Here is a 134,801-nt window from a genome sequence, read left to right as displayed (position 1 = left end):
ATAACAGATGTTGGTGAGGATGCAGAGAAAGGGGAGCCTTCTTGGACTGTTGGTGGGAATGGCAGCCACTCTGGAAAACAGTACGGAGATGCCTCAAAAAGTTAAAAACAGACCTACCGTATGACCCAGCAATTGCACTACTAGGTATTTAGCTCAAAGATACAAATGTAGTGATCCTAAGAAGCACCTGATCCCAGTGTTTATAGCAGCAATGGAAATTGTCACAGGGAGGTGCCTGTGTTATAAATCTAGATTATTCAACACAAGCTGGCTACAGTAAGCACAAACTCCCACTTGCAGGACTGAATAAGAATGTTTTCACAAACATGCAAATTGTCATTTATGATTTCCTACCATGGGTAGCATAATTATGTGAGAATGAATATATCCCTCCAAGACTCTGCCCACTATATCCCTAGCTTAGGCACCTGTTGCAGTGGTCTCCTAAGCAGTACCCTGCCCCTCACTCAATCCATCCTCTACTGCCTAAGACCTCAGAAATTAAACATGAACATCTGATCTCATTGCTGTACTACTTAAATCTCCCCAGTGACTTTTAAGGGTATGGATGTCCTGGCATACAAAGCCTCCCAGTCTCATCTCTTGTCATGGCCCTGGCCCTCCCCTTTTGGCTCCAGAATTATGAATGCCTTGCAGTTCTCAAACACCAAGCTGGTTCACATCTCAGCATGTCCACTCCTACTGTTTCTCCTTGGGATGTTCTCTCATCACCTATTTACCATCTTCTTCCATTCCAAGTCCCTGTCATTCACCTGGTGAATTTTACCCAAGTTCAAGTCCCAGCCAAAGTGCCACATTTTCCATGAAGCCTCTGTAACCACTGCATGTGTAATTCTTTCACTACTCCAATACATACTTGCTGCAATCACAGTACCTGCAAAGGTTTGTTGCATGAGGTTGTCTTACACCTGCCTTCTTTTGCCAGACTCTAAGACTCTTTAATAAAAGATCTGAGTCTTATCTCAGAATTCTGAGCCTAAGGTGGTATCTCACACCTAGTAGTCACTTAAATATTTGATAACGGAAGGAAGGGAAGGAGAATGGAGATACTGAGGGAGCAGGAAGCCCTAGTACTTGTCCTCAAACTCTTAAGCTGATTCTAAGCGACCCGAAAAACAGTTGAGCTTGGATTTCAGCTTCTCTTCCTGGTTGGTAGTCTATCCTCTCCACTGTGTCTCCATACTCCCTCTCCTAATGGCTTCAATTCCCACCAGGGGACCAGTGCTGTCTCATTCCCCAGCACTTCTTTTTTGGAAGGAATGCCTCCTACTCAGTAAATGCACACAAGTGAATTCCCTGGCCAATACCCTCTTTCTTCAAAGAGAAAGCCTAGAAAAGAAAGTGTTTTGGTGCAAATAAATGAATCTCTACTCACAGAAGGCTTCTTGGCACTGGGAAAATAGAGGAAAGAGATAGTTCATCTTAGGAAAAAAGGTCTTCACAAACCCTATCAGACAGGAGTCCATTCTCATCATCAATTACCGAGACATGTAACCATTATGTCAGAATGGAGGACAAAATTGCACACAAGGGTGAAATCTCCAATCCTATGTGTTGCATCAGTGCCCTCTCACTGGTGGCACCGTGCCTTCCCCTCTTTACTTTGCATCAAGCCCCCACCCCAAACATGCAAAGTTTATCCATGAATCACAGGGGAGTATATTTCATACCTCCAGCTAAGGGCTAAAGGATAATAAGGTCGCTTTGTAGGGCCAGTCAGAACAGAACTTCAAGATGCACTGTCTCATTACCTTGGACAGAGCCCTGGATGTCCTCATCTGCAACGTTCAGGGGAGAAAGCAACTGGGATCTCAGCAGGCATCAAAGCCACCCTGGTCTTCTGTCCCTGGGCCACCCAGATGTTTCAGAAAGGCATACCTCCATCAAACCACCCGCCTTGATCGTACCTCACAGGCTATTTTTTCTATTTTCTTAGCTGACTTCTCCTTGCTCTTCCTCCTCCCTGTTAATTTAAAAAAAAAAAAATCTCCAAGTGCATGATCAAGGTTGGGTGGGCAGACAAAGCTCAAGTTCTGTGATATCAAATCACAGCTTCTTCCTTCTAGGCTCCATAATCCCTTCCCAGAAGCCAGAACAACCGAGAGTTCAAAACAAATGCATTAATGCAGAGAGAGGGTGTGACGAGAAGAGAGAAAATAAATCCTTGGGGACTCTGTACAGAACACAACAAGTTTGACAATTAGGCCCATCAGAGCACTGCAGAGAGCTGGGAGAAAGGGGCAGTTGCTAGGCTCCTCATATCCTCAACTAAGGCACTAAGCTACTATCGCTCTCCAGAGTTTAGGCAAATTGCAGCGTCTCTCCACATCCACTTCTAGCTAAGACTCTGCCATGAAACCACCTTTGCTGTGTGTGAGGAAGCCCAGGATGCCTGGACAGAAAAGAGTAGACTCCTGCTTAAACCCACAGCCAAGCCTGGCCTCAGGAGACCCATTAAGCAGAGTGAATATGGCCAGCCCTCGGGAGAACTGAGGCTTCTATCTCACTGACGTAGTGTCCTCTCCGGAGTTCTGCCCACCAGTCTACGTCCCTGGTGAAGGTGGAGGAAGGAGAGCCTGGCTGCCCTGGGGGTTTGAAGGGCAGGCAAGAGCATATGCCTGAAAGCCCAGATGCTTGGAGACATTTTCTAATGTACTTAGTGCGTGGCCTTGGGGGAGACATTTCCCCTTCTGGACTTCTGTTAAGTGCAGCTTGGACAATTATGGTGCTAGAAGCCACCTTAAGGAATCTGTAATCAAATGCCCTCATTGTACGATGGAGAAAGGGAAGTTAAGAAGGTTATCCATGTGACTTGTCCAAAATAACATAGCAGTAGCAAACATGAGTCTAGAATCCATGCCTCTAAGTGCCTTTTTATTTTTATTTTTTATTTTTTAAGTGCCTTTTTATTATAACATGCTGCCATCAGATGATGTCTGACCTCCTTTGTATTCTCTTGTGAAACTAGAAGGGAAGAGATTATAAAGCATTTCCCCTCCAAAGGTCTCTAAGTAAAAAATAAGATCATGCTTTTATTTTGATGGTTCCTGGATGGAAACATTTAGAAAGCAAGAATTTATTCTATAAGCTAGACACTAAATTCTTTATAATAGAAAGTAGATGTATGCACGACGTAAGAGGGTTAGAGTAGCTCTTTCCTAAAGTTTTATTCCAATTTGTTTATCAGATTCAATCTATGCTTTTGCATAAGTTATTCCTTCTGCTTGAAATGCCTTCCTACCAGCCCACCATAAAGCCTCCTTGCATAACCCCAGGGGGCGTCATTCACTTTGAAAAAAAATGTGAATACTGAGCCCTATAATTCATGGCTTTTGATGGGACTGTAGCTGACTGGCACACTAGTGAAGCATGATACACTTGGGCAATAGCAACAGCTTAAGAAAACTTTCTCTAAGTTCCCACAGAACTCTGTTTTTACCTTAGTGAGTACACTAACCATGCTTATTGTCACTTGTCTATTTACATGCTTATGTCCCCCACTAGACTGCATGCTAGACAAGAAGGAGATACATATTATTTATTTTTGTGTCCTAGCACTGAGGACAATGCTTGGTCCAAAGTTAGCTCTCAATAAACACTTGGGAGTGATTTATGAAAGAGTTCACCCATCAAGGGTCTTTAAAGCTTCACAGAGTACAAAAAAGTAAACGACTCTAAAGTCGAATTTTGACTAGAATTCTTACTCTGCTATTTGCTAGTAGTATGACCGGTAAGCCATTTATCCTCTCTCAGGCTCAGTTTCCTTTTCTATAAAATAAGACTAGCAACCTTATAGTAAAAACAAAAACACAAAGCACACATGAGCACATACACATACACACATACAGATAAGATACTATGAGTAAGAACTAACAGAAACTATAGTCACCAGAATCAGATACCTCCTCCCTCAAAAAATCCAAAAACTGGAATTATCAGGCAAAAACTGAAAAATAATCAGGTGTGATACGCTTAAAGAAATAAAAGACTAAAAATATAAAGTATACGATACCATACAAATAACCACATTTCAAAATAAACAAATTGGAACTTGGAAAAATAAATCAATGAACCAGAAGAGACAAGTTTGAGAAAAAATCTAGCAACCAGCACAAGGAGATAGAGATGAAAAATATGTTCAACGATTATGAACATGGAGGAAAAGGTGAGGTCTACCACATGTCCAATTAGAGTCAGAACAAGGCAATGAATGTGGCAGACATAAAGACAGAATGGCTCAGAGAATTTTTCAGAACCAATAAAAGACAAAAATCATACAACTTTTCCTTTTTTTAGGTTTTATTTATTTATTTGAGAGAGATTGATGGAGCGAGAGAGAGAGCACAAGTGGGAGAAGGAGCAGAGGGAGAGGGAGAAGCAGACTTCCTGTTGAGCAGGCAGCCCGATGTGGGTCTCAATCCCAGGACTCTGGAATTATCTGAGCTGAAGGTAGATGCTTAACCAACTGTGCCACCCAGGCGCCCGTCATACAACTTTTAGAAGACAAATCTGTCTTTTATGATTTCAGAGTAGGAAATTTCTTAAGCAAGATAAAAAGTTCATGCTATGAATTTACCTCCTTCTAATTAAGTTCTCCTTCTCCTCTAAAGACAATATAGAGTGTAGACAAGCCAAGATTTAGAGCAAAGTTGCAAGGTATAAGATTAGTAAACAAGGGCAGCCCTGGTGGCCCAGTGGTTTAGCAGTGGTTTAGCCCAGGGTGTGATCCTGGAGACCCGGGATCAAGTCCCACATCAGGCTCCCTGCATGGAGCTTCTCCCTCTGCCTATCTCTCTGCCTCTCTCTCTATCTCTCTGTGTCTCTCATGAATAAATAAATAAAACATTTTTTAAAACAAAAGATTAGTAAACAAGGTCAGTTGATTTTTTATATACTAGCAATGAACAATTGAAATTTGAGGCACCTGATGGGATGAACATTGGGTGTTATTCTAGACTTTTTAAAAAATTTTTATTTATGATAGTCACATAGAGAGAGAGAGAGGCAGAGACACAGGCAGAGGGAGAAGCAGGCTCCATGCACCGGGAGCCCGACGTGGGACTCGATCCTGGGTCTCCAGGATCGTGCCCTGTGCCAAAGGCAGGCGCTAAACCGCTGCGCCACCCAGGGATCCCTGGGTGTTATTCTATATGTTGGCAAATTGAACACCAATAAAAAATAAATTTATTTAAAAAATTGAAATTTGAAATTAAAAAGACCATTTACATTTGCAACCTCAAGAAATTGAAATACTTTTGTATAAGGCAAACAGAATATGTACAGGATCCATATGAAGAAAACTATGAAATGCTGATGAAAAAAGTCAAAGATCTAAAAAAAATGGAGAGATTTTCCATGTTCATGGACAGGAAGACTCAATATCATTAAAATGTTAGGTCTCACTAAAAACTATAAGCATTGATGAAAGAAACTGAAGATAACACAAATAAATAGAAAGATATTCTGTGCTCATGGAGTGGGAGAACTGATATTGTTCTGTAAACTGTAAAATGTCCATACCTAAAGCAATCTATAGATTCAGTGCAAATCCAATCAAAATTCCAATGGCACTTTTCACAGAAATAGAACAATTCTCAAATTTGTATGGAACCACAACAGGAACAAAGCTGGTGGCATCACACTTCCTGATTTCAAACTACATTTCAAAGCCACAGCAATCAAAACAGTATGGTATTTGCATAAAAACAGACACACTAATCAATAAAACAGAATAGAGCACCTAGAAATAAACCCATTAAACATGGTCAGTTAACTTAGAGCCAAGAATATACAATGGATAAAGGACAGTCTCTTCAATAAATGGTTTTGGGAAAACTGGAAAGCCACTTGCAAAAGAATGAGTTTGAGCCTCTATCTTATACCATACACAAAAATCAGCTCCACATGGGTTAAAGATTTGAATATAACCAAAAACTAAAAACTTAGAACTATGAAATTCCTAGAAGAAAACTTAGGAATTAAGCTGCTTGACACTGGTCTTGGTAATGACCTTTTTGATTTAATACCAAAACAAAAACCAAAAGCATTATAGCAATAATAAATAATAAAAGGATTATATCAAACTGAAAAGCTTCTGCAATGCAAGGGACACCAACAAAATGAAAAGGCAATCTACTGAACAGGACAATATATTTGTAATCACATATCTGATAAAGGGTTATAGCTAACATATAAAAAGAACACATAAAAGTCAATAACAAAGAAACAAATACAATTAAATACAATTAAATAATGAGCATTAAATACAATGCTATTTAAATACATTAAATACATAAATTGTATTTAAATACAATTAAATAATGAGCATAAAAACCATTTTTCCAAAGCAGATATACAGATGGCCAACAGGCACATGAAAGATACTGAGTAATATTCCATTGTACATATATATGTACGCCACATCTTCTTCATTCACTCATCAGTCAATAGAATATTACTCTTATAAAAAAGAATGAAATCTTGCCATTTGCAACAACATGGATGAAGCTAGAGTGTATTATGTTAAGCAAAATAAGTCAGTCAGAGAAAGACAAATACCATATGATTTCAGTCATATGTGGAATTTAATAAACAAAACAGATGAACATAGGGAAAATTAAAAAGAGGCAAACCAAAAATAAATAAATAAATAAATAAAAATAAAAAAATAAAAAGAGGCAAACCAGAAAACAGACTCTTAACTACAGAGATGATTACCAGAGAGGTAGGCAGAGAAATGGGTTAGAGGGGTGATGGCCATTAGGGAGGTCACGTGGGATGAGCATTGGTATTGTATGTAAGTAATGAATCACTAAATTCTACACTTGAAACTAATATTACACTGTATGTCAACTAACTAGAATTTAAATAAAAACTTAAAAAAAATAAAAACCAAAACAAATTAACAAACCAAACTCATAGATGTAAAGAACAGATTGGTGGCTGCCAGAGAGAAGGAGAGTAGGCAGGCAAAATAGAAGGGGTACAAACTTTTATTCATAAAATAAGTCATAAAAAAATAAAAATAAAAAAATAAAATAAGTCATATAGAGCATGGTGACTGTAGTCAATAATATTGTATGTTACATATATATGGTGACAGGGAAATAAGACTTATTGTAATAATGATTTTACAGGGTATACAAATGTCAAATCATATTTTACAAGTGACATAATGTTATATTCAATTATACCTCAAAAAATAAGTAACTAAAAATTTTTTAAAGCCAAAACATAGCAGAAAAACATCTTGCATATGGATATTTATAGCATTACTCATATTTGCCAAAACTTGCAAACAACCAAGATGCCCATTTTTAAAACAATTTTATTTATTTACTTACTTATTTGAGAGAGAGCGTACAAGCTGGGGGAGGGGCAGCGGGAGAGGGAGGAGCAGACTCCTCGATGTAAGGCTCAATCTCAGGACCGTGAGCCCCAGACGCCCTTCCAAGATGCCCTCCTGAAGGTAAATGGATAAATAAACTGTGGTACATCCAGGCGATAGAATATTATACAGCACGGGAAAGTAGTAAGCTGCTTTCTATCAAGCCAGGAAAAGACAAGGAAGAACCTTAAAAGTATATTATTAAGTGAAAGAAGCCAGTGTGAAAAGGCTACAGTCTGTAGGATCCCAACGATCATATCCCAATGATATGAGATTCTGGAAAAGGCAAAATTACAGACAGTAAAAATGATTGACAGGGGTTTAAGGAGATGGGGAACAGGGATAAATAGATGGAGCACAGGGCACTTTTAGGTCAGCAAAACTATTTTGTATAATACTGTGATGATGGATACATCATCAAAAATTTGTCAAAACCAAACAACTACACAACATAAAGAGTAAACACTAAGATAAACTATGGCTCTTCACTAATAATAATGTACCAATATTGAATCCACCAGTCATAATAACTGTACAATAATAATAAATTTAATAATAAATGTTATCCTGGCTTCTGCAAACCACTCTACTGGTTCAATAAGGCAAGATGTTAGTAAGAGGATAAACTGTGGAGGGGATCCCTGGGTGGCTCAGCGGTTTAGTGCCTGCCTTTGGCCCAGGGCATGATCCTGGAGTCCCGGGATCGAGTCCCACATCGGGCTCCCTGCATGGAGCCTGCTTCTCCCTCTGCCTGTATCTCTGCTTCTCTCTCCCTCTCTGTGTCTCTCATGAATGAATAAATAAAAAATATTTTTAAAAAAAGGATAAACTGTGGAGAGTGAGGAGGGGTATATGGGAACTCTACTTTCTGTTCAATTTTTCGATAAACCTAAAGCAGCTCTAAAAAATATATAAAAAACAGGCAAGCCAAGAGCAAGGAGATAGTATCTGTAGTACATACATCTGGCAAAGTATTAGTAAGTCCTTTAAATAGTTTGTATCTATTTATGAATAAATATATGTACATATTATTTATATTCATACATCATTTATATATTTTTACATATTTTTGTAGAATTTTATATTATATTTATAGAATATATAAGATATTCTACAATTCAATAAGAAAAAGACAACACAATAAAAAAATACTTAAGCAAAAAAGGCAGAACCAGGCACTTCACAGAAAAGGAAACACAAATGACCAAAAAGCTCATGAAAAAAGATTCAATCTCATTACTAATCATCAAAACACAAATTAAAATACAATAAGATATTGTTACTCATCTATCAAACTGGCATATAAAAAGCCACACAACATCAAGGGATAAAAAGGATGGAGAACAGCTTGAACTCACACATACTGCTCTGGTGGCAAAGTACTTTGATACCAATGTTTTAGAAAACAGTTTGGCATTATCTGGTAACGTTAAGCATTGACATACCCTGATGCCCAGCACTTTCCCTCTGAAGTGTCTACTCTAGAAACTCCCACATCTATGCACCAGCAGATGTGCACAACATTCATGGAAGCACCATTTTTTATAGCAAAGCCAAGGAAAAAAACCACATGCCATGACCTGTAAAACTGATAAGAAGTGTGATATGCCCATATAATTGAATGCAGCAGTGAAACTGATTTATAAACCGGTTCCTATGAACAAAAGTGATTGACATGCACAGCATCTAAAGGACATAGGCACTAAGCGATTGTCCAAATGGAGGCCTGATCAATCCAAGTGAAAGCGAGATGCTGAACCAGTGCATGCTAGATTGGTAGTGAGCATAAAAGATGCCGGGACACCTGCACCCCGATGTTTCTAGCAGCAATGGCCACAATAGCCAAACTGTGGAAGGAGCCTCGGTGTCCATCGAAAGATGAATGGATAAAGAAGATGTGGTTTATGTATACAATGGAATATTACTCAGCCATCAGAAAGAACGAATACCCACCATTTGCTTCGACGTGGATGGAACTGGAGGGTATTATGCTGAGTGAAGTAAGTCAGTCAGAGAAGGACAAACATTCTATGGTCTCATTCATTTGGGGAATATAAAAAATAGTGAAAGGGAATAAAGGGGAAAGGAAAAAAAATAAGTGGAAAATATCAGAAAGGGAGACAGAACGTGAGAGACTCCTAACTCTGGGAAACGAACAAGGGGTGGTGGAAAGGGAGGTGGGAGAGGGGTGGGGGTGACTGGGTGACGGGCACTGAGGAGGGCACTTGGCGGGATTAGCACTGGGTGTTATGCTATATTTTGGCAAATTGAACTCCAATAAAAAATTTTTTAAAAGATGCTTGCAAAAGATTCCATATATATAAAAACCAAAAATATGCAAAATTAAACAATACATAGTTTAGAAGGGTTAAAAACATGTTAAGAAAGCAATGGAATAACATGTAAAAGTCAAGAGAGTGGTAATCTCAGAGGGGTCAGTGAGTGGGATGAGATAAGATAGGGAGAGACACACAGGGGACTTCTTTCTTAAACTATGTGTTGCATACACACAAGAGGGTTTGCTGAATTATTATTCTTTTTTTTTAAAGATATTATTTATTTATTTATTTATTTATTTATTTATTTATTTATTTATTTGAATCTCAGTTTTCCCATATGTAAAACGAGGGTAATAATTGTACTACCCTCTAAAGTTTATATGAGAGTCATCCAAGCACTCAATAGATATGAGCTCAAGCAAGTAAAAAATATATATATAAGTTGCAAAACACATGATGACTTTTCTAAGTCATCACCAAGACCATCCTGTTTGCATATTTTAAATTTGAACAGAATGTTGTCTTTATTATTCTGTTTTGCTATAGATTTACTCTCTCAAATATTTTATGTTGTTTTGCTTTGTCAAAAGAAATGTCTTAGGGATTAAAAAATTGTTGTGCCTTTGAATCACAAAATAATGGTTTTTGTTGTATATGGTGTTGGCAGGGGGAAGGCTGGGGGGCAGTGGACTTTGCTTTAGGATTCATTTTTATTTAGTTATAACTGTGAGGAGGAGAATACTAAGGTTAAATCAGGAACACTGCTTGGAGGAGTTGATGTAAAAGTCATAATTTTAAGGAGGTGATATGTGATCTACAGGGAAAAGACTTTTTAATCTGGCTTTGGAAAAGCCACTGAACTCTGGCTTTTCCAATCAGTGACACAAGCAGGATTGAAAGTCAAACTTGAATACCCTGGACTCAAGTTTGCCACAGAATTTTCAGAGCAAAGATCCAAAAAATACCATCTTTTGAGTCATGTATGAAATTCAAACTGAGGACATTAGATGAAAATGACTCCTGATTTCGAAGTAATCTTGTAGATGGTGATCACAAAGTCACCACATCACAAAATTACCTTTAAACTGTAGTATTTCAATAGTTTTTGAGGTTGGGTAAAAAGAAAGACACCATGTCTGTGCTGGGAAACACACACACACACACCTTTTCTGGAAATGTTTGGAACCATTCTGGAACACCTCCAGTGTGGTTCCAGAAATACAGAGCACAGTACAAGATGCTGTAGAAGAGAAACTAGTACAGGGCCTCCTCAAACACAAGCCACCTGTTCAATGAAGGCCTTGTAGTTCTGGAGTTCATGAAACCACACTCTGGCCCTGCAGCCAATTTCCCTCCAAGCCTGCCCAGACCTGGCTCTGCCAACCAACTTGGTCCATCCACACCTCCGGAACTTCCCCTTATTCTATCATCAAAGGTGCTTGGAGAACAGTGATTGGCGCTGGGCCCCAGGTCCCCAAGTCTTCATGATGATACCTCTCTACCCCAAATGAAAGTCAAGGATCTTTACCTTTCCAGGGCTGAGATTCTGTTTCTTTTTTGCTTTCAAACTTGGGAAGGATGTCAAACTGCATTTCCTTGGCTTTTTAGCATCCATTTTAGTCCTGCAGGAGGAAGAGTAAAAAGTACATTGGCAGGAGGAGCAAAATATAAGGAATGGTCCCCACACCCAGGCTTGGAAAGAATGTAGGGAAGGCTTGGAAATAAAAAGTGGCAAGCCTAAAAACACTGGCCGAGTGTCTGCTATTCCTATTTCTCCACCTCCAACCCCCTTCAGGTGGCTGATGATGTCAGGAGAGAGGGCCTCTTAGCATCAGTCTCTGGGTACTCAGGACAGAGGGAGACAGCAGCCAAGGAAGATGAGCTAATGAGGTGGCCAGCAGTTTAGGACACCAAGCAAAAAGACTTATTTCCTCTAGCTCCCTGTTAAGTAAACCATTCTCTTACCACAACCACCTTCTACTCTCAGTAGCTTAATGTCTATAGAGAAAAAAAAAAAAGGAAGGAGGGCATTGTGATGTGATGTGATGTGATGTGATAAGTACCGGGTGTTATATGCAACCAATGAATTATTGAACACTACATCTGAAGCTAATGATGTACAATATATTGGCTAATTGAATTTAAATGAAAAAAAAAAGAAAAAGAAAAAAGGGACAATGGGTAGAAATGCTTTGCCTGGATCTCATTTAGCTATTTTTATACCTTCTTTATTCAGAACAGAGCTGTATGAATAATGAACTTGCTGTAAGATGAAAAACTAATTCACATTAAGTTTATGGAATCTAGTTAAAGCAGTGATTTATGTAGGTGCAAGAGTCTTAGGGGCACTCATGCCACTATTATACACCTGTTCCATTAACAGACAGCTGCTGGAACTCTGCTTTGTGTCCCTTGGAAATTCCTTTTCAGCCTCTGACTCTAGCAAGAGCCAAGGGAATCAAGAATATATGAATAAGGACAGAACAGGGATCAGTGCAAATGCTATCCTGGCTTCTGCAAACCACTGCATTGGTAGATTCTTGCAGACACTGTAATAAATGGTGACAGCATCACAATTTTGAAATTATTCAGAGGACTCAAGACCAGTCCTGCCCACTGTTATTGCAGCATAATGTTGAAAAATCAGAAATTACTTGTCTATATATGAGAAGTTAAAAATATGGCACATATGTATTATAGAATATGATGCATCACTTTAAAAAAAAACGAAGTAAATCTCTATGTATGCCTGTAATGTATTGAATAAAAACAGAACAGTATGCATGATTCTATCTTTATTTAAGAAAAAAACAAGATGTTTGCATGTCTTAATCAGGTATATTGAAGAATATAGAAAAAATAAACTAAAAATAATTACCTTTGAGGGGTGGAACTGGGGGAGGTGATAGGAACATGAATTTTAACACACGCAGGAGCTAACAAAAATAGTTGCTTCTCTTCAAATAATCATAAAGTCACTTTTTTACTTCCCTTTCTTCCTTTCTACAAACATTTGCTGAGATAATGCCGCTGATTAACTAGACATAGCCTCCACCCTCAAGGAGAGTTCATTATCTGAGGGCAGACATGTGGAAATAGGTCATAACAATGCACGTGGTAAGGGCAGTAACAGAGGTCCATTAGCGAAGAGCTAATGGAGCGCACTTCAAGGGGTGACTAAACTCTGTTGGAAAAGCTGAGGAAGACTTCACACCTGAGCAGAGTAGCACCGTCCTTGAAGAATAAACAGGACAGGCATGGAGTCAAGAGCAGATGGATGAGGCTCTGCAATCACAATAGTATGAAAGAGCACCGTCTTCTTCAGAAAGTGTGAGTACCCAGACATTGCCAGTGGCATAGAGGTGGTCAGACCATAAAGGAAGGGTTGCATGGCCTGTTCTATGCCTGACAAAATCAGATCGGTACATTACGGACATCTCTCTGGCAATATCATAGAACAAGGTTTGGAGGAGCTCAAGTAGGAAGCTGTCTTGAGCATCTAGGCATTGATCATGGGGGCCCCAACCAAGGCCATGATGGTGAGGACACGGTGGACGTGGGAACTTGGGAATAATTTGGGATACAGAACCAGTAGAATTTTGGTCATCAGTTTGCTGTGGGGGCTGCAAAATCCAAACACAGGGGAAGAATGAGTACAATTGTTCCTGCCAAGGCTCTGTATCAAATGCTGCCTCCATCTACACCCCAGGGATGGGGGAGACGATACAAGCCCACATGCATCTTTCCCGGCAAGTGGAGCTCTTTCCTCTATTCGGCTTCCGGTGCTCTGTAGGTGAAGAGGACATAGAGACCTGAAGAATATGCTGAGGCATCTTGGCATCTAGTCTCAGTGCTGCCCCCCAGAGAGATCCTGAGCAAGTGATATGTCTTATCCTTATACTCCGTTTCTCCACTTGTAAGATGACAGGACTGGACTAGATGACCACTGATGTCCTTTCCAGTTCTAAGCTCTTTGATTCCAGCTTTATTAAGTACCACCAGATTGTAAAAGTTTTATATCTTGTTTATAACTGCCACATGAAGGGTTATATATAAGAAACTCATCTCAGAGCTAGAGTGAATACTGCTTTGAGAACTGAGATTAAAATATAAAAGTGCCTCCCATTATTTTACACAAAGGTCAGTTTCCCTACCTCTCCAGCCTATACCCATTTCCTCCCTCCAGATTTCAGTACTTTTGTGGGTGGAGATCATTCTGTCACTAGGTCAACAACCTGAGTGTTAATTATTTTAGGGCCACACATTTCATCTCATCTTGATTGTGAATCTCTTGGAGGCAGGAATGATGAGCTTGGATTTTATGTTATTTTATTTCTTATATTCCTCTAGGGACAAGGACAATGACTTGTTTACTGAAAGCTCTTAGTTCAAATGTGCTAAAGAAAGACAAATCTAAGATAGTTTAGATTAATTCATCAAAAAACTCGAGACCACGATCTCAAGCAACAAATAGTGACAGATAGTGTCCTAAGCATGAGGGACTGGGCAATAAATAGAATAGAATCTTTGCTTTCAAGGAGTTCCAGGTTTGGTGGGCATGACAGACTCATAAACAGTGGTGCCAGCGTCACTACATCCAGAGAATTTTACACATACTGCATTATCTAGGTACACCAATCTTCAATGCCCAGAAAGGAATACATATTGTCTGAGATTTACCTGTTATGATTTCAGGATTTCTTTGACAGTTGTCAATTAGCTTGATCTTTATGCCTTGGAGAGCTACGTTTGGGGCAGAAATTGTGGCAGTATAGGACTTGCAGGGACTCTCTTGGCATTTCTGTGAACAGGACATAATGTACTTAATGTATTTAAGTTACTCTCACTGCTGCAAAGAGAATTCCTCGGCCCCTCTGCAATTATCATTGAAACTCCTCCATGGTCTGTGGACTCTCATAGCTGAAAGAAGTTTTAGGGGTTATTCGTCCATCTTCCCACCCCGGCAGAAATCCTCAGAGTATCCCTGGCAATCACTCAGTGTCTGCTTGAGTATTTCTGTGACGGAGCTCACTGTTTTTCCAGGCAACCCGTTTCACATCAGGCTGCTCCGGCTGCTACCGGAGCGGCTGCCTATCAGTCAGGCTTTTTATACATATGGGTGGTGCTCAGCAAATGCTGGTGGGAAGAAGTGACATTGAGCAACACATCCTCCACCAGCACTTGTTATCCTCTGCAGAACAACAAAGAACACATCAATGCTTGCTTCTACTCAAGAGTTCCTGAATATTCAATCCAGTGCCTTTTTGCCTTCCTGGCTTCTACTCATCTCCCGGCATTGTGTAGTTTTATTTCAAGTATGTCTTCATACAATAGAGCATCCAAGTATGACAGAGAGAACCTGTATGGTCATTGTCTCTCTCTACTTTCTAGTTTTTATTACCTTATTTTGAGTGGCTACACTTTATTCTAGAGCCTAGATTATGTACTAATCAATGCTAAATCAGGCAGCAAGATCTTTACATCACTCACCTGGTCGCTGTATTTCTATTAATGATGCCTAGACCAGTATTTGCCCTTTTTAGCTGTTACCACACACTCACATTGGATTTGGGATCAGCTAAGACCACGGACTCCCAGCACTGGGTCCTCCACAAGTTTGGGAAGGATGTATTCCTAGCCAAGTTCCTGACAACAGTACAGAGCTGGAGAAGGCAAAGTCAAAGAGTGGCTGGCACACCATTAGAGACTCTCTTTCAAGGTTATCATTACCCTCCTGATAAGGAGTAAAACAGAGAAGAAAAAAATAACAAATAGAAGTCCCAGAGCCAATCAGGCACAGTCCAGGTTTGGAGAATTCCTTAGAACTCCTAGATTTCAGGATGCCTGGGTGACAGTGGCTGAGCGGCTGCCTTCAGCTCAGGTCAGTAGTGATCCCGGGGTCCTGGGATCCAGTTCCCCTATAAATGGCCTTGCACTTTTGCTACATCTCCATTTAAGCCTGAACAATGAAGCTTGAATTAGGATCATTGACTATCAGTCATTTAAAACAGACCAGAGGGGTCACAGGTTTCTTAAGCCCTGAATTGGCTGATGCATATTTCAAACATAGAAAGTACCACAAATCAACTACAGATTTTTTTTTAAAGCCAAATTTTGCATTGTTCATCCCCTTTTTAAGGTAAATACTTGCCTATATGAGCATTACCCTAGAGTGACAAGTACCACCCAGAGGAAAGTGATGCTCTGGGTGGTCCACAGAGCTTAAAGCTGTCCTGCGTTGGGCTCCGGTGGGGCATGGAGGTCGCAGGTCCATGGGCCGGGCCGGGTAGGCCGGGATCAGCCCCATCCCAGGACGTCCACGCGAGGCTCGGGGCTGCGGGCTCACTTAGACCTCCAGGGGGGCCAGCCACGCCCTGGAGATAAAGGGGAGGAAAGCTTGGTGCCCCGCGTTATGGGGCCAAGGCTGCTACCGGAGCAGCTTCAGGGGCGGTCTCAGAGTTCCGTAAAATCCGCCTCTCCCGCCCGGCGCTCAGCCCGGCAGATGCCCATCCCGCCGGGGGGCACCCCCAGGGCGGCGCTCTCCCTCCCGCGCGCTCACGCGGCGCCCCTCCCCGCCCACGCCCTCCTGCTACTGGGCGTTCTCTGCGCCTCCCCTCGCCCCGCTTCTCCCACCTTCTTCCCGCGCGGCCCGGGACGCGTCCGCCCCGCCCGCGCTCGCGCGGCCCTCCTGGGTTCGGGCGCCGGCAGGTGGAGGCGCTGCACCCGGCGGGCGCTCGGGGCGCTCGGGCCCTCGCCCGCCGACGACCACGCCCCCTCCCGTCGCCATGGAAACCCGGGCCGTCCTTTTTGTGACTCGGACCAGGAAAAGACCCAAACCACCTTTCACGTGTCGGCCGGTAGAACACCTCTCTTCCCCCCGCCCCCATTCCCGTTGTCTCGCCCCAGAAGAGAGTTGAAGGACGTGCCAAGGACGAGGAAATTTGAGTTCACCGAATTGACCAGGCTCCCGAAATTATCCCTACTTTCTCCCTCTTGAGAAGTCTGTGGATCCCCGGAAGCGCATAGCAAAAGCTCCGGATATAATGTGTTAATCAGATGAGCACTTTTTGAGCACTGACTGCATCAGGTTTTAAATGCATGAAAACTAAGAAAAGTTCTAGTTGAATGACAGTAGCCTGACCTGGAGAAATATAGTCTGGTCTAGGAAACAGACGTTCAAAAAAGGATTTTAGAAAGATCGGGGTTGAGTTGGAGTCTGCAAAGCCAAATATAAATTAGCAATGTAAAGGCCCAGAGCCAGGGGACCACATGGTATCACGGGTGTGGGCACTGTTTGGTGTGGCAAGGGTCAAAAGTGTATATAGGCAGCATGAGGCCAGCAGCATGAAGAAGCAGAGTGGGGACAGCCAGAATTTGAAATATCTTGTGAACTATACAAATTAGGGTCTGTGTATGTGGATTTTATGCAGAGGAGTGTTCATGCTCAGATTTTAGAAAAACTTTCTGGCAATATGGTATAAAGGGTAGGCTAGAGTAGGTTAAGAATCAAGGCAAGGATGCCTGTTAGTAATAAGTGATGTTTCAGAGTAAGGGACAGCAAGTGGAACCGCTCTGAGCAATTTATAAAATAGAACAGTTCAGTGACCAGATGTGGAGGATAGAAGTGCCCAGACCCCCCCCAGTAGATGGTGGTGCCATGTACTAAGAAAATATGGGATGGGAAACACAGAGGGTAGGGAAGATGCTACTGATTTACTGATGACTTATTGCCATCAGATTATCAATAGACCAGGCTCTTGTGTAGAGCAAGATCTGAGCTAAAAGTTCTGACTGGGCAGTCTTTGTCATATAGGTGACCAATGGAGCTTGAAGTCACCTAAGCTTAAAAAGGGGGGGGGGGCGGACAAGGGAAAAGAATAGAATCACACAGAATGGGGCACTATGGTGGAAAGAGTAGATGTAGGTGACACAAAAGATTATAAAGCTGCAAAATAATGAAGAGCACGCAGAGATGTGGGGTGAAAATTACAAAAGAATAGTGTCATGTGAACCCAGGAAATAAAATGTATTAAGCAGGGTATGATGAATAGGGTCTATAGGATTAGGTGAGAAAAATGTACACTGGATTTAACAACAGAAAGGTCATAGTGCTTTCTGCAAGGCTAGCTTTAACATAATTTAAGGTAATTTTTAGTATAAGCTATTACCTTTAAGATTTTATGTATGTATGTATGTATTTGAGAGAGAGAGAGAGAGGAGAGACAGCAAAAATGAGCAGGGGGAGGGGCAAAGGGAGAGGGAGAGAATCCCAAGCAGAAGCTCCACTGGGCACAAGCCTGATGCAAGATCATGACCTGAGCTGAAATCAAGTTGGATGCTCAACCAACTGAGCCACCTAGGCACCCCCAAACTATTACTTTGAATAACACGGAGAAAACAGGTTCATCAGGCTGACGCCAGATGATTAATCAGTGATATCGGTACCTAATACAGGGTAGGCTCTTTATAAATGTTTACTGTTGAACTGCACCATAGAGGTTGCCTTAATATCTTGTAACTGAATACATGTTCTAAGAAAGGGATGCGGTGGGGTAGGGAAGGTGGTATTGGACAGTATAAAAATATACACAAGGAAAAAAAACGTACAACAGCAATAACCAAATGCTCACTTTAATCATAATTCTAAATTTTTAATTTTCACATTAATATAGATGTTTCTGTAAAACAAGAAAAACTGAATATTATACACATTTTAATGGTTAACATGATTTTTCTTAAAGATTTTATTTATCCATTTGAGAAAAAGAGAGTGACCTTGATGAGCAGGGGAAGAACAGAGAGGGGAGGGAGAAGGAGGGGAAAGAATCTGGAGCCAACTCTGCTCAGCACAGAGCTCAATCCCACAACCCGGAGATCATGACCTGAGCCAAAACCAAGACACAGAGCTACCCAGGCACACCTAATGGTTAACATGATTTGAAGAGTTTTTATTAAAAAGTGATCATGAGCTAGTTGAAATTCTCATCATAAAATATAAAATATCTATAACTACTTTTATTCATAATAAATTCACATCTAAACTTCCTGAGAAGCTATGTTATCTAATATCATAATAGGGATGACTAAGTGCTTGAAAGCCACTCTCTAAAGCACTGGCTTAATATAAAGTGATTATTTTAAGAAACAGCTCGCCCCTTTATATTTACAACAAAAAGACTAACTTTTTTTTGGCAAAATATTCATTTAATCATGAAATACAATCAGAGATAGATGGATGCAACAGTATCAAGGAAAAGAGTATACCAAGACTCTTCCATTTTATTGAAGGTTTTTGACAATGACAGCTTCATAAAATGTCATGAAATTCTATTTGCTATACAATAAATATCTACTCCAGAGTAGAAGACATATGCCATATTTTAGCAACCATTTTAACACGTAAAACAATTCTGAATTCTTACTATAAAAAGATTTGGCTAAAATACGAAATATCTTTGCAATAAAACTGACAATGTAACCTAAGTAAGATTTCAGAAATATCTCCTGGAAAAAATGGGAATGTTTCCTTCTGCCAGATAAACTCTGAACAGTGAAAGTTAAGGTGCCATAAATTAGACAAAGCTAGAAAGCAATATCGTGTTACTAGAAAACAAAACAAAGCTTGAAAACAACAGCATGCAATCTGGACTTCCTCCATGCCAAAGTGACAACCACTTAACGACAGTGACTTATTGAACACAGGAAAAATAGAGTATGTTCTTCAGAAGGAAATGCCATTACAAGATAATTCTTATAAATAATCTTGAAGTCTTGAATAGCTTCAGAGAACATCACCACAAAATAGGTAGTGGCAATTCACAAGACATTCAAGGATTCCTTTATATTATGATACCCTCCTTAAATAGAAACACAAGTCAGATATCAACACACCTGTAAAACTGTGATTCTCTTAATCAAACATTTGTTTACTATCACACTCAGCTACTAGCAGCATTTGGATGCAACGGTTTAACTCGTGCTAATCTGGACAAGCCAAGGCGGAGACTCTGATTTGGAGACTTAATAGACACCCCGGGCAGTGGGCTCTTGCTGCTGCTGCTGCTGCTGCTGGGGCTTCCAGATATCACTGAAAGAAAACATATCACCTAGTGCTGATGATGTTCAAAATCTCTTGACAGACATCAACTTATCAAACAGAAGATGCAAAAATACCACATTACTAAGGCATACCAATTCTACCAAGCTATAAACAAGATTAAAAGAATGAACAGTTTTAAAGAGCAGAAAGAGTACATACAGTACTGCCTATTTTCATACATGCTCGGAGGCAAGGTAATGACACAAAAACTTGAAGCACAAAAGCTGAAAGAGATAAGTTGGGAGCAAGTAACATAGGTTGTAAAGGCATAAAGAACTACATGCCATTATAATTCCTAAAGCAGCAGAAAAATCTAATGCATTTTTTTAAAATCCTGCAATTTTTACATATATTCCTTGAATCTATCTTTTCAAATGTTAAACTGTAACATCACAAATACTCTTTTTATTTATTTATACTAATTCGTTTAAGTGACATCATACAGTATTTATCCTTCTCTGGGGGTGGGAGTGGATGGGTGACATAGATATGGGGGATATAGGGGTTAAGAATACAAACTTCTAGTGCATAGGGAATAGCGTCAATAATATTGTAACAACATTGAATGGGGACAGATGGTGACTATGCTTATCATGGTGACCACTGAGTAGTGTATGGAATTTTTGAGGTAACAGATGTGCCTGATATTTCACAAGATGAAACAAAGTAATTAAGAGACATTAAGTAATCATGCAGTCTCAGACTGCAATCTTTTTTTAATGCTTTTTATTTAATGTTTCAAGTTTTTATTTAAATTCTAGTAAGGTGGTAACATAAAATGTAATATTAGTTTCAGGAGTAGAATCTAGTGATTCATCACTTACATACAACACCCAGTGCTACTCACCAAGTGCCCTCCTTAATGCCCATCACTCAGTTACCCCATCCTCCACCCACCTCTGTCCAGCAACCCTCGGTTTGTTCTCTACTGTTAAGAATCTCTTATGGTTTGCCTTCCTCTCTTTTTTTCTTCCCCTATGTTCATCTGTTTTGTTTCTTAAATTTCACATATGGCTGAAATCATATGGTATTTGTCTTTCTCTGACTGACTTGTTTCACTCAGTATAACACTCTCTAGTTCCAACCAAATGGCAAGATTTCATTCTCTTGGATGCTTGACCAATGCCTGGTCTATACTATATCTTCTTTATCCATTCATCAGCTGATGGACAGCTGGGCTCTCTCAGTAATTTAGCTATTGTTGATAGTGCTGCTACAAACATCAGGATACAATACAAAAATCCTGACTCCAACTGAAATCTGTCTTATTAATACATAGTTATCAGGGGGTCACCACTGTGGACCAATCAAGAAATGTCAGTGAAAAGAAGTGAACCAAACCTGAGTAGATCTGGAATGACTTAGAGAAGGAGAGGGGACAAATGAGGAAAGACTAGAGGAAACTGAAGACAGAGTCTCTGACAGAAGAAGACATACATTGTGTCTAAGGAAGAAAAACTGTATCAATTTCCCTGGACTAGAGGGTCCATGAGGTTGGGTGAAAGGAAGTGGATACAGAACTAGTATGAAGCCACAGGCTGTTTGGGCATGAAATGAACAGGGCTAGGACTAGGATTTTGGTAATGTTAAAAAAGAGTGAAGGTCAGAGAATTCTTGTAGGATCAGTGAGACTTGGCTGTGGAGCAAAAAACCAGAGAAAAGTCAAGCCTGCTAGGGCAATTGTTAAATGCTGGAAATCCCATGTACAGCTCCTGAGGCATCAGTCAGACTGTGCCCAGCAGGTCTCAAGAAAACAGATTTGTTGCCAAAAATAAATATGAGGAATGTTAAATGTTAACACTCTTTGACACCGTAATTCCACTACTAGGAATTTGTCCTAAGAAAGTAATCAAGGATGTGCCCACAGATTTCTAAAATAAGGACCTTTGTGCTTATTGCAACCTTATTTATGACATTAAGAAAATAAACAATCTAGATGCTCAGTACAAGGGAATGACAAATGATGAATAAATGCAGCAACTAAAAACCTTGGTTTTGAAGACTATGCAATAATATGGTAAAAAAATCTGCTAGTGATAATTGTCCAAGTCCCTGCCTTTGATCAATAAACATACCATACCTGGTGGGACCCACTTAGGTTTTCTGCTTTCAGCTGAAGGGCTGCGTATTTGTGGTGGTTTCCTAGTGGCCTCTGAAGAAAGAGAAACTTTTTTTGGTGAAGGCTGCAACTCTGACTTCATGGCAGCTGGAAGAGAGTCTCCTGAAGTCACTTCTTTAAAAAAAAAAAAAAAAAAGAGAGAGAGAGAGAGAGAGAGGAAGAGTAATGAGCACTAGGTGTTATATACAACTGATGAATCACTGAACTCTACCTCTGAAACTAAATTGAGTTTAAATAAAATAAAAATTTAAAAATATATACATAGAAAAAGTTTTTTATAGCAGAAGATTAAGTCTAGCATGTAGGTGTAAAAAGCATAAAATTACATAATCTTATAAAAATTAAAAAGGCAATATCATAAATTTGGAAAACTCTTATTATACACAAACATTTATTGAGAGCCCAAGAATAGCCCTCTTTTATGAGCATTTATAGGCTAGGCAGTGTGGTAAGCATACCACATACACTACCATTAACCCTTAGAGCAATTTGGATACAGATATTCCTATCCCCACTATTAGATAATGAACCAGAGAGGCTAAGCAATCTGCCTGTAGTCTGACAGATGATAAATACCTGAGCCGGGATTAGGAACCAGGTCTAACTCTAAAGTCTATACCTATAGCCATGACATAACAGAGTCTCATCAGTATGTGTCAGTGAGACAATATATTAGGCTCTAGTGTTGCAAAGAGTATAACTCATGGATCTCATTGCCAAGGAACTAGACTAGTAGAGTTCAGTCACCAGACTCTAGTAAAAAGGAGGAAAAGAGCAAAAAGATGTGTATAATGCAGTGTGATAAGAGATAAGACAGACTCTGTAGGTGTGCACAGTAGGAGGAAATCTGTGTATATATCTGCATAGCTCTACAAAGTCATAGGGAAGTTGTCTGAGGATAGTTTGAGCCAAATCAAGGCTGAAGAGTAAAGATGAGTTAGAGGGAAGTTTTCCAGGCAGGAGAACAACATATAAAGCTGGGGAATGCAGCAGGTTCCAGCACCAGAGCTACTGGCTCAGTATGGCTGGGGCAGAATGGGAAGCACAAGAAAGGTGAGACACAGGGTGCACATCACTGAGGTAGAGTTTTGCATACCAGTGAAGGAGTCAGGCGAGCCACATACTCATTTTTCTCGCTTGTGTATTGAATACATCTTTCTGATGGTACCATAAGGCAAGCAGATCATTAGGAGGCACTTAAGGTAATCTAGGGGAGAGGTGATAAGGGCCTGAACCAAGAGTGAGTGGAGGAAAGAACAGATTGGAGATCTTTTAGGAATTAGACTGGGGGGAGGCAAGGAGATAGAGACGAAGAAATAATCATGACTTCCAAATTCCTGTCACAAGCATGCTGTTTGATGGTGTCATTTACCCAGAGAATGAACACAAGAATGGAACTAGGTTTTGGTGTTCTGGAAGGATGTACTGGAAATGAAGGGTAGAGGAGAGGTGGAAGATAAATTCACTTTTAGGCAATGATTATTGTGACATACTTTAAAAATATCTAAATGCATACGAATATGAAAATTTTCACTATATATTCTTCTTAATGTTAACATCTATACTCTCTAGATCAGCACTGTCCAACAAAAGCTTTTCTGCTATGATAGAAATTTTGTGCTGTCCATGTGATAGCCACTAGCCACATGTTATTAAGCACTTGAAATGTGGTCAGCAAAACCACAGAATTGACTCTCAAAGTTTCTTTAACTTTAATTAAATCTAATATAGCTTCATGTGGCCAGCTATATTGGACATACTGGACAGTACAACTTTCAAAATTCTCAAAAAACTGTAATATGTGCCTGATGAAAAACTCTCCAAAGGTTTCCCAATACTTTATTAGTGGGTCTAGAGTTTTTCTAACTCGTAATGCCATTATTTAGCAGTTAAATTTTACTTCTAATGCTAATACTAAATTTCCTTAGGAAGTAACTTGCTCCAAGGTATATAGAAGACTTAAAATGATAAATTCCAACATGGAAACTGACATTTTTTTCTCTGAGTTTTTAGTGTGTCTTGGTGAGGAAGCAAACAAACATACATCCAAAAAATAAAATAAAATAAAATAAAACATATTCATACTGTTAATGACTTTTTCATATCAGTTTGTGGTAGGCAGAAGAATGGTTACAAAGACATTTAAATTCTACTTCCTAGGATATGTGCATGTCACCTTACATAGCAGAGGGACTTAGCAGATGTCACTGAGCTAAAATAAAGATCTGGACAATATGTTGAATTATCTGGATGGTCCAATGTATTCACAATGATCGTTGTAAGTCAAAGCGAGAAGCAGGAGAAAAAGAGAGAAACAGAGAGAGAGAATCAGTGACATGATGTGAGATAGTCCATGCCTTTGCTGATTTGAAGGTGGAAGTGGATCACTAGTCAAAGAGCACAGGTGGCCTCTAGATGCTACATCAGGCAGGAAAAGGAGGATTTCCCCAGAGCCTCCACAAAGGAATACAGTCCTACTAGTAGGTTGATTTTAGTGCAGTGAGAACCACTTTAAACTTTTAGCCTACAGAATAATAAGATAATAAATTTGTGGTTTTAAACTACTACATTTGTGGTAATTTGTTACAGCAGCAATCAGAAACTAATACACAGTTTATCTCTAAAACCCTTTGCACCTAAAATCTAATTTCTGAAAATTGGATGAATTTGTCAATTTAAAAAGACACTAATTAAAAACCTCATTAATTTAGAATACAGTGGAGGGAGGAATATGACTCAGCATTTAGTTGTCACATCTCAGTAAGTACTCAGCACCATGTTATTTAAGGTAACAGTAGCTCCTACCACAAATAAATGGAGTCTGAATAATGGAAATTTTAGTTTCAAACAACTAAGACATAAAAATATATATCAATAAGGAAAGAAAAATCAGGATAATGTAAGTCACATTTTATAATCATCTATTATATATTAGGAAATCAAGAATATTCTGCCTTCTTTTACATAACAAAGAGGTATTCCATGCTCAAGTTGTCACAAATTCCAAAAAAGCCCTAAATATGTGGCAGAAGGGTTCTCAAACCAAAGACTAAGTCAAACATCCAAAGACTAAGTCAAACATGAAAGCAAGAAATGAGAATAATGCAAACTTCCCTGTTCATTGCCTGGAAAATATGTGGTCCAGTGGCTGGAGTTTGGGCTCTAAATGTACAAACCCGGGTACAAATTCCAGGTCCTCACATAATTAGTGGTAAGGATTCTAAAAAATTATTTAACCTGAGCCTCAGTTTTCCCACTGTAAGATGCAGGTGATCATAGCTGTCTCAGAGTGTGGCTGTCAGTGCTACAGGAGGGTGATTCTAGTAAGAGCTACGTAGGCAGTGAGACTCAGAAATCTTGTCTGCTTTTCTCACTTCCCCATCACTCCCTTCCTTCTTTGTATCTTAACTAGAAATGAACATGAACACTGGCAAAACATTAACAAATACAAAGGCAGAGATGAAGAAAAACATTAAATAAACCAAATACATTTCCTTTATAAAATCAAGTGTTTTGGACTAAGCTTACCCCAAGTGTCACATTTGGATTTAGGTTTCTTCTCCTTCTTTTCAACTGGGGATTTTACCTTTACTTCTTTCTTTTTCATTTCTTTCACTTTATTTCTTCCCATAGTGAAGTCTTCGTCATCGTCTTCACTCTCACTAAAGTTGGAGTCATCCTCAGACTCTTCACCTAAAACAGAGGACTGCATACTTGATCTTTGCTCTAAACAGTGAGATTCCCATGTATACCTGAAATGAATATAACATTGTCTGCCAATTTACTTCAATTTTAAAACAAAGTGAGGTTTCTACTGCCTCGACTTTACAGCCTTTGCCCTAGATTCTCGTACAGCTTGTGCTGAGCCATGCCACCGCGGGACTGAGAGTGTGGTTGCCTGGTTGTGAATTGTGGCCCCTCTGTTTCTACTTTGTGTGACCACAGATGGGCCACTCATGTCACTGGGCTTAACTTTCCTACGTATAAAATGAGGATCATCACAAAACCTGACTCAGAGGGTTTTTGTGTAGATTAAATCAGTTAATATAGATAAAACGTTTAGAATAATATCTGGCAACAGCAAGCAAAACAGAATGTTTGCTCTTACTATTATCATCATAATTTCCCATCTTTACTTCCAATTTTTCCATTATAATTCAGTAACTTTTAAGAAGGATGGGAGGATATAATATTAGCAACTCCTTCAAAACAAGGACCTTGATGGTAATAATAACAGTATACCTTCTCTTCATCATATAAATTTCAACAGTCTAGAATAGAAACCCACTGGGAATTGAGAAGAGACTAGCCATACCACATCTTAACTGATAATCCTATACATGATTTAATGTGGGACACACCTCTCATTTCCCACAGGCTCTTCTCTGTACTGCATGGGATGATACAAGCCAGTCAGGTGATATGTTTAAGTAGCTACAGCTGCTCTGGAAATCAACATTTTTCACAGAGCTGAGACAAATAATCCTACAATTTATAAAGAACTAGAAAAAAATCACAAACAGCCAAAGGAATGTTGAAAAAGAAAACCAAAGCTGGTGGCATCACAATCTCAGACTTCAAGCTCTATTACAAAGCTGTAATCAAGACAGCATGGAACTGGCACAAAAACACACAGATCAATAATGGAACAGAACAGACAGCCCAGAAATAGACCCTCAACTCTATGGTCAACTAATCTTCGACAAAGCAGGAAAGAATATCCAATGGAAAAAAAGACAGTCTCTTCAATAAATGGTGCTGGGAAAATTGGACAGCTATATGCAGAAGAATGAAACTGGACCATTTTCTAACACCATACACAAAAATAAATTCAAAATGGATGAAAAACCTAAATGTGAGACAGGAATCCATCAAAATTCTATAAGAGAACACAGGCAGCTACCTCTTTGACTTTGGCCATAGCAACTTCTTGCTAGGCATATCTTCAAAGGCAAGGGAAACAAAAGCAAAAATGAACTACTGGGACTTCATCGACATAAAAAGCTTTTGCACAGCAAAAGAAACAGTCAACAAAACCAAAAGACAACCAATGTAATGGGAGAAGATATTTGCAAATGTCTTATCACACAAAGGGCCAGTATCCAAGATCTACAAAGAACTTATTAAACTCAACACCCAAAACCCAAATAATCCAGTCAAGAAATGGGCAGAAGACATAAACATACATTTCTCCAAAGAAGGCCTATACATGGCCAACAGACACATGAGAAAATCTTCCACATCACTCAGCATCAGGGAAATACAAATCAAAACCGCAATGAGATATTACCTCACACCAGTCAGAATGACTAAAATTAACAAGTCAGGAAACAACAAATGCAGTTTGTGGTGAAGTTAGTGAAGATGTGGAGAAAGGGGAACCCTCTTACACTGTTGGTGGGAATGCAAGCTAGTACAGCCACTCTGGAAACAGTATGAGGGTTCCTCAAAAAGTTGAAAATAGAGCCACCTTATGACCCAGCAATTGTACTACTAGGTATTAATCCAAAGGATACAAACATATCAATCTGGAAGGGTACCTGTGTCCCAGTGTTTATAGGAGCAGTGTCCACACTAGCCAAAATGTGGAAAGAGTCCAGATGTCCACTGACAGATGAATGGATAAAGAAGGTGTGGTTTATATATGTACAGTGGAATATTACTCAGCCATCAAAAATGAAATCTTACCATTTGCAACGATGTGAATGGAACTAGAGGGTATTATGCTAGAGAAATAAGTCAATCAGAGAAAGACAATTATGATATGATTTCACTTATATGTTGATTTCAAGAAAGAAAACAGAGGATCATAGGGGAAGGGAGGGAAAAATATGCCCACCATATAATATCTACCTATCTGTAGGAAATAATAAATTTTATATAAAAATATACATAAACATTTTCAAGCATATGCAACAATAGACAATAATAATAGACAATAAACCACCACTCAGACTCAATATTCAGCAATACTTCTCTACATTTGTTTTATCTCTCAGAGCAATATCCCCTCCCTTTTCCCATCAATGCCTTTACCTTGTTGAAGTAACCAAGTCAGTTGTCCTACAGAACTTCCAGCATTCTGGATTTATCTGTTTTATTTCTCATTGGTGTCATTTAGCTTATTCCGTGAGCTGAAATCTTCTCAAGACTTAAATTAGAATCAGGCTCACCTTATTATTTTTTGTAAGAATATACTTCATAAGTGATGCTCTGTACTTCATATTGTATCAGATCAGAAAGCACATAACATATGGTTGTCCTACTCTTAGCTGGCTCACTTGACACTAGTCCAAACTCTTAATGTGAAGGTCCTCATCAGCCTTCCATTGATGGTCTTTGCCTAAAGCAACAACATTATGATCGTCAAATTGTGATTTCCTTGTTCAATCTGTCTTTCCACACAAAAAACTTAAAAACAGATGAGAGCAATCAACCCACGTATTCACATTATGATTATTGGGTTATACAGAATTAGCCACATGATACCAGCAGACCACATGAATCCTAATATAAATAGTACTTTGTAAAATCAAATAACTATTTCTGGAGTTCCAAAAGGATCTGGTTCAGGGAGAGCAAGTAGTGGAGTTTCTCCAAAGTTTAAAAATGGAGACTCCAGGAGGACAAAACTTCCTAATGTATCCAACAGTTTTGATAGTGTAAATGTTTTGTTCTTGGCTTGAGAAGATAGTGGTTGGAGCTGGCAAAACTCTATTTATCAAATTTTTCTAAAGATGGGGCCCAAATGATCATTATCAGTCTACAAAGAAAGTAGTTTAAGTAATTTGGAGATAGGAAGCTGGAGCTCCCAGAATCCCAAGTCATTAGCATACCATATTGGCAAATATGGAAAGCCCCAACAATGGGGTTATAGTTTCTGTGAATGTTCGGATGTCCTTAAGAAAAGTCTTATGTCCTCTCCAATCTTCATTTTTCTTTCCCTACTGAAGGTCACAAATGATCCTTTTTCTTCTCATCTACGGTGAGTCACTATAGGGGAAAAATCCTGACATGTCACCTAAAGCAGAGCATCTTGCTCCAAAATAATTTCAGGTTGTCTCAAATGATACCAGTTACACATTCAAGTGCAATAAAAAACCACCTCTGAGGGGGCAGGAGAGTTGTCAGTTACTGCTCACGTAGGATGAAAGAAAAATAAACCAAGTACTGCTCCTTAAAGTATACTACACATGGAGAGGAACAGTTTTATCTTTCAATTTAAAGGTAAAGCAGGCTTGGCTGCAATAGCTTAAGGAAGCTTACATAGCCAGAACATAGTATAAGGCATTTGGATTCTTGGGTAAGGGACAGAAAAAGTTAGACAAGGAGAAAATGTTGTTTAAAATTTAGTTTGCATATCCACAGCATAGGATAGGGAGGACAGTCATCACCACAGCAAAGCTCCCTCTAACAGAAGGACTGCTTTTCAAGGTGGACCACATGACATTTCATAGGGAGAACAGCCATACTTGCAGTTTGGTGGAAACCATAATAATGTAACAAGGTTTGAAAAAAAACCAGCTCTCAAAGAGCTGGAGAAGTAGCAGTCATTTTAGTCCATAAAGATGCTAGAGAGGGGATACTTCTTAGAACCTAAGAATTTATACTACTACATAAACAATTAGCATTATTTTCTCCCAATGTCCTAACCAGTCTCATATCCAAGGATTCAGACATTCCATTTATTGACAAATCATTTTTACCACATACTGTCCTAGTTAAAATCATAACAACCAGGCAGCCCAGGTGGTTCCATGGTTTAGCGCTGCCTTGGGCCCAGGGCCTGATCCTGGAGACCCGGTCTCGAGTCCCATGTCGGGCTCCCTGCGTGGAGCCTGCTTCTCCCTCTGCCTGCATCTCTGCCTCTCTCTCTCTCTCTCTCTGTCTCTCATGAATAAATAAATTTTTTAAAAAATGATAACTCTATTATTAGAATTCACGATAAAATCACCATTTGACAGCAACATTTCTCCCCAAACAACTAACTTGTCTTGAAAGAAGTGAGAGTAACTTTCAGTTGGAACTATTTTTTGCCGTCCTCATACCCAGCATAACTTCAGAAGCACTCAGATTTCAATGAATGTTTTCTTTCCTATTTTTGGTGTTTTCTATATCCTAAATCACCATTCAACTATACAGAACTTGAAATTCAATCTATTCTTCTCTCAGAACTGGAGCCAAGCTAATTCCTTTTTCAAAATGATTTTAAAAATTTTAATTGCGGTAAAAAAAAAAACCACTAACATAAAATTTACTATCTTAATTCTTTTTAAGTGTAGAGTTCAGAGTGTTGAATATATTCACATTGTTGTACAACAGGTCTCCGGAACTTTTCTGTCTTGGAAAACCAAAACTGTACCCAATAAACAACTCCCATTCTTGCCTCTCCCCAGTTTCTGCTCACCACCGTCCTACTTTGTTTTTGAATTGGACTATTTTAAAAACATCTTCTAAGTGGAATCACACAGTATTCATCTTTTGTGACTGGCTAATTTCACTTAGCATAAAGTCCTTAAGGTCCATCCAACTTGTAGCACATGACAGGATTTCCTTGCTTTTTAAGGCTGAATATTTCACTGTATGTGTAGATCACATGGTGTTTATCCATTAATCCACTGATGGGCATTTGGGTTGCTTCCACCTCTTGGCTATTGTGAAGAATGCTGCTATAAATATGGATGTGCAAATATCTGAGATCCTGCTTTCGATTCTTTTGGATATGTACCCAGAAGTGGGATGGCTAGATCATATACTTCTATTTTTTAATTTTTTGAGGAAATGCTGTCCTATTTTCCACAGCAGAAATTCCACAACCAGAGCACAAGGGTTCTAATTTCTCTACGTCCTCAACAACACTTGTTATTTTCTGGGTTTTGACATCCTAATGGGTGTAAGATGACAGCTCATTGTGATTTTGATTTGTAGTTCCCTAATGAAACTGATATGTTTTTTGGTCATTTGTGTATTACCTTTAGAGATTTTAACAATTTACTTTTAAAGGCACAAAGGCAACTTTAAAATCACTATCCAGGCACGATGGCAGAAAAGTAGGGTCCCCAAGTCACCTGCCCCCACCAACTTACCTAGATAACTTTCAAATTATCCTGAAAACCTACGAATTTGGCCTGAGATTTAAAGAGAGAACAGCTGGAATGTTACAGTGAGAAGATTTCGGGATTCTATCAAGGTAGGAAGATTGAAAAAAATAAATAAATAAATAAGCATCCTGTTGGGGAGAGGCCCCTGCGAGGAGCCAGGCTAAGGCCTGCCAGCGAGAGCCTCTGGGAGAGGAAAGCCCAGTCCCAGAGAAGCAGGAACTTTAACAAACTTCCCAGATGAAAGGCATTCCCAGGGAACTTGGGCAGGACCCAGGAGAGGCAGTGGAGCCCCCAGGTTCCCTGAGTCACTAACAGAGGAACTGCGCCCTGGGGAGAGCACGCCACACACCGCGGGCCAAGCTCCCTAAAAGGTTAGAGCGCATGCCTGGTGGGACCCCGGGAGCATCTCAGGCTGTGGCTCCACACGGAGGGGACTGCGCGGCCCCAGGAGTGCGATTCTAGCAGCACAGGCTCCGGAGCCCAAGGCGCCAGAGGACACAGCCCAGGACCTGGTGCTCCCCTTGGGACAGGCAGAGGCCGGGGAACACACGACAGCGAGGATGCTCCTGCTACCAGGCGCCCAGGAGCTGTGCAGGTCAGCAACCCCCCACCCCGCCCCAGCATCCAGGCCAGTGCGGACTGGGAGACTGCGGTAGTTACTGCTGGAGCTGACTCCAGGGCTGGAGAGCTGGCTGCTGCCACTGTTGTTGTTCCACCTGGTGTCACCCTGTGCCTGGGTCTGAGCAGGGCCACAAGGGAGCAGGGGCCTCACAGGATAAACAGCTCCCACTGAGCCGTGCACATGGCAGGGGCGGGGCAGCTCCCACAGGTGCACACACACGTGAGAATCAGCACAGCAGGCTCCTCCCCCAGAACCAGCTGGGAGGGCAGCCGAAGAACAAGTTCTTAACCAAGCAGCGCTGGAAAGCTCCAGGGGAAGTTGAGGGACTTACAGTATATAGAATCAGAAGATACACCTCCTTGGTTTTTTTGTTTGTCCCCCCCCCCCCTTTTTCCCCCTTATTTCCTTCTTTTCAGTACAACTTGTTTTTAGCCACTCTGCACTGAGCAAAATGACTACGAGGAAGAACTCACCACAAAAGAAAGAATCAGAAACAGTACTCTCTACCAGAGTTACAGAATATGGATTACAATTCGATGTCAGAAAGCCAATTCAGAAGCACAGTTATAAAGCTACTGGTGGCTCTGGAAAAAAGGCATAAAGGAATCAAAAGACTTCATGACTGCAGAATTTAGATCTAATCAGACCAAAATTAAAAATCAATTAAATGGGATGCAATCCAAACTGGAGGTCCTAACGACGAGGGTTAATGAGGTAGAAGAAAGAGTAAGTGACATAGAAGACAAGTTGATGGCAAGGAAGGAAGCTGAGGAAAAAAGAGAAAAACAAGTAAAAGATCATGACGAAAGGTTAAGGGAAATAAATGACAGCCTCAGAAGGAAAAATCTATGTTTAATTGGGGTTCCAGAGGGCGCCAAAAAGGACAGGGAACCAGAAAGTGTATTTGAAAAAATCATAGCTGAGAACTTCCCTAACCTGGGGAAGGAAACGGGCATTCAGATCCAGGAGATAGAGAGATCCCCCCCTAATATTAATAAACACCATTCAATACCCCAACATTTAATAGTGAAACTTACATATTCCAAAGATAAAGAGAAGATCCTTAAAGCAGCAAGAGACAAGAAATCCCTAACCTGTATGGGGAGAAATATTAGATTAACAGCAGACCTCTCCACAGAGACCTGGCAGGCCAGAAAGGACTGGCATGGTAAATTCAGGGTCCTAAATGAGAAGAACATGCAGCCAAGAATACTCTATCCAGCAAGGCTCTCATTCAGAATGGAAGGAGAGATAAAGAGCTTCCAAGATAGGCAGAGACTGAAAGAATATGTGACCACCAAAGCAGCTCTGCAAGAAATATTAAGAGAGACTCTGTAAAAGAATGAGGAAATCCAAAGAAACAATCCACAAAAACAGGGACTGAATAGGTATCATGATGACACTAAATTCATATCTTTCAATAGTAACTCTGAATGAGAATGGGCTTAATGATCCCATCAAAAGATGCAGGGTTTCAGACTGGATAAAAAAGCAAGACTCATCTATTTGCTGTCTACAAGAGACTCATTTTAGACCTAAGGACACCTCCAGCCTGAAAATGAAAAGTTGGAGAACCATTTACTATTCAAATGGTCCTCAAAAGAAAACTGGGGTAGCAATCGTCATATCAGATAAATTCAAGTTTATCCCAAAGACTGTAGTAAGAGATGAAGATGGACACTATATCATACTGAAAGGATCTATCCAACAAGCAGACCTAACAATCATGAATATTTATGCCCCGAATGTGGGAGCTGCCAAGTATATCAATCAATTAATAACCAAAGTAAAGACATACTTAGATAATAATAAACTAATACTGGGAGACTTGAACACAGCACTTTCTGTAATTGACAGATATTCGAAGCACAACCTCTCCGAAGAAACAAGAAATGATACTCTGGACAAAACGGATTTGACAGATATTTACAGAACTTTACATCCAAACGCAACTGAATACACAATCTTCTCAGGTGCACATGGAACTTTCTCCAGAATAGACCACAAATCAGGTCTTAACTGATACCAAAAGATTGGGATTGTGCCCTGCATATTTTCAGACCATAATACTTTGAAGCTAGAACTAAATCACAAGAAGAAGTGCAAAAGAAATTCAAACACATGGAGGTTAAAGACCATCCTGCTAAAAGATGAAAAAGGGTCAATCAAGAAATTCAAGAAGAATTAAAAAGATTCATGGAAACTAATGAGAATGAAGATACAACAATTCAAAATCTTTCAGATACAGCAAAAGCAGTCCTAAGAGGGAAATACATCGCAATACAAGCATTCCTCAAAAAACTGGAAAGAACTCAAATACAAAAGCTAACCTTGCACCTAAAGGAGCTGGAGAAAAAACAGCAAATAGATCCTACACCCAGCAGAAGAACAGAGTTAATATTCAAGCAATAAATAAATAAATAAATAAATAAATAAATAAATAAATAAATAAATATTCGAGCAGAACTCAATGAAATAGAGACCAGAAGAACGGTGAAACAGATCAACAAAACCAGGAGTTGGTTCTTTGAAAGAATTAATAAGAAAGACAAATAATTAGCAGGCCCTATAAAAACATAAGAGAAAAGACCCAAATTAATAAAATCACGAATGAAAAAAGAAAGATCACCACCAAAACCAAGGCAATACAAACAATTTTAAAAACTTATTATGAGCAGCTATACGCCAATAAATTAGGCAATCTAGAAGAAATGGATGCATTGCTGGAAAACCACATGTTACCAAAACTGGAACAGGAAGAAATAGAAAACCTGAACAGACCAATCAATAACCAGAGGGGAAATTGAAGCAGTCATCAAAAACTTCCCAAGAGGGGATCCCTGGGTGGCTCAGCGGTTTAGTGCCTGCCTTTGGCCCAGGGTGCGATCCTGGAGTCCCAGAACCGAGTACCGCATCGGGCTCCCAGCACGGAGCCTGCTTCTCCCTCTGCCTGTGTCTCTGCCTCTCTTTCTCTCTGTGTGTCTATCATGAATAAATAAATAAAATCTTAAAAAAAAAAAAAAAAAAACTTCCTAAGACACAAAAGTCCAGGGCCAGATGGCTTCCCAGGGGATTTCTATCAAGCGTTTAAAGAAGAAACAATACCTATTCTACTAAAGCTGTTTCAAAAGAATAGAAAGAGATGGAATACTTCCAAACTCGTTCTATGAGACCAGCATCACCTTAATTCCAAAACCAGACAAAGATCCCACAAAAAAGGAGAATTATAGACCAATATCCCTGAGGAACACAGATGCAAAAATTCTCAACAAGATACTAGCCAATAGGATCCAACAACACATTAAGAAGACTATTCACCATGACCAAGTGGGATTTATCCCCGAGATGCAAGGTTGGTTCAACACTTGTAAAGCAATCAATGCGATAGATCATAGCAACAAGAGAAAAAACAAGAACCATATGATCCTCTCAATAGATGCAGAGAAAGCATTTGGCAAAAAACAGCATCCATTCCTGATCAAAACTCTTCAGAGTTAAGGGTAGAGGGAACATTCCTCAGCATCTTACAAGCCATCTACGAAAAGCCCACAGCAAATATCATTCTCAATGGGGAAACACTGGGAGCCTTTCCCCTAAGATCGGGAGCATGACAGGGATGTCCACTCTCACCACTGCTATTCAGCATAGTACTGTAAGTCCTAGCCTCAGCAATCAGACAAAAAAAAAAAAAAAAAAAAAGGCATTCAAATTGGCAAAGAGAAGTCAAACTCTCCCTCTTCCCAGATGACATGATACTGTCCATAGAAAACCCAATAGACTCCACCCCAAGATTGCTAGAACTCATACAGCAGTTCGGCAGTGTGGTAGGATACAAAATCAATGCCCAGAAATCAGTGGCATTTCTATACACTAACAATGAGACTGAAGAAAGAGAAATTAAGGAGTCAATCCCATTTACAATTGCACCCAAAAGCATAAGATACCTAGGAATAAACCCAACCAAAGAGATAAAGAATCAATACCCTAAAAACTACAGAAAACTTCTGGAAGAAATTGAGTAAGACACAAAGAGTTAGAAAAATATTCCATGCTCATGGACTCGAAGAATTAATATAGTGAAAATGTTTATGCTACCCAGGGCAATTTACACGTTTAATGCAATCTCTATCAAAATACCATGGACTTTCTTCAGAGAGCTGGAACAAATCATCTTAAGATTTGTGTGGAATCAGAAAAGACCCCGAATAGCCAGGGGAATATTGAAAAAGAAAACCAGAGTTGGGGGCATCACAATGCCAGATTTCAGGTTGTATTACAAAGCTGTGGTCATCAAGACAGAGTGGTACTGGCACAAAAACAGACACATAGATCAATGGAACAGAATAGAGAATCCAGAAGTGGACTCTCAACTCTTAGAGAATCCAGAAGTGGTCTCTCAACTCTATGGTCAACTAATATTCGACAAACCAGGAAAAACAATCCACTGGAAAAAAGACAGTCTTCAATAAACGGTGCTGGGAAAATTGGACATCCACATGCAGAATTATGAAACCTGGCCATTCTCTTACAACATACACAAAGATAAACTCAAAATGGATGAAAGATCTAAATGTGAGACAAGAATCCATCAGAATCCTAGAGAAGAACACAGGCAACACCCTTTTTGAACTCAGCCACAGTAACTTCTTGCAAGATACATCCATGAAGGCAAGGGAAACTAAAGCAAAAATGAATTATTGGGACTTAATCAAGATAAAAAGCTTCTGCACAGCAAAAGAAACAGTCAACAAAACTAACAGACAACCTACAGAATGGGAGAAGATATTTGCAAGTGACCTAGCAGATAAAGGGCTAGTATCCAAGATCTATAAAGAACTTATTAAACTCAACACCAAAGAAACAAACAATCCAATCATGAAATGGGTAAAAGACATGAAGAGAAATCTCACAGAGGAAGACATAGACATGGCCAACATGCACATGAGAAAATGCTCTGCATCACTTGCCATCAAGGAAATACAAATCAAAACCACAATGAGATACCACCTCACACCAGTGAGAATGGGAAAAGTGAACACAACAGGAAACAAGTGTTGGAAAGGATGTGGATAAAGGGGAACCCTCTTGTACTGTTGGTGGGAACGTGAACTGATGCAACCACTCCGGAAAACTGTGGAGGTTCCTCAAGGAGTTAAAAATAGAGCTACTCCAGGACCCAGCAATTGCACTGCTGGGGATTTACCCCAAAGATACACATGTAGTGAAACGCCAGTACACCTGCACCAATGTCATAGCAGCAATGTCACAATAGCCAATCTGTGGAAGGAGCCTCGGTGTCCATTGACAGATGAATGGATAAAGAAGATGTAGTCTGTAAATACAATGGAATATTACTCAGCCATCAGAAAGGATGAACATCCACCATTTCGTTCGACATGGATGGAACTGGAGGGTATTATGCTGATTGAAATAAGTCAATCGGAGAAGGGCAATCATAATATGGTCTCACTCATATAGGGAATATAAGAAATAGTGAAAGGGATTATAGGGGAAAGGAGAGAAAATGAGTGGGAAAAATCAGAGAGGGTGACAAAACATGAGTTTCCTAACTCTGCGAAATGAGCAAGGGATAGTGGAAGGGGAGGTGGGGGAGGGGGATGGGGTGACTGGGTGATGGGCACTGAGGGGGCACTTGATGAGATGAGCACTGGGTGTTATGCTATATGTTGGCAAATCGAACTTCAATAAAAAATAAAAATTAAAAAATAAAAGAGATAAAAAATTTAAAAGTAAACCCAACAAACAAAGCAAGTGATTTCATTTCCACATAGAAAACAAACATGTTAGCCATGTTTGTTAAAGACAAATTAATTTCATTGGCATGATAAGTAGGCTTGCAATTTATAACTTTAAAATTACAGATTTTTCTGACAAGCATGCATCAGATAGTGATAAGGAAATCATAGCAGAAATGCTCTGATCATCATCCATGAAAAAACAAACTGACAAGGGGTTATTTTTATTATTTTGGGCTTTTTTGGATTAAGGACCCTTAAGCTGGGAAGCAACTCGGTCCATGCTCTACTATACTACTTCAGGGCTTTTTCTTTCACTGGCTTCTACCTTCTAGTGCTCCACTTATGTCAGAGTTTCTCCAGATAGGAAGATCTCTACCTGCTTTGGCACGATGTGGGTCATATAAAAGGGCAGGTATTGGTTCAAAAGACAGATTTCTGGGCTCTACCCTGCATTTCCCTTTTTCATAGCTCTTCTATGATGACACTGGACACATCCTACATTTCATTATTGTCTATCCCTTCACTTGAATTTAAGCTCCTTAAGGGAGCCCTGGTTTCTGTGTCATTGTTGTTCACTGCTGTATTTCTAGCATCTAGAATATAATGCATACAACAGATACTCAAATATTTACAGAATGGTGGCGAACAAATCCATCTGTCAACAGCATGTTAAAATCTATCAAGCTATATGTCTGATTTGGCACAAACTTATGAATTTATTCATTTTAAGTTTTAACTAATATATTATGATGCTCTGTCAAGGTCACTATGCTTCCCATGTCCCCTAATTTCTGAATAAGTCTGAAAACATGTCACAATAAAATACAGGTTTCCTATCACTTCAACCCCAAAATATGTCATGAATTTCTACTACCTACAAAAAAAAGTGTACACTGCTCAGAATGGGTCTGAGACCCTCCTTGATCTTGTGCCAACCTGCCTCTTTCACCTCTTCTATAACATTCTCTCCTGTGGGCTCAGTGACCTCTTATACATGTGCTTGTCTATTCCACTGTTTACACCTTTCTGTCAGTCAGGAATGCAATTTTACCCTGCTATTTTGCCTAAATGCTATTCATTTTTCAAGGCACGGCCGAAAGGTTACTTCTACATAAAGCTTTTTTCCCAAAGGCAGAGCTGAATTTAACTGTCCTCCGTGTTCCTCAAGTTTGCATACACCAAACAGTTAGCACAGTGCTTCACATACATTAATGGTCTCTAAGAACTTTTTACTGAATTTCCATAGGTTTAGTTTTGAAGTAGGACAGAACTCACCAGTTGCCAAGTCTGGTTTGGAGTCATTAGCACTATGGCCATCACTGCCTTCCAGAAGAATCTTCCTCTGTTGTACCACAGCTTTTGATGCTGCTTTTCTTTTCCCTTCAACACCATGAAAATCATCTTCCTCAGTGATCTTGTCCAAATCTTCAGGGGAGGCATAAAAACCAATGGAAAACTTTTTGTGACAGGTAATACTTAAAGAACTGCAGAGCAGGCTTCTATCACATCTGTTGTTTTTATTTGCCCTGCCTCGTCCCTCCGTGGCTTCTGAGAGACCACACAGTCCAATGTGGGTCAATCATAATACCCCAGTCTCCTGACAAGACAGCCCAACTGAGGAGTCTTGCCCCAAGAAATTGTAAAACTGGAGCTGGGAAGATGAAGCCCCTCTTTTTCAGTGGTCAACAGCTATTGACTAGAAGCCATGGGTAGTCATGACCTTCCCCCTGGAAAGAAGAGGAAAACAGGTCTGCAGTAAAAGGGAAGAAAGCTAAAACACAAAGAAACAAAGGAGAAGAGGTGAAGGGAACCTTAACAAATTTAAATATCTTGGTTCTAGCTAGCGTCAGGTTTTTTTTTTTTTAATTTTAATTCAATTAGCCAACATACAATATATCATTAGTTTCAGAGGTAGAATTCAGTGATTTATCAGTTGTATATAACACCCAGTGCTCATCATATTCTGTGCCCTCCATAATGCCCATCACCTAGTTACCCCATCCCCCAACCACCTCCCCTTCAGCAACCCTCAGTTTGTTTCCTAGAGTTCAGAGTCTCTCATGGTTTGTCTTCCTCTCTGATTTCTTCCCATTCAATTTTCTCCCCCTTTCCCAATGAGTCTCTTCAGGGTCAGGTATTTAAATAAAAGTTAGGAAAACAGCACTGTCAATAGAAAAAGTAAATTTCTTTTAAAGATTTGATTTATTTATTCATGAGAGATACAGAGAGAGAAAGAGAGGCACAGGCATAGGCAGAGGGAGAAGCAGGCTCCCTGCAGGGAGCCTGATGTGGGGACTTGATCCCAGGACCCTGGGATCACACCCTGAGCCAAAGGCAGATGCTCAACCACTGAGCTACCCAGGCATCCCAGAAAAAGTAAGTATTATTACTAATATCAAAACTTACCTAAATAATCACTGGCTACACTGCAATTAGAGATATGGGGAGCCTTATTCATTGTCCCAGTTTCACTGCTGCCACATTTCTCAGTGCCTAAAGAAAGGAAGAGGACAAAAAGTACAGATGCATCTTAATCAGCCAATGAGCAGAAATAGGAAAATTGGTGCTCAAATGTAAAGGCATACAGACACAGATAAATGATGCAAACTTATAACACAATGATTTACCTTGGAAAGGATATGGTTAAGAGTTTGGGCTCTGAAATCAGACTGAGACTTCAGCTGAAACATTGGCTATATGACCATTGGAAAGTTACTTATCCCCTCTAAGACTTAATGTCCTCATCAATAATACAGAAATAATAAATAGTGTGTGGATTAATTGGGTTTATTGTGGGGGATTAAATGTCAACCACATGTAGGAATTGCTTATTGCCCAGCACACAGGAAACAGTCAATAAATATTAACTGTCATTTCTGTGTAGGCAGATACACACTCTTACTAACAAAGCCTCTTCAATCATTATAATAACCTTAAAATGATCTAAAGTATTTCAAGAGGACTTTTAGTCACAATAATTGGTACTATTAAATCTCATTACTATAAAGTACATTCATCTATGAAAAGTGATATTTCCAAGGAAATTCTGCTATGTATTTTACCATCCCTTAAAAGAGAAAGATGGATTTCATTTCTCCTCAATTTTTGGATATAAAACAATTGTTTTTATGTTTCCTTGATTTCCCAATTACTAAATGGCTCCCTAATCAAGTCTCATTCATTTCCAAAAAGAAGGCAATACTGACTTAAACATCTATACCCCTAAATAAGCTAATGAGCTAAAAATTATCCTCCATCATAAGTTAAGTCCTTTTGAAACTGTTTTGTTTCATCAAAAAGGTATTTTAACAGTTTCAGTATCTTTTCCAGGAATAATGATTTCTGCCTCTGCCATCTGCTGCACAGGTGGCAGACAAATCAAAGGAGAAAAACCCAGAGAAGTCCAGAAGTCACACATCTCTTACTTCCACTGAGATGGCTAACCAAACTAGAATCTTTAACTCCTATAAATAATAAAAATTACCATCAACAGGTCATGTTTAACTGATTCGAATTTTGAGAGAAAATAGTTGGATTGTTATGATTGTATAGATAAATTCATTTGATCAAGAGATTAAATCCCCACTATACACAAAAATCCAAGCTCATAGTCCATGACCACAAGTTTAAAGTGTTAAGCAGAGATGTGTGTGTGTGTGTGTGTGTGTGTGTGTATGAGATTTATGCAGCAGAATAAGCAACTGAATCTAATTGTGCCCTCTGCAAAGTATTCCATTTGTTATCCAAAGTTTTAAAATTTTATTCTTTTCCTCTGTAAAGACTCACCCAGAGAAATGATTATGAAAACAATAAGGACATAAAGATAAATACATGGAAAATAAAATTACTTTTATCTTGAGCCTCTTCCACATCAATGGTGACTGTTGGAAGTTCCTTCACTGATAAAGCTAGTGCGACTTCTAAGTCTCGCTGGTAGAGCTTGTCATCTAAAGCCATCCTGAGGTAAACACACAAATAAAAATGAGTTTTTAAAAATGCCAATCTCGACCAAATAGCAAATAGTGATTTTCCTGAATTACTATTTAAGAGCTGCTAACCTCACAAAAATGCTTTTAAATTGTAATCATGATCATAATTGACTTTAATGACAACACTGCTAAATATGTAGTAATGTCATGTTGCATTTAGCATAAGAGATTTAAAAGAGAAGCAGCAAGTGCCATTGTAAAAACTGTTCCCTTTCTGTGTAATGCCAATCCTCACTACCAATTCCAAGCACCTGCTCAACCTATTATAAAGGCTTGGCTCAAAAATCCACTTAGGAATCTTCCCCGAACTCACTTATACCTCCTTAGACAAGTATTATAGCTCTTCTACTAAAATGGCTTTTAACAAATCTGTTCCTCCTCATCTTGACTTTAACAAATTTGTCACCAGGTACTTACTGTGTATGTGACACAACATTGGATAGAATACTAAAAGTACCCTCAAGGTGTCTGCAATTAATGAATGTAGGGAAATAAGACACGCGAATAATTATCCTACACATGTAGATTATTATGTTTCATATTGCAGTGGTCAAAAGCACTATGGTACTTGAGAAAAGAAATCAAAGATTAAAAAGAAAAAGGTTACATAAAGGATAAAATATTGAGATGCATCTTTCAAGATTTATTATTTTTTAAAAAACAGAAGTTCTATTGAGATATAATTCATATAGCATAAAACTCACCCTTTTAAAGCTACAATTCAGCAGTCTTTAGTATATTTAGAGTTGAGAAATCATCACTGCTATCTAACTTCAGAGTATTTTCATCACCCCAAAAAGAAACCCTATATCCATTAGCAGTCACGCCCTGCTTCCCCCTTCCAACACCTGGAAACCACTAATCTACTTTCTATGGACTCACCTATTCTAGACATTTCATATTAGTGGAATCATACACATGGCCTTTTATGTTTGGCTGCTTTTGCTCAGCATGTTTTCAAGGTTCATCCATCTTGTAGCATATATCATCAGTACTTCTTTTCATTGCTGAAAATATTCCAGCATATAGACAGACATTTTATTTATTCCTATTCACCAGTGGATGGATATTTAGGATGCTTCCATTTTTTGGCTATTATGAATAATGCTGTGAACCTTCATGTCCAAGTTTTTCTGTGGGTATATGTTTTCATTTCTCCTGGATATATAATAGGCTGGGTCATGAATAATTCAGTGTTTAACATTTTGAGAACTGCTAACTCTGCTTTCCAATGTGGCTGCACCATTTTACATTCCCAGCAACAATGTATGAGAGTTCCAATTTCTCCATTTCCTCTTTACACTAGTTATTGTCTGTCTTTTAGATTATGGCCATCCCAATGGGTGTGAAGTACCATCTTACCATGATTTTGATTTGTACTTCCCTGATGGCTAAGGATGACAAGCATTTTTTATGTGCTTATTAGCCATTTGTAGATCTTCTCTGGAGAAATGTCTACTCAAATCCTTTGCCCATTTTGTAAATTGGGTTATTAGTCTTTTTATTGTTGAGCTGTAAGAGTTCTTTATATATTCTGAATACAAATCCCTCATTAATTATATGATTGGCAAATATTCTCTCCCATCTGTAGGTTATTTTTTTCACTGTGTTTGAAATGTCGAATAAGAAGCTCAAAAACAAAAATGAAAATAAGAGAAAAAGGTAAAGAGCAGAACACAGGGTAAATCGCTCTAGGTTAATGAACTTTTCTAATACCCGCAGCATATCATATCATGCTGAACCATATCATGCCCCATGTTCCATTTGTTAATACTCCCCATCTGCCCATCTCCTCTCCATAATACAGGTTTGGGGCCACTTGGGACTTCCTTCCCTTCCTTCCCTCATTCTCTCTTCTCTCTTGGTACTAACTAATGGAAATCCAGGATATGTCTACAAACTATAGGACCCACTCAGTGCTGGACAAGTCTCAACAATATAAAGAGGAAGTATCTTTTATCTGCATAAAAATTCATGGGTTTTAATTTTTATAAAACTATCCTTAGAAATGTGATTTTTAAAAAGTGGTCTTATAAGATTTGAGGACTTCAAGACAGGTACAGATTCCTATAAAATTAAGCTGTAACTCCTAAACTTTGTAATTATGATTATCTTACGATTGTCTTAATACTGAAATGATTATTTCCTTACATGTTTGTGAATTTTTTTAAGGCAGGAAGTCAGAAGGGGATTAATAATGGTACATTCCTATTCTTCTACATGCACTAAATAAATAATACCTATGACTCTGCTCAAGTAATAATTTAAGCCAAGAGTTTGAATCTGTCTCTCTTAAATTAACATATCTACTGTATATTTACTGTATGTCTTACCTCTCACCTTTTTTTAGGAGTTTTCTCTTGTGCTGGGATATCTTCCTTCTGGAGATTCTTCAGTTTAGGTTTCCTTGTTTCTAGTTTTAGCTCCTTTGGTGTTGTTCGGGGTTTCTTATTTAAAGGTGCAGTTGCAGAAACAAAGTCATCTATTTATATGTGAATCAAAAATAAAAGGATATATGAAATTGCTTTTCCTAAGTAAGAAATAAATAAAAACATTTTCTGAGCAGTTGAAATTCATTACAGTATGTGTTCAAGTTTTAAACATTAAGAAAATTGTTTAACACCACAATGTAAAAAATGTTGGCATATTGTTTGTATTATTTCCGCTCATGCTTTTCAACTTTGTTTTAGTGGCTTTTATTTATTAAACTATCAAGTCTAGTAAAGACAATTCACTAAAAAACTAATACAGTTCCATTGACATCTAACACAAAACTGCTGCTGTAGCTTTGACACTCATGCATGACACATGTGTACATAATTTCCAGGCACATGTAATCTTAATTGCAGCATCAGTATTCATTAATACATGTTGTCTTTTTCAAGCTTTCTCATATAGGAATATGATAACCTGTGCCTTGCCCCACACCTCCACTTCATAATGTCTAGAACACAATTGGCAATTTATAAAAATCTGCTGACCTACTGATGACAGTAATAAAAAGCTACAAGTTTGAGTCAATATTTGTCCCAAATCTTAGACGCACTTATGGTTGAGTCCAGTGCAAGAATTAGGTTCCTTGTACCTCAGATAACTAAACATTTAACTCACAGAAAGCTCTGGTGGTCTGAGAAATACAAAACCTACATTAAAACATAATGGAGGGGCACCGGGGTGGATCAGTGGTTGTGTGTCTGCCTTTGGCTAAGGTCATGATCCCACGGTCCTGGGATCAAGTCCTACATCAGGCCCCCCACTTCTCCCTCTGCCTATGCCTGTGCCTCTCTGTATCTCTCATGAGTAAATAAAATCTTTAAATATATATTTTTTTAACTAAATGTTTCTCACACTTTCTGACCAAAGTTCCCTAATAGCAGAGACAAAAAAAAAAAAAAATACATAACCCAATAGAGTATACCTTTCTTCAAGGTCTTGCTTTTTTTTCTTCCAAGTTTTTGTTTAAATTCCTATTAGATGAGGGAGGGGCAAGATGGTGGAAGCGTAGGGGTCCTCAACTCACTTGGCCTCACAAACTTACCCAGATAACTTTCAAAACATCCTAAACACCTATGAATTCAACCTGAACAGCTGAAATGCTACAGAGAGAAAAGTCTTTGCTTCTAACAAGGTACGAAGGCAAAAGTAAAAATAAAAAAGAATTAACTGGGGGAGGGGAACTGCAAGTAGCCAGGCTAAAGCAGAGAGGCAAAAGCCTTCAGGGCAGGAAAGCCCAGCCCTGGAGAAGTAGAAACTTTAAAAATCCCCGCCGCCAGAGTTTTTTCCCTGATGGAAAAGTGCTTAGGAGGGAAATCGTGCTGAACTGCAGGAGACGCAGTGAAGCCTCAAGACTCCCAGAGTCACTATAAGAGGAGGGGCACCCGGGGGAAAGCTCACTGCAAAGCGCAGTCCAATATCTGTAAAGGGCTGGAGTGCCGCCAGCTTCTGGGGTACTTGGGAGAAGCCAGTTGGTTAGGTGGGCTGGCTCCGGAAAGGGGGTGGCTGTGCCCCGTTCCCTTTGGAAGAGGCGGTCCCCGGGAGCACGGGTCCACTGGCAGAGGGTCTCGGATCCCAGGATGCCCAAGTGGACAAAGCCAGCGATCCTGTATTCCCACTGAGACAGACAGAAGCAGGCAGGGCACAGGAAAGCAAGAACTCTCCTGACACTAGGCGCCTCGCAAGCTGTGAAGACCAGTGCACCTGTGCCTGCCCCAAGGAGCATGTAGGCCAGTGCAGACTGGGAGACTGTGGTTACTCGGGGGGGGGGAGCTCGACTCCAGAGCTTGAAATCTGGCCACAGCGTTGTCGTTTTTCCTCTTTGTTTCACCCTGTGCCTAGGAGGGGCGAGGCCACCACGGAACAAAGCCTCACAGGATAAACAGCTCACACTAAGTCCAGCACCTGGCGGCGACAGGGCATCTCCACCCAGGAACACACACCTGAGAATCAACACAGCAGACCCCTCCCCAAGAAGAACTGCTGGAAGGGAATTGCAAGTTTATTGACAAAGCAGCACTGGAAAGCTCCAGAACCAAGGGAAAATAGTAGGGTCCCTTTTTTCTTTTTTTTTTTTTTCCCTTTTTCCATTATGACTCGTTTTTATATCAGACTGAAAATCTCCAATATTTTTTCTCTTTTCCCACCTTAAATATTTTGCCAGTTCTTCATTTTTAACTTTATTCCTTTTTGATTTTCATATTTATACAATTAAATGTCTTAGATATATTTTCCACTTCTGGATTCCCTTCAATGTATTCAATTTAATTTTGGTTGATAGACAAGACATGGGTTTTTGTGTTTTTGTTTTTTCTGCCACATTTTGTTTTTCAATGGTAGAAGTTAATACCTTCTAAAACACAATGAACATATACCCAGAACCAAGTGGAATAGCATGTTGGTTCATTCTGTGAGATTATATTCTCTCTTCTGTCTCATTCTGCCCCCTCTTTTATCTTGTTTATGTTTTGGTGGTCAACGTTGGGGCTTTCTATAAGTATTGCTGGCTTATATAACTCTGGGATTGAGCATCTTCTAACATACACAATAAAATACACTCAGAACCAAGAGGATCACTCTCTAGGACCCCTCGGGCAGACTGCACTCTCTCTCCTCTACTACTACTTCACACTACCATTCCCCCTTTTTTTCTGTTTCCTCTTTTTCTTTGTTTTCTTTCTTTTTTCTCTTCTTTGTTTTTGATTTTTGGCTTTTGATTTTTACTATGTTTTAAAATTTGTTTTTCAACTTTAGTGTTCCTTTTGTTTAATTTTGTTCTGTTCTTTATTTTCTGGTCTCTGACTCTTCAGAATCACCTAGGGTATATTTTACTTAGGTCGTGGTTGATATTTTTGACTCAGCCCACTCATACAGCCACTCTGCACTGGACAAAATGACTAGAAGGAAGAATTCACCAAAAAATTAAGAACTGGAAACAGTACTCTCTGCCACAGAGTTACAGAAATTGGATTTCAATATGATGTCACAAATTCAATTCAGAAGTACAATTATAAAGCTATTGGTGGCTCTGGAAAAAAAAGCATAAAGGATGCTAGAGACTTCGTTACTGCATAATTGAGATCTATTCAGGCCAAAATGAAAAACAGATATGAAGCTGAGGAAAAAAGAGAAAAACAATTAAGAGCCCATGAGGAAAGGCTTAGGGAAATAAATGATAGCTTGAGAAGGAAGAATATACATATAACTGGGATTCCAGAAGAGGTTGAGAGAGACTGGCCCACAAAGTATATTTGAACAAATCATAGCTGAGAACTTCCCTAATTGGGGAAGGAAACAGGCATTTAGATGCAAGAGATAGAGAAGACCCCCCCAAAATCAATAAAAACCGTTTAACACCTCAACATTTAATAGTGAAACTTGCAAATTTCAAAGATAAAGAGAAAATTCTTAAAACAGTGGGAGACAAGAGATCCCTAACTTATATGGGGAGAAATATCAGATTAACAGCAGACCTTTCCACAGAGACCTGGAAGGCCAGAAAGGGCTGGCAGGATATATTCAGGGTACTAAATGAGAAGAACATGCAGCCAAGAATACTTTATCCAGCAAGGCTGTCATTCAGAATAGAAGGAGAGATAAAGAGCTTCCAGGATAGGCAGAAACTGAAAGAATATGCGACCACCAAACCAGCTCTGCAAGAAATATCAAGGGGGACCCTGTAAAAGAAAGAGGGAGCCCAAAGAAACAATCCACAAAAACAGGGACTGAATAGGTAATACAGCGATACTAAATTCATATATTTCAATAGTTACTCTGAACGTGAATGGGCTAAATAATCCCATCCAAAGACACAGACATCAGACTGGATAAAAAAGCTAGACCCATCTATATGCTGTCTACGAGAGACTCATTTTAGACCTAAGGACATCTCCAGCCTGAAATTGAGGGGGTGGAGAAACATTTACCATTCAATTGGTCCTCAAAAGAAAACTGGGGTAGCAATCCTCATATCAGATAAATTAAAGTTTATACCAAAGACTGTAGTAAGACATGAAGAGGGACACTATATTATACTTAAAGGTTCTATCCAACAAGAAGACCTAACAATCACGAATATTTATGCCCCTAATGAGGGAGCTGCCAGGTATATCAATCAATTAATAACCAAAGTTAAGACATACTTAGATAATAATACACTGATAGTAGGAAACTTCAACATGGCACTTTCTGCAAATGACAGATCTTCTAAGCACAACATCTCCAAAGAAACTAAGAGCCTTAAATGATACACTGGACCAAATAGATTTCACAGATATACACAGAACTCTCCATCCGAACGCAACTGAATACACACTCTTCAAAGTGAACATGGAACTTTCTCTAGAATACACCACATACTGGGTCACAAATCAGGTCTCAACCAATACCAAAAGATTGGGATAGTCCCCTGCATATTTTCAGACCACAATGCCTTAAAACTAGAATTCAATCACAAGAAGAAATTGGAAGAAACTCAAACATGTGGAGGCTTAAGAGCATCCTACTAAAAGACGAATGGGTCAACCAGGAAATTAGAGAATTAAAAAGATTCATGGAAACTAATGAAAATGAAGATACAACCATTCAAAATCTTTGGGATACAGCAAAAGCTGTCCTAAGAGGGAAATAAATCGCAAAACAAACCTCTCTCAAAAAAATTAGAAAAAACTCAAATACACAAGCTAACCTCGTACCTAAAGGATTGGAGAAAGAACAGCAAATAAAACTTACACTAAGCAGAAGAAGAGAGATCCGAGCAGAACCCAATGAAATAGAGACTAGAAGAACTGTAGAATACATCAACCAAATCAGGAGCTGGATCTTTGAAAGAATTAATAAGATAGATAAAATATTAGCTAGCCTTATTAAAAAGAAAAAAGACTCAAATTAATAAAATCACGCATGAGAAAGGAGAGATCACCATCAATACCAAGGAAATACAAACGATTTAAAAAACATATTATAAGGGCAGCCCCGGTGGTGCAGCGGTTTAGCGCCGCCTGCAGCCCGGGTGTGATCCTGGAGACCCGGGATTGAGTCCCACGTTGGGCTCCCTGCATGGAGCCTGCTTCTCCCTCTGTCTGTGTCTCTGCCTCTCTTTCGCTCTCTCTGAATAAATAAATAAATCTTAAAAAAATATATATTATGAGCAGATATACGCCAATAAATTAGGCAATCTAGAAGAAATGGACGCATTTCTGGAAAACCGGAAACTACCAAAACTGGAACAGGAAGAAACACAAAACCTGAACAGGCCAATAACCAGGGAGGAAATTGAAGCAGTCATCCACAAAAACCTCCCAAGACACAAAAGTCCAAGACCAGATGGCTTCCCTGGGGAATTCTATCAAATGTTTAAAGAAGAAACCATACCTATTCTACTAAAGCTGTTTGGAAAGATAGAAAGAGATGGAGTACTACCAAACTCGTTCTATGAGGTCAGCATCACCTTAATTCCAAAACCAGACAAAGATCCCACAAAAAAGGAGAATTATAGACCAATATCCCTGAGGAACACAGATGCAAAAATTCTCAACAAGATACTAGCCAATAGGATCCAAGAGTACATTAAGATTATTCACCATGACCAAGTAGGATTTATCCCCAGGACGCAAGGCTGGTTCAATACTCGTAAAACAATCAATGTGATTCATCATATCAGCAACAACAACATCATATCAGAAAAACAAGAACCATATGATCCTCTCAATAGATGCAGAGAAAGCATTTGACAAAATACAGCATCCGTTCCTGATCAAAACTCTTCAGAGTGTAGGAATAAAGGGAACATTCCTCAGCATCTTACCAGTCATCTATGAAAAGCCCACAGCAAATATCATTCTCAATGGGGAAACACTGGGAGCCTTTCCCCTAAGATCAGGAACACAACAGGAATATCCACTCTCACCACTGTTAGTCAACATAGTACTGGAAGTCCTAGCCTCAGCAATCAGACAACAAAAAGAAATAAAAGGCATTCAAATTGGCAAAGAAGTCAAACTCTTCCTCTTCAGATGACATGATACTGTACATAGAAAACCCAAAAGACTCCACCCCAAGATTGCTAGAACTCATACAGCAATTCAGCAAGGTGGCAGGATACAAAAATCAATGCCCAGAAATCAGTGGCATTCCAAATTCAATATACTAACGATGAGGCAGAAAAAAGAGAAATTAAGGAAATCGATCCCATTTACAATTGCACCCAAAACCATAAGATACCTAGGAATAAACCCAACCAAAGAGATAAAGAATCTATACCCTAAAAGCTACAGAAAACTTCTGAAAGAAATTGAGGAAGATACAAAGAGATGGAAAAATATTCCATGCTCATGGATTGGAAGAATAAATATTGTGAAAATGTTTATGCTACCCAGGGCAATTTACACTTTTAATGCAATCCCTACCAAAATACCGTGAATTTTCTTTGGAGAGTTGGAACAAATCATCTTAAGATTTGTGTGGAATCAGAAAAGACCCCAAATAGCCAGAGGAATATTGAAAAAGAAAACCAGAGCCGGGGCATCACAATGCCAGATTTCAGGTTGTACTACAAAGCTGTAGTCATCAAGATATTGTGGTACCGGCACAAAAATAGACACATAGATCAATGGAACAGAATAGAGAATCCAGAAGTGGACCCTCAACTTTATGATCAGCTAATATTCAACAAAGCAGGGAAGACTATCCACTGGAAAAAGGACAGTCTCTTCAATAAACGGTGCTGGGAAAATTGGACATCCATATGCAGAAGAATGAAACTAGACCATTCTCTTATACCACACACAAAGATAAACTCAAAATGGATGAAAGATCTAAATGTGAGACAAGAATCCATCAGAATCCTAGAGGAGAACACAGGCAACACCCTTTTTGAACTCGGCCAAAGTAACTTCTTGCAAGATACATCCATAAAGGCAAGGGAAACAAGAGCAAAAATGAACTAGTGGGTCTTAATCAGGATAAAAAGCTTCTACACAACAAAAGAAACAGTTAACAAAACTAAAAGACAACCTACAGAATGGGAAAAGACATTTGCAAATGACATATAGATAAAGGGCTAGTATTCAAGATCTATAAAGAACTTATTAAACTCAACTCCCAAGAAAGAAACAAATCCAATCACGAAATGGGCAGAAGACATGAACAGAAATTTCACCAAAGACATACACATGGCCAACTAGCACACGAGAAAATGCTCCGCATCACTTGCCATCAGGGAAATACAAATCAAAACCACAATGAGATACCACCTCACCCCAGCGAGAATGGGGAAAAGTAACAAGGCAGGAAACAACAAATGTTGCAGAGGATGTGGAGAAAGGGGACCCTCTTGCTCTGTTGCTGGGAATGTGAAGTGGTACAGCCACTCTAGAAAACTGTGTGGAGGTTCCTCAAGGAGTTAAAAATAGAACTTCCCTACGACCCAGCAATTGCACTGCTAGGGATTTACCCCAAAGATACAGATGCAGTGAATCGGCAGGACACCTGCACCCCAATGTTTATAGCAGCAATGTCCATAATAGCCAAACTGTGGGAGGAGCCTTGATGTCCTTCGACAGACGAATGGATAAAGAAGATGTGGTCTATGTATACAATGGAATATTACTCAGCCATTAGAAACGATAAACACCCACCATTTGCTTTGATGTGGATAGAACTGGGGGGTATTATGCTGAGTGAAGTAAGTCAATCAGAGAAGGACAATCATCATATGGTTTCACTCATACATATAGGGAATATAATAGTGAGCGGAATTAAAGGGGAAAGGAGAGGAACTGAATGGGAAAAATCAGAGAGGGTGACAGAACATGAGAGACTCCTAACTCTGGGAAACGAACAAGGGGTAGTGGAAGGGGAGGTGGGTTGGGGGTTGGAGTGACTGGGTGAAGGGCACTTGATGGGATGAGCACTGGGTGTTATACTATATGTTGGCAAATCGAACTTCAATAAAAACAAAAAAAAAATAAATAAATAAATTCCTGTTAGTTAATATACAGTATATTACTTTATTAGAATTTAGTGACTCAACACTTATATACAACATTCAGTCTGCATCACAAGTGCTACCCTCCTTATTCCCCATCACCTATTTCACCCATCTCCTCTCCTACCCTTGCTCTGGTAATCATCAGTTTGCTCTCTATAGTTAAGTCTATTTCTTGGTTTGCCTCTCGCCCCCACTCCCTCTGCCACATTCAGCTGTTTTGTTTCTTAAATTCCACATATAAGTGAGATCATATGGTATTTGTCTTTCTCTGACTTATTTCACATAGCGTAATACTCTCTAGCTCTATCCATGTCGTTGCAGATGGTAAAATTTCATTCTTCTTTATGGCTGAGTAATATACAATCCAGCAATTGCATTAGCAGGTATTTACCCAAGGATACAAAAATACTAATTCGAAAGGATACATGCACCCCAATGTTTATAGCAGCATTATTTACAATAGTCAAATTATGGAAGAGCCCGAATGTCCACTGAGTGATAACTAGATAAAGAAAATGTGGTAGGTAAGGTCTTCTTTTATTGTACAATTATTGGGGATTTCACATTATAATCTGTAACACATTTGTGTTTCAAAAGACAATGTTTTCCTTCTTAGGTAAAGGGAGAGGAGGAGACAAAGCCTACCATGAGAAACATAAACCTAGAATAGCTTAGATCTAAAGAGCCATTTCACCTGGCCCTGTTCGTTTATCACTTACATACATAATTCTTGTCAGTTTAATTATCACCATAATCATCCCAAATGCTTACAGGATTTTTTTTAGCCCTAACTCATATACAATTGGGCAATATGTTCAAGGTAAGAGTTCTACATGGAACTCTGAGAAACTAAATTTCTGAGACTCTGAGAGAATAAATTTCCAAAATTTTAAAGCAAAAATACAAATCTCTACTTACCGTCGCTGTCAGAGTTCTCAAACTGTGAGTAACTGACTGGTTTCTTATGCCTATGACCAAGAGAGAAATTTTTTAATTACACAAATGCCAATTTCTCACCTCCAGTCTTTAAGACTATTCACAGTCTTGAGTAAAGGAAAATGTGCTTCAGTCCTCTTAAGAATACTTAAATTTGAAACAAAAGTTGGATTTTATAGTAGGAAGTTAGCATTAGCTGAAATAATCACAACTTTACTTGATACACCTGATAAAAAAAATGAATTCAGATAACCATCAAAGTAAAAGTAATCAACATCATTAACACAGTTGACATACGGTTCAATTGCTGTGGGGCATTTATAAATTCCTGTTTATGTATTCTCTTGTTTTGTATGTGCATTCTGTCGTCCTATTAAAGATTATAAACTTGAACAAACTGAAAGCTATTTTCCTCTCTTTTTTTACTCTCCCCACAATACCAAAGTTCTTTATGGAATAGACACTGAAACAATGATGAATGACTTTGTACCTACCACCTGAAACAAATCTATTACTTTAGAGAGCCATTAGAAGAAAGTGATATTTGGCATGCCTGGGTGGCTCAGGCCATTAAGTGTCCAGCTCAGGTCATGATTCCAGGGTCTTGGGATTGAGCCCCAGGGCAGGGAGCCTGCTTCTCCCTCTCTCTCTCTCTCTCTCTCTCTCTGCCTCTCCCCCTGCTCGTGCTCTCTCTCTCTCAAATAAATAAATAAAATCTTAAAAAAAAAGAAAAAAGAAAGTGATATTTAAACTGGAGAAAATAAACTCACTTTCTTCTCCCTTCCTCTAGGCGTTAAATGTGGTTTTCTTTTCTACCCTCTGCCAAGTATCCAAGTGTGAATAACCTAGTAGGCCAGTTGTTCTTTCAAGCAGAATGGTGTTCTATGAAAAAAGAGGTCAGTTCCCAACTCAATCTCACAAGTGCTTTTTCTGAAGACAACCACTGTAGAAGTAGTTTATGTTTTACATTTAATTTCCTTATATGGAATATTCAAATGAAGAGTACTCTTGTTACTCTCCTACTCTTTAAAGAATTTGAAAGCTGAATAAAATATGAAAACCCCTTTAAAAACTGAAACTGAATAATAGTAAAATATAATAAAAACTTTAAAAAGAAGTATGTTCAACAGTTGAGCTATAATGAATATGAGATTTCTTACTGCTTCATCAACATCACATTCTTAAGGGAAACTGGCTCTCTCTTTTTTTTTTTTTCTTGGTTAGAGGGTTTCAGGAACCCTAAGGGTCTGCAGTATTTTGACAACGGCTATTGCAGACAAGGGGATTATGTCTTTGCTACTTGGGTGTTTAAAATAAATTTCAGACTTCATGTGCTCAAAATGGGACTTCTGATCCCCCACATCTCCTGAATCTATTTCCTTTCCTAGTCTTCCCCACCTCGGTTAGTACAAAGATCATCCATTCAAGTAGCTCAGGCTAAAAATACTGTGAAGTCATCCTTGATTCTTTTTCTCCCTTACCTCCACATTCACTTCATCAGCAAGGTCTGTCAGCAGTATCTCCAAAATACATCCCAAATTCATCTGCCCCATTCCATGTCCACTGGTAAGACTCTATTCCAACCCACTACCCAAATGATAAGGCGGTTTCCCTGTTCCCATTCTTGTTACCCCATCTTCCATTCTTTCTCCACCAGGAGCCAGTGAATTTTATAAAACCAAAATTAGAGCTGTCTGCTCTACTTAAAACTCTCCGTTGACTTCCCATTGTACGTAGGATAAAATCCAAACTCGGCAGGAGCTCTGTCCAGCTTCCCTCCTCCTAAAGCCTACAAGGTCCTCCCTACTCTGGCATCTGCCTATTTGCCCTAATCCGCTACAATTCCTCCCACTGCTTGCTAATGCTACAGCTTTGGTGGCCTTCTTCCAGTTTCTCGAACAGTCAAGCTCAGAGCCAGATTTTCTCTGGCAAGCTCCTTCTCAGGATTCATGTCTCAGATCACGTATTACCTTTGCAGAGAGGCACACCCTAACGACACTTTTTAAAGTAAGGCTCTCCTTCTGCTCACTCTCTATCACTTTGCAGTATTTCCTTGCGGCCCCTCACGGCACCCTTGACCAGGATGTAACTAGTCACCACTAGCACCGTACAGAGGTGCTTTCCCCATGAATGGCTGACTCTAGGCCTCCGTAGCACTCCACCGTGGTTAAGCACAAGAATGGTTTCAAATGGTATAATGGAAAGCAGAGGGATCCGGGGCCGATGATTGAGGTGCGTTATCCTGCCACTCAGTAGCTGTGCGACTCGGCTAACTTGGCCTTTATGCCTAGTACTCTAAACAGATTAAAAATAGGGACACCGGGGATCCCTGGGTGGCGCAGCGGTTTGGCGCCTGCCTTTGGCCCAGGGCGCGATCCTGGAGACCCGGGATCGAATCCCACGTCGGGCTCCCGGTGCATGGAGCCTGCTTCTCCCTCTGCCTGTGTCTCTGCCTCTCTCTCTCTCTCTCACTGTGTGCCTATCATAAATAAATAAAAATCAAAAAAAATAGGAATACCTAAACTGCTAAAAAAGAAAAAAAAATTGAAATGACACCTAAGTAGGAGCTCGGTGAAATGTAAAGCGCCATTCGAATGCTAACACGACCAGGGCTTATTTCAATGGAGCGGGTCAAAGACTCCGCAATAGCTGTGACGGGAGGCAAAGAGAAGGAAGGGCTGGTGCGCCGGATGCTTCTGCGGATTCGCGACTCTCGGTGGAGACCCGAGGGCTTCCCAGAAACCGTCCACCCCGTCCCAGCCGCGCTACCCTCGGCTCTACCCGGCCCTTTCCGCCCAGTCGTGCGCAGACGAAGCTCCCTACACCTTCTTCCTGCCTTTTCTCCCCGTCCTCGCTGCTGTCATGAACTACTCACCTCACAGGACGCACCATGGTCGCCTCCGCGACGGAAAATTCGCAGCTTCCAAGTCCTTGTTGGCAGGAGCGGCGGTTTCAATTCCCGCGCAAAACCAGACCCAGAAGCGGCCCGCCCCCAGCCCCCTGCCCCAGCCTTCCAATGATCACCAGCCATCCCTGCGGCTGCGCATGCGCTCTGAGAAGATGCCGTGCCCAAGGCACTGCCCTTCCGCATCCGTTCTCCCAAAGCCGAGTCTGTGCTTTGCCGCTGCAACTTTCGCCACGACAGTGAATTTTTTTTTTTTTACGCCTTCTCTGAGATTCATAATAACAGTATAAATACACCTTTTTTTACATTTTTAAATGATTAAATTGGGGCATTATGGAAAAAGGGGGCACTGAGACCGAGGAATTTTCTACCGAGGAAAAGGTAAGGGCGAATCTGCTGAAGCAGGTTTTACAGCCCACAGATGGGTGAGTAAGTCAGCTGATGTTCCCTGCGCCGCAGCTCCTTGACAGCTCCGAGTGTGCAGCCGGCTCGGGGCTTCGGAACCGGGGAAGGTGAGCCCAGAACCGAAAGCGAGGAAGCCCGTTCAGACCGAACCCGCCTAATGGAGCGGGTGTTCTCCCTCGGCTGGAGTTTCTCGCGCTGGCAGCCTGCCCTCCCCCTCCTGCGCGCAGAACCCGCACCCTGTTGGCGGCGGCAGTTCTGTCCCGCTCTCTCCTCTTCCCGTCCCAAGTTTGCCTGGGAAACCTTTCTTAACTTCACCCCTGCGGGATCCCTGGGTGGCGCAGCGGTTTGGCGCCTGCCTTTGGCCCAGGGCGCGATCCTGGAGACCCGGGATCGAATCCCACGTCGGGCTCCCGGTGCATGGAGCCTGCTTCTCCCTCTGCCTGTGTCTCTGCCTCTCTCTCTCTCTGTATGACTATCATAAATTTAAAAAAATAATAATAATTTCACCCCTGCTAAAAAAAAAAAAAGTGGGGAGAGGGAACTAAAGCTTCAGACAATAAATTTAAATCTTGAACCGTTTGAAACCGGAGCTAATGGCTTTTGTTGATCGGAAATATTGAATCTAAACAAGATTAGATCATAAACCTATTTATCCATACGTTTCAGTCCCCTTTTACGGTGTTCCTTTACTGCTTTTGTCTTCATCATGTGTACTCAATCAGCAATCTGCGATTTTTTTATTAAGTTCTTAGAGAACTTCTTTTATTATTACTAGTTTTCATCTATTGATCATCTTTTTTGTCAGACGTTTCATATCTGTCATTCTATTAATCCTTATGACAATCCCACAAATTAAAAGACTCCCCGGTGCCCATCTATGCGGAGACCTGAAGAACCTGAGTGGTTGTTATCCAAGGAAAGAAAAGCAGTGAGAGTGCTGCTCTAGGCAAAGAAAAAGCATTCAAAAAGGTTGGAAGTGGAAAGAAAGGTTTTTGCCTGGAAAATGGTTTGTGTGTTGGGGTGTTGAGGAGTGTAGGTGTTGGGAGGGAGGCCTCGAAATACAGACAGAAGCATTGTACACTGGGTCAAGGGGTTTGAATTTTGTCCCGAGAGCAATGGAATATGATCAAAAGGCTTTAAGCAGATGCAATATAATCAGACAAGCTCTTTGGAAAGATTACTGTAACTTCAGCATAGAGAATACTGTGAAAACTGATTTGATGATGAAAAGCATGGAGATGGAGTCCAGTGAGGAAGCTGGTAAATAAATCCTTAATTGATATCAATTCTTACTTTTTGTAGCCAGATTTTCTTCTTTTTTGAAAAGTGTCCAATTTACCTTTGGGGATATCCTGTCTTTTTTGTATGTCTTTTTCCCACATGGAAATCTTTCCAACACCATCTTTCTTCCATCCATGTCCAATAAGATCTCATGTTCACAACATCTAGGATCTTCAAGATCACTTCTTGGTCCCGGATCTATTTCTTTAACTTTGTATTCACCAGTTATTTCATAGCCTTTATATCTTTCCACCCATTCATCTCCTCCTAAGAATCTTCTCTGCTCTTCTCATGTTCTCTTTCTGTTCTTGAGAACTCTGCCTAGGAATGCAAAGTACTTTATGGGTATGATGTTGTTGTTTTTTTTCCTAAGTGAAGTTTAAAAGAAAATTTTTTTCATAAAAAAAAGAAGCAGCACTTCATTTTCTTCATGAAGGTGAAAATACAGGGCTAAGGATAGGAAAGCCTAGAATAATTAGCTCCCAGTCATGCAAACAAAATTACCAAGTGATGGAACATTTTCTTAGAAGTGGTACAACAATGATGAGACACTATGATTTTTATGGACTTATAACCAGCTGGGGTTTTGTTTGTTTGTTCTATAGAAATCCTGCCAAAGAAGATGAAGAAAAGCATAGAAAGATTCTGCAACAGAGAGAGGGAATTTGTGTATAAATTCAAAGTAGGAAGTCAGTGCTTAGAACTGAAGGTGCCTCTCAAATTTCCTGTTCAAGAAAATGCCAGTCATTTACACGGGCGTCTGATGCTGCTGCACAGTTTACCATGCTTTATAGAAAAAGGTGAGAAGTGATTTTTAAAAAAGATTTATGTATTTATTTTAGAGAGAGGGAGAGTGGTGGGGAGGAGTAGAGGGGGAGAATCTTCATGCTGACTCCCTGCTGAGCACAAAGCCCAACACAGGCCTTGATCTCATGACCCATGAGATCATGACCTTAGCCAAAATCAAGAGGCAGACATTTAACTAACTGAGCCACTGAGGTGCCCTGAGGACTGATTTCTGATAGTCTCTTTCCTTAGACATCTCATATTAGAAAACTTTAACTGCTTCCAAGAAGAAAAAGATTCCCCAGGCCTTTGTTTTATTGAGTGTTGTTTTTTCTGTAACCCTTATAGTTGTTTATTAGGCAATTTTTTATAAAATTTGATTTATAGGGGCACGGGGGTGACTCATTTGGTTAAGTGTCTGACTCCTGATCTCAGCTCAGGTCTTGATCTCAGGGTTATGAGTTCAAGCCCCATGTTGGGCTCCATGCTGGCTGTGGAACCTACTTTAAAAAAAATTAAAAATAAGTAAATATATGAAAATTAATTTATATGATGAAAAATTAGTTACAAAGTTTGGGTTAGAACACCTAATCTCTTAATTTAGTTGGGTAGATCCATTTCAACTATCACTAATTATGATATTATAGAATTGTATTGCTAAGTACATTGCCCTTTTAATGATCTGGTCCTCAATTCCTGAGATGTCATAGAAGAGAAGAAGTACTAATCTTTGAATAATTTTTGCTTACCTAAAGGAATTCCATAAGGTCATCTGTATTAAATCATTTTTAAAAGGTCTATATGTTCTATCTCACAGATGAGAAAAACATTTTAAGCTAAGAATATGTTGGATCGGGACACCTGGGTGGCTCAGCAGTTGAGCATCTGCCTTCAGCTCAGGGCATGATCCTGAAGTCCCGGGATCCAGTCTCACATCGGGGTCCCTGCAGGGAGCCTGCTTCTCCCTCTGCCTATGTCTCTGCGTCTCTCTGTGTCTCTCATGAATAAATTAATAAAATATTTTTTAAAAAAGAATATGTTGGATCATAGAAACAGTTATAAGGGAATCTAGGAACTTTTTAATACAATCTCATTATATAAATAAGAAAACTGATACACTGAAAAGTTAAATTGTTTGCCTAAGGCAGTGGTTCCCAAAGGTTATTCCTTGATCAGATGCTACAGCATCACCTGGAACCTTGTTAGAAATGCACATTCTTGGGCCTCACCCCATTCTTTCAGAATCAGACACTCTGAGGGTGGCAATCTATTTCAGTAAGCTCTCCAGGGAATTCTGATGCATGCTAAAAATTGAGAACCACTGATCTAAAGTTACAAACATAGTGACAGAGCCAAAACCAAAACACAAGTATCCTGATTTCTATCCCTGTACTATTTCCATTATATCATCTCTAAGTAGTGTCTCTAAAGCTGGAATTATAGATCATCCCAATTCCACTTTAATATGCTAATCATCCAATTTCTCTTTCAAACTCAAAGAATGTAACTCTATATATAGAAAACTTTTTCATTTAAATACAGTAACCTTCAGACCCTCAAAATCTGTAGATTTTTCTTTATGTGCTTTTACCTGCTTAGTTTCAAACTGAAGAATCAGATTCAAGAAAGTAATGTTTTTAGTGTCAAGGTTATACATAAGAGTTAAGAATTTTGACCATTCTCAATGCAATAGCCTGTAGTAATAAATAAAAATAATTGTGAAACTAGTCAAATGATCCCCACACTAATTTTATTGTCTTTAGACATTTGTTCAGCATACAGGTTTGATAAAATTTCACATTGGAATGCTTATGCAGGTAAAACATTCCTTGTTTATATTGGGATTTTGCTGATGTTGGCATATATTGTCCCTGTTACAGACTTAAAAGAAGCTCTGAGCCAGTTTATAGAAGAAGAATCTCTAAGAGATTATGACAGAGACGCCGAGGCATCCCTGGAAGCTGTGAAATCGGGTGAAGTAGATTTACATCAGCTGGCCAGTTCATGGGCCAAAGCTTATGCTGAGGTAAGAAAATAGATCAGATTGTAAATTTCAGAGATATTCTGGGCTTTGATAAAGCTTTTAAATTGGTAAAAGTAATACTGAAACAGTTGTGGAATCTTTTTTTCTCCACATACAAGACGTTATTCCATGATATATGATCTATATTGATGTTCGTGTGCCTCATTCTTATGTTAGGATGAACACCAAACACTTTATGTAATGTCTTTGTAAAAGAGGAGGTACTTCTATTTCTAACAGGCAAAGGTCGGCAGATTTAATAATTTAAAATACAGGGCATCCAAATCTCAAAGAATGAATAATTTTTTTAGTGTAAGTATATCCCACATATTATATGTTACCTACAGTAACGTTTATTTTTTTCTTATCTGAAATTCTAATTTAACCAGGTGACCTGTATTTTATCTGGCAATCTTAAACTAACAGTAGTTCATTTTAAGCTTTTACTTTTTTGTTGTTGTTAAAGATTTTATTTATTTATCTGAGAGGCAGAGTGCACACGTGCACAAGCTGGGAAGGGAGGGTAGCAAAGGGAGAAGCAGACTCCCCTTTAAGCAGGGACCCCAATCGGGGCTCAATCCCAGGAGAAATTACAAGCTGAGCTGAATACAGATGCTTCACTGGCTGAGCCACTCAGGTGCCCATTTTAAGCTTTTACTTTTGTCCTCTTACTTTTTTTTTAAATTTTTTTTTATTGGAGTTCAATTTGCCAACATATAGTATAACACCCAGTGCTCATCCCACCAAGTGCCTCCCTCAGTGCCCATCACCCAGTCACCCCAACCCCCCGCCCACCTCCCTTTCCACTACCCCTTGTTCGTTTCCCAGAGTTAGGTGTCTCTCATGTTTTGTCACCCTCACTGATATTTTCACTCATTTTCTCTCTTTTCCCTTTATTCCCTTTCACTAATTCTTATATTCCCCAAATGAATGAGACCATATATAATTTGTCCTTCTCCAATTGACTTATTTCACTCAGCATCATACCCTCCAGTTTTGTCCTCTTATCCTCACTATTGTTATTGCCTTTTTTTTGAGAGAGAGAGAGAGAGGATGAGTAGAGGACAAGAGGGCAGAGGAAGAGAGAGAATCTTAAGCAGGCTGCAAATTCAGTGCAGAGCCCAAAATGGGGCTCAATCTCACGACCCTGAGATCATGATTTGAGCTGAAATTAAGAGTCCCTCAACCCATCCAGGCGCCCCCTTACTATTATTTTTATAGTTACATAATGTTATCATTTTCCCATTTAAATTATTACATCTTATTTTATAAAATCTAAGATGCCTTTGGTCATAGCACACATCATTATTTACTACAGAGATAGAACACTACTACCAATTAAGCAGTAATAGAATACCAAGCTGCCATCAGTATAAGATGCATTCTTTTTGTTTGTTTGTTTCTTTTTTTATCAATTTGTTTTTTATTGGTGTTCAATTTGTCAACATATAGAATAACACCCAGTGCTCATCCCGTCAAGTGCCCACCTCAGTGCCTGTCACCCAGTCACCCCCACCCCCCATTCACCTCCCCTTCCACCACCCCCAGTTTGTTTCCCATGATCTGTCTCCCTTTATGATATTTCCCACTCATTTTTTCTCCTTTCCCCTTTATTTCCTTTCACTATTTTTTATATTCCCCAAATGAATGAGACCATATAATGTTTGTCATTCTCTGATTGACTTATTTCACTCAGCATAATAAATACCCTCAGAGCTCCATCCATGTTGAAGCAAATGGCGGGTATTTGTCGTTTCTAAATGGCTGAGTAATATTGATGAGAATGAAGATACAACCAGTGAAAATCTTTGGGATATAGCAAAAGCAATCCTGAGGGGGAAATACTTCGCAATACAATCATCCATCCAAAAACTGGAAAGAACTCAAATACAAAAGCTAACCTTACACCTAAAGGAGCTAGAGAAAAAACAGCAAATAGATCCTACACCCAAGAGAAGAAGAGAGTTAATAAAGATTCGAGCAGAACTCAATGAAATTGAGACCAGAACAACTGTGGAACAGATCAACAAAACCAGGAGTTGGTTCACAAGATGCATTCTGATTTCTCTGAGTTGTAAAAAAAAAAAAAATATGCATCTCAGAATTGATAAGATTAAATTGATGTTGAAAAATCTACTACATGCCAGGTATTGGACATAAAACAGTGAGCAAGACAGACAGACACAAGATGAAATTTACATTTTAGTTAGAGAGCCAGAAACAAAACTACATAAACAGACAAATTCAATAATTGCAGACTATCATGAGTGAATTACATCCCACTTTAAGCAACTTGGCCTATAAGAATTTGAAGATCAATTTTGTGGGGTCATATTTTGTTGTTCAAAGCAGTTTGCTTCATGCCCATTAAGGTTTCCTAGTATGTTTAAAAGATGACGCTATTTACATGTATTATCTTAAATGCTAAGAATACAGTTGTTGCATTTTTTTTTCAGTTTTTTTTCAGTTGCATTAAAAAAAGATATGCCTGTAATAATTACTATTTAAAGAAACCTAATATTTCTGCTGATAAAAGGGAATAAAGCTATACGATATAGTAAAAGAATAATTCCACTGAATTTATTCAAGCAATACATTCTGTATATCTAAAATGGGTTGGGTACACAGCTAACGATAATAAGTCTGCCTTCAAGGAGCTTATAATCTAGTAGAAAGAGACAAATCTGTAGCCAATAACACTGTGCAATCAGTGTTGGGATCAGGGTAAATGGGAGCATGTAGAGAAGTTGAGGGAAGAAGAGTGGTCAAGAGTTCTTGTAAAAAGCAGTCAATCCCTCTTATAGGATTGCTGTTGTTTTGATACAAAATCTGGAAGCAGAACCTCTTCTTGCCCCTAATTTTGTATAACCAAAGAGAAAACTTCCCAGATGCTAGGTCAATAAATGCACAAGTGTTTATATTATCATAAAAAATTATTACCATATTAATTTATGGTTTTCCTTATTCTTTTGTACATTATACATTCTAAAAATAGGAATTTGACTATCTACCAGATTAATGATTACAACAATAGTAATAGGAGTAATATTAATAAAACTAAGAACACTTTATGCTTAGTTATTTAATCATAAGAGTACAGATTTATAGTGAATTAAAATCAACAAGCCTCAATTGAGCAAATACTCTGTCCTCACCCTCTGCAAATTTAGTAGATACATAGCACCTCTTGTTACATTGAGTTCAGCTTTCTAGCAATGCCAGGATTCTAGAAGTATAGTTGCTTGTTTGTTTTTAAAGAATTAAGGAAAGAAAGAGCAAAGAAGCTAATTCTAACAGTAAAAAAAGGAAATATTGGCTGTCAGGAAAATAACTGAAAGGACTCAAATATTGTTATACCCACTGGATGTATTTGGGCTGCCACTGGCTGTGAAAATTATAAAAGCCAAACAGCTAGTACAAGTTCAAGAAATGTAGAAATAGGTGACTAAAAAGAAGAAATTAAAATAGAAAAGGAAGCTATGTTTCAGATCGCCAAAGAGCTGGCAGAGATTAGAAGCTGCTGGATTGTGATTAGAAGAATCCAAGTATGATGAGCAGCTGACCGTGATAGTGGAAGCAGAATGGAGTAGAGGATGGAATAGAAGGGGGCTAACGTATCGCTGTAGTATATGAATAAACAGTATTTCAGCAACCAGAGAATAACTGAGCCATAAGTAAAAAGTTGAAATAGCATAATGTTTACAGTAGTACCGATTACCCTGGTTATGAAGGAATGAGCTCCATTTACTATAAATGGACTTATTAGATATTTCAGATGCTAATATATTTAAATTGTGAATCTTCTGCCTTAACCACCTTTTAACGAAGGTCTTTTAAAAATGTAGAATAGGAGCTCCTGGCTGGCTCAGTAGGAGGAGTTGTGCACCTCTGATCTAGATTACTAAAAAATAAATAAACTTAAAAGATTTTTTTTTCTTAAAAGATTTTTTAAATAAAGATTGTAGTACACATTTGCTTGCCTTCTTAAACACAGTATATAAAATTCAGTTCTAACTTTGAAGACCCTGAATAATCATTATAAATATAAGTGATTATACCTTTAGGTGATACAGTGAGACATGGCTACAAGGGAGGATGGTCTGTCCCATCCCTGCAGAGGTGTATGTTGCTGTTGCATAAGGAACTTCCATATGGAGGACCATTGTGTACTTTAACGGATATACTTGCCTCGTATGGCAGGTTCTGATGGCCTACTAAAGTGTCTATGACTCATAATCCCTACTGTGTGGAGTAATTCTGTTTTCTTCTCTGTTTCCTTTTTTTGTTGACTGTCATAGAAGCTATTTCTAGGCATCTTGTTCTGTTTCCAGCCTCTAAGAATCTTATATAGTTCTTTCTAATCATTGCTGTATCTTTTGCTATGGCATTAATTTTTTAAAATAATGAGAAGAGGCTTGGATAGTTAAGGAAAGACAAATGGAGCCAGTTGTTGGCAAAATTGTGAAGTTGGCTATTTATTTTCGTTGGTGCCATAACCTTCCATTTCAGTATTCTCTTCTCAAGTCTCTTTGTATTCATCCATTCATCAAATGTGTACTGAGCTTCTGTTAGATATCAGATATTATGTTAGGCACTTGGGATAAGCAAAAACAAAATAGACACAGTTCTTACCTTCAGAGTATACAGACTGACAGCAGACAGATATTTAAAATTAAATGCAGTGGAATGTGATAAGTGCTATGATATGAGATAGAGTGCTAGGAGAGTACAGAGTAGGTGCACCTATTTTAGTCTAGAATATGTCAGGAAAGCTTCCTCCAGGAAAGAAAAATTGAGTTGAGACCTGAAAGATTAGTTGGAAATAGGTGAAAGGTATATGGTGGGAGAGTATAGAAAGAATATCCTAGGCAAAGGGTAAGGTGAGAGAGCCCATGACACATTAGAAAAACTGAAAGAAGTTCAGAATGGCCAAGAAAGAGTCTTGCACACCATCTTGGGTTTTGAATTTATGCCAAAGGTAATGAGCAGCTTTAAAAGAGTTGGGCAGCCCCAGTGGCGCAGCGGTTTAGCGCCGCCTGCAGCCGGCGGTTTGATCCTGGGGACCCTGGATCGAGTCCCACATCGGGCTCCCTGCATGGAGCTTGCTTCTCCCTCTGCCTGTGCCTCTTCCCCCCCCCCCCCATGAATAGATAAATAAAATCATTAAAAAAAAAAAAAGTTTAGCAGGGCATCGAGGGTGGCTCAGCAGTTTAGCGCTGCCTTCAGCCCAGGGCATGATCCTGGAGACCCCAGATTGAGTCCCATGTCGGGCTCTCTGCATGGAGCCTCCTTCTCCCTCTGCCTGTGTCTCTGCCTTTCTCTCTCTCTCTCTCTCTCTCTCTCACTCTCTCTCTACCCTCTCTGTGTATTCTCTGTATGAATAAATACAATATTTTTTTAAAAAGTTTAGCAGAGTAAGAGGATTATCATATTTGCACTTTTCAGGAACAGTTCAGTGCATCAGTGTGAAAAGTTTATCCTGCAAGGGAGAAATATTGGAATAAGTTAGAAGACTGTTGTAGTTAGGGAAGAAATAATGAAAGCTTAGTCTAGAGTAATGATAGTAGAGATAAAGAGAAGATAACTTTCCATTCATATATTTGTTTATTCAGCAAACACTGTGTGTTGACCCTGTGCTAGGCACTGGGGATATATCAACATAATATCAAATCTGATCCTTATTCCCACGTAATGGTAATGAAAAAAAAGAAACAGTTAATAAGTACATAAATTATAATTTTCAAAATGTTACTAAGGAAATGAGTGCCATCCTAGAGAACCATGAAGGGGAAGATATGGGTTGGGAGAACCTAATTTATATGGAATTAAAGAACTCTTCTCTAAGGTGGTAATATTTAAGCTGAGACTCAAAGATAAAAGATTACTTGGCTCAGATTTCTGGCTTAGACAACTGAGGGAATGGTGGCTCCCTTCACATGAGCTCCTTTTACCTGAGAAGCAAATTTCACTGTAAAGGATATGTGAAGTGCCTACAAGACACCCATGTGGAGATACCTCATAAGCACTTAGCTGTGTACACCTGGCACTCAGGAAAGATGATTGGATTGGAGACATGGGTATGGGAGTCATTCATACATAGATGAATTGTGAAGTCATGGAATGAATGTAATTGCCCAAGGTGATTATGTAGAAGGAGAATAGTACATGCCTGCTCAGAATCCCAATGAAACCCTGTATTATAATTGTCTATTATCTATTGACTTATCTATATCTCCTATTTGTGTGGATAGCCATCTGGAAATGTATAGTGTATTCTCTGCTATAGCTCTGGCACCTAGCCCAGTGCCTGAAAATAACAGTTCTCTGGTATGGGTTGAATAGATGGTATAGATGGGTGGCAAAAAAAAAAAAAAAAGGAGAAGAAGATGTAAGAATATACAAATAAATGAACGCACTAATACTTAAGGGATGAATAGAGAAAAAAGACTGCAAAGGGAAGAGAGGAATTGGCCCAGGAAGTAGAAAGAAAACAGAAGATTATGGTCTCATGAAAGTTGAGAAAAAAGAGATGCCAAGAAGGAAGGAATAGTCCATAATGTCAAATGCTTCCAAGAAAATGAAGTGAGGAAAAGACTCAAAGATGTCCATTGGGTTTATCAAGTAATCTTATCTGTGGCAGGATCAGTTTTTAATGGATTGCCGGAGCTGAAACTAGATTTCAGTGACTTTAAGAATGTGTGGGAGTGTGGAAATAGAATGAGTATAGATAGCACAAGAAGCTTGGTTGCATAGAAAAGAAGGATGAGACACTTGCAAAATAAGAACACAAGGTCAGAGGTTTGTTTACGATGGTAGAGATGAAGACTAGAACAGATAGAATCCAGAACTCAAGTAGATACTTAATCTTGCCTGGGAGGAGGGACACTTCCTTGGTTATGGCAGAAAGGAAGGAGAAAAAGATGGATATAGATTCTCAAAATTTTACTGCTTTAGTAGCAGGGAGTTTGAGGACACTTTCTTCTAATTGCTTCTACTTTATCTGGGAAATAAAAGACAGGCCACATGTTTAGATGAGGTGGGGAACTGATGACACAGTTGGATATTTGAAGAGAGAACTGACTAGAAAAAGATAGGATTACAAGGGCATCACTGAAGGGAAAGGGAAATCTGTCATCATAAACTTTACAGTTTTGTAGTTTTTCTGCTGCAGCGTTCTACAGCCTGACTGCAGGCACAGGAGAGGAATAAGATTAGAGTTTTGTTAGGTGGGCAAGAGAAAGGGATCAGTCAAGAGATTTGAGGATTTTTTTTTTTTATGATAGTCACAGAGAGAGAGAGAGAGAGAGAGAGGCAGAGACACAGGCGGAGGAAGAAGCAGGCTCCATGCACCGGGAGCCCGATGTGGGATTCGATCCCGGGTCTCCAGGATCGCACCCTGGGCCAAAGGCAGGCGCCAAACCGCTGCGCCACCCAGGGATCCCCGAGATTTGAGGATTTTGGCAAGACAATATTTGAATGCTAGACCATTTCCTAACTACTTAAGGAATAAAGTGAAGCTGGGCAGGACTTAATGGCTGGTAAAATAAATATAAGTAGGTGGATCTGTGCCGTGGAGATACTGATGAGGTTAAAGAACCAATTACCTGGGAGTAATTGAATGTGAATCTTGATTGGATGTTATAGTCAGAGACTGAATGTTTCGATTTTAGAGGCTGAGCTGTTCCTGCGGATGATACAGAATGGGTGATTGGAGGGAGCAGAAGACTTAGTAAAGATAAGTTCAGGGAAGCAAGAGACAGGGCATTGGATTGGGTTATCCACACAGACATCCAGGTAACCCAGGCTGATGGCAGGAGGTGGAACAGAAAGGAGGAAGTCTGTGAACTCGGAGCCAAAGCTTGATGCGGGGAAGGTGGAGGTGGAGACATAATGGCCTGGACATGAAATAGTTTTCTCTCTGCAGACCTTTACTCATTGTCCCTATTCCCCTCAGCCATCACAATTCCATTCCTAGTATCCTCTCTTCTGAGGGAATGGCATGAGTTATGTTAGGGAAAATTCTGTTTGGTGCTTCTACCTATTCATAGGGCTTGCTCTACACTGAGTTTTAAATTGATGCTGCCAGTTATTGTAGTTAAGCTGATCTGGTTAGTGGGGTTCCTGAATATCTGATCTGGTACTATGTATAGGCAAGCAGATCCCAATGATCTCTTACAGGCTCCTGTACAAAGTTTTAGCCTGAACCTGAAGTGAATTTTTAACTAAGCTTAAGTCACATGGGCTGTTTAAATCCTTAGAGCAGTTACCAGAATGGGCTTTCAAGTTTTCAGAGGCATTAGGGCAGGTAAAATCCATGTTCAGATTTCAGCTAGTCAGTCACCTTAAACTCTTCCCTTCTGAACTTCTGAAGTTGATTCAATCAACTTCTGAAGTTGATTGAAGTATGAGTGAGAGAAAACAAGGGGGAAAGGTTTACCTACTGATTGACAGAGTTCAAGATACCTGTTTCTGTGATTTGTCCACTTGTTTTATTTTTAGGTAAATTATTACTCTGAGTTATGTCACTGGTTACAATTTTTAATATTTTCACTGATAAAAGGGAAGAGTTCAGATTGTTCTTTTTTTTTTTTAAAGAATTTTATTTTATTTTATTTATGATAGTCACAGAGAGAGAGAGAGAGGCAGAGACACAGGCAGAGGGAGAAGCAGGCTCCATGCACCGGGAGCCCGACGTGGGATCCGATCCCGGGTCTCCAGGATCGCGCCCTGGGCCAAAGGAAGGCGCCAAACCGCTGCGCCACCCAGGGATCCCTGTTCTTTTTTTTTTTTTTACAGGTGTTTGTCTCCAAAGATCAATAATGGAAAAAACATTAAATCCTTTGTGTTATTTCTACTTTTGCCATTAAATTGTGTGGTCTTTGGCAAAGGACTGCTCAGTCAGTTTTCTCACCTATAAAGCATTGTGTCTGTCTGATGTATTGACATATGCCAGGTCCTTGGGACAGGTGTCTGGTCCTCCCCAGATGGATTTATGTGCACACTTCCCTGGATGGATCTGCATGTGTGCTGAGGGTATCCCCATTTTGCCTCTTCCCGTGTTTCTGTTTTTCTTGTTTACCAGTATTTACTCAGTCCTTTATCAGGTTGATAGCTACTGTTTTTCATATTCTTAAAAGCATATTGTTAAGAGATTTCATATTCTTAAAAGCATTTTATTTTTTTAATTTAAATTCAATTAGCCAACATTATTAGTTTCAGATGTAGTGTTCAATAATTTATCAGTTGCATATAACACCCAGTACTCATCACATCATTTGTCTTCCTTAATGCCTTTACTCAATTACCCCATCTCCTCACTCCCCTCTCCTCCAGCAGGCTGCAGTTTGCTTACTATGGTTAAGAGTCTCTCGTGGTTTTTCTCCCTTAAGAAGAATGCATAATACTAGAAAAAGTCAAAATAAGAAAATTGCATAGGTTTGTCTTGCCTTGATGTAAAATCCTACACATGAATTGGGTTTTCATTATCATTGCATCACTAAACATGTGACTACATATGTAGACAATATATGTAACCTCATTTCCTTTTTTTTTTTTTTTAAAGATTTTATTTATTTACTCATGAGAGACACAGAGAGAGAGAGCGAGAGAGAAAGAGGCAGAGACACAGGCAGAGGGAGAATCAGGCTCCATGCAGGGAGCCTGATGTGGGACACAATCCCGGATCTCCTGGATCATGCCCTTAGCCAAAGGCAGGTGCTTAACTGCTGAGCCACCCAGGGATCCCTGTAACCTCATTTTCTAAATGTATATTCTATAAAACCTTTTTAGCAGTGTATTTTTTAATAATTAGAAGCTTTTTTCTAATTATAATAATATAATATAAAGGTCATCAGAAATTCCACTCTCCTGAAACAGCCACCATTAGCATTTTGTTGGTCATCTTCGTGTGTGTCTGTGTGCGTTATTTTACAGAAATGAGATCATAGCATCCTTAATTTTTTTTTCAACTAGGGGCACTTCCTATCCCTTCCTTCTTCACATTAGCACCCCTTCCTCATCCCTGCCTCTAGGTGACTCACTACAACTTAGTTTATATCTTTCCATATTTTTTGTATACTTAAATAATCCTCTATAACCTATATAATCCTATATAACCTATATAACCTTATATATGTACAGATACGTAAATAGGAGGTCTCTATCCATGTCTGATGTACAAAAATGGATTTGTAATATAGTTTTACTCGTCTAGTAGCATAGTAAATGAAAATGCCGTATCATGATTTAAGAATGTCTGTGTGTCATCTTGTAGACCACCTTAGAGCATGCAAGGCCTGAAGAGCCCAGCTGGGATGAAGATTTTGCAGATGTATACCATGACCTAATCCACTCTCCGGCCTCTGAAACTCTCCTAAATTTGGAACATAATTACTTTGTTAGTATCTCAGAACTGATTGGTGAAAGAGATGTGGAGCTGAAAAAATTACGAGAGAGGTATTTCAAATTTCTTGCACTATCATAATTAAATGTTCCATTGTCAGATATGATGGCTGCATAACAGTTGGTTTTCATTTAATTGTAAAACTAGAGAATAAAATAGAAAAAAATTCTCTAATATGAGAAATTAATTTTCTTCTGTGTTTCAATGTATAATTCCAACTGGGAAGTCCTCAGAGGTTTTTTTTTTTGCTTTGTAATCAGTATATTAAGGAGACATTCATACATTTCAATTGCTTAATTCTGATTCCAGATTTAAGCTTGTGAACATGACTTTTAAACATACAATTAAAGCTATTCATCATAATTTGCTATACTACCAACATGAAATTACAGTTACTTCGGAGCATAAGTTAAATGGTTTAAAGTAAGCCTGTCACATACCTAGAAGACACCTTCCTGTCTCATACATGCACATGAACTTCTCCACGTAAATGTCTCTTCACTCTAAGTTACCCTGGCTCCTGAAGTCACTACTCTGAAGTTTATCATGGTCCAAAGAGAAGGAAAAAAAGTGTAACCAGGACTGATATATATATATAGATAGATTAAAAAAAAAAAAAAGATGGCACAGAAGGGAATACAATTCTACAAGTGCAAGCCCTCAAGCAGCAGCATATAATAAACCACTTCTTTAGAGAGGTATCCTTTCTATCACTGATACCACAGGCCAAATTACATAGCATGCCATCTTCAAGTAACAGTTGAGGCAATAAAATGCAGAGGCATCACAATGAATCCTACTTAACGTAACTACAGACCAACACTTCTCTACAAATTAATAAATTGTCTGATTGCCAATTAAATACAAGTTTTAACTTCATAGCTTAACAATTAAGGGTCATACACTGAAGTCAATACATACACCTAGCATTTCAGTCTGAACTGTTTCATATACATAGAGCTGCAATCAGTTACAAGGTATGGCCTAACAAACGCTAGGGGAGATTTTTTAAAAGTAGTTTTTACAGTATTAAACTTATCTTGCACACTGAAGTCGTCATACATACAGGGCAAAGTCAGAGCTTTTATATTTGAGTTTATTCTTCATTTAACTTTTAAAACACTACTATAGTTGAATATTAAAACAAAAACAATAGCAAGTAGTGAGCTATGATTATAGTCCTTCACTCATCCACTACTGCATATAAAATGCCAGCAGCAGTGTTATTCACCAGCCCCATTAAGAAGTCTGACACTGAACACCACCCCTAGGATGATGTTCATCATCCTCATATGCTTCCCCATTGTAATGGCGCCGTCTTTCCTGATTGGGATCAAAGTCCACAAGTTCTACCTGGTCCATTTCATCAGTCTCTTCTACTTCCTTCCTCTCAGGTAGGAGTTTTTCCAGCAAAGAAAGTTTATCAGGAGAGAGAAAGCCGTTCTTGGGGAAGTTTACCTTAAATTCGATGATTAGGCGACCCTTCTCATATGGTCTACGATAAATTGGCATGCCTTCATTTAACACACACTTGATATCCCCATGCTTGACAGTCTGACCTGGATGAGAGGTGATGACGATGGTTCAGTTGTCAAGAGTAGATATTGGCTTTTGAAAGCCACACAGGGCTTCAACCAGCTGTATATCCATACACATGAAAAGATCTTCTCCTTGTCGAGTAAAAACAGCATGGTCCTTCTGATCTAAAACAATGATAATATCTCCTGGTTCAAGTCCTGGTTCTTGGTCTCCCTCACCATGGAATGTTATCTTCTGGCCATCTTTCATGCCTTTGTCAATATGCACTTCTAGAATCTTCTTCTCTCGAACTATCTTCCTTCCGTTGCAGCTTTTACATCTATCTTTAGGACTGATCCGTTCCCCATGGCCCTGGCACTCCATGCACACAGACTGAATTTGCTGAACCATTCCAGGTCCTATCTGATGAATTCTTATTTGCATTCCAGTACCTCGGCAATTGGGACAACATTCGACTGCTCCTTTCTTACCACCTCGGCCGTCACATTTATCGCAAATCACATTCTTTTGCAGAGCTAGTTTTCTTGTTGCGCCATTATATAGATCTTCTAAGGTTACTGAGAGCTGATGTACAACATTTTTACCTCTCCGTTCTCTCTGCATCCTGCCTCCTCCTCCAAAAAACATATCAAAGATGTCCATGGGGGAGCCAAAACCACCACCAGCTCCACCTTCTTTAATTGCCTGTTCTCCTTTGTCATATAATTCCCTTTTCTTTGCATCAGAGAGCACTTCATAAGCTTGAGAAATCTGTTTAAACTTCTGTCCTTCATTTGGATTCTTATCAGGGTGGTACTTCAAGGCCAGTTTTCTGTAAGCCTTTTTCAATTCCTCCTGGGTGGCATTGGGTTTGACCCCCAAAACATCATAGTAAGTGGTTTCTTTCACCATTTTCTACAGCCGGTGAGAGGACCGAAGCCGGTGTGGGGGAGCGGGAAGGAGCGCGTTGCTGGGCGCAGCTCGGGCAGCCGCCGCTCCTCTGCGTCTCATTGAGCGTTCTGGAATGTTCCCCTCAGAGGTTTATAAAACTTCTCAAGTGATTTACCTGAATAAATAATGGAGGCTTTAAATATTATTTCTAATAAGAGCAATAGCTTACCTCTTATTGAAGATTTGCTCTGTTCTAGGCCATGTGCAAAGTGCTTCAGATGATTGTCTTAGCCTGCTTAGATGCTGTAACAAAACGCCATAGACTAAATAGCTTAAACGAGAGATATTTATATCTCCCAGTTCTGGAGGTAGGTCCTTCAAGGTCAAGATGCCAGCAGATTTGGTATCTGGAAGACCCATCTCCTGGCTTATAGACTGATGCCTTCTCAGTGTGCACTCCCATGGCCTTCACTCAGTGTGTGGTCCTGATGCATCTCTTCAGAGAGAGAGCTCTAGACAGTAATTCCATCATGAGGGCTCCAACCTCATGACTTCATTGAAACCTAGTAGGCCCCACTTCCAAATATCATCACATTGGGGATTAGAGTTGCAACATACAAATTTGGGGGGACACAAACATGCAGTCCATAACAGATGCTCTATCTTGTTTGATTCTTACCACAACCCTACTATTATCACCCCTTTTACAGATTAGGAAAATGAGGCTTAAATAAGTTAAATAACTTGTCTGAGAACAAGCTGGAATTTGAAGTCAGAGCTCCACTCCAAAGCTTATAACCACTTAACCATGCTCTATCCCTATTCAGAACCTATTTAAACCCTATTGTTACCAACTTCACGGTCTCTTTCAGTTCATTTGTATAAGTTTATTTACATGATGGGAAAAAATAGCACTAGTATTATTCCAAGACATTTTAATTCTATCTTAATTCATTGCAGACGGTATTGCAAACAATGCTTTTGTGATTCACTTTTTTCCCTTCAGAGTAAGTAAAAAATTGCTAGCATCATTTATTTTAAAACATGACTTTCCAGATTGCTTCCTAGCAGTTCTACAAAAATGTAATAATAATCAGGATATGCTTCTTCTAGACAATCCATTTTAATCTAGCTTATGGTAATTACCTTATAAAAACATTCACTTAGGACTTACATGGCATTAAGATGTTTTGAGTGGCTGATGTGAAATCTCTTTGATTGTGAAAGTACAGTAGGACCTGAAATCACATGTATTTTTTGTGTCTAACTTGATACTCTGTCTCAAGGTAGTAAATTTAAAATGATGTACTGGTTTGCTTCTGGTTCTCGTTTGCTTTTCATTAGAAAACTTTGGGACTAGCAAGATAAGAATAATCTGTTACTTTGACGGTTGTCATAGTTAAGAAAATTTAAAACACAAAAATTATAAGCAAATGGATTTAATAATTTTTTCCTGAAAAATACTCTTCTCTCTGCCAGATCAGCATTTTTACTGTATTGCATAAATTCAAACATTTTTATAACAATTCTACTCTCTTAACCTTTTATTTTCCTATCCAGTAAAATATTAGAACTGTCCCTGTCAGAAAGAACTTGATATTTTGACTTTTGTCACGCCATATGGATTTAGCTTTTCTGATCAGCTGTATCAAGGCAGTTTATTCCTTTCTACATGAGATACCAGTGGTATGCATAATTGCCACCAGCTAAAGAGTTTAAGCTGTGTCCCTGAGGGAGACAAAAATTTGATTTCTTTTTTTTTTTTTTTTAGTCCTTTAGTATGTAGCCAGTAAAACTGTGAATTTATTTTTTAGAACAAGAATGAAATATAGATGAAAGTATATATGGAAGTAGAATTATCTAATATCTAATTACTTTCTGTTGAACTTCATTTATTTGTTTTTTTCCTACCAAGGCTTCAAATAATATAACCGTCAACTCATTCTGAATCTACTCTTGAATCCCAGGTTTTCTGGTACTGTCCTCATTTCGGTATATTAAAATTTTTTCAGCTTGGCTATCCATAGTCCATATCAGTAGCCATGACCAGTACTTTCATTTAGCTGGTCAGCTACTCTGAATGTGGCCAACTTTGCTACCTACTCAGTGCACCTCACAGAAAATTCCATTTCTGGCCATCAGTATTCTAAATCAGAAGATTCCTATCCACGTGATTCTTCACCTTTTGGGAAGCTGCATTAACTTACAAATTATCTGCGTTTACTGATACTTCATACCTCTTTTTTCTATTGTGGAATAGCTTTTTAGTAGGAGTTTGTTTGGATTTATGTTATTTATTGAGATGTCCTTTGGCCCAATCTCTTGATGAGGTTTTGCTTTTTTTTTTCTTTTAAACATAAACAATATTGGGCAGCCCCGGTGGCCCAGAGGTTTAGCCCCGCCTACAGTCCGGGGCGAGATCCTGGAGACTTGGGATCGAGTCCCACATCAGGCTCCCTGCATGGAGCCTGCTTCTCCCTCTGCCTGTGTCTCTGCCTCTCTCTCTTTCTCTCCTCTCTCTCTATGTGTGTGTCTGTCATGAATAAATAAGTAAAATATTTAAAAAAAAAAAAAAAACATAAACAATATTGAAATACATTTATTTTGACAGTAGGTTGTAGTTTATTCTCCACACACCCAAACTATTAGCTTGAAAGGGAAAAATAAGTTATGTTCCTTCTGAGGTAGGTAATTGTAAAGGTGAACAGTATAACTTAAGGCTAGTTGGAATTCATTGGTATCTGTGGAAGTTCACGAAATTCATTTACCCAGTGCATGAGCAGAAGTGACACATTTTCCTATTTCTCTTTTCATTTTAATCCTACTTTACATCTTTAAAAGACAGTTTCTCAGCACAGCATAATCGTTTTTTTTCCAAGTTTTTTTTTTTTTGTTATAAGACTGTTAGCTTTTTGTAAGTCTTCAAGTTAATTTTCAGATTGTTAGAATTGTCAGACCCGACATACTGAGCCAATATCTAGTTAGATAGAAATATAATAAAATTCCCTTTGATCTTAATCTGAGAAAATGCATATTGTATCATTAACTATATCATAAGCTACTTTCACTTCTGACCCGTTTAGCATGAAATAAATGTTCATGGAATTTCTTTTGTTGAATTATTTATTAGTCTTTTTTTCCTTGCTATTAATTTGCTGCTGTTAGCAAACCAGATTTAAGGTAGAAATATTTTAAAGATATTTATTTATTGATATTTAAAGATCTTGAATCTTTAGAACTTAAAAATGGCAATGATACCTTTTATCCACTAGAGGGAACATGCATAATGTAAAATATTAATCTATTTATATCAAAGTTTGTATTTATAACTGTTTAGCAATTCTTTCTGCTTTAAATAAAAATCTTACTTGCAAGCACCTGGCCCCCAATAGTTATAAAAAGTTAATGAGGTCACCTGCATTAGAATTAAGTAGAAACTAAATGGTCTTGAATACTTAATCCTAGAAGGTAAATCTAGAAATGTATAAATGTATATCATATAAATGACTTTTACTTATCATATGCATATAAGTGTCTTAATTAGTTGTTATAAATAAGCATAAGATCTCTTTTAAAAGTAATTAAATTAATTAGAGTGACAGTAAAATCCTTTTAGTTCATGTCTTTATTCTTTCCACATTTGTTTAAAGTATATTTTAGAACAAACTTTTTAAAGACACTTATATTTGAAGATAATATTTTAATTTGAAATTTTTTTAAGAACTTAAAATATAACATACAGAAAAGACAAACTGTAGGTGTACATTTCATTACATTTTTATAAAGTGAGCATACCCATGTAACCGTCACTAAGCTCAAGAAATGGAGTATTTTCAGCACTGCAGAAGGCCCTCAGGCCCAGCTAATCACAGCCCCTCTCTCCCATAAATAACTAGTGTCTGAACTTCTAACATCAGTGATTAGTTTTTCTTCTGGGAAAACCATGTTTAATTTCTGCACAAATGAAGAAGGTAAGACTAAAACATATCTTTAGAATATATCTTATATATTCCCCCATAAAGAGAACTTTGTGACTTAATTACCAGTTTGATTCTTAGAACCTAATTGACAGCTTCGGGCAATACTATAAGCTAACTTTCAAAGCTTGAAGTCACTTTAACTCCTGTGCATATAAGTAGAAAATGTATTAAAGCTGAAGTTGTGGAGTATCTTCTTTGAGGAAATCTGCAGATGAGAAAGGAGTCTAGTTTCAAACATTAGTCATGGAAATTGAAAGATTGCCTAGATTTTGACTGCTGATTTCACTTATGCATTAAATTTAGGTAAAGATTTAGCTGACAAATGATGTGTTATATGACCTTATCAGTATTCCCACATCCCCATTTCCAAGGCTTCAAAGTGCTTTCCAGGTATTACAGTTGATTGCCATTGCTGGACATATTCCTATAAATGAAAAATTTTATTTTTGCTTTGTAGAAATTGTTCAGTGAATATGGAGTGGCCATACCCCTTAAAGACTTTATGAGTATGTCTGATGCACTCATTTATGTTTTAGACAAGGCATCGAAATGGAAAAAGTGATGCAGGAATTGGGAAAATCACTGACCGATCAAGATGTAAACTCACTGGCTGCTCAGCATTTTGAATCCCAGCAAGTAAGTGAAATACAGTGATTTTTAGATATATAGTTACATTTTGTTTTCACTTAATGTTTGTAAAAAAAAAAAATTCACCACTTGGTATATTCTTTCTTTTTAGGACTTAGAAAATAAATGGTCCAATGAACTAAAACAATCAACTGCCATCCAAAAGCAAGAGTATCAGGAATGGGTGATAAAACTTCATCAAGACCTAAAAAACCCCAACAACAGCTCCCTCAGGTATTACTCATCTATTGTTCTTATCGGATGAAAGTTCATTGTTAGTAAGAGTTTTTGTGTATTGTAAAATTGTACCTTTTAGTCGTAACTATTTTTAGGTTACCAATAACAGTTCAAGATAATTTTATATTTCTAACACCTTTGGTGTTATCTGGAATTATGTGGATTATTTGAGAGAGGGGTTAATTGGTTGGCTTAAAATAGTGATTTCCCATCCCTAGAACTTAGCTATAAATCTCTTAAGTGTATATACCTAAATACCCCAACTACTATCTCTTGTTTTAAATTGGCTTCTGTTCAGTGCAATAAGCATTGGCCAAATACATCTTAAATGCAATGCACTATCTAAGCAGAAAAACAAAGATGATTCCTATGTATGTGGAGCTTATATTCTAGAGAGACAGACCTATAAATAAAATAATACTGTGTAGAATGATGTGTGCAATAATAGAAGTGTATACAAGGTAGAAAAGGAGAATAGAGGACTTCTTTAATTCATGACTTGTATGGTACTTGATGACCTAAATGCATTATATTTCTTTTCTTTTTTTTAATAATAAATTTATTTTTTTATTGGTGTTCAATTTGCCAACATACAGAATAACACCCAGTGCTCATCCCATCAAGTGCCCCCCTCAGTGCCCGTCACCCATTCACCCCCACCCCCCGCCCTCCTCCCCTTCCACCACCCCTAGTTCGTTTCCCAGAGTTAGGAGTCTTTATATTCTGTCTCCCTTTCTGATATTTCCTACCCATTTCTTCTCCCTTCCCTTCTATTCCCTTTCACTATTATTTATATTCCCCAAATGAAGGAGAACATATAACGTTTGTCCTTCTCCGATTGACTTATTTCACTCAGCATAATACCCTCCAGTTCCATCCACGTTGAAGCAAATGGTGGGTATTTGTCATTTCTAATGGCTGAGTAATATTCCATTGTATACATAGACCACATCTTCTTTATGCATTCATTTGTCAATGGGCACCAAGGCTCCTTCCACAGTTTGGTTATTGTGGACATTGCTGCTATAAACATTGGGGTGCAGGTGTCCCGGTGTTTCATTGCATCTGTATCTTTGGGGTAAATCCCCAACAGAGCAATTGCTGGGTTGTAGGGCAGGTCTATTTTTAACTCTTTGGGGAACCTCCGCACAGTTTTCCAGAGTGGCTGCACCAGTTCACATTCCCACCAACAGTGTAAGAGGGTTCCCTTTTCTCCACATCCTCTCCAACATTTGTGGTTTCCTGCCTTGTTAATTTTCCCCATTCTCACTGGTGTTAGGTGGTAACTCATTGTGGTTTTGATTTGTATTTCCCTGATGGCAAATGATGCAGAGCATTTTCTCATGTACTTGTTGGCCATGTCTCTGTCTTCCTCTGTGAGATTTCTGTTCATGTCTTTTGGCCATTTCATGATTGGATTATTTGTTTCTTTGGTGTTGACATTATGTTTCATATATTGCCCTAGAGCTTGACAGTGCCTATGTTATTTCCTGGTTGTATACTCGTATATTTGAGAATTTCTTTCTTTCAAATCTTAAAATATATTCAACTGGAAATGTTCCTAGTACAGTGTAATAATCCTATTCCCAGCATTCGCCTGATATTTGCCCTAAACATTTAGAAATAGCATTTTATTTATATAATGTTGGTCTCCCCTACTAGTCTTGCCTTGAAGTTGAAAGTCATGTCTGTTTTTTCTACTCTTGTATACTCAGATCCTTGCCAAGGGTCTACCTCTTAATATAAGAAGCACATAAGACCTGCTCAATAGTTATAGGATGGGTGGACCATAGGCAGATGGATGAATTATCACTAAGCTGTTTGTCTGATATCTATATCACCTCTTATCCAAACATTATAATCTTTCATTTGCCTTATTTTCTCCAAGACAACACCTTAGAAATATTTAAACAATTTTTTATGATTAGAAATAATATCCTTGACACTAACATATTTGACTATACTCCTCATTTCAAATAAAAATAATAAAAATTTTTAAAAATAATGAATGTAATACAAAGGGGAAAGTGGATAGAAAGATGGGTTGGGAACATCTGTATCCTATAATGTACAGTGGTGTTTCTCAAACTGCTGGCTGCAGTCTGTTGGGACCATTCTAGATTCTTTACTTTCCAGTCAGACTTTTAAAAACAGCAATAAAATGAAATGAAATGGAACGGAGTACAGCAGAGTAGAATAAGAAAAAAAAATAGAAAAAGCACATCATGCATGAAGTTTTCTATAAAAAAATGTGTGTATTAAGCCAGAATATAAAGTATATACTGTATGTTGTGATCAGAAATGTGGAGAGTCACACATTTCAGGAAGCTGAGAACGCCCCTTGTTTAAACATTATCTCTTGCTTTGCTGCTCTAGTTTCTGAAATTCAATCTATAGAATCAATTCCATTGTATACATATTGGCCTTTAGCTGACACTACTTTTACAAATAGTCCTAGGAAAGAATGTTTTTACTGTGACTTTGTCAGTTTTTCTTTTCTCTTTTTTTGTCATGAATTTTTTAAATTTTAGTTAAATTCAGTTAATTAACATATAATGTATTATTGATTTCAGAGGTAGGGTTTTGCTTTTCTTTTAATAGCAATTTCCTTGGGCAACGGAAACTTATTTTCAACTCAACTCCATATAGAATTCCTATAAGAAGTTGATAAAAGTGGCAATTTATTTTTAGCCATTATTTTTGCTTTTTCAAAACAGCTAATCTGAAACTAATGATGTACCATAAGTTGGCTAATTGACTTTAAATTTTTAAAAAAATTACAATACTAAGAAGAAGAAAAAGTCAGGCCTACTGAAGGGTAAATTATACAAATTAAAATTTATCTCTTTTCAGTTTACATTTAGATGAGTTTTGACAAACTTAACTGTCATGAAAACATCACTACATTCAAGATATGGCATTTCACTTTTCTACCTTTATAACTTACTCCTTTCTTCTTCCCACTTATGTGAACCTGCTCTGATTTTTCTGTCCCTGTTTTCTTTTTTTTTTTTTCAGAATGTCTTTTAAGTAGAATCAAACTGTTACAAGTAGTTTGTGTTTTACTTTCACTTATCATAATGCTTTTGTGACTTAATGTTTCATTTATAAATGGTTCTTTTCTTTTTATTGCTCACTAGTATTCTAGAAATTTTATATAAAGTAAGTATTCATGTTATATATTGTTTCACATACATCATATATAAGGAAATATACTGTAAAATAATGAATAAATATGTCTTATGTATATGATGATGTATAGTTCTGTTTTTCTTATAAGATCTTCATTTGGTTTTGGCATCAGGGTAATGGTGGTGTCATAAAATGAGTTGGTGATCTGCTGATGAGCCTGTCAAAGGAATTGATATTTGTGATCATCAATCTGATGTCATGTTTTTATTTCTAGTACTTAAATTTCCTTTCTCTTTTTGCTGAAATTCCTTATGTGTCCTTGTGCATTGTTTTCCAATAGATCTTTTAGCATAGTTATCATCATTATGTGAAAGTCTTTTTCTTTGCAGCTCAGTATCTGGGTCATCTCTCAGTCTGTGTCTGTTAATTGCTTTATCTCTTGACAATGAGTTATTTGTTTCTTTTGCTTGCTTTTTTGGGGTCTCTCTCTCTCTTTTTTTTAAAAAAGATAAATGTTGGAAATTGTGTGTATTAGAAGAGACTAAGATAAATAATACTTATGTCCAGAAATGAACAGGGCCTTAATGTGAAGGTCATTCAGCCTCGTCAGTAGTTGAGCTGAGTTTGGTTTCTGTTCCTTCAGTGATACCGCAGGCTTCACTTTCTACTATAGTAAGCTGCTACCTGGTACTTAGAGTGGGGTTTTGGGTTCTTGAAGATTTTTCCTTGTCATTCTCTTCCATCCTCTGCTTTCAGGAGTCTTTGCAGGTCTGTGCCACAGCATGAGGTCTCTCTCAATGCTGTTGTTCTCTCTATGCTGTTGTAACAACAATAGACCATTATTGTTTGTGACTTTGGTGCTAGACTTATAGTTGGGGGTAGGAAACAGGTCTTTGTTGTCTTTTTCAAGCTTCAGTCTTGGGCACGCCCCATATATTTGGGGCTTGGGTTTGGAGCATTCTCAGAATTTCTACCTGTGCCTCTCTTGTCTCCTGCACACTTCAGTGTTTCCTTGGAAACACCTGGTGGAGGCCAATGGAAAAGAATTTGCAAGTACATGCAAACTTCCCTTGTGCCTGAGGCTCATAGCTATTCTAAATTTACATGCTAGCCCATGCTTGGCCTTTAAGAGTTCATTAATATTTTAGCGATTTCTTCTTACTTCTTAAATTACAGCAACTCCTTTCTACCATGCTCTGCCCAAAATGAAAACTATGTCTCCTGTCTGCCCTTGGAGGGGTTTTACACTTTAGAATTGAGTTTACTTGGTTGCCATGTTACCTCAAATTTCAGAAAAGTTATGATTTTATAGATTATCTGACTTTTTCTTATTGTTAGGGTGGGAACAACACTTTCTTGTGGCTTTTCGCATCCTACAATAAGGAAGTTTTATTAATATAAATTTATTTTTATGTTTTAGTTTGCCACATAAACTAATGAAGTTAGTGAATCTAATGTAACCTGTTTGGAATAACCCCAAAAATGTAGTCCAAAATGACTATCATAGACTTAGATCATCTTCATACCATGAAATTTGAATTTACAGTTATACAATCATACAGCACCTATTTGGAAACCTTTTCAGCAAATAAGCAAGAACAGAGTAGAGCAAATAAATAAGAACAGAGTAGGGAAAAAAAAAAACAGGGAAAAATTTAAAAAATAGAAGATGTGAATACATCAAAATGAACTTCATCTTTTTTATTATTCCTTTATTTGACTTATTAATTTTAAATTTTTGTTTCTATCACTTCACCTATTTCTTTAAAGTTATTTATTTATTGATGAGAAACCCAGAGAGAGGCAGAGACATAGGCAGAGAGAGAAGCAGGCTTCCTGTAGAGAGCCTGATATGGGATTCGACCCTGGGATCAGGACCTGAGCTGAAGGCAGGTGCTCAACCACTGAGCCACCCAGATGTCCCATACTTCATCTATATTTTTAGTTTTGCCTCGAGCCAGCCTTGATAGAGGATATATTGTTTTAAGTTTGCCATTTTAAAATGTAAATCACTTCATTTAATCATTCTTAGACCACATGAGTTGATATTCTAATAACTAGAAATAATCATGTGCATTACTTACTGTAAGGAAATGAAGGAACAAGTAAGGATTTTTAAGAAATTTTGGTGTAGGAAATGAGTGGGAAATATCAGTGATGGTGACAGAACATGAGAGACACCTAACTCTGGGAAATGAATAAGTGGTAGTGGAAGGGGAGGTGAGCAGGGGGTTGGGGTGACTGGGTGACGGGCACTGAGGGGGGCACTTGACGGGATGAGCACTGGGTGTTATGCTATATGTTGGCATATAGAACTCCAGTAAAAAATATATAAAAAAAAATTTTGGTGTTTATGCTTCTCCCTTGTTACCATAGATTAAGGAGTAGTTTAGGAATAAATTAAGTGGTACTCTCAGCTTTCATTTTGTGTCATTGCGTTGTAAACCTTTCTTTCTTTCAAGAAAAGTTCTTGACAAATAGACCAAGCATTTGAATAATTTTATTAATTTCAGTGAGGAAATTAAAGTTCAACCGAGTCAGTTCAGAGAATCTGTAGAAGCAAATGGAAGGATTTATGAGGAGCAGAGAAAGTTGGAAGAAAGTTTTACCATTCACTTAGGTAAGTGAATTCATTTTTTGTAGGCATAATTTATTGTATCTTGGGAAGCTTTTTTTATGCTGTAAGAGAAAAATCCCTAGCATATGAGTACAAGGTACCCTTGTTGTTTTTAATTACAAATTATGTCCTGCTCCCAGCAAGTCAGAAGAATGAAACTGGAGCACTTTCTTACACCATATACAAAAATAAATTCAAAATGGATTAAAGACCTACATGTGAGATGGGAAACCATCAAAATCCTAGAGTAGAACATAGGCAGAAACTTTTTTGACTTCAGCCATAGCAACTTCTTACTAGACCTGTCACCAGAGGCAAGAGAAACTTAAGCAAAAATGAACTATTGGAACTTCATCAAGATAAAAAGCTTTTGCACAGTGAAGGAAGCAGCAAAACTAAAATGACAACTGACAGATACAAGTTAGTTAGTATCCCAAATCCATAAAGAACTTATCAAACTTAACACCCAAAAACAAATAATGCAGTTAAGAATGGGCAGAAGACATGAATAAGCACTTTTCCAAAGAAGATACCCAGATGGTTTACAGACACATGAAAAGATGATCAACCTCACTCATCATCAGGGAAATACAAATCAAAATCACAATGAGATACCACCTCACACCTGTCATAATGGCTAAAATTAACAACATGAGAAACAACAGGTGTTGGTGAGGATGCCGAGAAAGGTGAACCCTCTTGCACTGTTGGTAGGAATGCAAACTGATGCAGTCACTCTGGAGAACAGTTTGGAGGTTCCTCAAAAAAGTTAAAAATAGAGCTACCCTACAGTCCAGCAATTGTACTACTAGGTATTTACCCAAAGGATACAAAACTACAGATTCAAAGGGGTACATGCACGCCATGTTTATAGTAGCATTATCAACAATAACTAAACTATGGAGAAAGCCCAAATGTCTATCAACCAATGAATGGATAAAGAAGATGTGGTATATATATGTACAGTGGAATATTACTCAGCCCTCAAAAAAAGAAAGCTTGCCATTTGCAACAATGGTGGCAGAGCTAGAGTGTATTACACTAAGTGAAATAAGTCAGTCAGGGAAAGACAAATACCATATGATCTCAGTCATATGTGGAATTTTAGAAAGAAAACAGATGAACATATGGAAAGGAGGAAAAGAAAAAAAAAATAGAGAGGAAAATAAGCCATAAGAGATTCTTAATGATAGCAAACTGAGGGTTGATGGAGGGAGGTAGTGGGGGATGGGCTGGTGGGAGATGGAGATTAAGGAGTGTACTTGTGATGTGCACTGGGTGTTGCATGTAAGTGATGAATCACTGAATTCTACTCCAGAAACAAATATTGCACTGTATATTAACTAAAATTTAAAATAAAGAAAAAGTATGTTTTGCTCCTATAGTTTGTTGGCTATACATTTTGTTTTAGCTAATAATAAAAAATAACATTATTTTTTTAAAAAATAGGTTAAATCTGAATAGTTACTAGAATTGGAAATTGGAAAGCCTATTTCTAATTATTTATAGCACAGATTTATCTGAATTCTTGCCATAGAGATTTGCATCCTGTTATACTGGATTTTTGCAGCTGTCTGAGTTTCTTTCTGGGACTGTTGCCCACCCCACCCCCCAGGAGCCCAGTTGAAGACCATGCATAATTTGAGATTGCTGAGAGCAGATATGCTGGACTTTTGTAAGCACAAAAGAAATCATCGAAGTGGCGTGAAACTCCATCGACTCCAGACTGCACTATCACTTTATTCTACGTCTCTCTGTGGCCTCGTTTTGCTAGTAGATAATCGAATCAATTCCTATAGTGGTATTAAAAGAGGTAAGTCAACATTACCATATTTATTTCATTAAATTTTCATTCTTACAAAGAAAGGGATTACAGGAAAACAAAAATTTTAGTTAGCCCTAGTATCCTAGTAGCCAAGCAACACACATACCTAGCCATGACTATTTTAGATATCTTTCATACTTCAGCATGGGTAAAGTGCTTCAGGATATTTACTTTTTCTTAAAATTCTATTATAAGCAATGCTCTTATAGGATTCTTGCTTCAAGGCATAACAAAAAGAATAATCAAGCTATAAATGTATTCATTTCAGAAGCAGATCCTGGCTCAGTGAATTTTAGTTCATCCCTTTGTCCTTTCTTCCTAGGTATTTTAGATAGCGTATTTCTTAAATGTGCTAGGTAAAATTCTGTGTTCCCTCTGTACAACTCACTCTTTATGATTATTTTTAAAATTTTATTGATGGGCACTGAGGGGGGCACTTGATGGGATGAGCACTGGGTGTTATACTGTATGTTGGCAAATCGAACTCCAATAAAAATATACAAAAGGCAAAAAATTTTTAAATATATAATGTATATTAAAATGTATAACTTTTTAAGGAAGCTTGAATGGAGTTTATTTCCCATCATAAATATAAGAACTTTCTTGTATTTTTTAACATTAAGGTAACTGTTATTTAAAACAGTTTGGAATTTTTAAAAAAACGGTTTGGAATTATATGAAAATCTCCTGGTCTATTAATTGTTTACTCTTTCAAGTGATTGAGAGATTAGGTTTCTGATTCAAACAAAATCACTTTCCCCTCATTTAAGACATAATTATTGAAAGGACAAGTATAAGAAATCACACTTATGAATTTTATATTTTATTCCTCCTAGCTGTCATTGTCTATAATACTATTTCATAGTTCACCTCTAGTAGTTTATAAATGTTTTGGGTCCCTTAGATTTTGCCACAGTTTGCCAAGAATGTACTGACTTCCATTTTCCCCGAATTGAGGAGCAACTGGAAGTTGTCCAGCAGGTGGTACTTTATGCTAGAACCCAGCGAAGGAGTAAGTTGAAAGAATCGCATGGTCAGTAAAACTCAAAATTTTCAAAATTTTACTTTTAGTATTTTCTGTCCTTAAGCACTCTAATAACATATGGACCATTACTAAAATACAGAAAGTTGTATTGGTGGAAAAATGGAAGAAAGAAATTAAGAACAAAATTCAAGCTCTCTAGAAACTTGAATTCTGTTCTTAATTTCCTTTTTTGCATGATTTTGTCCAATAACCTTAGCAAAAACTGTTTTTAAATTTAAATTCTATAGTTAAACTTGAAGTACTCAGTGGAAAGTCGGTGGTCTTGTGATACAAATTCTATATCTCTAAAGTGGACATAATTACTACCTCAAAAGGGCAGTGAAGTGAGAGAGTAAATGTTAGCATAAAACATACACTTAATGTGCTCCATCTTTCATCCTTCTTAGGTAGCAGGAAGTCAATTGTAAATCTTATAAGAATTGATATTGATTCGATTCAGTTTTCTTTTGAAAAATTACTATGTCCAGAACTATACTATAGCAGCACCACTAGTTTTGATTCCTGCTCTAGGGAAGTGTGGCTTTGCTTTGGCACTGTGTGGTATATGTGACAGAGCCAGGCTGTGTTAGAAAACCATATGGAAATATATCCAAACAGAGGGCCTTTCAGAAAATTCCAGTGTGGGGATCCCTGGGTGGCGCAGCAGTTTAGCGCCTGCCTTTGGCCCAGGGCGCGATCCTGGAGACCCGGGATCGAATCCCACGTCGAGCTCCCGGTGCATGGAGCCTGCTTCTCCCTCTGCCTGTGTCTCTGCCTCTCTCTCTCTCTCTCTCTCTGACTATCATAAATAAATAAAAATAAAAAAATAAAATTAAAAAAAAAAAAGAAAATTCCAGTGTGTCCTCTTATTCTTCTACCATCTTCTTCCTCCATCTCATTCAAACTAGCAGTGATGTGATCAGAAACATCTTAATATTATTCTTAGCAGTGACTAAAAGCATGAAGATTGAGATCATGACAGGTGTGGGAGAAGGAGGAGGATTCTAAGTATATTTATGAGAGATAGAAAGTGTGCAGCAAATGACAGGAAGTTTGCAAACCACATATGGTTAAGGCAATGTGTGTAAATCATGGTATTATTTTGTTCTTGTTCAAGCAACTATTTTGTGGTTTAAGTGAGTCAGGGAAACAAGCAGGTCTATAAAAGACAACTTTCTGAAAGGAACCACATGTTGTCATAGAAGAGCTCTGTGAAAATACTTTCTCTGTTTTTTCCTTTTCTGTGCATGCCCACGTATGTGTTCTACACGTTTACATCCTGATACTCAAGTACCTGTTTACTCTAAGGCATTCCATTATCTTCCTTACTGTGTTTATTACATTAGAATCTCTTTATAATCCACAATAACAAGCCAAAAGCAATTTTGTTTTCTGCGCCATTTTATATACATTTTTAAATGAAAAATCGTCATTTCTTAGTATTATAATGTATTACAATTTCAGCATGGAGAGAGGAATGGACTCTCAACTGTTCTTATTCCTTTAGTAGGGATTTTGTTTGTTCATCCCCCATGTGAATGAAATTAGAGTCCTTATTTATCATTTCTTTTGTTTTCTGTGCCATGATTGGACATTTATTCAGAGCCTATCAGTTGCATGGGTCTGTATGAGAAACAGACTATTACATTCAATATAGATTCTGGCAACACAGAGCCTCCTCTCTCTGCCTTTCTCTCCCTATCGATTAAATATGTACATTTTCAAGGTACAGTGATATGAATTATTCAAAGTAGTGACTAAGTAAAAATATTAAGTTACTTTGATTTAGAACATTTTTGAAAATACAATTTCCCTTGGTATTTTCTGTTTACGTATTTGAAGTTCTGACAGTTTTCAACTGATATTCTGATGCTGACAGCCATCCCAAAATAGTTTTGTACTTAATTGGAATACATATATACCCTCATAAAGATAGCTGCTTTGAATGCTAATATTCATTCTGCATTTTTGAGTTTTAGTAGAAAATACATCTGAATCTTATAAGAAATCTATTAAAAATAGATGTACATATGTAAAATAATTTGTGTCCAAGTATAATATATGGTCAATTGTGATGTATCTTACTTTACCAATATTTATCCTTCTAAATAATATCATGCCTTCCAGAAAGAAAGAAAGCCTGTTGAATATCTTAAATAAAAAGTTCCCATTTGAAACAAAACCTCACAAATCTGAAATAAATTGTATATGGTGTCAGATAAGAAGTAACAGATTTCAAAATGGGCTGAATATCAAGTGGTTCCTGGTACTACTAACCATTTGCTTGTAATCCTGAACAAGTTATATCAACAACAATGACTCAGAATCTAAAAATAAAGATGGCCACCCTACAACTATCTAACGAAGTTGTTTTATGTGCAGTTAATTTAGTGCACTGAGCCTCCCAGATGAAAAATAGGGTGATGGCAAGTCAAATGTGGTTAAGACCATAGGGTTTGGAATCTGTGTGAGTTCAAGACCTGGTTCTACCACTTACCGTGCATCCTTGGTTAAGTTACTTAACTTATGTAACCCTCTGTTGCCTCATATATACGATCAAGATAGTAATAGTGCCTACCTCATAAGGTTGTAGTTATAGGGGTTTTGTGAAATCCAATGAGATTATACATGTAAAACATGTATCAGAATGTCTTGTACCTAGCTATCCTAAGTAAACTTTTTGCTGTTATTGTGATTGTTTAGAGAGCAGTAGAATTAATGTGTTTTCATATGTTGTTATATTGTTTCATGCTGTATTATCTCATGAATAGATGCTGGAAACCGAAATGGAGGAAGTGACGATAAGGCTAAAAATGCTGACAGAAACTATTTAAATATTTTACCTGGTAAGTGGTATTTTATTTGAAATTATGATTTTCTTATAATCACATCCATAGACATCATAGATTTGAAATAGAAGTTCTTATGGTGTACATTATAAAACAGCTTGTCAGTGTATCACTTTGAAACAACATTGTATCTACAGAATATACTTTCATGGATGTTCTGCAATTTAAACCTTTTTTTAAACTTTATTTATTTATTCATGAGAGACACACAGAGAGAGAGGCAGAGACACAGACAGAGGGAGAAGCAGGCTCCATGCAGGGAGCCCGACATGGGATTCGATCCCAGGACTCCAGGATCATGCCCTGGGCAGAAGGCAGTGCTAAATGGCTGAGCCACCCAGGCTGCCCTAAATTTTTATTCTTATACTAATACTGGACTTTCTAGTTCTATACAAGAAAAAATTGTTCAAACAATTGCATAAATTTGATTGTATTTGCTATTTTAAGTTTCTTCTGTTATACATTGTTTCTTAGTTTCTTAAGTGAAGCAGAAGTCATTTTTATTCTGCAATATAAACAACACTACGGATGGAAACAGTTGAACTTGTAGAAAGAACATGGGTCATATAATTTAGAATCTTTCTTATTTCCACTTCCCCATAAATGTTCCTGCTTCCCATTTCTTTAATTTCCTTTATTATTTTTTGATAGATCACTTATCAACTGGAAATTCAGGCTCTTGATCCTCTTCCAGATTGAATTCACTCTGATGATCCTTGGTAATGTTTGTATGACAGGGTATAACAAGGAAGGCATATCTGTTCACAGGCATAAAGTCTTTTAAGGTAACTAGTAAAGTTTGCAGTTTCTTGAATAACTAGGTTGTTTCCTCTTTCTACCCCAGATCTTCTACATGTAGGTCACATTCCATTTAATGTAAGCAGATAGCATCCCCCTTTCTGGTATTCATCTTGTTGGTCTCAGTCAGTTAGCTTGTGGTCATCAGCTTCCCAACTCCCTCCCACCTTCAGAGATCCTACCTTCGAGGGTAATGTTAGAGGCAGGATTACATCACCACATGCTGCTTCCTCCACTTTGTGGAACAGGAAACTGTCCTCCTCTCTATCTAAAAATACCTTCATTGAGACAGGATTTATTGTATTCTCTGCACAGATCCATAATTTAAATCATCCATATTTTGTGGCTTTCTTAAAATGTGCCAATCTCATTACCTATTCCGGAGGTACTGATGTGTGGGTTTTGTTTTTTTTTTTTTTTTTTTTTTCAACATACCTCTTTCTTGCTATATTTATTTCCTTTTTGGGAAATGCCTATAGGTTAGTATCTCAGTATTACCACCAAATCAGGAGGATATGTCATAGTCTGCATTAGAAAAGGAGTATCAAACTATTTGATTAGATATGCTGACAGCATATGAATTTCCACATGTTTAAGGATGCCTACACAGCCAGAAAGTTTACCAGAGATGAACAAAGATCCAAATTACAAATGCTTTTAAGTTTTCAAGTTGCAAAAGAAAATAGTTCTATTTATATATATATATATATATTTTTTACCAGTAGGTTTGCTCTATCATTATCTAAGTATTTATGGGTTACATCATCTAATTCTCACAACTTTGTAAGGAAAGCAGTCAGGCATTATTCTTCCCAATTCTTACATGAAGTACAGAGGATCTATAAATTGGATTGATTTGCCCAAGATCACTCAGCCAATAAGTGCTTAGACCAGATTTTCTCAATACCCAATCTAGTCCTTTTTATGCTGCATCACAATATTTTGATTACCACTGCCAACTCTTTGACCCCCATTTCACTACTGGGTAAAATGAGGCCAAGAGACAAGTCATGTAAGGTCAAACAAAGCAGTGCCAATTTGGGGATTAGAAGCACCTGACTCGTTCACTAAGTCATCTGCCTCACCACTGGACCATAGCCCATGTTTAATGCTGCCACTCTCCTCATCTAAATGATCAGCCAGTGTTGAGGAGGTAATACACTTCATTGGGTCCAAAATGATATTGTCTCATACAGTCTGCCAGGTTTCTAATAAGCAGTCTGCATCTTTTATTGCCTTTCAGGGAAATTGTAACTATATTCTTCCACCAGACAATTTTTCTTTTCCTTTTTTTCGTCTATAGTCTATAGTCTATTTTGATGTCTCTGTCACTATACTCTAATTTCTTTTTCTGCTTATCTAAATGTTTTATGTTAAGTTTAAAAAAAATACCTTAGCATTGGGCCTGTTAGTGGCATCCATGGGTACAGTTTACAAATACTGGTAACTACAAACGAGTAAACATTGTGCTGATGTATATCAAGTACTTTTAAGCATATTATTTGTTTATAAGTCAATATAAGTAAGATAATGACTTTGAAGCAAGGGGAAGCAGAATTTGTGAGAGCAGGGGTTAGTGATGGAGGTATAGTTCTTAGAAGAGCAAAGCTTTCCTAAAATTTTCCTATCAGAATTTCCAGTGAGGCATGTGTGTGTGTAAAGAGTATGTAAAAACATACTCTTTTTATGTTTGCATATTTTACATATTTATATCAAGAGAACCTGCAAAATATAAAGGCTGATGGCTAGGTGGCTACATAGAAAATGGAGCAATTATAGGAAGCATGGATTTTAAGGCTTGATAAATGCCGCTCTGGCATTCAGTCTTTATGCATTCATTCATCCAGTCATTCAACAAATATGTATTTAGTACCTTCTGTGTACCAGGCACTGTTCTGTGTGCTGGAGAGAGAACACTAAACAAGATAGATGAGATCCCTATAGTTGCTGAGCAGAAACAATGGTCTCTGATAAAAAGCTTTTGCTCAGCAAAGGAAACAGTCAATGAAACTAAAAGGCAACGTATGGAATGGAAGAAGGTATTTGCAAATGTATTATCAGATAAAAGGCTCATATCTAAAATCTATAAAGAACTTATCAAACTCAACACCCAAACGACAAAAAATCTGGTCAAGAAATGGACAGAAGAGGGGGTCCCTGGGTGGCTCATCAGTTTAGCGCCTGCCTTCACAGGGCGTGATCCTGGAGTCTTGGAATTGAGTTCCGTGTCAGGCTCCCTGCATGGACCCTGCTTCTCCCTCTGCCTGTGTCTCTGCCTTTCTCTCTCTCTCCCTCTCTGTGTGTGTCTCTCATGAATAAATAAATAAAATCTTTAAAGAAAAAAAAAAAGAAATGGACAGAAGATATGAACAGACATTTCTCCAAAGAAGGCATACAAATGACCAACAGACACATGAAAAAATGCTCAACATCACTCGGCATAAGGGAAATACAAATCAAAACCGCGATGAGATACCACCTCCTGCCTGTCAGAATGGCTAAAATCAGGAAACAACATGTTGGCAAGACTGGAGAAAGGGGAACCCTCATACTGTTGGTGGGAATGCAAGCTGGTGCAGCTACTCTGCAAAACAATATGAAGGTTCCTCAAAAAGTTAAAAATAGAGCAACCTTATGACCCAGCAATTGCATTACTAGGTATTTATCCAAAGGGTATAAACATAGTGATCCGAAGGGCACTTACACCCGTCTTTACAGCAGCAATGTCCACAATAGCCAAACTATGGAAAGAGCCCAGATGTCCAGCAACAGATGAATGGATAAAGATGTCTTATATATATACAATGGAATACTACTCAGCCATCAGAAAGAATGAAATCTTGCATTCGCAAGATGGTGCTGGAGGGTACTATGCTACGTGAAATTAAGTCCGAGAAAGACAAATACCATATAATTCCACTCACAAGCGGAATTTAAGAAACAAAACAGATAAAAAGAAAAAAAGAAGAAAACAGATAAACACAGGAGAAGGGAAGGAAAAATAAAATAAGAAGAAAACAGAGAGGGAGGCAAACCATAAGAGACTCTTAACTATAGGAAATGAACTGAGGGTTGCTAGAGGAAAGTTAGATGGGGAGATAGGGTAACTGGGTGATGGGCATTAAGGACGGTACTTGATCTGATGAGCACTGGACATTGTATGCAACAGATGAATCACCGACCTCTATCTCTGAAACTAATAATACACTATATGTTAAATAGAATTTAAATTTTAAAAAAAATTTTAAATAATCTCAAAGAATTTCAATGCTAAGAAGAAAATTAGAACAATGTAGAGGACAGTAAGTGAGGGCTGTCCTGTATTAGATGGGACAGTCGAGGAAGAGTTCTCTGAAGAGGTGACCTTGGATCATCACTGGTGAAAAGAAGTCAGCCATATGAGAATCTTAGGAGAAAAACTTGGATAAAGCAGCCCTGATTTAGAAACAAGCTCTGTGTGTTAGAAAAACCTTACAAAAGCTGTGTGACTGGGGCAGAGGAGGGAGTGGGGCAAGAGGACCTCAGACAGATAGGCAGTGTCCTGATCATATAGGCCATGCAAACCGCAGTAAAGAGCTTGGATTGTTTTCTGAATGAAGTATTAGCCTGTTGGACGATTTTAAGTAGCAGAGTGATGTAATCTGATTTATATTGAAATTGTTTTGCCTGCAACTGTGGAAATGGCTTGTAAGTAGGCAAGACTGGGAGCAGAGAGATTAAGAGGCTTTGACAGAAACCTCAGTGAGATGATAGTAGCGTGAGCTAGGGTAATAGCTCAGATTTGAGTTATTTATTGGCAATATTACTGAAAGTAGTTGATGGTGAATTGTAGATTAAGGAAGAGATACTGAAATAAAGTAATTAAGGGCAACTTCTATGTTTCTGCCCTGTGCCATTACTAACTGTAGGGAGATTAGATCCACAAATTGAAATGGAGAATGCTGATTTAAGGTGTGGGGAAGACAGGTAATCAACCTGATTTCATGCGTTCACTTTGAATTAAGTAGGACATTTGGAGCATTTACATCAAAATAGTGGTGAGTACTCATTTGATTTACTTACCATGTGGTCGTCACTTCATACCAATTTATGAATCTAATGCAGAATTGGCTACTGTCTTTTTTTTCATAAACTTTCCAAGAATAAAGGAGCAGTGGCTATATTTGCTTCCCAAGGCCAGCATAGGTTCCTGATATACCTCTCCTAGTTCAGCTCATTGACTGCCCTAATTATAGTTATATAAAGCCTGTTGATGAATGTGATTTATTCATTTGAAAATCATGATTGTATTTGGTGTTCACAGGAGAATTTTACATTACACGGCATTCTAATCTCTCAGAAATACATGTTGCTTTCCACCTTTGTGTGGATGACAACGTGAAATCAGGAAACATCACTGCTCGAGATCCTGCCATTATGGGACTCCGAAATATACTCAAGGTTTGCTGTACCCATGACATCACAACGATAAGCATACCTCTCTTGCTGGTGCATGATATGTCAGAGGTAAGCAGATAAAAGAATATCATAATTTTATAAATATGTTAACCATCATATTGTGTAATAATAATAATAGTAATCCACTTTACATTTTAAAAGTACCTTTTAAAAAACTAATTTTTTATCTTTTTTATCTCATATCTAGTTAATAGTATTGAGTGACATATGATACAAAACAGTGAATAATCCTTAACCATTTATGTTCAGAGAATTATAGCATTATCCTATAGTAGGTAAACTAGAAAATCAAAATTAGCTTTAGCTTTGGATAAGGCATGTGCCCCTACTCCTTCCTCCCTCTTCCTCCACTTTTGTCTTAAGTGGCATTAGATTTATCTCCACATTCATATTTAGCCTACACCAACATTAAAATTAGTTTGCATTCTCTGAGTATGCATTAATAGGCAATAGAAGGAGTTACTAGATAACAGGAAGAAGCCAGCCTCATTTTAACATTCTCTCAAGAATGTTCAAGAATGCTTTTTAGATAATACAAGTGTTGACCCCTACAGTTAAAATATGGCATAATTGTCCATTTATTATGTACTGTGCTTTGTTTTATATTTTGAAAAAAAAAAAATCTTCCCATGGCTGTTTGCTTTCTCTCCTGCTTTCCTTCTCATCCACATAAAAACTGGTTAGAGGGGATAAGCTGAAGAAATAATACAAAGACCAAAACCTCAACTTCTAATAGTCTAGAGAAACAAAGTTGCCTCAAAACAATGGGTGCAGGCAAGTCCTAGGAGAGCTAGTAGTCCAGCCTGGTGATGAAAGACCCATATAAGCAACTTGGTGCCTGCTGGTTTGGAAGTGGCTTTTTTTTTTTTTTTTTTTTTAAATAAAATGGCTTAATGAAATTGTGAATGTCGGGAAGGAAGTTTGACCACTGATTATTAAAAGTTATTTCCTGAAATAAAATATATGTATAAATGCTACTTTTTAGAGCAAAACACTTTGTTTCATTAAAAGAGGCCATTTTATTTTTTATTTTTTTTAAATATTTATTTATTTATTCATTCATTCGAGAGAGAGAGAGAGAGAGAGAGAGAGAGAGGCAGGCAGAGACACAGGCAGAAGGAGAAGCAGGCTTCATGCTGGAAGCCCGATGTGGGACTTGATCCCGGGTTTCCAGGATCACACTCTAGGCCAAAGGCAAGCGCTAAACTGCCGAGCCACCCCGGGATCCCCAAAAGAGGCCATTTTAAATACAAAATCAATTCCAGATAAGATGAGGTAATGTTAAATGATTTACCACTTACAACCTATTTGTATTTTTATCAGACACAGTATTTCAATTAAGAGAATTCTGGATTATCCTATGAAAGCTGCATCAGACTGCCTAATTTCTTGTTCCATTCACGTATGTAGTCTAAGTCATACCTAATATGGTATCAACAGAGATTGACAAACATGATTTGTTTGGGGGTTTTTCAACTGTAGCTTTGTAGAGTTTTAGTTCCATCAGGAATGTTTAGCCATTGTTAAGTTATCATCCCTAACTAGTCCATCTATAAAAGTCTCTGGAGAATAACAATGAAAGTTTATGTTGAATTCCAGCCACAAGGAAACATCCAAACATTTCTGCAGCTGGACTCCTGGTTAACCAGTTTATAAAAATGGTTATATGTAGGTGGGAAACAACCTCAAAAACAGTGTTTCCAAAAGTCACTAAGTTTGGATTTACTTCCAGACATCTGATACTACTAGCATTCCCTCTCCCACAATGTTACAAAAGTTACATGTCTTAAATTGGGACAGCCAGCTGCAGGACATTAAGTTTGTTTCCAAAGTGTCCATTTTAATTCACAAAAGTATATTGAGCCACGGTCCTCCCATTTGTTGTATTTAAACATCCATTCAGGTCAAGAAGTTTATTCTACAAACTCAGACAACACTGCACAGGATATAGATTTAATCTTTGTTTTAGGTTTCATGCAAGAGTCCCAAAGCATTTTCAGGTGTTGTTTACTTCCTCTAACAAACAGAATTTCTAGACATCGGTTACGTTTTAGAGTGTGCACAGTAATGACAATAATGTCTGAAACAGCTCATATTCTGTGATAGATGGAGCTAAAGAAATTAATCACAGTTTAAAAAAAAAAGGGAAGGAAAAAATAATCTATCAATAACCTATCAGCAAGAAGAAAGATCCTGATAATCACTAGTTTACCTCTGTAGATGTTTGTGATCTGAAGAAGCCAAGCTAACCTGGTAGATGTGGAATGAACCTGCAAGCCAAGAATCCTGAGTTGCTGATTTCTTTTTACATATTGCTGTTAACTTGTTGAATAATTTGGGACTTAGAGGTTTTCATTATTATAATTGTGGTTGATGATGTTATTTGTTTTTAAATTTTTATTAGAGTTTGATACACAAATAGAAAAGTATGCATAAGTATATAGCTCAGATTTTCATACACTTCACACGCATGTAACCAATACCCAGATCATAGAACAGAACATTACCACCACCCCAGAAGCCACCCTCGTGCTCCCTTCCAGCCACATGAACCACACTCTCTCCATGAGGGTAAATGTATTTTTTCATCTTAGAAAGCTGAAAAAATAGATTATTTAGGCTTGTTTTTTGTAGTTTATATAAGTGGGATCATATAGTACATACTCCTGTATCTGGCTTCTTTCACTCAATAATTATGTTGTAAAATTTACCCATATTATTGTCTGTGGTTGTAGATTGTTCATTCACATTTGTCATATAACTCCGTTGTGGCTAGACCACAATTATTTAGCCATTCTACTATTTATGTACATTTGGGTAGTTTCTAGGTTTTGATTATTATGACTTATGTTGCTATGAACATTTCGGTATAGAAATGTTGGCATTTTTGGTAAGTATATACTTAAGGATGGAAATGTTAGGTATCATGATGTGCTTACATTTAGCTTTGGCATTTACAATAAAATGGTTTCCCAAAGTGGTTGTACCTAACCCATTGTTTTTGAATCTGAAAAATAAGAAAGCCACACTGTTCCTCACCTTCAGGTAATGACTGAGAAACAGATTAATATGAGTATTTCAGGTACCTGAAATACGTCAGAGGCTGAATAGAAAGAATATTCTTTCCGTTTTTCCCATGGGTGCATGAACTCAGGAAATAATTCTGATATCTAATTTTCAAGACATACCAATTAAATCTTAATCACCTCTGCAGTTCAACTTTACCCTTATAAGAAGATTCAAGTTGAGTAGTCAAAGTATGGTAGAAGGTCTTGTCTGCAATTATAGTCACAATTTAAAAAAATTTTAATTCCAGTGTAGTTAACATATAGTGTTATTTTAGTTTCAAGTATACAATATAGTCAACACTTCCATACAGCACCCAGTGCTCATCAAGATAAGTACATTCTTAAATCTCCTTCAGCTAGTTTACCCACACCCCCTCCCCTCTATTAACCATCAGTGTGTTCTCTATGGTTAAGAGTCTGTTTCTTGGTTTGTCTCTCTTTTTCTTCCATTGTTTATTTGTTTCTCAAATTCCACATATGAGTAAAATCTTTCTCTGGTTTATTTCACTTAGCATTATACTCTTTACATCCATCTATGTTGTTACAAATGGCAAGATTTCATTCTTATGGTTGAATAATATTCCATTGCATATATATATATACCACTTCTTCTTTATCCATTCATCTTATTGATAGACATTTTGGCTGCTTCCATTGCTTGACTATTGTAAATAATGCTGCAATAAACATAGTATGTATATATCCTTAGAATTCTTGGTTTTGTTTCTTTGAGTAAATACAGTAGTATAATTAGTGGATCATAGGGTAGACCTATTATTAACCTTTTGAGTTTTTCTGGAACAGAAATCATCATTAGGTCAAAGCTAAGGAAATCTGCATAAACTGTGGATTTGTTAATAACAGGGTATCAATAGCAATTCTTTCTCTCTTTTTTTGGTTACTCATTTGTTTATTGTACTGCATGTAATGCACCCAGTAGAAAGACTAATCATGTATTCAGGGTTTTATAACTGACAACAAATAGAGAACCTTTAGTGAGATAATGGAAGTTTGACAGTATTTGATTAAGTTCAATAAAGATACACAGGGTACTTGGAAGATCAGATTCTACAGCTTCCTCTCTCTACTAAGGCTTCTAATTCATCTGGTTCCTTAAATGATAGGGGAGGAGCCATTATTATTATTATTATTATTATTATTATTATTAATTATAATTATTCCTGACATTATTTGGTTAGAAAACATTTCAGAATGAAGTCATAGGTTCTCTGATTAAAATATGTTTTCATGCCAGTTGTTAAAATGGAGCCAGTGGGGTGGGGTGGGAGGCTATTTCACTTTACTGTCATCACCAGAACTCCTGTAATCCCACGGTTGTAACTCTACACTGTAGAAAAAAATCCACCATTAGTCTACTATTGCTGTAGATGTATACATCGCTGAAAACCCCAAGTGAATTAGAATTGCTAAGAATTTTCCCTGCTGTTGTTTGATATAGTCTAGTCTCTTTATTCTTTTTTTTTTTTTTTTTTTAAATCTGTATGGAACCACAAAAGACCCCAAATAGTTCAAAGCAATTTTTTTTAAACATTTTTTTTCAATCTTTATCTATCCATGACAGTCACAGAGCGAGAGAGAGAGGCAGAGACACAAGCAGAGGGAGAAGCAGGCCCCATGCACCGGGAGCCCGACGTGGGACCCGATCCCGGGTCTCCAGGATCGCGCCCTGGGCCAAAGGCAGGCGCCAAACCGCTGCGCCACCCAGGGATCCCTAGTCTCTTTATTCTTGATGGGAGCATAGACAGCCTCACTGTTAGTACTATACTAATGTAAAATGTTAATAATAGGGGAAACGGAGCAAGGGAGTGTATGGGAACTCTGTGTACCATTTTCACAATTTTTGTGTAAACCTAAAATTGTTTCAAAAAGTAAAGTCTGGGATTTTTTTTTAAAGATTTTACTTATTTATTTGACAGAGAGAGTGCAGAAGCAGGGGAAATGGCAGGCAGAGGGAGAGGGAGAAGCAGGCTCCCCGCTGAGTGAGGAGCCTGACATGGGGCTCCATCCTAGGACTCTGAGATCATGACCTAAGCTGAAGGCAGATGCTTAACTGACTGAGTCACCCAGGCACCCCTAAAGTCTAGTTTGTTTGTTTTTTTTAAGCCATCAGGTTGATACCACTTTGGATCTACTAAAATAGTAAAAATGTTAGATAATATTTCAAATACCATTTAAAAGTTCAAATGCTGGTGAACATGTGAAATTGGGTAACATACATTGCTAATGGCTTGTGTAAATTGATATAACCTTTTAGAAAAGAACCTAAATTTTGATCGGAGAAAGACAATTGTCATATGGTGTCACTCATACGTGGAATATAAGAAATAGTGAGATGGACCGTAAGGGAAGGGGGGAAACTGAGTAGGGGAAAAATTAGAGAGGAAGACAAACCACGAGAGGCTGCTAACTCTGGGAAACAAAGGGTTGAAGAAAGGGAGGTGGGGCAGTGGATAGGGTAACTGGTTGATGGGCATTAGGAGGGTACACAATGAGTTGGGCACTGGGTATTATATCTTGGCAAATTGAATTTAAATAAAATTTTTAAAAAAGAATCTAAATTTTGTTTCACTGATCTATACAAATAAATAACCCAGAAAATTATTTAGTAAACAAAAAGGTATATATATGATTACATATTTTATATATATTTATATATGCACACATATATATAACTTCATTGATGAATAATAAATGTAAGAAATATATCAGAAATATGTGTTTATATTTATAGTATTTATAAATAATAAAATAATAAATATGCCTAGTAATACAATTTCTGGTTTGTGAGGTAATTATTAAGTTTCTGGGGAACATCCATACTATTTTCCAGAGTGGCTGTATCAGTTTGCATTTCCACCAACAGTGTAAGAAGCTTCTCTCTACTAGGTACTTACCCAAAGAATACAAAAATATTAATTTGGAGGGATACATGCGCCCTAATGTTTATAGTAGCTTTATCAACAATTACCCAAAGTATGGAAAGAAACCAAATGTCCATCAACTCATGAATGGATAAAGAAGAGTGGTCTGTATATACAATGGAATATTACTCAGACATGTTGCCATTTGCAACAACATAGATGGAGCTGGAGAGTATTATTCTAAACAAAATAAGTCAGTTAGAGAAAGAAAATACCATATGATCTCATTCATATGTGGGATTTAATAAAACAAATGAGCAAAGGGGAAAAAAAGAGAGAGGGAGAGGCAAACCAAGAAACAGACTCTTTATGAAAAAAAAAAAAACAACCTGATGGATACCAGAGGGGAGGTGGGTGGGGGGATGGGTGAAATAGGTAATGGAGATTAAGGAAGGCACCTGTGATAAGTACCAGGTGTTATATGGAAGTGTTGAATCACTATATTATGTACCTAAAACTTATATTTCACTGTATGTTAACTGGAATTTAAATAAAAACTTAAAAATAGTGTATATATTTTTTTAATAAGTTATGATACATCAATTCTATAAAACAGGGGATCCCTGGGTGGCGCAGCGGTTTGGCGCCTGCCTTTGGCCCAGGGCGCGATCCTGGAAACCCGGGATCGAATCCCACGTCAGGCTCCCGGTGCATGGAGCCTGCTTCTCCCTCTGCCTGTGTCTCTGCCTCTCTCTCTCTCTCTCTGTGACTATCATAAATAAATAAAAATTTAAAAAAAAAAATTCTATAAAACAGCAGTTTTTAAATTTGTGTTCTGAAGATCCCCCTACGATCTTAGCTCCTCCTTGGGGCTCAGCAAGATTAAAAATATTTTCTTAACAATACTAAGGCATTATTTATCTTTTCCATTCTCATCCTTTCATGAGCATCAGTGAGTTTTTCCAGAGGGTTTTTTTTTTAATTAATTAATTTATTTATTTATGATAGTCACACACAGAGAGAGGCAGAGACATAGACAGAGGGAGAAGCAGGCTCCATGCACCGGGAGCCTGACATGGGATTCGATCCTGGGTCTCCAGGATCGCGCCCTGGGCCAAAGGCAGGAGCTAAACTGCTGTGCCACCCAGGGATCCCTTTCCAGAGGTTTTATACAACAAATTAAATGCAGAGCAGATATGAGAATCCAGATGTCTTCTATTAAACCAGGCATTAATGAAATTTACAGATATGTAAACCGTGGCCACTCTTCTCACTTAAATATTTTTGTTTAGGGAAATATAGTTACTTTCTACTAAAAAAAAAAAAAATGTTGAGAAGTCTGGGTGTCTCAGTCGGTTAAGCGCTAGACTCTTGATTTCAGCTCAGGTTATGATCCCAGAGTGGTGAGACAGATTTCTCTGTCCCAACTCTGTACTCAGCGGGGAGTCTTCTCCTCTCCCTGTCCCCTGCTTGTGCGCATGTGTGTGCTCTCTGTCTCTCTCTATATATCCCTCTCTCTCTCAAATAAATAAATCTTTTTAAAAATTTTTTAAAAATATGTTAACATGCAGTGGGTTTTTCATTGTCATTTTTAAGTAAAATTGATTATTTTGCATATTGCTGTCCAGTTTTCCCACTCCCATTTGTTGAAGAGACTGTCTTTTTCCCATTGCATATTCTTGCCTCCTTCATTGAAGATGAATTGGCCATATAGTTGTGGCTTCATTTCTGGGTTTTCTATTCTGTTCCATTGATCTATGTGTCTATTTTTGTGCCAACACTATACTGTCTTGATGACTACAGCTTTGTGATATAACTTGAAGTCCAGAATTGTAATGCCTCCAGCTTTGCTTTGCTTTTTTCAAGGTTGCTTTGGCTATTCAGGGTCTTCTGTGGTGCCATACAAATTCTAGGGTTGTTTGGTCTAGCTCTGTGAAAAATGCTGTTGGTATTTTGATAGGGATTGTATTAAATCTGTAGATTGCTTTGGATAGTATAGACATTTTAACAATATTTTTTCTTCCAATCCATGAACACAGAATGCCTTTCCATTTGTTGTGGTCTTCAATTTCTTTCATCAGTATTTCATAGTTCTCAGAATACAGATCTTTTACCTCTTTGGCGAGGTCTATTCCTATGTATCTTGTGCTTCTTGGTGCAATTGTAAATGGGATTGATTTCTTAATTTCTCTTTCTGCTGCTTCATTATTAGTATTTTTTATATTTTTTATATTTGTATTTTTTATATTTTATATTTTATATTTTTCTGTTTTAATTTCTACTGTAATAACTATCAAGAGATAAAAATCCACGTAGACCAGCTCGTTGGTACATTAAGAAAGGCAAGTGATGTGATGAGCACTGGGTGTTGTACACAACTGATAAATTATTGAACACTACATCTGAAACTGATGCAATATAAGTTGGCTAGTTGAATTAAAAAAAAAAAAAAGCTCACTAGTGTCCTCATTGATTTTTAAGAGTGTAAAAGACCTTAAGACCCAAAAAGGTAGAGAACCACTCTAATGAAATAATAAGTGTATATTATACTTAATGATTATAAAGACTTGCAACATGGAAAAGTAATTCTGGTGATAATGAAAAGTAGAATTTAAAATGGTATAACCACTGATCATAACTATAGAAAATTATAAATGAGTCAGTTATAGTCTGACAATAGCATCATGTGTGCATTTGATCAGAGACTAGAAAGGAATGTAGAAATGTAGGTTTGGTAGGTGGCTGGGATGGGATGTTTGTTTATTTCTGTTACTTTTATAATAGCATGTTATACAATAAAAGAATTTTAATGCATTGTTCAAATATTATACAAGTTAATGGAATTATGCATGCTAAAATTGAGAGAAATTAGAGTTCTTATGTCACTTTATTTGTCTTTAGAATTAATTATCTAGAAAATTTTAAAGGTATGTTTATTTTTAAAATTTTATTTACTAGGATAATAAAATTGGTTTGTACTCCACAAATGTAGTCCACAGCTATAAGGAGTTATACTGAAGGACCAGAAGAAACCCAGCTAACATTAGCAATAGTTGCTTGAATCTTCACAAAGTAGATGGTCAATGTTATAGATAAATTAAGATCTGATTTTTTTTTTTTTACAAAGTTCTGTTAAAAACCTATGATTTGTTTTGATTCTCTTTTTAGGAAATGACTATACCATGGTGCTTAAGGAGAGCAGAACTTGTGTTTAAGTGTGTCAAAGGTGAGCATAACCTTATATTTAACGTGACTTGTATTTATTAGTCCCAACTATTGAAAGTAGAACAACCCAAGAGATGATTATTAACCTCTGTCATCTGGTGCCTCGGTTGAAAGTAGTTTAACAAGGCAAATATTTTTTTTTTTTTTTTTTTTACAAGGCAAATATTTTTTGTTAAAGATTGTATTTATTTATTCACGACAGAGCGAGAGAGAGGTGAGGGAGAGGGGGAAGCAGGCTCCATGCAGGGAGCCCAATGTGGGACTTGATCCTGGGATGCCGAGATCACGCCCTGAGCTAAAGGCAGACGCTCAACTGCTGAGCCACCCAGTGATCCCTTTACTTATCTTTCTCCAGTCACAAAATAAACAAATATCTGGCCTTCTTGAAATACAAGTATATTTGGATGTTAATTCTGTTTTGCTCTGATTATAGCTTGCTTTCTTGCCTTTTTCTTAAAAAAATAAAAAAAAAATAGAACCACATCTTCAATTAACCTTTAATAACCTGCTTTAGCTTCATTGTATGGAGACTAAGTAGAGCTTAAGAAAAATGCAAGACATGAAGCACCACAGTGAAAATTCAGTTTATCTCCATAAGGGACTGGTATATTTGAAGACCAGAACTCATAATTCAGCAAAGTGTGTTGTTCTGTTTTAGGTTTCATGATGGAAATGGCTTCATGGGATGGAGGCATATCCAGGACGGTACAGTTTCTGGTACCACAGGTATGTTATCTGTACAGACCTCTCCCCTGTTTAATCTCTGTTATAATATTGCTCCCACATACAGCTAGGCACACTGTCCTTAAACTCAATATAACATAATAAAATTGTAACAGCTTTCTATATTAAGGGGAAAAGTGGATGCCATAAAGGCATTTAGTTTATTGTCAAAGATGTCAGCATCTACCACTCAAGGGCTCTTTTATTTAACCCCAAAACCAAATTTCATTCATCTTTTTAGATTTATTTATTTACTTTTCTCCTTTTTTTCTTTTTTTGTTTGTTTTTATTGAAGTTCACTTTGCCAATATATAGTGTAACACCGAGTGCTTATCCCTCCTCAGTATCCCATCACCCAGTTACCCCAACCCCTTGCCCACCTCCCCTTCCACAATCCTTTCTTTGTTTCCCAAAGTTTGGAGTCTCTTGTGGTTGGTCTCCCTCTCTAATATTTCACACTCAGTTCCCCTCCTTTCCCTTATAATCCCTTTCACCATTTCTTATATTCCACATATGAGTCATTCATCTTTTATTGTTTCCCTACATTTATGTTCTTCTAGATCTTGAAGAATTCATTTAAAAGGGCATTAGCAGAAAATGATTCTGTATTCCATATAGAGCTTAGCAAAATTAGTGATGTTTTTATTACTGATTACACTATCTAGGGATTTTTCTGTTAATTAAACTTATTATTTGATGTAAACAATATAGGTTCTCAGAAGAAAAACACCACTTGCCCATAACCAAGCAATTGCTTTGAAAGAGAATTTTCATATACCATTCTCCATATCAAGGACAAGTTCATATTTCAAATCACTGTAAAATTTTTAAAATCAATGATGATTTAACAGGTGTGAACTTTTTTTTTTTTTTTTACTCCTTACAGAGTATTTCTGAAGAAATGTTTTATCAACTTAGTAACATGCTCCCCCAGATCTTCCGAGTATCATCAACACTTACTCTGACGTCTAAGCACTAAACCCTTAGAGACTGACACACTGGCAGAAGAAGACTGTCAAACTTTCCAGGAACTTGAGCTGTGCTTGGATTCTGTCAAGCAAAAGAAGCCCAGAAAGAGAACTTGTAATTCAGGCCACAAATTGAGTCATGATGTATGTCTGTAAAACCTTCCAAAAATTCATATACTATATAGTCTAGTGATCAGCCTTTTACTCGTACATTTATTCTTAAATTTTCTTTTTGAAAAAAATATTTTTTTTCTCCTGTTATGCACTATCTGTATTAGTAAGTTAAAACGTCCTACACATCATACCTGGACACTTGATATAGGAGATTGTTAATTGGATTTTCATGGAGACAGTTGACTTTTCCAAAAGGTCTGAATCATATCAAGTACGAGACTTAATTGAGCATAAAAATAAAATATTTCTTTTACCTTATTTGTGAAGCAAAAATTAAAACGCACTGAAGTATACATTGCAAGTCTGGATTTCTTCTGAAAAATCTTTGTAGAGACACAAGCATATGAGACAAATGTGCTTATTCTTTTAAATTCTCCTGTTTCAAAGACTTGTTTTTAGTGTACTCTTTCTAAGGTTTTATAACTCAGGAAAAAAAAGAGGAAAGGATTTTGAATTCTTTACCTTTGTCTCATCTTCTTTATATGAGTTTGCCCTTGTTTATTAAATAACATGTCATGGGCTGGGAAAATAGTATGCTTATTTGTAAGCCCAATGGAAAGTTAGTCCAAACCAGCACCTGGCAGGATTTTAGTGCTTATCAACATTATTACAATCAGACAACAAAAATCATTTTTATTTCTCCATCCTGCATCCTCAACTTCCTTAACCATTCTTCTTCCTACATTCCATCGCTGATAACTATGTCTCCATTTCTTTCTCTGCTGTTTCCTCTCCTTTTTCATCACGCTTCCTGCTTTCTCAGATAATGCATATCACTTATTTCTCCCATCTATAACACATTTGCTATGAGTAGTGACTACATTAAACACAGACATTTACAAAAGCAATAGTTTCATCATATCCATGTTGTAACTGGCCAGTGAAATGAAATGGAGGACCTTTGACATCATGACAAGGTGGTATGTCTTGATTCCAAGAAACAGAAAGCACTCTTGTTAGTATAGCTACATACCTAAATGTAGTAATTTACAGAAACTCTTTTGACACACAGAATGCTTTTCCATAACCCAAAATGTGTCTTGATTTTCTACTCAAGGAAATGACTGTCCAAGTAACAACAGTAAGAACACCCACTCCAGACTGTGTCCATTACACAATAACACCTTCCACATGCCTTCCACCAGGGAACCTGGTGATCCACCTGCTGATCCCACCCAGAAGAAGTTAGGTATTCTGCTGTTGCAGTGAGAAATTGTTTTCCAGGCACCACTATTATCTTTGAGACTGATTCTAATACAAAGCAAGGTAGACAGAGGTGGAAAACGGGTGTGTTAGATCAGTATCAAAGACTACTTTAGATTTTAATGTGAAAAGGTCAAGTTGGAGGTGAGTGTAGTCATATTGATAAAAGGTGTTCAAAAAGAGGAACTGAGAATCTTTCCATAGAAGTCCTGTAACTAAGTGGACAGCCAATAGCCAGGGGCACAGCCAGAGGTCAGGGGGTAGGAGTAAGGGTTCACTCGTGGAAACTTGGTGAATGCTGCTGCCCCATCCTTCCTTTTTCACTATATGATGTAGTGGCTTTCACTCCAGGGCAATTAGAAATACTGTTTGGCCCATGGAATCAAGAGAAATGTATCAAATGTCCCTTTTTTCACATGCTACTCTATTATGGGATATACAAAAGTGGTTAAAATTGGAAAAATGTGTATGATGTTATATACCACTGATATAAAGGCATAAGAAAGCCTCAGTTAATAACAAATATATAATTCAGAGCACTAATTATATGTATTTAAGTGTGAGGATCTATTTTAGTGAAGCAGTGAATGAGGAAGTCTGGAATTTTGTGTTTGAACTAGAAAAGCTGAGATCATGACCTTTCTCTAAGTTCTAGAGGGCTTCATGGAGTGGAGTGGTTTGAGGCACTTCATGAGTGATATGAAGAAGGTACATCAACAGGCTGAGAATGGAAGGGGCATTCCAGGTCTAAGATACAGATAGGAACAGAAATCAAAGGGAAGCACTGGTAAATGGCCAATAAGTTGAGAGAAGCTGACCACAAAAGCCTTTCGGGAGTGGAGTGGAGCTCAAATATTGGTGAGGCGTGTTCCAGTGAGCATGAGGTTATTTGAGTGAACAATTAAGTGTTCTGAAGAGAAATGACAATATAGTCCTCAAGGCCTTAAAAATAAGCTTTGGAAATCACACAGGGGCGTTGAGACTGTCTCCATTTTGTACTGCCCTGGCCTCCCCTTCCCTGATATTTGTTCTCAAAGCACAAAACCAAGCAAAGCTATAGCCTTGCCATTGATCAAGAAATGTGGCACCAGCTGTTCTCAGCATGACAATGTGGCCGGAATGGGAGAAATGCATGAAAAAGAATTTCCACAGAAACACAACTTAGTTTGCCTGGGAGTTGGCAGATCTCTTACTGGCACAGTACCACACATCATTTGTGCCACTTCGGTGAGATGCTGGCTCATTCTCAAAAGAAACAAAAAATGTTCCACAAAGGAAAGATGAACACATGGAAACATTCCTGTTCTAGAGGCCCTAAGGAAAATCAGTAGAGCCATGCCAAAAGAAGACAAAACTCAGCAGAGTCTTGGCTGTTTCTCAGTCTAGATGAAATTGGACTGCTTTGCTCAAAAGGAGTTACAGCAGTGTGAAAAATCATTATCACACTTAGGAAATAAAAAATGTTTTACAATACCTATTTACCAAAAGGACCATTTGTTCAGAACCCTTTGATCAATGGTTTTCTGCCCTTTAACCATCAAAGACCCTTTCTATTATCTTCCCCATATTTTTCTGAAATGTTTTGAAAACTTTTATCTAGCAAATAATTGAAGTCCCTTGAGCAGTAATCTTTTTTGTTGCTGTTGTTAAAAACCTATCTCTAGAGCTGAGCCACATTATTAGTGAGCAATACATAGTGTTCCCACACGGATTGTCATTGTAAAATTCCCATACATGGGGCACCTGGGCAGCTCACTGGTTGAGCATCTGCCTTTAGCTCAGGTCGCGATCCCAGGGTGTTGTGCCCAAGATTGAGAATTCGAGAAACCACCAAGGAGCCGACACTGATGCAAACACACGAACCTGGGTCCAAGTATACCTGACACAGCGGAGCAGGGACTTGGACCCAAGAGGTGGGTTTCAGCTTAGTTTTAAGGGCTGGTCTAGGGGACCTCCAGAAGGGGTGGAGCAATTTCTCAAGTTCTGTTTACATTCTGATGTGGGGTTTTCAAGCGCATTGAGCTCTGTTCTTATTCTAATATGGGGCTTTCTAGGACATTAAGCTGTCCTAGAAAACTGTTTTCTTCCTGTAACTGAAGTAATGTAAATTTCAGCTCTTATTCTCAGGGGCCTGGGATGGCTGTACTTGTGCTAACGCTGAACTTGAGGTGGAATGGCCTTGATTTTTCTTGGCCTCCACAGGGGTCCTGAGATCAAGTCCCACATCAGGCTCCCCACTGGGAGCCTGCTTCTCCCTCTGCCTATGTCTCTGCCTCTCTGTCTCTCATGAATAAATAAAATATTTTTTTAAATTCCCATACATAGTTTTTACACATAGAATACATAGAAATATTGCGTAATTCCAGGCAAATTCACAAAAACAGACTTGTTTTATTTAACCTGAAAGGTCTCATCCCAGTGCAATGTATTTTAGAAAACTTTTTTTTTTAAGATTTTATTTATTTAATCATGAGAGACACACAGAGAGAGAGAGAGAAAGAGAGAGAGAGAGAGAGGCAGAGACACAGGCAGAGGGAGAAGCAGGCTCCATGCAGGGAGCCTGACGTGGGACTGGATCCCTGGCCTCCAGGATCACGCCCTGGACCGAAGGCGGAGCTAAACCGCTGAGCCACCTCGGCTGCCCTAGAAAACTTTTTTTAAATAGTTCAGTAACATCTCCAAGAACCACTAATTCCAGGAACCCCAAACTGGGAACCACAACTTGAGACAGAAATACTTACGTGAGAGTACATTACAAAGGGAGGAGAGAGATAAGGAAAACATGAGTGGCAGACTGACCCTAGAATCCTATTCAATAAACACCAAGTGTTTACTGAGCTTCTTCTACACCACACAAAGGCATGGTGCTTAGCAAGAGTCAGCCTCTCGAAGGCCATACAAGGGACTTGAGGAACTATTTGATTAAGAAGGTTTGGCAAGCTTTTCTGTGACCTGTGATAGTATGACCAAGATAAAATCCCAGGTAAAGCAGGTGAAGGGATAAGTAGTCTCCTGAGAATACCTACAGGACTAATAATATGGGTTTGTGATCTCCTGTTTGATATACACAGCTACAAGTATTGCAGTGAGATCCAGATCTCTTTTGCCATTATTTTCCTGATATATCCAAATCCAACATTTGGCCTAATTTCATGCCATATATAGTCAATTCTCATTAATCATAGACTCTATGATTTCATCTACTTGCTCAAATTTATGATTCTAAAATTTAAAAAGGCATTTACTAAAGCACACAATCATTTAAAAAGCACTGGTTTTTATCAAATCCAAGTTGTATGACTGTTGTAACTGGCCCACAGAATGAAATGGAGGACTTTTGTCAGCATTTTGGTATCACTCGGATTGAAAATTTTAAGACATGAACCTTGCCAGCTGAGATGGGAAAGGTAACACTCTGCCTTCAGGTTTCAGCTCTCATAGTGTAAACAAAGTGTCCGTTTCGTGGTCTCTTTAATGTCATGTTTTTCATACCTCTATGCTTTTTTTTGGGTCACCTTTATGCTTTTTGTTGTGATTTTGCTGTTAGATGGTCCCCGAGTGCAGTGTTGAAGTGCTGTCTAGTGTTCCTGAGCATAAGAAGGTTAAGACGTGCCTGCCTAGTGGAGGAAATGTGTTTGTTAGAGAAGCTTTGTCCAGATGTGAGTTATAGTGCTGTTGGTTGTGAATTCATTGTTAATGAGGCAACAATCTTTATCAAATAAGATGTATTAAAAAACACACACACATTTGAAAATGTTATGTATGGATTAGCTCACAAAAATATAGTGAGAGGTTTGCAGGAACCTCACCCCGTGGTTCCTCTAGGAGCAATGGCTCAATATTTCATCCTTCATGTCCACAGCACTAGAATCAACTGTGTGTCTTCTCTCACAGGCCAGAGCACATCAAGAGCTACCTGTGATTATCTTTGGCACAAGAGGAATAAGACATAGAACATATTACCAGAGAAACAAATCCTTTCTGGAGATGTTTAGGAATTAAGCAGAAATTATTGACATAGGTTAGCTATGACATCTGTGGGAGGAGAATGTATTTGTGGGTCTTTTCCTCCGAGGCTGTTTCATTCTCTCCTGCTTTCTAACCTTTTTATTTCCTTCTTTATAATGAAGTCCTAACTCCTTCTTGTCAGTAAATCGTATTCAAAACTACTCAGGATAACAGTATGGCATCAGAGATGGAGAGCACAGTCCCTAGAATTAAATGAACCAGGTTCAAGTGCCACCTCCCTGATTGATGCTGTGGCTTGTCACATTGGGCATATTACTTAACACCCCAAAGCATGTTCCCTTGCCTGTAAGCTAGGAAAAATTAATAATAGTATCTACCTCATTGAGTAGTTGGAAGGATTATGTAAGAAAGTGCACACTACCTGGCATATAGTCATTCTATAAATATTTGCTGCTATTATCCTTCCTTCATGCCTTCCTGTCTCCCCTTCCTTCCTTCCTGTCTGACCTTTCTCCTCCTTTCCTTCCTTCCTTTCACTAGATAGATAGTAGGGATACTAAGTCACTTAAAACATGTCCTCAAGGAGCTTACAGCCTTACTGAGCTGAGAAGGCAACATGTGTAACTCACAGTACTAGCCAGCATATAATAAGGGTATACAGTCCGTGCAGAAGAAAGTGTACACAGAGTGCTGCGGAAGTCAAAATAGAAACATGAGCAATGCATTGAGCCAAGAGGGATGTTGAGCCTCTTGAGAGCTGCTTAGCCCTGCCTTTCTCTGGATTGAGTGAGTATCCTCTGGGAGCCCTTGTTATTCTCAATAGGTCAGGCACAAATCCTCCTGGCAGGGAGACAGAATGCCACCTGTGCGCCAGTGGCAGCAACAACTTCAGAAACAAAGGACAGGGCAGGTTAAAATGTGAGGAGGAAGTCACAAGGTAGGTGAGTAACCCTGTATTTGAGTGGAACAGGAAGGACTATTCTTATCAGGTGAATCTAGATTTTAGACATAACAGTAGTATGAAGTAGTTATAAAAGTTAGTCTCCTAGCCCTGTAGCAGCCATATAGAATTTGGTTCTTCTCTTATGACTCTCTTTCAGCTGATCAAAAGTTTCCTATCTTACAGGTGATTGAGGTCAGAGGATTAAGTGCTGGCAAAGGATTAAAAGCTAGACAGGTATAGGGAAGAAGTCCTGCAGATGAGAGCAGTGGATTATAATTCAGATAACTAGCCTATTTGATGTCCTTTGTGCATGTGGCAGCAGTGAAGGGGGGGTGTTAATAAGTACAACTCTTTATTTTAAAAATCATCTTGGATATCAGAATAACAAACCAGTCTAAAATTTAGTGGCTGGAACAGTAAGCATTTATTATTCATGACTTTATGGGTCACCTCTATAGTTCTGGTCTTACCTGGGCTCATTGACAAGCAAGTCTCCAGACTTCCTTTAGTAGGTCAGATAGGCAGTTCTGATGAACTTGGCTGGGCTCTCTTCCAGTGTTTGAGTGTTGGTTGGCTGTAGGCTGGAATAGAGTGACCTCAGCTGGAACAACTGGACTCTAGGACGATAGTCCAGAATTTTTCACATAGCAGTAGCAGAGTTAGAAAAGAGAGAGTGGAATCATGCACTGAGTCTTGAGGCCTAGACTCAGAGCTGATACACTAACACATTCTGTTGGTTAAAGAAAGTCACAAAGCCAGCCCCTACTTGTGGTGAGGTAGTAGACAGCACATTTTGATGAGAAGGGCTACAGAAGTCACATTGTAAAGAGCATGGATGCAGGATGGGGAGAAGAACTGGAGATACGTTTGCTATTAATGTGTCACTCCTTAGCCATAACCACTTTCTTGATGTTATTTTTCATTCTTATGGGTTTATCTATAGTTTTGATGCATACCTATATAGTGTAGCCATATCTATACAGTGTAGCTGTGAAATATGTCTTATTGAAATGTGCCAAAGTATCATAGTGAGAGCTTTATTTTCTACATGCCATTCAACAACTTGCTTTTTTAAAATCGAACATCGTTTTTGAGATTTAATCATGTTGACACAGAGCTAGTTTATGCATTTTAGCTGCTATATTATTTTTGAATGCTCTAAATTATATGCTTGCAGCCCAGGTTATTTATTCATTCTCCTATCGATGGACAATGTGAAGTTATTTGTACATTTGTACCACTTTGTACTGTGCTGTAGTAGCCATATTCTTACACAGGTATTATTATCCATGTGCTCTAGTTTCTCCAGAGTATATATCTATGAATGGAACTGCTGGATTATAGAGTATTGGCATCCTCAAATTTGATAGTTCCAAATATTACTCCAAAGTAGTTGTACCAAATTCTGCTTCTACTGGCAGTATGTGAACACCCCTTTTCTCCAAATCCCATATAATCGAGGCAAGAATTTTCAGAAATTTTAATTTTTCCTATTTTGATATGTATGAAATAGCATCTCATTGCTCTTTTGCTTTACATTTCTGTGGTTACTGGTTATGATGAATAGAATGGCATATTTGTTGACTCTTTAAATTTTTCCTGAGTTGCAGTTGCCTGTGTGAATCCTTTGTCTATTTTTTCTGTTAGGCTTTTTGTCTTTTTCATTTTTTTCATACAATCTTTTTACGATCTGCACACTAAACCTTTATAATTTATTCTTATACATCTTTTTCCCAGTTTATAGTTTTTTCCCAGTTTATAGGTTTTTTTTACTTTTTATTATATTTTATTTTTTCACAGAGTTTTCTATTTTAATGTGGTGAATTTATCACTCTGAGATGTGAGTAGGAAAGCAAAACTAAACCTATATCTAGGCTCTTCCTGGTAAAACTGCAGGATACACCAAATGAAGATAAAAATCTTAACAATAGTTTAATTTTTTAAATAAAAACCAAACAAAAGTGATTTGAACTATAATTTCAAAAAGAGCAGACTTCTCAGTAGCAATAACAGATGCCAGAAAATGACCAGTGTCAGAAAAAATAACTCCCAACTAAAAGTTTTATACCCAACTAAATTATCATTCAAGCGATACATCTACATAAACACATTTAACTCCAAAAAGGAAGTTTCAACTAGCAGAACTGTCTAAAAGATCTTCTCAAGGAAATTACTTTACTTCAGAAAGAAGGATACTTATTTTCAAGGGAAGGGAGAATCTTTCAAATTGAGAACATAGCGTTTGTTCATATAAAACAGAAGGCCAAGAGAAAGTTGGCCAGGTAATCAAAAATATTTAGTTTTTATGGATTTTCCGAACTACGTTGAGAGTTTAGCCATGGAGCACCACACATGGTACACAGTCTCTGTTAAATGTTTGCTAGTGTCCTTTTGTTGGTACATCCATCCACCTTAGTTAAGTCAAGACATCATTTCCCTCATCAGAATTGCTCCATCTCTAAACCTTTCTCTTTTTTTTTTTAAGACTTTATTTATTCACGAGAGACACACACAGATAAAGAGAGAGGCAGAGACACAAGCAGAGGGAGAAGCAGGCTCCATGCAGGTAGCCTGACGTGGGACTCAACCCTAGGTCTCCAGGATCATGCCCTAGGCTGAAGGCAGTGCTAAACCACTGAGCCACCTGGGCTGCCCTAAACCTTTATTTCATATTTTCCACCTATTTTTTATTTTTTTATTTTCCACCATTCTAAGTCAATGCCTTTTAACTCTTATCTTTTCACTGTTTCTCTTACATTTGTCTGTAATTTATTCTTTCTTTCCATTTCATTTAACTTCATTGCCAAGGACCACATGTTTTTTGTATAGAAGTTCTACATTATTTTCATTTATAAAAATTCTTGAAAATCTGTCTGGTATTTTTTGTAGTGTCTTATTCTTTTCTTATGTTTTATATTCTATTATTTTAATCATTTGAGATATATTTATTATATGCTTATCAGACCATTAAATTATTATTATTATTGTTTTGGTAAAACATTTAAATTCTCTCTTAGCAAATTTCAATTATATAATACAGAGTTATCAACTATACTCACCATATTTTACATTAGATCCATAGATTTTATGTATCTTATAGATGGAGGTTTGTATCATTTTACCAACTTCTCCCTATTTTCCCTACTTCCCAGAGTTAGACTACCAGAGTTTGCCTTTTTTAAAGTTTCTACAGATAAGCAATGCCATGCAGTATTTGTCTTTCTTTTTCCATCTTATTTCACATAGCATAATGCCTTCAATTCTATTCATGTTGTGAATTAACAGGATTTTCTTCTTTCTCATAGCTGAATTAGGGGTGTGTGGGTGTGTGTGTGTGGGTGGGGGGGTGTTTATACACACACATACATCTTCTTTATTAATCTGTTAATAGACATTTAGGTTGTTTCCACATCTTGGCTATTGTGAATAATGCTTCAATGAACATGAGAATGCAGATAACTCTTCAATCTCCTGTTTTCATTTACTTTGGATGGATAACCAGAGTGATATTGCTAGATCCTATGATAGTTCTATTTTTAATTTTTGAGGAAATTTCATCCTCTTTCCCAGTGGGAAGGAGCACGAAGTGGATATACCAGTTTACATTTCCACTAACAGTACACAGGATTCCCTTTTCTCTACATCTTCACCAGGGTGTGTTATCCCTTGTCTTTTTCTCCCTTTTATTGAGATTTAATTGATATATAATACTGCAACATAATGATTTGATATACATATATATTGTGAAATGGTTACCATAATTTTAGTTGATATCCATAACCTCACATAGTGACAAGTATTTTTTCTTATGATGAGAACTTTTAAAGATCTATTCTCTTAGCAACTTTCAAATATAAAATACAGTATTGTTAACAATAGCAACCATGCTCTGTTTTATAGTCTCAAACTTACTTATCTTGTAACTACAAGTTTATACCTTTTAACCACCTTCACCCATTTCCCTCCCCAACATCCTCACCTCTGACAACTATCAACTTGTTCTCTGTTTCATGAGTTATTTTTTGCATATGCAAGTGAGATCACACAGTACTTGTCTTTTCCTGTCCAACTTATTTCACTTAACATAATGTTGTCTCAAATGGCAGGATCTCCTTTTTATGGCTGAATGCTATTTCATTATACACACATACATATATACACATCACATTTTCTTGATCTGTTCTGTCAATGGACACTTATGTTGTTTTCATGTATGTGCTATTATAAATAATGCTACAATGAACATAGGAGTGCAAATATCTCTTCAAGAGAGTGATTTCATTTCCTTCAGATATATACCCAGAAATATAATTGCTAGATCATATCATAGTTCTATCAACTATGGAGCTTCTATTTGAAGAAGCTCCAAATTTTTTCCATAGTGGCTGCCCAATGTACCACCAACACTCCACAAGGTTTCCTTTTCTCTGCAGCCTCACCAATACTTTAGTTATCTCTTGTCTTTTTGACAATAGCCATTCAAACAAGTCTGAGGTGATATCTCATTGTGGTTTTGATTTGCGTTTCCCTGACAATTGGTGATATTAACCACCTTTTCATGTACCTGTTGGCTATTTATATGTCTTCTTGGGAAAAGTCCTATATAGTCCCTGTCCATATTTAATCAGGTTATTTGTTTTATTTTTTTTCCTTTGAGTTGTATGAGTTCTTCACATATTTTGGATATTTACCCCTTATCAGATTCATGATTTGCAAATATTTTTTCCTATTCCACAGGTTACCTTTGATGGTTTCCTTTGCTGTGCGGAAGATTTTTATTTTGATTAAGTTCCACTTCTTTATTTTCGCCTTTGTTGTCTTTCTTTTGTTGGCAACCCACCCAAAAAAATCATTGCCAAGACCAATGCAAAGAAACCATGTTTTCTTCTAGAGATTTTATGGTTTTAGATGTCATGTTCAAGTCTTTAATCCATTTTGAATAGATTTTTGTGTATAGTGTAAGATAGTGGTCCAGTTTTCCCAACATCATATACTAAAGGACTATCCTTGCCTCATTGCCTATTTTTGGCTCTGTGTCATAAATTAATTGACCATATAAGTGTGGGTTTATTTCTCTGCTCTCTTCTGTTCTATTGATCTATGTTTTTATGCCAATACCATACTATTTTGATTACAATAGCTTTGTAGTATAGTTTGAAATCAGGAAGTGTGATGCTCCAGCTTTGTTCTTTCTAAAGATGACTTTTGCCATTCAGAGACTTGTAGTTCCACACAAATTTTAGGATTATTATTTCCATTTCCATAAAAATTGACATTGGAATTTTGGTAGGCATTCTTTGCATCTATAGATTGCTTTGGGTAGTATGGATATTTTTTAAGCTTTTATTTACATTCCAGTTAGCACACAGTGTAATATAAATTTCAGGTATAGAATCTAATGATTCAGCACTTCCATACAACACCCACTGCTCATCACAGATGCACTCCTTAAACCCCATCACCCATTTAACCTATCCCTCCATTCACTTTCTCTCAGATAACTATCAGTTTGTTCTCTATAGTTATGAGTCTGTTTCTTGGCTTGCCCTTCTCTCTTTTTTTCCCTTATGATTGTTTGTTTTGTTTCATAAATTCCATATATGAATGAAATCATATAGTATTTGTCTTTCTTTGACTTATTTCGCTTAATAAAATACTCTCTAGCTTTATCTATGTTGTTGCAAATGGCAAGATTTCATTATTATTATGGCTGAGTAGTATTCCATTTAATACATACATACCTATGTGTGGTGTGGTATAGTGTTCCATATACATATATACATGAATATGGAACATATATATATATGCTCAGTAAATATATATGTGGAACATATATATTATGTACATATATATATATGTCATATACATGTATATACATATGTATTATGTACCGAGCAAATGCCAGGTATAGCAAACATAATGCTAGTCCTAGATTACTTACTGATTTAATAACAAGCAAAAAAAATGGAAAAAAATAGTAAAATATAAAAACAAGTTAGTGTTTTATAGACCCTGGGATAAAGAATTTTTAGCAAAGTACAAAAATTTAAAGCATTCCTTTCTTTAATTTTGTAATTCTTTATTGTGGAATAGCTCAGAATGTCACTTCTGTTTTAAATAACAGAATTGATGACTGAGCAAGGAAACGTAATTTGGATTATAAAATTCTCGCTTTAATAAAAATTCCTTAAACAGTGAAAAAATATATATATATATCGCATCTTTTTTTTAAAATACCTCATCTTCTTTAGCCATTCATCAATGGACATTTGGGCTCTTTCCATAATTTGGCTATTATTGATTATGTTGCTATAAACATCAGGATGTGTGTATCCTTTCAAATTGGTAATTTTTGTATTTTTTTAAGATTTATTTTTGTTTATTTTAGAGAGATTGTGAGTGGGAAAAGGAGCAAAAGGAGAAAGAGAGAGAATCCTCAAGCAAACTCCCTGCTGAGCACGGTGCGTGATGTGGGGCTCAATCTCAGGACCCTGAGATCATGACCTGAGCTGAAACCAAAAGTCAGATGCTTAGCTAACTGAGCCACCCAGGCACCCAAGTATTTTTGTATTCTTTGGATAAATACCTAGTAGTACAATTGCTGGATCATAGCATAGGTCTATTTTTAAATTTTTGAGGAAATTACATACTGTTTTCCACAGTGGCTGCATCAGTTTTCATTCCCACCAACTGTGTAGGAGGTTTCCCCTTTCCCTCCATTCTCACCAACACTTGTTGTTTCTTGTGTTCTTGATTTTAGCCATTCTGACAGCTGTAAAGTGATATCTCATTGTCGTTTTGATTTTTATTTCCCTGATGATGAATGATGGTGAGCATCTTTTCCTGTGTCTGTTGGCCTTATTGATGTCTTCTTTGGGAAAATGTCTGGTCATGCCTTCTCCCCATCTTTTAATTGGATTTTGGGGTTTTGGGTGTTGAGTTTGATAATTCTTTATGTATTTTGGATAAGAACCCTTTATCACATATATCATTTGCAAATATCTTCTCCCTTTCCACAGATTGCTTTTTAGTTCTGTTGATTATTTCCTTTGCTGTGCAGAAGCTTCTTATTTTGATAAAGTCCCAATAGTTTATTTTTGCTTTCATTTCTCCTGCTTCAGGAGACATATCTAGAAACAAATTGCTATGCCCAATGTCAAAGAGGTTACTGCTTGTGTTCTCCTCTAGAATCTTAATGATTTCCTGTCTTTCCATGGGTCTTTCATCCATTTTGAACTTATTTTTGTATATGATGTAAGAAAGTAGTTCCATTTCATTCTTTTGCATGTTGCTGTCTGGTTTCCCCAACACCATTTGTTGAAGAGACTGTCTTTTTTCCTATTGGATATTCTTTCCTAATTTGTCAAAGATTAATTAACCATATAATTGTGGGTTATTTCTGGATTTTCTATGCTGTCACATTGATCTTTTTTTGTGCCAGTACCATACTATTTTGACCACGAGAGCTTTGTAATATAATTTGAAGTCTGGAATTGTGATGCCTCCACCTTTGCTTTGCTTTTTTCAAGGTTGCTTTGGCTATTCAGGGTCTTCTGTGGTTCCATACAAATTTTAGGATTGTTTGTTCTAGCTCTGTGAAAAATGCTGTTGGTATTTTGATAGGGATTGCATTAAATGTATAGATTGTTTTTGGATAGTATAGACATTTTAACAATATTTGTTCTTCCAATTCAAGAGTATAGAATGTCTTTCCATTTCTGTGTGTCACCTTCAATTTCTTCCATCAATATTTTATACTTTTCAGAGCACAGGATACCTACAAATAAACCTAACCAAAGATGTAGTGTGGATATTTTAATAACATTAATTATTCCAACCCATAATCATGGGAATATCTTTTCATTTATTTTTGTCTTCTTCAATTTCTTTCATCAGTGTCTTATAGTTTTCAGTGTAGAGGTCATTCACCTGTTTGGTTAGATTTATTCCTAGGTCTTTTATTCTTTTTGATGCAATTGTAAATGAGATTGTTAATTGCTTTTTCTGATAGTTCATGGTTAGTGTATAGAAATGCAACTGGTTTTTATGTATCCTACGACTTTACTGAATTTATTCTAACAGTTTTGTATGTTTATGTTTAGAGTCTTTAGAATCTTCTATATATAATACCATAATACAATGCAGACAATTTTATTTCTTCTTTTCCAATTTGGATGTCTTTATCTCTATGTCTTGCCTAATTGCTCTGGCTAGGATTTCCAGTACTATGTTGAATACAAGTGGGGATAGTGAGCATCCTTGTCTTCCTCCTGATCTTACAGGAAAAGCTCTCAGCTTTTCACCATTGAGTATTGCGTCAGCTGTGGGCTTGCAATGTATGGTCTTTATTCTCTCACAGAGCATTCCCTCTATATCCAGTTTGTTGTGAGTTTTTAATCATGAATGGATATTGAATTTTGTCAAATGCTTTTTTTCTGCATTTATAGAGATAATCATATAATTTCTATTATTTTGCTAATGTGGTATATAACATTGATTGATTTTTAAATGTTAAACCATCCTTCATCCCTGCAAAATCCGACTTTATCATAATAATATAAGATCTTTTTAGTGTATTGTTGAATCTGGTTTGCTAATATTTTGTTTAAGATTTTTGCATCTATGTTCATCAAGAATGGTGTCTTATAATTTTCTTTTCTTGTAGTGCTGTTATCAGGGTAACACTGGCCTTGTAAAATTAGTCTGGAAGTATTCCCTCCTCTTCTGTTTTTTGGAAGAATTTGACAAGGATTGGCGTTAATTCTTCTTGAAATGTTTGATGTCATTCAGCAGTAAAGCCATCTAGTCCTGGACTTCTCTCTGTTGGAAGATTTTTTTGTTGTTGTTACTGATTCAATGTCCTTACTAATAATTGGTCTGTTCAGCTTTTCTATTTCTTCATGATTCAGTCTTATTACCTTGTATGTTTTTAGGAATTTATCCATTTCTTCTAGGTTGTTGAATTTTTTGCCATGTAATTTTTCCTAGTAGTTCCTTATGATCCTTTGTATTTTGGAGGGATACCAGTCTTAATGTCTCCTCTTTCATTTTTAATTGTATTTATTTGATTCCTCCCTTTTTTTTTCTCCAGAGGTCTAACTAAAGAGTTTTTTGTTGTTGTTATTTATCTTTTTAAAAAGACTATCTTTGGGCACCTGGTGGCTTAGTCAGTTAAGCATGTGACTCTTAATTCCAGGGTCATAAGTTTGGGCCCATATTGGATTCCACTCTGAGCATGAGCCTCTTAAAAAAAACCTATCTCTTAGTTTTATTGGCATTTTCTATTATCTTTAGAGTATGCATCTCCTTTATTTCTGTTCTGATCTTTGCTAATGCCTTCCTTTTACTAACTTTGAGCTTAGTTTATTCTTTTTTTATTTCCTTGAGATGAAAGTTAAGTTGCTTATCTTTTTTACTTTTAGTTTACTTGTCGATAAAGTACAATTAATACCTTTTTTCTCAACTTCATAGAATCAGGCAAGGAAAAAATGAGATATGAGAATTCTTTACAAATGTTAAAGTTACAAAAAAGTTAAGATTTAACTTTATTCTTAAGATCCAGAGCCATATCTGAATATGAAAATCTTATATCTTTTGGGAGGTAGGTAGACAGAAGGAAGAATAAAGTTATCCAATAATTATTTATTGAATATCTGTTATGTGTCCTACACTGTTTCAATACTAGAAATATTACATAATGGTGAAAAGGATGGATATGATCTTATCCTCTGCCTAGTATGAGAGGTATAATAAATTAAGAAGTAAACACATATAAATTATGATGATTCCTATGGGGAAAAAATAAGAGGAATATAATTGATATGCAAATATGGTAAGTATTTTAAGAGGAAATGACATTTAAGCTAAGACCTGTACAACTAATAGTAATTAGCCAGACAAAGAATTGAGGAAGAGGTTTTCCCAGGCTGAAGAAGTAAAATAAAACAAAGAACAAGTAAAAAAAAATTTTAATTCAGCAGATGCAGCAGATGTATAAAACAAGTATACAACTGAAGGTAGAAACTAAAGCCCAGATTTCTGACTAGAGAGATGAAAAATAGGAGACACAGGAAAATCATAGACAGTGAGAGCATTAATACCCCATAAACTTGTTTATGAACTCCTAGGCTTACTCCTAGGCCTATTCCATGTGTCAACATGGATCTCATCCTAAACATCATACTGAAATCTTTGATAATTGAAGTACAAGATAGACCACCACCCAGATTCTAGATTGTTCACTGACCAGCACACATGTGAGAAAAATTCAAATAGCCCTGCAAAGAGTTTGAAAATGGAACTTACATTGGAAACCATAATTCACAAAAGTTTGCTTTGAATTTATGGCCTGAATGAAACTGGGTTGATTGCCAGCTAAGAGAAAAATATCAACATTCTCCATAGGGTTTAAACAAGACCCATGATTTTATAATATAATATTTTAAATGTCCTGGATGCAATCTAAAAATACTTGTCATACACAAGACAAGAAAAATCTCAACTTCCAAAAGACAACCAACAAATTCCAATTCTGAGATTACACAGATGTCAGGATTATATAACAAAGGCTTTAAAAACAGCTATTATAAAACTGTTTCATGAACTAAGTACAAACTCTCTTGAAATGAATTTTTAACTCATTATTCAGTAGAAATTCTTAGCAAAGAAATAGATATAAAAAAATCTCATGAAAATTTAAGAGCTAAAAAATGACATCTCTAAAGTTAAAAAAACAACCCACTGGGTAGAATCTGAAAGAGAATGGAGATGACAAAGAGAAGAGTCAGTGAACTTGAAGATAACCCAATAAAAATTCTCCATGCTAAACAATAGAGAGAAAAAGGATTGGAGGGGAAAAAATGGGCTGAGCCGCAGGGGCCTATAGGAAATTGCCCAAAAGCCTGACATTTGTGTCATTGGAGTCCCAAAAAGAGAGTGAATATAGTACTAAAACAACATGTGAAGAAAATATTGGCTGAAAACTTCCTAAATTTAGTGAATAATATGAACTTATAGATACAAGAAGTTCAGCAAACCCCAAACAAGATAAACTCAATGTAACTTACACCCAACCTCATGATAATGCAGAAATCTAAAGACAAGAAAAAAGCCTTTAAACAACCAGAGAAAACCAATGCATTAACTATAAAGAAGGCTAATTTGAATGGCAGCTAATTTCTCAACAGAAATTGTAGATGCCAGAAGGAAGTGGAAAAACATTTTTTAGGTGCTAAGAAGATTGTCAACCCAGAATTCTGTATCCAGGGAAAATATATTCAAGAATGAAGGTGAAGCAAAGACATTTTTTAATATTTCATTTAAAGAGAAGACATTTTTTGATGAAGGAAGACTAAGAGAATTTGTTGGCACACCTGATTTGAAAGTATTGCTAAAGGAAGTTCTTCAGACATTAGGAAAATGACTTCCAGGAAGAAATTTGGAATATCAAGAATGAAGAAAGAGCAACAGAAATGTTAAATGTCGGGATCCCTGGGTGGCGCAGCAGTTTGGCGCCTGCCTTTGGCCCGGGGCGTGATCCTGGAGACCTGGGATCGAGTCCCACATCGGGCTCCCGGTGCATGGAGCCTGCTTCTCCCTCTGCCTGTGTCTTTGCCTCTCTCTCTCTCTCTCTCTCTCTGTGACTATCATAAATAAACAACAACAACAAAAAAGAAATGTTAAATGTCTGAGTAAATATAATAGACTATACTTCTCTTGAGTTCTTTAAAGTATATTGGACAATTAAAAGCAAGAAAAATTATAACATTGTCTAATGAGGATTTCAATGTATGTAGATGGAACTACCTAACAACTAAAAAATAAAGGGAGAAGGTAAAGGGTTTATATACCAATCAAGTTCCTATATTCCACCTGGGTCGCTCAGTGAGTTAATCATCTGCTTTTGGCTCAAGTTATGATCCTGGACTTCCGGGATCAAGCCGACCATCAAGCTCCCTGCTCAGGAAGGAGTCTGCTTCTCCCTCTCCCTCTGGCCCTTGCCCTGCTGTGCTTCTCCCCCTGCTGGGCTCCTCCCCCTCCTCAGACTCCTCCCCTGCTTGCACTCCTTCCCTTGTTCATGCTCTTTCTCTCTGTCATTGACTCTCTCAAATAAATTTTTAAAATCTTAAAAAAAAAAAAAAGGCATTTAACCAACTGAGCCACCAAAGCACCCCTGGGGCTTTGGTCATTTCTTATCTATGTATTGTCTCCCCAAATAGTCTCCCTAACTCCAGTTTTGCCTTCTATTTCTTTCTTCATTCCATTCCAATTACATAAAATTTAAAAGCCAGTCTGCATTTCTGTTTAAAATATCAATTGCTACCCCAATGCTTTTAAAATAGTGATTTTTTTAGCCTGTTACAAGGCTTTTCATACTATGCCTTCTGATCATCTCTCTATTCTCATTCCTTGCCACCCTAATCCCTCCCCCTAACTATATTCTCTAAACCAGCATAGTCAATATTTTAGGTTTTGAGGGCCATATATTCTCTGTTGCAACTACTTAACTCTGTACTTGTAGTGCAAAAGGAGCCATAGACAATATGTAAACAAATGGGTAGAATTATTTGCAAATAAAACTTTAATTACAAAAACAAGTATCTGGCTGGATTTGGCCCATGGGCCATTATGTGGTGACTCCTGCTTTATTTATTTTTTATTTTTTATAAATTTATTTTTTATTGGTGTTCAATTTGCCAACATATAAAATAACACCCAGTGCTCATCTCATCAAGTGCCCCCCTCAGTGCCCATCACCCAGTCACCCCCACCCCCTGCCCACCTCCTTTTCTACCACCCCTAGTTCATTTCCCAGAGTTAGGAGTCTCTCATGTTCTGTCTCCCACACTAATATTTCCCACTCATTTTTTCTCCTTTCCCCTTTATTCCCTTTCACTATTTTTTATATTCCCCAAATGAATGAGACCATATAATGTTTGTCTTTCTCCCATTGACTTATTTCACTCAGCATAATACCCTCCAGTTCCATCCACTTCGAAGCAAATGGTGGGTATTTGTCGTTTCTAATGGCTGAGTAATATTCCATTGTATACATAGACCACAGCTTCTTTATCCATTCATCTGTCAATGGGCACCGAGGCTCCTTCCACAGTTTGGCTATTGTGGACATTGCTGCTATAAACATTGGGGTGCAGGTGTCCCGGAGTTTCACTGCATCTGTATCTTTGGGTAAATCCCCAGCAGTGCAATTGCTGGGTCGTAGGGCAGGTCTACTTTTAACTCTTTGAGGAACCTCCACACAGTTTTCCAGAGTGGCTGCACCAGTTCACATTCCCACCAACAGTGTAAGAGGGTTCCCCTTTCTCCACATCCTCTCCAACACTTGTTCTTTCCTGTCTTGTTAATTTTCCCCATTCTCACTGGTGTGAGGTGGTATCTCATTGTGGTTTTGATTTGTATTTCCCTGATGGCAAGTGATGCAGAGCATTTTCTCATGTGCTTGTTGGCCATGTCTATGTCTTCCTCTGTGAGATTTCTGTTCATGTCTTTTGCCCATTTCATGATTGGATTGTTTGTTTCTTTGCTGTTGAATTTAATAAGTTCTTTATAGATCTTGGAAACTAGCCCTTTATCTGATAGGTCATTTGCAAATATCTTCTCCCATTCTGTAGGTTGTGTTTTAGTTTTGTTGACTGTTTCTTTTGCTGTGCAGAAGCTTTTTATCTTGATTAAGTCCCAATAATTCATTTTTGCTTTAGTTTCCCTTGCCTTCATGGATGTATCTTGCAAGAAGTTGCTGTGGCCAAGTTCAAAAAGGGTGTTGCCTGTGTTCTCCTCTAGGATTTTGATGGAATCTGACTCCTGCTTTAGACAACTGAACTACCTACAAATCTGTAGACATGGTGTTTTCTCTCTTGAGTACTGCACAATCTGTTGTCTGTCTGGAATGTCTCCCTCCTTTGCCTGGCTACTTCCAGTGCAGCACCAGATATCAGCCTTCTTCAAACTTGATGATGCCATACTTGAAGATGCCACTTCTTCAAACTCTTTCCTTAGACTCCCTGTCCCTCTACCTCCATCATTGCACCTACCACAGTAATATATTTACCTACTGATATGTTTACCTGTTTATTTGTCTGTCTTCTCCCACTTGTCTATAAGCTTCTGGAGGGCAAAAACTACATCATGTCCACACCTTAACACCTTAATCCTTAATGTCTAGCAGAGTACTTGACACATATAAGTACTCAATAAAACTTTCAGTTTTTCCTTGAGTGAAAGGAAAACCAAGAGCCCTCTGGCTGACCTAGGCCCTGTCTTAAACCTTCAGGGCTGGGAAAATACTGCCTAACTAGATGGTTGTATCTCCATGGAAGCTGTGATCTGTTTTGGGCAAGCCATCCCTTTCCTTTGGCGTGGCTTCTTCTTCCAGGGAAGTAGAGGTCCAAAATTAAGGACCAACCACTATATCTCCTCTCAGGCAGCACTCATCCCATCTACCAGGCAAGTCAGAGCTGTCTGACCCCACTTTCGGCAAGCATTCTCAGCCACTGATTTTAAAAATAAGCCCCAAGGGGGAAATTGCTACATCTCTTTCCAAAGGCTGTTGTAGATGCCAAAGGCGGTGGACAATAAACCATTTGTGGTTAAGGGTGGAGCAACCACCATTCAACCAAGCAAGCATCCTGGGGACTCTCCCTGCCGTCCAATGTCCTCCCTTTCCAGTCCATCACCAATAAAGTGGAAAAAGGATAACTTTCTTTGCTAAGCCATCAGGTAATTAAGTATCTGAGGGATCAACCATGTGTCCTGTTCTCAACTAGTGCTAAATCTCCGGTAAAGACGTGAACTATTCCTGCAGTACCTTATCATCTATTTTTAAACATAATACAGGCATGTTTGAACCATTTAGAGATTAGTAAAATGCGTTTGTATGTTTACTCATTCACTTTTTGAAGTACCAACTCAATGCCAGACACTGTGTGGGATACTAAGTCACAGGGGGAGAGTTCACTCAAATATACTGTCAGTCTGCTAAAATTTCCAGGAGGAATATATAATTTAAATGGGATTTAGACTTAAAGATATCTATAAAGGCTAAGGTGGCCAGAGAAAGTTTCATCAAGGATGTGGAACTTGAACTGGACAGTATGGGGTAGAGATTTATGAATGGAAACAGAAAAGAATTTAAGAGGAGATGACATGGCCAGAGGTGATGAGGAGAACTGAGTGTGGAAAGAGGGGAGGAGAGGTCAGGAGTGGGAAATAAAGCTGGAGGAAAAATGAAAGATTGTAGTAGAAAATCTTGAAGACTGGCATTTAACTCCAAGGGGGGAGGTAATATACTTTTTTTCCTTAATTGAGTTGTAATTCATATACCATAAAACTCACCGTTTTACAGTGTAAAACTCGTGGTTTTGAGTATATTCACAAAGCTATTCGATGATCACCATGATCTAATTCCAGGACAGACAAAATCCTTTTGAATATATCTCAACAGAGAATTCATGGGATAAATCTATATTTCAAGCAGAGTACCCCAACTACAGGAGCAGGAATGATTATGTGGGAATAAACTGGACACAGAAATAAGCTAAGAAGTTCAGAGGCTCAGAGACCTAGACCAGAATTAGTGCCTCCTCCTATCTATGATCCTCTCACTTTGTCCATGATACTGAGGCTTATGGCAGGATAATTTGAGATAATAATCTATGTCTTGTGCTTCTTGTATTTCCCCTCCCTTGTTCCAAGAAGATAGCAGACATCTGTGTTTCTTAGCCTAAGCGGTTTTTGGAGCTAGGCCAAAAAGCAAGTTGCCTGTGGATAGCTACCCTTCCTGACCTCTGTTTTAGGAATTCTGAACTCAATATTGGGATTGTGTTGGAGGAGGAGAGAGACCCTTTGGGAACAGTGGGAACTGAAGCTGAGAGAGCAGAGAGAACAGAGCAGAGAAGGAGATTCCCCCCAAAAATTTAAGGGTATTTCTGATTCTGAGAATAGTAGGGACTTCAGAGGAGGTGACAGCATGCTTGACCCTGGGTCCCAGAGCTCCAAGGCTCTAAGCCTCAAAAAGAACTGCTGTGCCCAAGTGTGGCAAAGTGGACTAAAGACCAGAAAAGCTCTCTTGTAAGTGTTCTATTTAGCAAAAACTCCTGATATTTTACTTGTCCTGGGGAATAAGGAACTCCAACAATAATAGAGACTGTATTAACCACCAGCTTGGCAGGTTCAAAGTCACACTTAAAGAATTTGAAACACTGGGGACCTTCTTGAGAGGTAGGTAGTACAACATAGGGGTTACTCCACAGGTTCTAGGAACCAACTATCTGGGATTAAGCCCATTAGATTGGCACACAAGAAAAGCTATATAAGTGTTTGTTTATTATTATTAATTAATAAGAGGGGGATCCCTGGGTGCCGCAGCGGTTTGGCGCCTGCCTTTGGCCCAGGGCGCGATCCTGGAGACCTGGGATCGAGTCCCACATCGGGCTCCCGGTGCATGGAGCCTGCTTCTCCCTCTGCCTGTGTCTCTGCCTCTCTCTCTCTCTCTCTCTCTCTCTCTCTCTCTGTCTCTGTGCGACTATCATAAATAAATAAAAATTTTTTTAAAAAGAGGGAAAAAATAGGAGAAGGGAGAAGTGTTGCCCCATAAAGGAAAACTATCAGGTGGAAATAAGGATGGGAAAAATAGAGGGAATGAAGAATTTTAAAAAGCAGTATTAAGGATGAAAGACTTAAGGTAGACAACCATTTAGACATGAAGAAGAAAGGACAGTAAAATTAAAACAGATAGATGAAGATAAATAGGGGTAGAGAAACAGATGATTTGACTGATAGATATGAAATAAAAAGATACTGAGAAACAAAGACATTACATAGTAAGAACATCGCAAATGTAGGAAAATGGTGGCAAAGAGTAACTGATAAAGTTATATAATTGAGAAAGATCAACCAATATAGATAGACAATAAGCTCAGAATGAAAAGAGGGGACATAAAGGATAGACAAAAGGGAGGTGGTGAGGACTCAGTCACAATGGAGTGAATGACTTCCAGTCTGTGAGATGGAGGAGGCTGCGGTCCCCCTGCCCAGCCCTGCTCCATGAACCTTGTCCCACACAGTTCAGCTCCATCTTCTCTGGCTTCCAGATCACTTTCTTCCAATTGAGAACCCCCTGTTCTCTGTTCTGTACAGTTCAGAAATTATTTTCTTCTGTCTGGTTTTCTAACTACTTTGTGTATGCAATTCTTGTCTCCATTCCAAAAGACTGTGTCTACTACTCTCTCCACTTTCTTGGTATTTCACCCAATATGAGGAGGAGAAAAAATGTGCGGACGTCCAGTCCTGGTATAGAAGTGGGAATAGTAAGAGACACTCCAGTCTCCAACTACCAGTGTCACCATTTTGTAAGACATCCCCAATCACCCCTGGAAGGTTCATCTCTAAAAACAACCTAGAGGGAACTTGTTCAGCTTGGCCCAGCATGATGAAAGTGTATGCAGTTATGTGATGATCCCCAACAGCCTTGAGTGCCTCTAACTTCTCAAAAGTCCAGACATCTGTAACTCACCATTTTCCTCTAAGTAATTGGCCTCTCCTACAAAATTGTGAGCCCCCAAAGGGCAGAGACTACATGTGAAAAGCTTCAGAAATGTTACAGAATGAGCAAGTGCTTATATTGCTCATTTAAGCATCTACCACATTTAAGCATCTGATGCTTAAGCATCTATCTGTTTTAATTTTACATCTTAAGCATTTCAGATGCCCATTAAGCATCTGAAAATTACTACCACCTTGTAGTTGATGTGTTTGGTCCTAAGGACAGAAACTGTGCCATCAGGAAAAGGGAAATTTTGACATAAGAAAAAAAAAGACCTAAGAAGCTCTGTTTACACAGTTCCTGGATATAGGACCAGAGCCTTGTTAGGATCCAGAGAGAGTTCTGGTCACTCTGGTCAAATGAAACTCCCCCAGACTGATCTAAACCCGTTCCTTTCCTCCTAGACAAGAGGAAGGAAAAGTCCCATTCATAACCACGGAGAAATAAAAGTCTTCCTCAGTGATTATATACAATTTACAGCAGAGTGTTTCATTTGGTGTCCAGGAGCCTGTAATAGCTGGAATTATCCATGTTCCTCTTCCTCTTTGAAGGGCCAGAGCTGAGAAGTGCTCTGTGATTATGGGTCAGGGTATGGCATCTCTATGCCAGACTTGCTCAGCCTGGTTTGGTGTGTGTGCATGTGCATGTGTGTGTGTGTGTATGTGTGTGTTTGCTTCCAGAGTAAAATGTTCCTGCCTCCTTGCATGGCTTTTCAATTCATAAATAATGAGTTTAAATGTTTTTGCCATTTCACCTATCCTTACTGGAAAGGAGGGAGGGAAAGAAGGAGGGAAGAAAATTAGAATCATCCCCTACCCCACAACTTCACAGTGGATTGAGAACTCCAGTATCAACAAAGCAGAAAAGGTGAAGTGAGCTGGGCTGAAATGTACTGATAGTTACAGTACAGGTGATGAGAACCTGAGAGTAACAGAATTCCTAGATTATAAAGGTGACTGCTGCCCCATGAAGATAGTTTGTGACTAGTAGTCTCTCAAAGTTTTGCAACACAGAGCCCTGCAGAGAGTGGTATGCAATAAAATATTAGAACCCCTATGTCTGAGTTGAAAACTTTTTCTATAAAAGGTCAAATAGTAAATATTTTAGACTTTGTAAGCTATATGATTTCTGTTACAACTTCTCAGCTCTGTAGTGAAAAAGCAGACATAGACAATATGTAAAAAAATTGGCATGGATATGTTCAATAAAACTTTATTTACAGGGGTACCTATGTGGCTCAGTTAATTCAGTCAATTAACTGAGTTGAGCAACCAACTCTTGGTTTTGGCTCAGGCCATGATCTCATGGTTGTGAAATTGAGCCCCAGTCAGGCTCTGTGCTCAGCGCAGAGTCTGCTTCAGATTCTCTCTCCTCCACTCACACTCCATCTCAAATAAATAAATAAATAAATAAATAAATAAATAAATAAATAATAAATAATCTGTTCTTAAAAAACTTTATTTAAAAAAAACTTTATTTACAAAAATAGCAGATGGTTAGATTAGCCAGTGGGAGGTAGTTTGCTAAGGACTTGGTTTTGAAAAATCTTGATACCTTTTGACTAAAAGACAGTAAGGATGAAGAAGGAAAGGAAGAAAAGGAAGAAGTGAAGAATGAGTAATCATTGTTTTTAGAATAAAAACAACATGGAGCATCTGAACATACAGGCTGGGTACAAAAGGAAGCACATTCCCAGTTTGAGCCATTTGTGGGTGAAACTTTGGAAATCTTTAAATTTTGAGTTTTGAGTGGGTTTTGAGTGCCTGCAAGGAAAGCATGTGACCAAGTACTGAGAGGTAGAATTTGGGTTCTAACACGAAAGAACTATCTCCCTGTATTACTTATCTTTTTCTGTTTAACAAATTAACCCCAAACCTAATAACTTAAAACAAAAATAAATACTTATCATGTCTCATAGTTTTTGTGGGTCAGGAAGTCAAGAATGGCTTGGCCAGCTGCTTTGGCTCTGGATTTCTCATAAAGTAAGGACAGTCAGCCAGAATTGCCACTATCTGAAGACTTGACTACAACTGAAGGACCTGCTTTACTCACACACCTGGCAAGTTGGTGTTGGCTGTTGGTGAGGAGCCTCAGTTCTCCACATGGGCCTCTCCACAGAGATGCTTGAGTGTTCTCACAACATGGCAGCTGGCTTCCTCCAGAGTAAGTAAACCAAGAGGCCAAGACAGAAACTGCAATATTTGTATGACCCAGTATCAGAAGTCATATACCATCACATCTACCATACTTTACTGGTCACGGTGACCAGCCTTGCTTCAGTGTTGGGGAAGGCTAGTGTAGAGTGCAAATATCAGAAGGCAAGGATCAAGAGGGTCCATCCTAGAGACTGACCATCTGCCACCTAATAACAGAGAGAGGTGAAAGATATATCTGTGGTCTCAGTCTAGGATCTGCATATTAAGATGGCTTAGGAATCTGTGTTAGTTAGACTGCATCTGGTTAGAGAAAGAGAACAACACAAAACACTAAACTTCAAGGTGCTTAAACAGTAAGATTGATTTCACTTATGAAAGCATCTAGAGTTGGGAGTTTTCAGAGTTAGTTAGTTCTGTAGCTTAACAATATCAGGTTCTTGTTCAACCTTTCTGTGGTTTTCCTAGCTTTTCCTTCATGGTCACAGGATGGTTGCCACAGCCCACATTACATGTTTACACAGTTGTATATGAAAGCAGAAAGAAAGGAATATCTATCAGGTAGCCAGCTAACCCTGCTTGCCACAGAAACTGGTGTGACACTCCCAACTGAGTAATATGAATAGTGTACTTGTAACTTTCCTAGAACCACAGGATCTTAGAGATGACTAAGTCCTGTTCCCATGTAATACTTGCATCCCTTCTCTCAGATCCAGGGAACATTACATATACCAAAATTTCCTCTCACTCTAGTAAAATAGTTTGGGTGCCATAAATATATAACAGAGGCTTCTGGCCAAAGTGCAGAATTGTAGGAAATGTAAAAAGTTGAGGCCAAACTATTTGGGGGACAATTCCTGAGCCCCTCACTAGTAGCAAGAACTTTGGAAGCACTAGTGGAGTTTTTTATTTTTATTAGGGACTGCCTCAGCATGCTCTGTGCACCATGTAGACGGGTATCTTTCTCACCCTTAAAATGAGTTTCAGGAAAGGCACATTCCCTTAAGTGACTTTCACTTATAACACAAAACCAAAATTGAATAAAGACCCAGGGATAAAAGCCACCAGGAGAGAGACTACCAATTCAATACTAGCAAAACAAAAACAAAAAACAAAACAAAAAGAAAAACATTTTCAGCAATTGGAGTAGTCCAACAATGGAGTTGCTAATATAGATTCCTTTATTTTTTTTAAAGATTTTATCTATTTATTAATGAGAGAAAGAGAGGTAGACACACAGGCAGAGGGAGAAGCAGGCTCCAGGCAGGGAGCCCGACATGGGACTCGATCCGGGGTCTCCAGGATCACGCCCTGGGCTGGAGGCGGTGCTAAACCGCTGAGCCACCCGGGCTGCCCTATAGATTCCTTTATAGGAGGGAAATTTGCATAGTATGACCACCAATCTTCTTTCTAATTCCAAAATCAATTTTTCTATAATTTTTCTATATTTGCTGCTAGGAATTTCTTCCTGATGTCAGCATAAACCTCTTTTGTTGAGCTTTCAATCTACTTCATGAAGTCGTAGAATACCAGAGTTGGTGTGATCTAAGAGACTGTGTATTCTTTTATTTCTTAGATATCTTGAGGCAGAGCTCCTATTCATTCAATCAATATTTTATAACCTTCCTTCTATGATTAGAAATTCTCAAATTATATTTAAATAAACTTTCTTGAAATATAATTTACATAGAATAAAATACTATCATCTTAAGTATAATGGTCTTGAAATACGTGCAATCTACCACGACAATCAAGATACAGAACATCTCTATTACCCAATATGCTCCCCCATCCTCCTTTGCAGTCAATTTTCAACCCTCCTGGCTCAGGGCACCACTAATCTACTTTCTGTCATTATAGATTATTATTTTTTTGTCAATTGGAACATTTCATTTAAAATATAGAATCATAAAGCACGAATTCTGCTGTGTAAGTTAGCTTGGGCCAGCAAATTGTTTTTGACAGTCACAAATGTTACTGCATAGAACAATTCCTACTTTTTTATTGTTCAGCAGTTTTTCTTCATAAGATATACCAGTTCATTAATTGTTCTCATGTTGATGTACATTTGAGTTGTTTCCAGTTGAGGCAATTATGTATAAATCTGTGATGAGTTTCTCTATGTGAGTTTACAGTTTTCATGTACAAGTTGGTAGGTTTTGTTTTTTTGGGTTTTTTTTAATTTTTTAATTTTTTTTTAAATTTTTTTTAAATTTTTTATTTATTTATGATAGTCACAGAGAGAGAGAGAGAGAGGCAGAGACACAGACGGAGGGAGAAGCAGGCTCCATGCACCGGGAGCCTGATGTGGGATTCGATCCCGGGTCTCCAGGATCGCGCCCTGGGCCAAAGGCAGGTGCCAAACCACTGCGCCACCCAGGGATCCCAGTTGGTAGGTTTTGTACAGAATATGTTTTCATTTCTCATGGGTAAAGATGTCTGAGTGAAATTGCTGAGTTGGACAATAAATGTATTTAACTTTGTAAGAACTACCAAGTGGTTGTATCATTTTACATTCCCACCGATGATGTTTGAGAGTCCTAAGTTATCCCACATCCTCACCACTACTTGGCATTATGACACTTTTTAATTTTACCATTCTAGTGAGTGTGAAGTGGTATCTCACCCTGGCTTAATTTGCCCTTCCCTGATAGAATAATGACATAAAGCATCCTTTCATGTGCTAATTGACTTTTTTTCTATTTATTTTATGAAGAGTCTGTTCAAATCTTTTGCTCATTCAGGTTGTTTATTTTATTATTGATCCATGAGAATTCTTTATATATTCTGAATACTAGTCCTTTCTCAGATATATGTATTGCAAATAATTTCTCCTATGCTGTGGCTTAGCTTTTCATTTTCTTAACATTGTTTTTGAAGAGTAGAAGTTTTTAATTTAGATATTTAAAATTATTTTTGGGGGCAGCCCCGGTGGCCGAGTGGTTTGGTGTCACCTTCGGCCCAGGGTGTGATCCTGGAGACCCGGGATCGAGTCCCACATCAGGCTCCCTGCATGGAGGCTAATACCTAGGCATTTTGTGAAGTTTAAACACTTGAGTACCACCATTCTTGTCACCACCAACTGGTTTTATGACAGTAACAAGAACTTTCATTTTCTTTTCAACCATGGATTTAGCTGCTGAATATTTCCTCTTGTACCTGAGCTTTCTGGAATACATAGCCAGCCCCGAATATCTGCCAATTCCTCTGACTTGGACAGGGCTTCAATTGCAGTAGGGTTTCCCTTTCTTTGGCATTTTTAGCCTTGAAGTTACCATTCTTACCATGCCACCAGCATCAAACTTCTTCTTTTTTTGTTGTTGGGTTGTTTTTTTCTTAAGATTTGTTTATTTATTTGAAAGAAAGAGAGAGTGGGATGG

General features: G+C 38.0%; 3 protein-coding genes across 4 annotated transcripts; 1 reads left to right on the top strand and 2 right to left on the bottom strand.

Annotated features, from left to right (window-relative positions):
* Positions 1-18,319: 18,319 nt before the first annotated feature.
* RAD51AP1 (RAD51 associated protein 1) lies at positions 18,320-55,825 on the bottom strand. The gene is made up of 9 exons (XM_041735391.1): positions 55,671-55,825; positions 52,778-52,827; positions 43,717-43,858; positions 41,236-41,345; positions 39,794-39,880; positions 38,663-38,812; positions 25,434-25,598; positions 21,867-22,019; positions 18,320-19,774 (listed from the first exon to the last, which is right to left on the bottom strand). The coding sequence occupies exons 1-9, from the start codon at positions 55,685-55,687 to the stop codon at positions 19,626-19,628; spliced, it is 1,023 nt and encodes a 340-aa protein (XP_041591325.1). The 5' UTR covers positions 55,688-55,825; the 3' UTR covers positions 18,320-19,625.
* A 281-nt stretch (positions 55,826-56,106) lies between these two features.
* On the top strand, positions 56,107-105,886 carry C21H12orf4 (chromosome 21 C12orf4 homolog). Of its 2 annotated transcripts, none has more exons than XM_041736616.1 (14): positions 56,107-56,212; positions 57,992-58,186; positions 60,053-60,198; positions 70,469-70,650; positions 77,523-77,622; positions 77,726-77,847; positions 83,496-83,602; positions 85,215-85,412; positions 86,329-86,436; positions 89,220-89,294; positions 94,399-94,601; positions 103,672-103,729; positions 104,387-104,454; positions 105,338-105,886. In XM_041736616.1, the coding sequence occupies exons 2-14, from the start codon at positions 58,009-58,011 to the stop codon at positions 105,428-105,430; spliced, it is 1,638 nt and encodes a 545-aa protein (XP_041592550.1). In that variant the 5' UTR covers positions 56,107-56,212; positions 57,992-58,008; the 3' UTR covers positions 105,431-105,886. The 2 variants fall into 2 exon arrangements, with proteins under 2 accessions (XP_041592550.1, XP_041592549.1); XM_041736615.1 differs by having other exon boundaries at positions 86,329-86,457.
* LOC121480236 (dnaJ homolog subfamily A member 1-like) lies at positions 71,679-73,134 on the bottom strand. Its single transcript, XM_041736617.1, has one exon. The coding sequence runs from the start codon at positions 73,025-73,027 to the stop codon at positions 72,182-72,184; it is 846 nt and encodes a 281-aa protein (XP_041592551.1). The 5' UTR covers positions 73,028-73,134; the 3' UTR covers positions 71,679-72,181.
* Positions 105,887-134,801: the final 28,915 nt, after the last annotated feature.

The sequence above is a fragment of the Vulpes lagopus genome, chromosome 21 (assembly GCF_018345385.1).
Source record: "Vulpes lagopus strain Blue_001 chromosome 21, ASM1834538v1, whole genome shotgun sequence".
Classification (NCBI taxonomy): Eukaryota; Metazoa; Chordata; class Mammalia; order Carnivora; family Canidae; genus Vulpes; species Vulpes lagopus.
This window is presented reverse-complemented; position numbering and strand designations above follow the sequence as displayed.

What these genes read in the sequence shown, in the direction of transcription:
- RAD51AP1 (XM_041735391.1), bottom strand. An exon ending in GAGAAAACTCCTAAAAAAAG is followed by an intron (nt 41,346 to 43,716) that starts GTGAGAGGTAAG and finishes TGTTTACCTCAG; the next exon opens with GATGGCTTTAGATGACAAGC. An exon ending in ATCCAAATGTGACACTTGGG is followed by an intron (nt 22,020 to 25,433) that starts GTAAGCTTAGTC and finishes TTTTTTTTAAAG; the next exon opens with AAGTGACTTCAGGAGACTCT.
- C21H12orf4 (XM_041736615.1), top strand. Translation starts at nt 58,009, where the DNA reads ATGAAGAAAAGCATAGAAAGATTCTGCAACAGAGAGAGGGAATTTGTG. An exon ending in AAGTTTTACCATTCACTTAG is followed by an intron (nt 83,603 to 85,214) that starts GTAAGTGAATTC and finishes CCCACCCCCCAG; the next exon opens with GAGCCCAGTTGAAGACCATG. An exon ending in TACAGTTTCTGGTACCACAG is followed by an intron (nt 104,455 to 105,337) that starts GTATGTTATCTG and finishes TACTCCTTACAG; the next exon opens with AGTATTTCTGAAGAAATGTT.
- LOC121480236 (XM_041736617.1), bottom strand. Translation starts at nt 73,027, where the DNA reads ATGGTGAAAGAAACCACTTACTATGATGTTTTGGGGGTCAAACCCAAT.